At 29.7% G+C, this 144,179-nt stretch overlaps 1 protein-coding gene across 2 annotated transcripts; it reads left to right on the top strand.

Moving 5' to 3' along the window:
• The first annotated feature begins 43,830 nt into the window (after positions 1–43,830).
• Positions 43,831–93,535, top strand: LOC107455677 (cell adhesion molecule 2). 2 transcript variants are annotated; one of them, XM_043047822.2, is made up of 7 exons: positions 43,831–44,145; positions 81,995–82,157; positions 83,946–84,160; positions 85,809–85,944; positions 87,639–87,772; positions 90,988–91,168; positions 93,298–93,535. In XM_043047822.2, exons 2-7 carry the CDS (start codon positions 82,079–82,081, stop codon positions 93,372–93,374), a joined length of 822 nt encoding a protein of 273 aa, XP_042903756.1. In that variant the 5' UTR covers positions 43,831–44,145; positions 81,995–82,078; the 3' UTR covers positions 93,375–93,535. The 2 variants fall into 2 exon arrangements, with proteins under 2 accessions (XP_042903756.1, XP_071040760.1); XM_071184659.2 differs by lacking the exon at positions 43,831–44,145 and adding an exon at positions 76,604–76,726.
• Positions 93,536–144,179: the final 50,644 nt, after the last annotated feature.

Consider the following 144,179-nt stretch of genomic DNA (forward strand, 5'->3'; position numbering starts at 1 on the left):
GAAATATCTCGGATGTCATGATCCCAATCGTGATCTTCATAAGCTCAACTTGATTGATCTGAGAAGAAGGAATCAGAGCTTAGAAAAAGAAAAAATACTTGACATTTTTGCAATTAAGTTCCGCTATGGAAAAAATATTACTTTTTACTGCCAAGATTACAAAATTATCTAAATATGAAGTGAAAATATTATTAATATGCTTTCTATTAAATTGCCGTGATGGGTACTGTTTTAATGTGTTAAAGTATAAAAAATTAAGTACGTATCTTTTCCTTTTTAAATATATGGTATGTAAATATATTTTGTACCGCATTAAATATGAATATTAGATGCACTGAGGGCAAAAAAAAAAAAAAAAAAACTGACCGCCCTGAATAGCTTTTGATCTAAGAATCAAGGACTTCATGTTCAAGGACTCAATCTTAATGGCTCGAAAAAGTGACCTCAAATATACTAACTAGTAAGTGCATACGCTATTTCAAGTTATGAAATCCGACACCAAACCGTACTTCCTCTGAATAAACGTACCTTTTTTTCTCGATGAGTTCGGATTTCGGACAGGACAAATGTAGGGGATAGCCGCAATCTGTGAGATATAGTCCCAATAGTTTGGTCAGGAGACCGGTCCAATGTTTTGAGCCCTTTATGTTAATTTAACTTTTTGCATATTTGGCTAGGTCTCAAAAACTTTTTAAGCTAATCGAAAATTTTTTGTACCCTATTATAAAATTCGTTTGTTGAAAGATAATTAATTCCCTGCGAAAAATAACCTTTATTGAATATTTATTATTTTTCATACTCAGAAGAAGTACTTTTTTCGGTCTGATTTAGTAACTTAAAATATCGTCTGCATTTATAAATTAGTATATTTGAGTTCACCCTATCAAGCCATAAAGATTAAGTCCTAGAACGTGAAGATCCGATCATTCGATCGAAAGTTATTCAAGGTAGTCCATTTTTTTGGTGCGCACTATACACTGATTTGTAAACCAAAAAATTGTTCTGATATGGTTTGTTTAAACATATAGAATGGCAATCTGGAAGAGTTATCAAAAGAAAACTTTTTATATAGTAATTTCACTTTTCTATTAAGATTTTAGTACTGAAATTAAAAATAGAGGAATGAGTTACAAAACAGAGGTTCCGTTTGTAAAATACTGACATTTAATAACAGAAACCATATTATATAACAAACGTGTAAATTAAGCGATGTATATTCAATGGAATTATGGCTTGAATATTTAACCCATTAAACACCGCTATATAAACCATTGTGAAAAAATTGGAATTTTCGTGTGTTTTTAGGTGTAATAAATATTTCTAACCATATGAGCTTTAAAAAACTTTAATTGGTTAAAAGATATAATGGGGTCCCAAAATGAGAGACTTGACGTTTAATGGGACTAACATAGCTCATTTGCACACCATACTACAAGTTGAATGTTTAGTTTCATTAGTTGTATATATTTTGATAAAAATCGCTAAATCTGTTTTAATGGGATCAATAAATTTAAATATGAAATAAACATGCTTAAACGAAGAAGCAAAATAGTTCATAAATATTTTCCCCTGCTTTATTCTTCTTCTTTAAATTTGCCTGTTTTACATTTTTGTATGAAACAAAATTATTCAACTTTTGTGAAGCATTTCCTTACATTTTTCACAAAACAAACGAGTGTTTTTTTTGCACAACTTACATTTTGACTGCTTACCAGCCTGTGTAATGAAGTGATTAACTTCATCAAAACGTATGATATCATAATCAACGTATGATATCATAAGAAAACAAATGCATGTTATCATAAAAAAAGCGTAAAATATCATAATCAAAATACATTTTAAACAGTTCATACGAAATTATGCCTGCTAATTCAGGGTTAATTTCTTCTAATAGTGGTGTTTTTTCTGATTGAATAGAATCCAATAAATCGGTTTTGTCCAATAGAATTTTCTTTTAGATTTCTTTTGTTTTGCGTTCCAGCGCCGTTTGCTATAAGTGAGACTGATTTCATCATTTTTACTTGCTTTTTTTCAATTGTAAGCAAATCATCTTCATCACGCGAAGAATATTTTTCATATTCTTCTTCTTTTTCAAAGACGTTTTTTTCCCTGAAATATTCAATGTTTTATTTCTTCTTACATTCAGCTCTACTTCTCCGCAGACGTCTACTGCCATATATATATATATATATATATATATATATATATATATATATATATATATATATATATATATATATATATATATATATATATATATGTATATATATATATATATATATATATGGAAATAGTAAGGAAATGATATAATCTCGTGGTCATCTCACGCGATTACATCCACAAAAAAAAGAGTGCTTTCTAATAATGTATCAATATAGCCAAAGCAAATTATTATGTTTTCCCGCTATTGTATTGATATATTGTTTCGGCTATATTAATACAATATTAGAAAGCACTCTTTTTATGGATAAAATCGTGTGAGCTGTAGACGAGGTTCTATGATTCTTTTATTTTTCATTCCAGCATTTTAAGATTTATTTCTTTGAATTTTTGAATATTTTTTAAAACATTTATTTATTAAAAATTTTTCTTCTTAGCTCTAAAAAAAAAATATATATTTTTACTCGTCTTTTCGGTATTTTTAACTTCATATATACATATATGTATATATATATATATATATATATATATATATATATATATATATATATATATATATATATATATATATATATATATATATATATATATATATATATATATATATATATATATATATATATATTACGTATTTTATGTCAAATAGAAGATAATTAAATTATCTTTAATCTTATAACAACAAATTGTATTACTAGTTTATAAGATTTTTATTTCAATTAAAAAAAACATTTCTTTTCTCGAACATCGCAATTACAGTTTGAAAACCTCATATGTGTTGCATACTACACAGCTATCTATTGGTCACTGTAAGTGTTCCAATCGTTGACATTTAAAAAATTTATTTTAACATCCTATTTTAAGCTTAATAAGCTTTCGAAAATGAAAAATAAAACTTAATATGTTTGGTAAGTGTCCAGTGCAGCAATTTACTTGTTTTTAAGTAGTCTTAGACTTAGTAACTAATCAATTAATTTAATTATGACGCATAAGACTTCATTTACAGGTCCTTATTATATTGCAAACTAAGAATCCACCAAATATATAAAATATCAATTAATAAATAAAAGAACTAACAAAAATGTTTAATGTTATTTTTTAAATTGCATTGATGAAAAGCCATCATTAACAAACGCAATTTAAGGTAAGTCCATGATTAATCATTCTTCCTCGCCAAGTCTATTTATTTTAGGGCATAAAAGACAAGATTTATGCCCGGGTGTTTCCACTCCAAAGCGTTAGCCCCGTCTGGATAATCTGAGCATCAAGTAAGTCCTATTCTTTACCCCACAAATCCTAAAGAAACATTAGCCCTTGACAGCAGTTAAATGGTGCGAGAGCTTTAGCACTTCACTGAAACACTATCAGTTACATGTCAGACGGTTGTTCCCTCCTCACCACCCTCTTCCTCTTGTCATAAAATGGTACAAGGTAAACATCACAGATAATGGGTTACTAAGTTACTATGGATACTATTATAATCAATATTATAAGTGGTAATTTCGTACAGAAACAAGTTTTTTTCATATAGAGTTATAATGTTATAAATATTTTTATATAATAAACGCAATCTTAAAATTATGTCTTATTGTTACAGTATGCTAAATGCAGTTATAAATTTTAATGCATAGTTTTTTGTCGACTTTTGATTCTATTAGTACACTGAGAAAATAGTGGTGAATTATCTCTCCGAATATGATGTTGAACAGACCAAAATTTAGTGCAAAAGAACACTTTATGTCTGGTTAACACCAAGTCGAACGTTTATATGCGATTGATGGGGTGTAGTTTAAATCTAACGCTTATAATAGAATCAGTTCACGCAAAATTTTCGATCACGAATGATAACAAGAAACATTTTCCCTTCTGGAAACAACGATGAATTGGCGCGGTGTTTTCATCACCAGAAGTTGGCGTTTGTAATCGAGAATTAGTCGGCGAGACTTAGCTGTTGTTATTATTAGTTGTGATTTGATTAAATGATTTGTTATTCAGCGTTAAAATAAGTATGCATGCTTTTAGTTTTGCAGTAACATTTTACTTAAATTTAGGGAACTGTATTGAGGGATTTTAAAAGCATAAATTCCACCAGATTCCGTTCTGTTAAGCCTATATATATATATATATATATATATATATATATATATATATATATATATATATATATATATATATATATATATGTAACATAAAAAGCTTCTATTAATCTTTTTATGTTAGTTTCTTCGCTATAAAACAACTCCTAATTTATTACTAATTAATTATTCTAATCGAAATGCTTTCTCACACTTTTAAAAGCCACATCCTGTTCTTAAATCTATTTTGGGCTCAAGTATGCAAATAATGAAAAGCAGGGCATTTTTCCCTTTGCTCTCTGTGGGAAACGCTCGACCTATTTAAAAAACCAATTACATTTCTAGGATTTCCTTTTTTTCCCTAAATAACATTTCTAACAAGGGAAACTAGGGAAGTGTGACTCGCCAATTTCAAAATAAACTAGTGGGATGTATGCCTTATGAGGAATAATTTTAGGGGGCAACATTCGTTTCGGCCCATAGAAGGTCCTGTGAGAGATACAAAAATAATCCAATATATAGAAAAATCGGTATTTTATTACTTCAATGCAGACTATTAGTTATTGTAATTGTCTCATAATCCAATTAATTTGTAATTAATTGGATATTAGTTTAATTTGCTAATTAATAAATTAATCAGAAAATTAATTAACTATTAATTAATTGTTGACTAATTATAATTAATTGTTAATAATTAATAATTAAATATTTTTAATTAATTATTAATTAATTGTTAATTAATTATTTATAATTAATTGATTTGCAATTACATACTCCAATTAATTTGGAAAGTTATTTGAAAAAAAAAAAAATTTTAAAAATTTGATGTCAATTTTTTTTTTTAAAATTAACCTAACAGGTTTTTCTGAAAAACTACAGATATATAAAATTTTCGAAATCAATTTTGACAATAAATATGCATTATATAGTACGTGAAAGTACCACAAAATTAATTGGAGTATGAGACAATTACAATAACTTATAGTCTGCATTGAAGTAATAAAATATCGATTTTTCTATATATTGAATTATTTTTTATCTCTCACAGGACCTTCTATGGGCCGAAACGAATGTTTCCCTCTAAAATTATTCCTCATAAGGCATACATCCCACTAGTTTATTTCAAAATTGGCGAGTCACACTTCCCTAGTTTCCCTTGTAAGATTTCCCTTTTTTCCCTAAATAGAGTCATTTACGGATTTTACTTTGCAAGACTTTCCCTAACATATAACCGAGGAGCGCAACTTTTCGTGAACAATTTCAAGACTGCTCTGTCTAATAATTAATAAATAAATTTTGAACCCTCCTTCCCTGCCTAAGACCTGTTTTAATCCATCCACTCGGCAACGACGGTATAAGTCGACAGGATTGAATGGTCGGGAAGGGGGTACAGTACATTAAAGATATGTAATATCGCATTTGAAATTAGAGGGTACATCAAAAATATGGAATACCTTCAAATCATTCATTAAAATGGACAGTTGGTGATTTATCAGCGAAATTTTTCTTCCTCTAATGATAATTCATAATTCATCCAGTATCTTCAACAAAAAATAAATTCTTCGATCATCAAACTTTTTGTTTATATAAATGATACCTACGCCCAGTGGAACTTAACGAACATCGACTTTGCATTTGTCTATGCTGCATGTTATGTCTACGTTCTGAAGGCGATAAATACTACTAGATAGTTGAGCCTCAAAATTTTTCAGCCCCCTTGGACTAAAAAGAAACACTGCATCAGATTCCTGATCGGCATTAAAAAGTTTTCCATATGAAACCCCATCCCTTTCCTTTACAAGTGACTTCCGGAAAACGTTGATTTTGCCTCTCCCAGTGCTGCGCTGGATTTTACCGTGAATGAATTGTTTTCACACCCCAGAATGGTTTAAGATGGTCTACTTAGATGCTCGACATTCCCTCCCTCCTTCTCAGAACTCAAAGAAAAATAAGCTTCAATTTCTCCATCACTCTCGGTGTTAATTTATGAATCATAACGAAGAAGCAAAATTTTTTCCCCAGCTTTTGTCTTTGCTTTCGGAATTGTGTTTATGGAATTTCAACTTACTTTCATCTATGATGTTGCGGTTTTCAAAATATCTTCTTGGACTGATTCGAACTTTTTCAAGTATCCTTTGGGGTAATTTTATTAAAATTCTCATAAAACAATTTCTTTAATTTTTATTGATTAAAAAAAAAAGCACTCATGTAAATAAACAAAAATAATAGATTATGATTTTAAATTTTTTTTCTCACACTTGATGTTTTAATTGAAACAATTACTTTTTATACATTGATCGTATTTACTGTTGAAATTTTTTTCTTGAAATTTTTATTTTTAGTGAATTAATTGTTTAGATTGGCATAAAAATGTCTCGAGAAATTATTTTCATATTTATTGTTTTATGTGTTACACTTTTCCATGAATTATTGATCAGTAGAAATTACATTTTTGTTTTACTATAGTGTTTAGGGTTAAGATGAAAATACCATTAAAATATTTTTCTCTTCTAAATGCAACTACAATAATTATTGAAATTAATTTTTAATATATGAATGCAATTGCGGTGTGGCAGAAATTATAAATTAAACCAAGAAATGTTAAAACTAATACAAATAGTTTGGAAAATGAATAAAATACTTGTTGTTAGAATTTGAATTGAAATGTGAAACCAGACATTAATGCTTGTGTCCAACGTTGGTAATTAGTTCATAGCTCAGTTCTAGCTCAGACATTTCCATAAATAAACAAAGCTTCTTATTTCTGAGAGTTAATTCCAACATAAAGATAGGAAAATGATCTAATACAAATTTAAAAGTAATGGTAACTGAATACTCTCAAAATATTTACAAAACAAAAATATTAGAATTTCCTGACACACAATTGTGACAAATTAAATTAACAATTAAGATCTCTACACAAAAATTACTTAAAAAAATATCCGAACTGCAATTTTTGAAAAAAAAATTATGTCCAAAAAGAAAGAAAGATCTAAATGTAAACAAACAAAAGGTAACTTGCAAATTAACCAAACTTGCACTTCAGATTAAAGATAAGGAAAATAGCTGGATCAGTTAAAAATTAAAAACTGATTTACCTTAGTACTATATTAAATTTGAAAACATGTTTTGGATTTCACTTAGTGATAAATTGTGTTAAACGGGTTGTAATGTATAATCTGAGAAGACTGATCACCTTTTCTGATTATAAAAGCAATTTGTCTTTACATATTTCCTGAAATCCGGGTTAATAATTGCAATAAAAATACCAAGAAAGAAAATAAAAGTACAAAAATTATAGAAAGTAGAAAGAAAAGAAAAATAAAAGAAATAAAAGAAAAATAAAAGAGAGAAAAGAAGAGAAAAAATGTTATAAAAGGCAAATTTTGGACATAAGAAAAAATTCCCCCCCCCCCCGAATATTTTGTTAGTAAAGTAATAAATATGAAAGGTTAATAATAAATAAAGTGAACTAAAGACAATACTTTAGAATAACTACCACTGTGTCAATTTTTATTTTATTTTGTTTTCAAAAAAGGTAAACAATACTCAAATCTAATTTCAGATTGAAATTTTTCCTGTAAAAATGTTTTTTGTATTTTGTGTTTTAGATTTTAAATTACACATTTCTAACAAATATTTATAAATTTTTGTCAACATGATTGAAGAGTTAACTTAAATTGTGTTATGAAGAATACTTCTTATAGTGATAAAACTGCAATGTGATCTTTAAACAAAAGACTTTTAAAACTGAAAAAACTGTAATGTCAAAAAAAAAAAAAAAAAAAACAGTTGAAAATGAAAATCTTAAATTTGCTGATCATATTACTGCAGATTTTTTATTGTGTTAAAATTTTTACCATGAGTACAAATGTAAATTTTTATAATTAATATTACTTTTATATATTGTTAACATTACAAATGTGATTTTTTTCATTTTAATTGTACTTCTACTATAGGGAAAATTTGGCAAATGGATAATTTTTAAAATTTTTGGATTGTAATGAAACATTTTTGGCAATGGGGAATGTAACATAAAAACATAAAAAGCTTCTATTAATCTTTTTATGTTAGTTTCTTCGCTATAAAACAACTCCTAATTTATTACTAATTAATTATTCTAATCAAAATGGATTCTCACACTTTTAAAAGCCAAATCCTGTTCTTAAATCTATTTTTGGCTCACTTAATTAAAATCAGGACATTTTCCCCTTTGCTCTCTGTGGGAAACGCTCGACCTATTTGATAAACCAATCACATTTCTAAGATTTCCCTCTTTTCCCTAAACAGAGACATTTACGGATTTTACTTTGCAACATTTTCCCTAACATATAACCGATGAGCTCAACTTTTCGTGCACAATTTCATGACTGCTCTGTCTCATAATTAATAAATAAATTTTGTACCCCCCTTCCCGGCCTAAGACCTGTTCTTTTTCTTAATATATTATTCAAAATTAAACGCTTTCTCACGCTTTACTATTCAGATCCTGTCTTTTAATCTATCTTTAGTTCAAGTATGCATTAATTAACATTTAAATGTTTTTTTTCCCTTTTTAACTGTGAGAAACATACTTTTCTTTCGACCTATTTAATAAATCAATTGTAATTATTCAGGTTTCCCTAAGACAAAACATTGTTCCGGACTATTTGCAAGGTGTTCTCTAATATTTATTACAAAATATTTAGATTTGTGTGTCACTTGAAGGATTGTCCTCTTTCTAATAATAGTTAAATAAATATTGATGCTCTATTCCCTTTCATAAGACCTGTTTTTATACTTCCTCTCGCTAACGACTTTATATATATATATATATATATATATATATATATATATATATATATATTCGTGAAATATATATATAGTCGTGAAATTTGAATATGATGTACATTATTTTGTGCTTGAACGATGGTGAAAGAATAATGGCGCAGAAATGAATATGCAGCTTAAAGTAGGATATGGAACATAAAAAGGCTTTATTTGACATATCGTGGCGTTACACATGATTGCCTGAAGAAGCGTAAGTACAACTGGCAGATGTTCCCTAGAATGGGATATGCCCTCCCCTTACTGTAATTCTTGCTTGGCATCGGCTGTCCATGCTAAGCACCAGATTATCCAGGAGTTCTTGGGGTAAACGTCTCCATTCCTCCTTTAACGCATCTTTCAGCTGATGGGTGTTACCAGGAGGATACTGTCGTGTCGCAAGACGTCTCCCTAATGCATCCCACACATGCTCTATGGGATTTAGATCTGGAGAGTAAGCTGGCCAATCCATTCGTGTAATATCTTCACTTTCCAGTAGCTCTTGAACATTAGCAGTACGGTGTGGCTGGGCATTGTCATCCATAAAAATGAAGTCTGGTCCAATGGCCCTCGGAACAGACGCACATGGGGTAGGAGTACCTCATTGCAGTAGCGGTCTCCAGTTACAGAACCTCGGTCGAAGATCTGAAGCTCAGTCCGCCCATTCAACATAATGCCACCCCAGACGACAACTCCAGGACCACCGTAACGATCTCTTTCCGCGATGTTATTGGGATGAAATCAAGCTCCAACCTCTCTCCAGATCGACTGACGTTGAGAATCGCTTGTAGCACTAAAACGACTCTCATCTGTGAAGAGGACGCGACTCCATTGATGAGCTGTCCAGGTTTCGTGTTCTCTGCACCACTCTAAACGGTGCCGCCGATGGCTAACTTTTAAAGGTATGCAGCCTTTAGGACGTCTAGCAAATAAGCCACCTTTGTGGAGGCGTCTGGCCACTGTAAATCTTGATACTTGTCGTCCTGTGGCTGTGCACAGTTCCTGAGATATGGCTCTCGCTGACTGAAAACGGTTTGTTTTCGCCTGAAGGACAATGTAACGGTCATCTCTTGGCGTTGTTCTCCTTGGACGGCCACCACCAACCTTCCGAACAGCTGTACCAGTAGTTTTAAAGGTATTCCAAGCACGAGAAACAACACTTTTGTTGATCCGAACTCTTCGGCGACACTGGTCACACTACGCCCCTCTCAAGCTTCCCAATCATTCTTCCTCGAGTAAAGTCGTCTAAATGATTTCTTGAAGACATGTTTCACAAAACAAATCACTTGCACTTGCAGCGAATGTCTTTAACTATGGTGCTCTTCATCCTTTTATCACAGCTTTAACCTGCTCGCGCCGACCCACAAGGTTTACGTACACTTACATCACCTACAACGTTTTATTTCTAAAATTTGCATTCAAATAATCTTTCTACTGAATTACGTGCATATTATACTGCAAATTCATGGCTATCTTATACTTTGTTGGGGAGCTGTGGCCGAAAAACCACTTGTTGCTTAAGTTTTGCACACCAGTGTATATATATGATCTCCAATCAACTTTGATAAGGATTCTAAAATTACATAGTGATTGTGGTATTTTGAAAACCCTGTATATTTTTAGTATCCTTGTCAAAAACGAAGCTAAGAAAGTTAAAGTTTATTTAAAGTTGGAAATTTATATTTAAGCGATGAAACTGGGACTCCGTGTCAACCATAATGCTTGGCACCGAAACTGCCCATCCTCTCAGTGGGCCAGAGCGAAAATACACCAGATATTAATGTTCCTCTGAGTTTTGTTGTTGCCAAATTGTTGTTCTCGTTCCTTGTCAATTTTATTTGTTTTAAATTGATCTAGTTCTTCTGAATTGATGTAGTGCATATTTTAATAAAGTTCATGGTTTGTGGGCCTTTCAGACGTGGGGCGTCCCGGTGGATCGCGGAGTGTCGGGTGCTCACTGCTGTCGGCCCTGCCCACTTGCGGGTGATTTGAAGCCGCCGCCCCGTGGGTTCTGGCTTCTCGTCCTCATTTCTACTTTGCCTGTTAACGCTGACTTGTGTAGCTATTGTCTTGCGTGACTCGGGGCCTCGTACTTTAGGGTCCACGAATTGCTTGACCTCTCGTGCCGTTAGGGGTTGCTTTGTGGCGATCGAAATATTAAAATTTCGGCGTATGGCCCCTTTTGGCCTGTGTCGTTTAAAATTAACTCCTTGAGAGATGTGAAAAAAAGAACGCTACTGAAATATACCATACCACTTTTTAAAAAGGCATTACTGAAATCGAAAATCCTCACAAGTTCCCGTTTTTTTCTGCGTGATAAATTCCTTTTTTTTTCTATTTCATTATTTATCAGTCCTATCTCAATAATATCCCCCATAAAATAATTAATTAAAATATTAAAATCTCCTACAGACTTTATATAATGATCATTGGCAAGCAATTAATAATAATTCTCTGCTTACATAACATTCATGTCTCGCACTCTTTTCAGCAAAACACATTCCTGTGTCACTCAATTTTAACTATCAGCGACGGCTTCTATTTCCGTTCCAGATTTAATTCTTTTACACTCATCTTATCCTTATGTTGAAGGAAAGATAATGTTTCAAAGAAATGACCTTGCGGGTTACCTTTCTCCTCATCCAGAACTTTGATAAAAGATTATCATGGAATTACTTGAATAATGGGAAAAATTATCCCTTAAGGACGATCGGGGAAAGTTTTCCCCAAAGAATATTTGTTGTAATCCCCATGACAATGAGGAAAGGGAAACTTTTCTGGATACAAGAGATTTCCATTCACAGATTCTCCTGTGATATTTAACATTTCCTTTGAAGGAAAAAGATTCAACAGAAGATTAACCTCTTGGTGACATTTCACAGTGGTTGAAAGGGAAAAATCTTTCTACATTTATTTCAATTTCGGAAATTAATTGAAAACTTACAATAGGAGAGTAATTGTAATTTGAGGACTTTTCTCATGAATTTCGTGTTATATTTTAAAGCCAAGTTAGTCATACTTTGTAAAATGAGCGAGGCATTAATAAAACGGTAGAAAACACGTTATGAATTTTATTTCTCATTAAGTCTTGTTAGTGAAAATTTATTCAGAACTTTTCGCATTTTACAATATCAATGATATCGTGGTGACTCTGGGAATAGAGCGTTCAATATGATGGTCAATTCTGCAACCGGTTTGCACTGACCGCGGTGCTGACGTAAAAATATCTCCAGTGGTAGATAGATCATGAGTCAAAGTCCTTCTGCTGTCGCGCTAACTGTGGATTTCTCTTTCAAGGTTTTCCTCTTCGTGTAACGTAAATGCGGGTTAGTTTCATAGAAAAATCTTCCACGAAGGCTACTTTATTCGTCATTTAGGAGTTCTCCTGTTTTCTGAGTTGGGTTCGAAATTACAAGATAGCGGAGTTGAATAGCGATAGTTGTAAAACTCAGAATTGAGTCGATTGTTCAACACCGGCTTTAAAAATAAAATTAAATACCATGTAAATTAATTGAGATATTTTATACGTATTAAAAAACTTAAATTTAAATTGTTCAATGAGCCATAGTTTAAAGGAAATAAAATTGTTTCGATGAGCTATGATGACTAACGACTTCCGTTTTAGTTGATGGCCATAAGTTGGCATCCATCTTAATGGACAATCTAAAAAATGTACATAGTCCCGGACAGAAATAAATTTTTTAAAAGTTTTGTATATTTATAAAGCTATATTTTTAAGAAAAACGAGTTAAATGATATTTTAAGTTTCGTCACAATTCAAGTATACAATTAAGTTTATTCACAATTCAAGTTTGATCACAATTCAAGTGTTTATACACATTTGAAATTTAATTTTACTAATCACAAGTTTTATTTTACCATAGAAAATTATTAGAAAAAAACCTACTTCTTAAATTTCAGTAGTTCATAAGAACTTAGAAAAAGGTTTAAAATTTGCAAAAAATGACATGAAATGCATGACCTTAAATGTAATAATTTTCTTATAGTTTGCACTTGTATACTACTGACAAACTGTTAAATTTTAGTTTTAATATCCTTAATTTCAATAAAACACTGTAACTACAAACTTACTGTTAAATAATCGTCTAACTACACATTTAAATACCACTTCTCAAAAATACAAGATGGATGACCTTTCCAAAAATTAGTCATCCATACATTATTAATTAAATTAAATGAAAAAACATTATTTTTCACGAAAAAATGTGGAAGTAGATTTTTGTTTAAAAAATCGGACTCATAAATTATATTGCGACTCAGTATAAAGTCTAGAAAACCTACCCTATAAAAAAAGAATAGACTCATTTTTCAAGAAACGCTTGTTGCTAACTAGTAATAAAAAGAAATACAAGTCTTGCCAAGTTTTGACAAAAAATATAGTTTTTTGTCAACTTTGGTGATAAGTGAAATTATCAAACGACTTTTAGTCCTTACTTGTAGGAAAAAATCTTTCATATTACATTATTTTTAATTACATTTTAAACAAAACGTTTCAGATATATAGTTGTGAAACCAAACTTGGTATTCTATTTAGTTTTATACAGATTTTAATGTATCTTTTTGCATCAACATGTTACAATTTGACTCTTTTATTTTGCCTGCACTGTAATTTTACACTAAAATTAAATTAAGAAAACATGATTGAAAAATACACTTTTGAATAACAAAAAAAAGGTAAATAAATAAATAAAAGACGAATTGTTTGATTAAAATTCATCATTCTTTATTTTGTTAACAACATCTAAGATTTTAATAATATCTAGTTCAATAATAATATCTAGTTCAATAATTGGAATGCAATATACGCAGTTTAATCATCTGCACACAGAGAAAACGAAAATTCCTTCATTGTATAGTAATGACAATTCTGGTAAAACAATAATTTTTTTTAAGCAAAGTCGAAATATACGGTATTTAGACCATTCAGTTGGTAATTTTTACATTCGTCTGGTGTCGGTTACTAGAAATGGTTTTCAAAAGTATACTAGTTCTTGTTACCGTACATTTAGTATTTTACACAAAACTGAAGAATCATTTTAACCGAATACAAGGTTTTTATGCCATTCTCTGAGGTATCATGATAAAATTACCACATTTACCAAGTTTTGTCTTATATTGAAAATAATATTATTATAATTTTACCGAAATCATTACTAAAGCGCTTTGTGAAAATTATTTTGATAGTTTTTACCATACTTTTTTTCCTCAGTCCATACGTTTAATATAACACTTATAATTTTGCTGATTCATTTTGCTGTATTACTAATTTCTTTTTTTATCCAGATTTTTTTTATAAATATTAACAATAGCTTTCATGGTACGAAATTTAGTTATATTATTGGTTTGTTATGTAATTATTTAATTTAACAGTCATAGATTATTTTCATCGCATTACTGAAAGAAATGAGTCTTAAAATATACTAAAATAGTGTTCTGGTACATGCGTAGGTTCGAATCTGTATTCTAATATTGATCTGTAAGTTTGATGCAAGATTATTTACTTTATTAATAAGTTGCTTGTTAAAATTATACCTCCCTGCTTACCATTGGAGTTTCTCGCTTTATTCCCTCTCTTTTAAACGTAAATCATTTGATTGTTATACAAAAAAACTTTTACGCAAATAGATTTTTTTTTCTATTTTAAGTATTAAATACATATGGTGCTGAAAGGATGAAGAGTTTAATGAAAGAAGTTCTATAAGAGAAATTTTTATTTTTAAATACAAAAAATTGCGGAAAACCTTACTTGAGTTAAATAGTATAAGGGGTTTTAAAAGTAATGCTGTCTCTCCGAATTTCAATATTTGTTCTTTAACTCGTGCTTATGATGTGGTATTTCATCATTAACAATCAATTATTACAATGGGTATGACGACATATTTCGTCAGGGAAATTACTTGAGGTATGGAGATAAGTTATAACTATGAACAAAAAAGTTCCCAGTGTGAAGCGAATTAAACAAAAATTTATTCTTCGGTTATTAGGTAAAAGTACACGATGAGCATCGTGTAACTCGATTTCAACTCGTGTTTACTCGTATATAATAAATAATTTTTATGCTGCATATGATTAAGTGACTAGTCAAATGCAACCAAAACTATTTATGACGCTTTTCTGCATGCATTACGCGTTAATAAATACCAAAAGTGGTTTTCGAAGTTCAACTCTGGTAATTTTAATTTTACCCAATCATATTGATCAGGAAGACCGATTCAAAAATAAATTTTTTTTTTGGGGGGGGGGGGGTAAGGCTTTACTTACCATAATCGTATATTGTACCACCGTATTTCTTTTTATTTCGATCGCTATAACATCTTCTAAAGGAAAATTTAGATAATGTTCAAAATGTAATATCTTGATATTTTTTACAGAATCTATTTGCGTATTTTATCAATCCTGCATTGAAAATATGTATATTGGCCAAATTTCTCTTGAAAATGAGAATGATTTTTTCAGATTTATGATTTATTTAACTAACAAATTAAATTATTATTTATTAAAATTAAAAGAAAATATTATTATATTTTGATGTTGAAAAAAAGTAATTACTTTCCGGTCACTCTAATACAAAATGAACCTATTTTTGATATGTCGTTGAATTCTGTAAGTTTTTGAGATGACAACTAAACTCTAGAATACCAAACTTGACAGTAAACTAAAACAACGTAAGTATGAAAACAAGAAAAATCTAAATGAAGAAGTAATGAAAGGCAGAATCGTTATTTTGTTACGGTTAACGTACAAGCTTTAAATCAAATTCAATAGACCAGAACCCATTTGCTTCTTCAAATGTAAAAATTTTTATTGCATTTTCATAGTTTGTGATAATTAAAATAGTCTAACTAAGCATTGGAGATTAGTTTTTATTTTTGAATAATTCTATTTACAAACTTTAAGAATAATAAAAATTTAGTGGTATTAATTTTGAGCTTGTAACATCATACTTAAAATATTCTCCATAAAACACAGTTTTGAGATTTTCACAGACAGATTTTCGAATTTTATTTTTAATTAGTTTAAATGGACTCTGTCAAAGTAAAACGATTTAATATAATATATACAATATGAAAAATTAATAGTGATAAGTTAAATATTACATTCATTACAAATTAAAAAATTTATTAAGTTCACGCTAGTTAATGTTAAGCCTATTTTCAGAGTTACCAGCTACTAGATTATTTTTTTCATCACAACTTTCTGAGAACAAACCTGCCATTTTTCTCAACTAATGTGATTCGTTTCCTTATTTCGAGTTTGCTTTCTATATTTTTCTTATGTTCTTCATTTCCTTTTTTTACGGCACGTCATTCTGGATCGCGTGATTCGGAGTTTGATTTTAACCAACATGTTTAGGTAATATTATGTTTAGAAGTATTTGTGGTGAATTTCCAATGAAAACAGAACCTTTCGTGATTGCTAAACTGCTTTTTATAATATTGTTTAGTGTCTTACTATTCAAACTCTGAGAACAATTTTTTTCTACTCATGTTTTTTTTTCTTCTTGTACAAATGGCGAAAAAACAAGAAAACTTTTTAAACTTATTTTTATCACTCAAAATTAGATTTACAAGAAAAATCTAGAGTTAGTTTTTTAGAATGTCCGTGTCACAAAAAGTTGAAATTACAGTGGAATACGGTTACCCGAAAATATATATATGTGAAAATAAATAGATTCAAATGAGCAGTCAGTGGCGTGCAGAGGTGTGGGCTCCCTGGACAAATCCTGGATAACATTGGAGGTTGCAGAAATGAGGAAAAAATAAATTTAATGTCTGGAGAAGGTAAAAAAAACCATATTAAAAAAGAGCATTGGAAAGGTGTTTTCTTTTAATAAGGTGTTTTTTCCTTCTTTAAAACTGAAATTTATATTTTCATTAGTTTTTTTAGGGTGGTAGCCCGTTTGTTAGAGAATCGGACTCCGGTCCGGGAGGGGTCCGGTCTAATCTTCGACTCAGCTAAGACCGACCCACCGTGTACATGTGATATACTTGATCCCAAAATCTGTGGAATCGAAAGTTGGTTGCTGATCAGTTCAGGGGTTCGAAGAAAATTTCCTTCCCCGTCCGATTTGTGTCTATATTGAGGATATGTCCTCACCAATATGTGGTGCTGCCATCTATGCCTGGGGTTCTGAGCCAAGACACACTTTCAAGACGTTACCAAGACTCTTGCCGAGCTCTCTTGTCAAAAGAAATGTGCACATTCCAGATTTAATTCGCAAGGCCAATGACTGTCGAACTTGGTGTGTTAAAGTGTCAATAGAAACAACAAAAACATTAGAACAAATGGAAACTTACTTTGTTGGAAACTTATAATTTCCAACAAAGAATTCGTAAATTTTCTTTTAAGTGCAAAAAATATTAAATTTTGTATTACATGAAACTTCATCATTCAATTTGTATTAAAATCATATTTCATTCGTCATAAAACATTTCGCTTAAGTACTTAACAAATAAGAATTTAACTTCCATATAAAAATATTACCAGCAATCAAGTAACAGATTTCAAGTTTTAGGGTAATTAGTTGTCGATCGGATGCCTCCTTTGTCGGGATGCCTGGAGCCATAGCCTCTTCTCCTGTGCATGTCACTGTAAACAATTAAATTTACCTTCTTACAAAGCTACTTTTATAATAATGAGAGGAATTCGAAACAATAGTTATTTATCACTGCATCTTATTATAAGTCTCTGGAAGAAGCATTGGAATACATAAATTCACAAATTACATGCTATTCTCATTTTCGTAGATAACCAGAAAATAAAATCTATCGTGCCCCTATTTCAGGTAATAATAAATAGGCTGCTTATTGTCGTGCCCCGGTGATCGTAAGACTACGTTATTTTTGAAATTAACTACAACTACCTTCTTACTAATGTCGTTAACTAAATTACTGCCATTTTTATTTAAGCGCAGTGATTGCAAACTAATTTAGAAATGTAGTTACTACTAACTACTTTTGAGGGATACATTTTGCTGGGAGGATTCAATTTACGCTCACTTTCAAGTTGATTTTGAAGGAAATAATTCTAAATAATAACTACTCACGGAAATATATTAGAAAATATCTTATCATGTTTATATGGGCTAATTTATTGTTCTAAACTCTTTTGGATATTGTAAATCCTTGCTTTCATCCTTTAGGTTTTTATACCTTTTTTGTTAGCGAGTACTAATTCTAAAAATTGTTAATTTTTTAAAAAATGTTAGCAATTTTGTTAAATGTTTCAAGCTTTTTAAAGCTCTTTCCTATAAGAAGTAAAAAATGCCTACACAGAGCTCAGTAAAAAACACCCTGAATAACTTTTGATCTAAATATCGGATTTTCACTTACTAGGACTCAAACTTAATGGTTCACGGAGGTGACTTAAAATAAGCTAATTAATTAGTGTAGACGTGTTGTTGTTGTTTCTAATCCCCAAGAGGTCCATCCCAATTAGTCCAAATCTATAAGTCCAAAAATGTTCAGAAAGTCTAAAAACAGATGAGGTTTTGAAAAAACCTCGTCGATCTTAAAATCGATACAGTTTAGAATATGCTCGGGCGAAGCCTTGAGCAGTCCTACATTTAGTGCTAAGTCCAAAAGTCTTTCGCCCCTGAACATACGGGAGACACATCAAGTGACCACTGGCAGAGCGAGAGTAACAAGTCTGCTGGCTTCTAAGTCCCTCAAAAAGCAAGGCACGTCCAGGACGTTTTTTGAAATATCCCAACTATAACTTATTAGTGTAGACTGTAGACGTTATTTTCAGTAGCGAAATCAGACACAAAAACATACTTTTTTTTAGTAAACATATCTTTCATTCAACGGATTGGGATTCCTTACACTTAAAATGCAGAGGGTAGCAACAATGTGAGAAATATGGCCCCGATAGTTTGGGAAAAAATGTGGTTCAAAGTTTAGACTCTTTAATGTAAATTCTGCGTATTGCGCCAGGTAATGAGAACTTTTTAAACGAAACGAAATGTTTTTACTTACAATTATAAAATTCCTTTACCCGCAGATAATTTCATGCAAAAATAATTATCAGTATTTATTATTTTATTTAATAATAGTCGAAGAAAGGGAATCTTGTAAATGCTTGCTATTGGAGAACCCTGATTTTTAAGCCATTGGAGCGCTGACTGTATCCCAAGGAGCTCAGCCAGATAAATACTGCAGTTGTTATTCAAACGTGCCGAGATGGTACTGATGGTTTTGCCATTTATCTTCATTACAACACCATATGCAGTTTTATTTATAAGTCTACCATTGTTCTCAGTTTGAATTCTCGACCCGTCTGTGAATATTTCAATGCCATGGTTAGTTGGAAGAAATTTCCCCCAGGGCAACGCGAGAGAGTTTGAGGGGTGAACCAGTTTGGGAGGTAGTAAAAGGTGATCAGGATGTCACTCATGAGCCTGGAGGACCCACGTAAGCACCTCAAACTTATAGAAGACACCAAAGCCATGTGGAGTTGTAACTATAATATAAATTGGATTAAAGCACACTCAGGCATTGAAGGGAATGAAGAGGCCAACTGGGTTGCTAAGGAAGCCACTAAGCTTGGCCAGATTGATTTTGAGATCCCAGGTGAAAAATGTGAAATTAAATCTTACATTAAGAACATCACTTTTAACCGCTGGAGAGATGACTGGAGGTCTAGTGACAAGGGAAGACAAACCTATAAATTTTTTAAAGACCCCAGCTTAAAGCACCTTCAGGCCAATTTTTACTTAAACCAGCTCCTTACTGGCCACGGAGTGTTCGGGATCTATCAACAAAAATATTTCAGAAAATCAACTTCATGTAACTACTGTGGAGTGAGACAGGACATTAAACACCTAATTAAGCACTGTCCAAGATTCCGGGCACTTCGTGGAACCCACATGAATAACTGCGAAGAGGAACATCAATTCTTTGCCATATTGACCTGCCGGAAAATTGTGACTCAAATTATTAAATAAACCCTCGAGGACATTTGAGCCCCAGATCAACTGACCCCAGTCATGAACCAACAATAGAGCATGTCATCATAAATTTTTTAACTAATCGACTTTGAGACTTATATTTTGAAATTTTATCTACTATTGATTTTAAACTTCATCGACTTCTAGTCAGACTTTTACTTTTAGATATTTACTCTTAGGATTTTTAGCTTTCATTGATTTTAGTTTTGAGATTTTTTGTCTCTTGTTTTCTTATTTAATTCTCGACATTTACACCGGCGCTATTGGATTTCATTGCCTTTAAAGCATGTTTTTAATTGTCAAGTTAATCCACATTTAACTGATCACCACCACTGTCATTTGGCAAAATTTTACTGTAATTTTAGTTTTTAGAGAAATTTTTATTGTAATAATTTTATTTTTATCTCCGTATACCCCCCTGGGGTGGGTCGGAGTTCAACCTATCTTAATAATAGTCGAACAAATTTTGAGTGGTAAAGTATGAAACTTTTAACATAGTTTTAAAGAACTTAATTTATTTCGGCTAAAGACAAAATTCGAACGAAATAAGTCAAATAGTTTCTGACAAAATCAAATTAAAAAAAAAAAGATATTTAAGGAGGATAATTATTTTATCCTGACTATACATTCTTCCTCTAGTAATACCTCTAGACATGATGTAATGAAGAAACATTTGGTCACACAATCCATGTTTTAAGCACTCCTCTATACAGGAATGTTATTGATGCTGGCAGCAAATATAGGGTGTCTCGAAATTAAAGCAAGAAGCAATTTTTATAGAAAACTCTATTTTTTTTAAAATAAAAAATAAGTAAATTTTATTATGGATACCTTTTTCATCACATGCATAGTCTTTCGTCAAAAATTTCAACGAACGTTTTTCATAAATCTGGCTGAATTTCAATTTATAATTTCGTGCTTCAAAGCATGAATGACCATATGACATTCTTGGCATAAACCTTATAAACCTTAGGGAATAAAGATTCAAAGGAAAAAAAGAGACTGAGATAGATAAATTTCATAATATGAACAACCAATTCTGAGCACCAAAATTATACAATAAAAAGGGAATAAAAGTTATATTTCTTGCATCTCATTTAAAAATATTTTTTCTTATTGAAGGTGAAACATAGAAGTAAAACCTTTAAAAGTTCTATCTTTACATTATTTTATCGTTAGTAGACGTAACATTAATTTCCTAAAATTGAAACTTGAAAGTAGAATGAATAACAGAAATAAACAACAGTTAATTTTGCGAGCGCGTTCATGTGACTTAGTCTTGCTACTACAACTAGTGTTCACAGACTATTATTCCACTGGAATTAATCCCGGAATTCGAGAAATCTCTGGGTACTCGTTACAAATTATTCTCGCATATAGAAGTAGTATAATTGTCATTAGTTATTAGCGGGCTGAAACTCCATATACATATTATTAAAAATACCAAAATACAATAAGAATTAGGGATAGTAAATCAATATGCAAGGACGGAATAACAAAAATGCTAACGAATTAATTTTAGGAAACTTTATGTATCGAAATCTGTTTGATTGCCAAGAATAACAGAGGAATAAAAAAGTGATTATTTTTAACACGATTTTAAGTGTAATCGTGGAATTTAACTGATTGTGCGATATTTTCCACTCCGCTTTCCTCATTAGATTTTTACAGCAATTTCTCTTCCTCGCCTAAATATTATATCGAGACCTCTTTAGGCGTTTCTAGACTTAGTTTTAAAAAAATTTGTTCTGAAAATGAATATATAGAACAGTGATCACTAAACACCCTGCATGCATACTACATAAAATTGAAGTCAAATTACATTTATTAAAATTAATAAATAATTAATGAAATGAATAATTCTTAATAAATGTCTAATTATTTTTTAAAGTTTGAAAAAAAATATTCCCTCCATAGTACGCCATATCTAATAAATTTTAATTTGCGAAAAAATTTAAATAATTAATCAAAAATTAATTTACATCCCAATTAAAATATTATTATAGGTATGAAAACTCTCTTAAAACAATTACCGATCTCAACTCTTTCGCCCACAATATCAATTATTTATAGAGAGATGCTTCTTATTTTTTTTTAACTTTCCCCACAGAAAATATCTGATGAAAATGAATCAAGCTGGATTTGTAAGCAATAGTCCTAAATGTAGAATAAAGTATTCAAGAAAAAGGCAAACACAAATGTATATAATTATGCGCTATAAAGCATTTAAAAAAAAGATTAATTAACGAGTTTCTTAAACAAAGCTTTCAACCAATAAATCCTCAAATGCAATATTCCGAAAACAAATTATATCCAATTTTATGGAAACCTATCCTGTCTTAATGATAGATTACCACATCCATTGCAATATTCCCATGCGTTTAATCTTAATGTTACACCTTCTGTTAGATTACTTGCAACTTTATCTGTTTTGTTAGCTCTGGAAGCAGTTTAAGTGGGTAGAGATGTATGTTTAATTGATTGCTTTTAAAATTTATGAGAATCCTCGTTTGCGATAAGCTCATTTCTAATTACTTACTCAGTGGCTTCCTTAATGCCAGAATTAATTCAGTTTTTGATGGATGATCAAATTTATAAAAGATTGATATTGATCCCTGTAAAAAAAGCTATCAAAGATTGTAAGATCTGTGTAGATAGTTTGGTAAGGAAATTTCTTTGCTTAGAGCTTCGTTAATGATCTTACTATGTGGTCTTAAGAATGTTCTGAGTTGAATAAAGGGAATTCGATCTGCTTGTTTAAGCAAAGGTATAAGAATGAAATTAACAGTGCGTCTAGCTGGGTGCAATATAATGTGCGTGAATTCGTTAGAGCGTTTTCTGTATGTCATTTAATTATTTATGTTGTGTCTGGAAACTAGTTAATTTGGTATAGTTTCGTTTAATTTAATGAAATTTAATGATTATAAATTCCTCCAATGAAATTATCATTTCGTGTCATTAACTCAGTGGCTTCCTTATTGCGAGAATTAATTTAGTTTTTGATGGTTGATCAAATTTATAACAGAATTATATTGATCCCTTTGAAAAACGATCAAAGGATGCTAGATCTGTGTAGATAGTTTATTTCTTTGCATAGAGCTTTGTTAATGAACTTACATTGTAATCTTACGAATGTCTTGAGTTGAATAAAGGTAATTCGATTGGCTAGTTTAAGCAAAGAAGTTTACATTGTAAATAATAAAACAAAGTATAGCTATGAAAGTATAGGAATAATGATCATAACATTGTAATGATGTTGTCTCTCTCACTATTTCAGTGGAGAAAAATAAAGGAGAATAATTTATAGAGGTTTAAAATTTACAAAAGATTCTCTTGCAGGAATAATTAAAAAATTTCGTCCTTCCTGAGGGGAGAACTCTTCCGCTCCAGTACCATATTATTACTAAACTTTCCCTAAAATCATTATTTTTAAAAGGTTTTAACTGTTTTTTTATTTTTTACCTATCTTCCTAAATTTTTAACTTGAGGAGAGGATTCATCCCTAACCCCCTACCTTTTGAATAACTATAAATGTTTTGAAAATGTTTCTAATACCACGGTTTTGGTCTCTCTCTCTCTTTTCTTCCGCAAGTATGTAGTTTTTTTTCTCTATTTTATCTTTATTTATTAATTTATTTTTTAACAAAAATGGTCTCGAGAGCCTTATATCCTGAAATTAAAATTTTTAAGGTCATTTCTCATTTAAATAAAAATTTTTCTTAATTTTAAGCAATTCAAATTTAAATATTTAACATTTTAATATGAATGAAAAATATTATATGAAGGAAAGAAATAGAAATCGAATCAAATATTTTTACTAAGCATATTAGGATAAAGTTGATTCCTTTTTCTAATAATTATATCCAAAGTTTCATCAATGGTGATTACTTGTCCAGATGTATTTCATTAGGGTGAATGTCCGTTATTTTTGAGCTAAGTAAGAATGATGTTTTTCAAAAGCCTTATGCTTTTTTAAAAAAAAATCATAATTCAAGGTTTTAAACGAAAAAAAAATCGAAATTATATTCTTTGAGTCAAAATTCTAAGAACTATAATCGCTGCTAAGCAATGGATTTATCCAATTGCGTAGTTGGTTAAGGCTGGTTTAAAAACTGGTGATACTGAGTTTACTCCTGGTGACCAACAAAACAGACTACGTGTATATGCAGCAAGGTGTTCGTAAAATTTGTAGTTTCTGAAAGTCCTCTCCTTGGTTGTAGTGTGGATGTTTCGAGAGCTCAAGTGCTGTTCATGTCGTCCAGCTCAAGTGCTGTTCATGTCGTCCGACCAGGGTCAAAATTAAGTGACATTCCTACCATGACCGTTAAAAGATAGTGCCCTAAAAATGGGGTTAGGTGCTTGGCCATGGTTGGATGATGATGGAACTGTACACTAATCAAATTCTGTGTAGTGTATGTCAAGTTTATTTGGATTATAATCTTTTATTTTTATCATTTGCCTTTCTTACTGATTCCCACACTTTTCATAAACTATTCCTGATTTTCAGTAAAAAATGATAAATAAAATGAAAATGTGCATAACGAAGAGAGGATAGAAACAGGAAGAGGTATACATACATTTCATATGACCATTGATTTCATATACAGGAATCTTAAGACAGGAATGATAGTTGCTTTGCAAAATGAATAATTCCAAGGATTATTGATTCCATTTCCAAGAAACATGTGAGAATGAAAGGTAGGTTTCAGACACATTTATTATATTTTCGCATTTTTCTTCGCAGTGATTTTAATTTGAGTGTTCTTGAAAACTTTATGGCGGAGGGCAACCTATTGATAATTATTGTAACCATTATAGGATACCTTGATCGAATTTCCGATACTATCATCAAAAAAGGTTAGTTTTTATTCTGAAGGTAAATAAAAAAAAATTTTGTTCCATTTTTTTGTTTCCATTTTTTAGATTGTTATTTTTGTTTTATGTACACTTCATCGTACTGGAATGTTAAAGAGTCATAATTTAAACTTTGATTGCTTAAAAATAAAAAAAAGACTTTCAAATATTATATTATATTTTAAATTATTTTATTTATTTTAATTTATATATTAATTTTAAATATTATAATTTTATAAATATTGTATAGGAGTGCCCTTCAGAATTTTCATTCTATGAGATGAGCTACTCAAGGAGGGTGTTGTTTTTGTTACTCAGAACAAATTTAAAATTAATTGAGAACCAAAACCCGCATTACAAACTTTATTTACTTGCAAATTAAAAAAAAGAGACCGAAAAACGTGGTTTTGGGAAGTTTTTAAAGAAAATAATGATTATTCGGAAGGTACGGGGTTGAGGGGTAAACCCTCTTCTCATAAGTTGATAGTTGATGACTAGGGGAAATACTCACATAAGTGTTTTTTATAATTTTAAATCGAGTAAAAATTTAGGAAGATAGGTGAAAAGTTAAAAATTAAATGTACATTTTAAAACTAATGATTTTAAGGAAGGTTTTGTAAAAATACTGAACAATACCTGTAATTTCCAGTGCTTTCGCTTAATTGGTATTCATTGGAGGAGAACTTACCACTGCCTTTCAAACAAGAGATCAAGAAACGGTGGTTTGAATCAGATATTGAAACTTGTTTTCTGGAATCATGTTGATATCTTTGTGAATACGCTCGAACTGACTCTGAATACGCTTGAACTGACTCCAAAATGACAATCAGTCTTTACTACCGAAAAAATATTGAAACTTCCGTAGAATTTTCTTTTAACGCTAGTTTCAGATATTGATGAACTTTTACTTATTTCTACTATGGTAGATAGTGCTCATTTCATAGTGTCCCTGTCTTACTCTTTCTTCAGTCTCTTTTTCCTCTCCTAGTCTCGAAGTCTCTTTTCTTCTCCTAGTTTCATTTTCTTCTTTTTATTTCCCTTCCTTTTCTTTTTTTTTTTTTGTTTCCTTTTCTCTTCGCTTCTTTTCCTTTCTTTTCTGTTTCTGTTCCTTTTCTCTCCTTTGTTTTTCTAATTTTTTTTTGTTTCATTTTTTCTTCTTTTTATTTACTTTCTATTTTTTCTTCTTTTTATTTCCTTTCCTTTCCTTTTTGTTATTGTTTTGTCCCTTTTGTTTCCTTTTCTTTTCTTTTTGTTTCTTTTTAATTTCTTTTTTCCGTTTTTTTTCCTTTTTATTGTGTTTCTCTTCCTTTCCTTTTCTTTTTTGGTTTTTCGTCTTTTTGTTTCTTTTTATTTTATTTTCTTCCGTTTTCTTTCCATTTTATTGTGCTTCCTTTTCTTTTCTTTTTTTCGTTTTGGTTTTTCATCTTTTTGTTTCTTTTCCTTTTCTTCATCTTTCTCGACTTCGTTTTTCTCCTTCCACTCTGTGACAGGCGTAATTAAAACTGACATGACGAAGTCAGAATCATTTTTATATTAGATTCATCGGAAGTCTTATTTTTTATTCATCGCGAGTCTGAAATTGTTAACTTTACTAAAACTTTTCTTTTACAGCCGGTAATAAATTTATTTCTCAAAATCTTAAACAGCAGCAGACATTATGATGAAATGAATGGTTTTTTCGTGGACGCTGAAAAATGTAAACTCCAATCAAGCTAAATGGACTCTTATTAACATGGTATTTATTATGTTATTATGTTTCCCTGGGAATCAGCTTCTGAGACAAAGTATGGTAAATGCTATTGAAATGCTATAGCAATTCTCCAACTGCTGCATGCTTATTTTACATTGCTGCATATTTTACATTGATAAAAGAAATGATAAACTTTCAGTTCGTCGTTTTTAGCTCGTCTTATTTAGTGCAATAAAATAGCAGTGAATTTCTGAATTCATTATGTTATGTTTTTCGTTTATTTATATTGGGTCTGGAAGTGACTTAAATGAGTAGAGTTATGTTTACTTTAATTCAATGAAATCGTGATAATTTGTCAATGCAATAAGCAATGCGTTTTATTTTATGTAATTTGCAGTGCATTTAATACGACAACTTCTCTTTGTTGAAACATTAGAAAGTATTTTCAATGTTATATTTGGGAGAAGATTATGGGGGTATTTTAAACGGGATGGTTTTAAAATTCATGTGAATCCTTCCTTGCGATTAGCTCATTTCTACATATATCAAATGTGTTCTCAAATTATAAGAGATTCATATTGGCCCCTCTAAAAAAATCAAAGAATGCTAGATCTATGTTCTCGGAAACGAAATTTCTTTAAGTGGACTTTTATTAATGATCATAGAATATAATCTTTGCTCTGAGTCGAATAAAGATAATTTGATCACTGCCAGTTTATGTAAGATCATAGGAATAAAATTAACCATACATCCAATTTGGCACAATTAAAAATGGGCGGATTCTAAAATGTCATGTTATTTAACCATTTATACTGTTTCTGGAAGTGGATTAATCGGATAGAGTTGCGTTTAATTTAATGCAATTAAATGTTTATGAATCCCTCTATGCAATTAGCACCGCGTTTGATTTTATGCTATTTGCAACGCGTAATCGAACAAGTCTATCTTCTGGTATTATGCATGTGAAAATATTGCTTATATTTTACTCGAAAACGGATAAAGTGGTAAGAGTTGTTAAATGGATTTCTTTTTAAATTTATTAGAAATTGTCTTTTGAGATAAGCTCATTTATAATTACCTACATCAGTTTTTGATAGATAGAAACATATTAAAAGATCGCGTAGTCTTAGGGTGAAAATTTCCTGCTTAGATCTTTGGTAATGATTTAATTACGTTATCTTAAGAATATTCAATTTTAAATAGAGACAATTTGATTACTGCTTGTTTCAACAGAAGTGTAACAGTAAAATTTAATGTATGCCTAATTTGATCAATTAAACGCGTGTGATTCTTTCAACACAGCAGTTTTATGTAAACAGTGAATGTAATGCTGCTATAACGTTCTATATACCCACATAAGTATATATTGTTTAAAATTTCCCCGAGAGCTCTTAGAAAGGTAGAGTTATATGTTTTATGCATTGTTTACTTTTTCATAAGCTCGAGACACGTATTTTCAGCTTTTATATCGACAAAAATAATTTAATTCACATTCTTGAAAATTCGTAAAAATGCAAAGTATTAATTATCCATATAATTTCTTAATAAAAAAAATCGTATGACTCTTGGGGTAATCACACGAGTTTTATCTCTAATAAAATGCTTTACTTTATTTTTAGAACATAAAAATATGTAATTAAATTTTACACTTTTATGCTGTAATCTAATGAATGAAATAAATGATGCGATTTCTTTGTTGAAAAAAGGACGACATTGAATGTTTATTTTGCCAAATTCCATTTTCAAATGTTTTTTCACCAATAATCCCTTTTAAATTGAGTATAATATGTGCGTAACGCAATGCTTTTCAGAATCTCGATATTTTTAAATATTTACACCGAATTTATATGGTTAATTTTGTATTGTACTTAAATTGTATAAATTTATATTATATATAAACTAAAAGCTAATATATTATTTAATTCACATAAAACGCATTATGGAATAGAAACTTAATTAATTCATTTGTCTCATAGCTCATAAGTAGCAATTTTAACATTTAAAAATAAACTAATTTGTTTGCTTTGTAAAATGAATTCCTTAGTTAAGTAATTCTCAACCATTTCCGACCTATAGAACCTTAAATGTATTTTCAAATGGATGGTGAAGAACATAAACTAAAATGAAGAAAAATATGCATAGGCATATGTCTATTACGTACTAATAAAATATGGTCATAAAAATTATAGTACTTTGATCTGCTTTTATTAAAGAGATTAAAGTACAGTAATAAAATAAAATATGAAAATGAAACATTGCTTTTGTCCTTCTTCCAAGGTACAAAAGAGCTCATCTCAGTTTCTGAAAATGTACTCAAAAGGAAACATGCAAAGTTCTCTTACTTCGTTGAAATATTTTGAATAAAAAATATTTAAATTTAATTGTTTGCAAATCATATTTTCAGGCATTTACAATGCATATAAAAAGTGCCAACCTTTTTAAGTTGAAAGTACCATACTTATTTAAATAAGTTATCCCAGACAAATGCAATGTTTACTATTATTCTAATAACTAAAAAACGATTTTTCTCGGACCACATGAAAACGCACCTCGAGTCACAAATATTCTGAGGATCACAAATTGACAACCATTAACTAAGCTACCTTAGGTCTTTCGAAACCTAAGGACAATGTTGTTCAAAAATTAATATGATTCGTAAAATGTGGAAGAATGTAAGTATACTGACATAATTTTTTAAAATCAATTGGGGAGAATCATTGTTTGAAGGTAAAAGAGAGTGCATATGCAAATCATTTTAGTTGAAAAGAGTTCTTCGTATTTCTTGGAACTCTTTGTGGATGCAACTCATCCATTCTCTTTTATGGGATTATATCGTTGCATGGCTACCAGGTGTGACGAAATATTCAAATAAACTACCAAATAAACTTTTTATTTTAATTTTTCTCGACTATTAGTTTGCTCTAATTCCTTGGATAATGAAAGTTATTAAAATCCTTCTTTTGCATTGTTTTCTTATGGCATAATAGCATTACATTTTCATATCACATTTACCACCATTTTGACTTCCATTTCCTTGAATATTCCAAGAAATATCAGTTATGCTTAATTTGTTGGATTCACGTAAAGTATTTCGAGATTCAAATGTAGAGAATCGCTGCTTTAGGTAAAGAAATTTATTAGGTCCCTCAAATCACTAGTATTTTGTAGGTTCTAGAATCACTGCTTTAAGTTATCCTAATAGTACTTCAAATATATTCTGTTTTTTAATTCAAAAGACATTGAAAATGATTTAAATTTCTATTTTCGTAGAAGGATGTTATTTAAGTAAACACGTGAAAATATTTCAGCAAATATATATATATATATATATATATATATATATATATTTTAAACTATGAAAAGAAAAATGCTTGCTGCCATTGTAGATAAACGAGATTTCGTCACATTCAAAATAAAGTCTATAAAAAGATTAAAACAACATCTTTGTTGAGATTCAAGACGTTTTATTAAGACATGGTAAAATAAAAATAAAATGAACAGCTATTTCACACGACGTTTATATCAACAAATTTGTTTATTTTTAAGAAGAAAAAAAATGTGTTTACAAAATGCTCTAGTCTTCATTTCTTCCTCCTCTACTTTTATTGGAAATAAAATAATATATACACCAAGTATGAAAATATGAGTTTGTAAAATTTATTTACTCCCTTTTTCACTCGTACAGAAGAGCTGCCGTTTTAAAATATTGTTTCCAGAGTTTTACATTCTAGATGAAAAAAATATTTTCATAAAAAATGTTGTCGATGTTTTTTTTTTTTTATATAAAAAGTTCCAGTATTTTCGGTTGAAATATTTTTTTATGCGTTGTTGGTTCTTTAAAAATAAAGTACCTATAAATAAAAACTGAAGTTAAAAAAAAAGTGCAAATGTTGATATATTCTTTCAGTATACTTAATAATATATATATATATATATATATATATATATATATATATATATATATATATATATATTTCCCTTATGCGATAAATTCGTGTATTTCTTTCCCTTTTGGCATCTCTATAGTAATTATTACTTTTAAGTTGACTTTATTAATAATATAAAAGTAATAATATCAATAGTATAAAAATATTAGTTAAGTATTTATTTAAAAATAAGTTTGTTGGGTTGTCTTAAGTATTAATTTTAATTTAATAGTTAGTAATACGTTACGTTTTTACTTAGAATTAGGCTGCGTTTTTACAGAAATAAAATCTTAGTCACAAAGTAATAACTTAGATTTATTTTTGATCCGTTCTAAAATGGCTGAAAATTTTTTAAACATGAGCCTTGTCATGGTGCCGCTTACTGTCATAACACTTATGGAGCTCAACTTTTCCCAGTAATATTACAAATATATACTATACGATACTCAATTTATGACTAGAGAGGTGAGTGAGGAAGTAGTACAGCGCGGGATGTGACATTGGGGTGAATTTTCCATCTTAACTCACGGCAGAGATGGAAATAATTTTAATACTTCTGTTGTCTACTATGCTGATAGGTGCCGAACTCATACATAAGGTGGTTTGAGAGATTTAAGGGCTGCCGGACAGATTTTAAATTTTTACTAAAATACAGTGCATAACAATGGAAAATATCACGTACATCTCCTGGATAAAGTTTAAACTGAGCTCAAAATGTTCCTCTACGGTGCAACAGCTAGAAGGTGGAAAAAATTCGGTTAATAAATTGTTTAAAACTAATTGTAGTGCTTGGGTTGGAGGAGTCGTTGATGAATTAGAATATTTAAAAACAGTTGTGATGTGCATTCTGCTTGTTATATTAACAATTATATGTTGCACAAGATCATTTTGAAAGGTGATCAAACTGGCCACAAAAGGTGTCTCGTTATAATAAGTTTACTTTAAATAATAGAAAAGTAATCCAGTGATCTCTAAATCAAAATGCTAGACAAATAATTCTAGCAGAAAACGACAAAATTTTAAGGTATGTGTGTTAGCAGGACAGAACTTTATCACTGTCAACACACAGGAGCCTTTCTGCTGTCATCGGTGAAACCAAAAACTGACAGTACCCCGAGGCCCCATAATGGAAAATCAAATGAGAAAAAGTAATTAGAAAAATTGAAATGCAAATGCAAAGAAACACATACCTTAAAATTTTGTCTTTTTCTGCTAGAATTATTTTTCTGACTTTATAAATTAAAATAAAACAAATTTGGATTTAGCTACTTTAAACACTTTTCTATTTTGATTAATTATTTTAAATGCTACTTACTTATTTTATCTTTTTCTGAATTTGTAAATTAGTTTCATTCTTTGATTAAAAATGCTATTGGTCAGTCTTTGTGATTAATTGCCAATTTTAATATCACATATAAATAAATTAATAAAATCTAGGGACGTTTTTTTTTTTTTTTTTTATTTGCAACGTGCACCATTATATTCATTTCATTAAAATTCACTGTAGTGCACTATCATCTTCTTACTACTCCAAATCACAAAGGATTAGTTCAGCGTTTCTCAACCTTTCAGTATTCGCGGCCCAGTTTTTAATCATAATTTTCATCGCGCCCCCCACTTACAGTAAAATGTATACAACAATAATGTATATTGAGTATTTTGAATTCTGTCTTTAAATTATTTTTAACTAGCTGCCAAAACAAAAGCAAAGTAAAAACCTGTAGCAATTGAGATTGTAGAAACTATGTCTGGAGTTAATTTTTCAAAACAATTACAGTCCATACCTCTTTCAAATGATACTGTTGCTTGTCGAATTGTTGATACAGCTGAAAATGTAGTGTCAGCTTTTCTCGATGTTGCGTGACAAAATGTTTTCAATACAGTTTGATGAAGCAACATATATTAATGAAGATGCTCATTTAATTGCCTATGTTTGATTTTGTGATATTATATCAGTAGTAGAACTGCTTTTTTGCAAATCAATAGAACTCAAAGCAACAGAGCTAGCATTATTTGCTATTTTAAATGATGTTATGAATGAGGCAAACATAGAATGTAAAAATTGCATCGGAATATGCACCGATGGTGCTCGTTCAATATCAGGAAGGTTCAAAAGTATACAAGCACTTGTAAAACAAAAATCGCCACAATGCGTCTGGACACATTGCATGATCCACAGAGAAGCTTTGGCTTCGAAGGAAATGAGTCCTGGTTTGAATATTGAGTTAACTACTGTTGTTAATGTTGTAAATTATATAAAAATGAGAAACCTGAGAACAAGAATCTTTACCGCTCTTTGTAACGACATGGGTTCAGTACATTCAGAGTTACTATTTAAATGCGAGGCAAGATGCTTATCACGTGAGAAATTCCCGCAACGTGTTTATGAATTAAGAGAAGAAATCGCCATTTTCTTAAAATACGATAACAGACCGGAAACCGAGAATTTTCACTATTGTTTATTTGTGATGAAATTGAGCTACTTGGTCGTCATATTCGAGAAATTAAATAACTTGAATCTTCAACTCCAAGGAGCAAATACACATATGTTGGATACGAGTGATAAAGTTAATGCTTTTTGTGGAAAATTGGAATTGTGGGACAGAAATTTAAAGCAAAAAAACTTAACAATGTTTGCAAATGTGGATAATTGTACTAAAACTTAAAAGGCTGAAGAAGAACATGTAATACGTGTAACATTTTTGTTACCATTGAAAATCATTTAGCCATGCTGGCAAAGAATTTTAAAAAGTATTGACGACAAACTGATAGCAAGTTACGAGTGGGTTAGGAATCCATTTCATAAGACTCCCGAAGGACTCTCAATTGATGGGGAAGGAAAATTCATAGACTTCACGACAAGTGGCGAAACCAAAATACAATTTAGTAATAAATAACTATTTGAATTTGGGCAGGAGGATGATTTTTCTGCACTGAAAACAAGGTCATTTTGCATTCTATTACCATTTTCAATATCCTACTTTTGTGAAACTGGATTTTCTGCTGTGGCTTCTTTGAAGAAAAAATATAGATCACGGCTAAATATAGAAACAGAACTGAGAGTGTCTATTTCTAATATTAAACCTCACCTCAAAAACTTTTGTTCTGCAAGACAGGCCCAAGGAAGTCACTAAAAAAATTTTTTTTTTGAAGATTTATTATGTTTTGATTAAGTAAGGTGAGTAAGTCAAAGGTGGCCAGTGCTCCCAACGTAGCCCACCCCCAAAGTAAAATTAAATTTATTTTGAATCATAAGATGTCCCTGCTGCGTTGTAAATCTTGTATCTGAGGTGCACGAGGCTTAATTGGAAAATATTTCCTTGAATGGCCTCCATTGTATGAAGTGAATTAATTTTTGCAGTTGTCATTCTAATTTCCGGGTGAGAAGATATTGTAATTTATGCGTGTTTAAATTCTTAGAACTTTGAGTTATGATATGTTTTCTGAAAATTTATTTCTTTTTCTTTAGCCACATTACTTTATTTTGAATTAATCTATCAGATTAATAGTTTTAAGTCGTGCAAATGGTGAGAGAGACCATATGCATGTTCCCAAGGTGGCCCGACACCGGTGCCACCTTGGGGACCCGTGGGCCACCTTCGGAAACAAACGTGAAATCTATAAAAGTGTTAATTATAAATCATTACGTAGCATATTATTTCTCAAAAAGGAATGATTGAATTGAATGCCAATTGATTTAATTTATTTCAAGCAAATGTGAAACTTTGGTATTTTTTAAATTTTTATAATATTTTGACTTTCTTTGCACTTTAGTAGAGTTTGCGATATTTTGTTTCAGGTTTTTTGTTTTGTTTGCATTTTAAAGTTATTTTTCAGGTATTTTTTTTAATTTTGTGGTAGTTATGAGTGTTTTCGTGGTCGATTCTGGTATTTTCTTGTAAATTTGGGTATTTTTATACTAGTTATGGGTTAGGTAAGTTAACTCTAGTATGGTTATTTAACTCTTACTTGTTAGTTAATCCTTTTGAAAAAATTAACTTGGTAATTCTTAATTAATTCTAATGAGTTAACTGAAAAGAGTCGCTAGTGACTTCACACAAGGACTATCAATGTAAAATCAATAAACAAATTATGCACTCTAAAAACAAATATATTTTTTAAAGTCGGGAAACTTGTTCCTACCAGCAAGACACTTAAAGTGCTTTTTTAAAAGACGTTTGCCAGTCCGAGTGTTTTTGCTAAAGATAATTTGAGTAAGTGAAAAAGTGATTTCAATATATGGCTCACCTTTGGAACCTGTGGGAAACCTTAGGCGCAGAAGCTACAATTTTGAAATTGTACTACAAAATAAATGAAATTTTATTTTACAATTAAAAGTATACGTGGTATATATTAGAGATAGATGTAAGATGTTACAGAAAAAAATTCAGCCACACAGACTTAATCAGAAAATTAGGAAAAATCCTCAAAGCACCTTAAGTTTTGATTTAATAAGTTGTTTCACTTTAATAAGTTATTAAATATGTCGAAATATATTTTGTTTTCTATTAGTATGTGCGCTTTCCTTTCATCCAGTTAATCAATTTTTTTAAATAATATTTTCTCTTGAATATTCTCGCGCCACCCCTCCAGTGTGCTCGCGCCCCCCCAGGGGGGGCGCGCCCCACAGGTTGAGAATCGCTGGATTAGTTCAAGTAATTTTATTTGTGTAGGCTTATATGAACCAGTACGCCTATATTTTTAGCTCCGTTTAAGACGGTTGCTCTGCTAAGTTTTAATAAACACACTATTCGCAATTTTACCGTAGTAAGTCAAATCTTGAACTCTAAATAGCAAAAATATGTATCATGAAGATCTTTTAATTTGCGGGGAAAGGAAGTTACGAAAATGTCATTGATCAAAAAGGTACCCTAAGATAAAATGGAATTAGAGTGTCTTACATACTAGTGAATTAATATTTGATAATAATAATGGTAGTTACGCCACAATACTATCCAACCAGAATTTTATCATTAACTTTGCTTTTTAGTATACAGGCTATTTGTTTATTTCAATTAATACATATTATTAACATAAATGAGGCACCATTTTTGTCAATATTTTTTTACGGTTCCTCTAAACATATAAGCATCGTTACTTTATCAATTTTGCCTTTTAGCACATTGCATATTCTTATATTTCAATATGCAACTATTACATAAAATGGGAATCGTTAGCGTCAATACATAGTATTGTGATTTTTTAATTTTATCCTAAGCAAAATAATACCACTTTTTCCTTAAATTTGAATTTGAATACAAAACTAATTTTTGTTTCATTTCAATTACCATTGATTTTAAAACCCCTTAACAATCGGTTAATTTTCAAGAAAACGGTCATAAAAGTGCCTATTTTTTATCCCTGATTGATGACACGTATTTGATTAGTGCTCAGATCTAGTTTAAAATAAACTAACTACCTACAATTACCTTAAAAATATCCTGATACGGCCATCTGGTGTGTGCAATGAGAAAAACAATATTTTCCGGGCAAAAGAAATGAATTAGTTTTATTCTTATTGGTGCGTTACTCTGAGCACTCCAGTCCGGAAATATCACGGGAGCGAGAAATAGAGGGCGAAACCTCACCCCGTCATTTTCACGGAAGTGAGAAGGAAGGCGTTAAATTATTTACTTTTATAGCCGTACATTTCAAAATAATTACTATAAACAAAATAAACATGTGGTATCAGATAACTTAAGAAATATTAAATTGCTGACTCATTCCATGAATGCTACCATATTAACGTTGTTCATTGTATTAGATCCCCAGAATCAGAGGAGCCTTATATTGTATTTATCTGACATAGCGAATAAAAAATCAAGTAGAGCTATAAGCGAGCAAATATAATTGATGTTATCTTTAAAATATATGAAAAATTGAATAATCTACAATTTAACTTAAGATGATGACTAATGCTTAAGCAATCAGAAAATTCCCTTAACATAGTGTTTTTTTTGCCCATACCGCTTGATCGGTTCGTCGTAGAATGGTCTAATATCGACAGTGAATATATATATATATATATATATATATATATATATATATATATATATATATATATATATATATATATATATATATATATATATATATATATATATATATATATATATATATATATATATATATATATATATATATATATGTATATATGTATATATATATATATATATATATATATATATATATATATATATATATATATATATATATATATATATATGTATGTATATATATATATATATATATATATATATATATATATAGATAGATATATATATGTAACATAAAAAGCTTCAATTGATCTTTTTATGCTATCCTAATTAATTATTCTAATCGAAATACTTTCTCACACTTTTAAAAGCCACATCCTGTTCTTAAATCTATTTTTGGCTCAAGTATGCATTTAATTAAAAGCAGGACATATTTCCCTTTGCTCTGTGTGGGAAACATTCGATCTATTTCATAAACCAATAGCAACTACTAAGATTTCCCTCTTTCCCTAAATTAAGACATTTTACGGATTTTACTTTGCAAGATTTTCCCTAACATATAACCAAGGAGAGCAACTTTTCATGTGCTCTTTCACTCACTCTCATGACTGCTCTTGTCTAATAATTAATAAATAAATTTTGTACCCTCCTTCCCGACCTAAGACCTGTTTTAATCCTTCCACTCGGCAACGACGTTATATATATATATATATATATATATATATATATATATATATATATATATATATATATATATATATATATATATATATATATATATACCGTAAATTTATTTTTAATTATATTTAACTAATAGAAAAAACTACTAAATTTATACTGGAAATGCAAGAATGAATGATGTGAACAATGATTTGCATTATATTCGACAATGTTACTTAAAAAACTCGGAAATTGAAATAAATATCTATCTATGAAAACAAAAGCTTTTAAATATAATTTAAAATCTCATAAATATATTAAAATAAAAAAGTTTATCTGCATTGTTCTAAATAACTAAAACTAAAATGCTTCAACAAAATAGAAGCACTAAGAATATTAACCGTAGGTTTCTAATGAAAACTGTTTAATGAATTGATATGCTTAATTAGTAGAAAAATTTAGAAAAAGAAACTGCTTGATATTCTATTATAAATTAATATGAAACCCGTAAGTAAAATTTTTCTCTTAATGGGAATTCTTAATTAAAATAGTTTTCTTTCTTGGAAACTGCATAAGCTATGAATTAGTTTTTTTTTGCATAAATTCCTTTTTGATCGCAATATTAGCAAAAATAGAGTTATTCAGCAGATTTTTTCTTTTTTAAAATGGAATTTTAACAATGCATTTTCTAAAAAAAGGTGCCATAAACTTAACTTATAAATAAAATGTAAAAGTATCACTATTTCTTTTTAAGTTGCAAAAAAGTAAATAAATAAAAGATTATAATTCTTTCAAAAAATAAACATTCTTACGGACGTTATTACATTTTTTTTATCTATAGTGCAATGCACACAAATTGCGTTTTGTATGGAGAGAATGTGAATTTGTCAAAAGAGGAATTTTAAGGAGCTGAAACGAGATAGTGAGTTAGTAAAAAAGGAAAATAAAATCGCGAAAGCGTAAAAATAACTAATTATATTCTTAATTTAGAAGTAATTGAAAGGAATTTGTTCCTGAATTAATTATGAAAAAAACATTTTGTTGAACCTGATAGCTAATTTTATGTATCTTTTTTATAGAATCGGGTTCTTTTTGAAATTAGTATTTCTTAGATAATCCTAATACGAGTCCAATAAAATGCATTATTCAATTTGCATGTGTCTCTTTTTGTTTAAGAGAAAATTGCATTAAAATGAATTGAGCAATGTTAAAAATATTTTCTTAATGTTGAGTTATTTATCAAATGATTTTGATACTTATTGAATAATGTGATATTTTGTTTGGCAAAAACAAAATCTGAGAATTTTGTCACCGAATTGTCAAAAAGGCTGTCATGTTGCATGTGCGGTAAAAGTTAAAAAATTCTGACTTGTTTAACCATTTGTCACAGAACTTTTATTAAACATATTTTTCATACTATTTTAGATACTTTGTATTAATTTAAGCTAAAATGAAGGAAAAAAATTATTTTAGAGTTTTAATAATTTACTTTTAGGAAATACAGCATGGAACACCCTTGTCTTTTTTTGTGTGAAAGGTGAAATCTTCCAAACAAGACTCACTTCCGGACAATAATTTCTTTTTTCAAATCTGCACTTTTTTGCAGCTTTTTAGATATACGAAAAACAGTAATTCATCCTTGAAAATTCATTAATTTGCGAAATTAATTACTGATAAATTTTTGCACATGAATGAAAACAAAATTTTCTGTTTTATAAAATCTAAAACTACTGTTTTAGATTTCAAATTTTAGTAAAAATATAATTTCGATAATCGAGCAGATTATTTTAGTAATAACAAGACTCTTTTTTTATAATTAAAAAATACATAACACATATATTTGAGTTTGAAATTAGAGCATGATAAAAAATAAATAAAAGGGACACCAGCGTCCCTCCTGAGTCAAAGAGTTAATAACAAACTTAGTTGTAATAAAAAATGTTATAAAGATTATAATTTTTATTACATTTAATAAAAATAGCGTTGAACAGCTGATCCATTTTTGGAGTTTCCGACGATCAATGTTTAACTTCGCAGTCTTGTAATTTTAAACCCAACCCAGAGGAAAAGGGAATTTTTGGATCAAGCATCAAGACAAACTAGCTTTCATAATTTTTTTTTGCTGAAACAAACCCGCATTTGCGTTACATAGATAGCAAAATCACGAAAATCTGTCATGGTTTTCCCAACTGCAAGGGGATTCTAATCCATGATCCTTCTAGCAGCGATGATACTTTGCGTCAGCACAGTGGTCGATGCGAGCCAGGAGCAGAATTCGTACCATCCAGTCATCGCTGAGATTCGTACCCGCGTCACCTCATTGAAAGGCGAGCACTCTATCTTCTGAGCCATCACGGTCTACAATTTCCATTTTAACTTTTTATTATAATGAAAATTCATAAGAAATAAGAATAGGATAAATTGGAAATATGATTAATTATTATATTAATTATATTTTATGTATACCTGTTTTATAAGCGCAGTAAAAATGGCCTCTATTTGTTTAATCATTAATTCTTATTTTATTTTATTTATTTAATTTTATAGCTTGAGTTTTCTAAAACACTTATTTTAAATACTTAAAAGTGAAATTAAAAGCTTAAGGAATGAAATCACTTCTCATATAAAACTCAACTTAATGGTCATCTTAGACCACAAGGCTGTTTCATTTCGAAAATTCAACACACATTAAACAATTATATGAATCAACTATTATATTAATGTGACAACCTTCCATTTTTAAGTCTTCAAATCAGCTTAATGACAAAACTCATATTACTAATGTTCTTTTTTTGAGATCAATATATATAATAATTTTAAATCATTAAAATTAATCTCATGATGTTAGCGTAGTAATGTCTTTGCCATCATAATGCTGTTAAAAACCAATAAACTGAACCAGGGAAGAGTTACGTTTGAAAAAAAAAAAGGAAAAATTATTATCTGTGTGATTATCATTACGCGAAAATAGCTTTAATCAATTGTGAGTTTAACTCAATTTTCATTTTATTTGCTCAAGCATATTAAAACAAAATGTTATTAAGATCTCTTCCTTAAATATTAAATCGATTTCATTTTACTCTTTGCTTTAATCGAACCAAAATGAATAAGGTGATAAAATGCTTCAATAAATAAAAAAAATCAAATTGTTAAGCAATATTTAAAGTGAAACTACAGCTATACAATGAGAAACTCATTTTTGTTTATTGTTTTTTGCCTTATGTATTTAATCTTTCTAATATAGTTTCAGAAAAAGTTAATCCGTAATATCGGTACCTTGAACCATAATATGGTGCGAACTTGCTGAAACTTTAAGAGAAATATTACATTGAACCATATATATGTTCATATTGAACAATAATTTCTAATAATAAAGTTTAAGAAGTAATATTAAACAGCACTACATTAAAATACTTAAACACCACTTAGTAATACTTAGCCGTGTAGCATCATACAGAACCTTAAGTCATCTTTTATCTCTTAAGTCAAATACAAAAAATGGAATTATAACTTATAACTTGTTTATAAAATTGGTCGAGAGATTTCTCCGGTTTTCACGCTTCGTTAAGGGAAAAACTTAAAATGTAATTTCTAGCATATTTTAATCTAAATATGGAAAAAAAAGCCGCATGTGAATTCTAATTATTGGAACGCGTTTCGCTTTGAATGATAAACTCCCTTACTCTCTCTCTCTCTCTCTATATATATATATATATATATATATATATAGAGAGAGAGAGAGAGAGAGATATTATTCTTTAAAATAATATATATATTAATTTTAAAGAATAATGGCTAGACAACCTTAAATTTCTCAAAAGTCAAACTTATGTCTCTGAAGCATTTCCTTCAAACGCATTGGGCCCATGTGATTGGTTGAAAAACTGCAGAAAAAATTATACAAAACGTGTAATTTCTAATTCACGATGTTGCAGTTTTTGCCAAAATTTACGATTGTTTTTATGGTATAAAATAAAAATAAGTAAAATGACAAAGATATATTTTGCTTTATTTTTTTTGCTATTTAAAAATTAGTGGAATGTTTCCTAATTTGCATGATATGTCATGCTTAAGACAACCTGGTATATGTATATGGTAAGCTGGGTGTTGCGATAATTACTTTTAAAACACAGAATTCGAAATGTCTGTTTTTATAATATGAAAAAAAAGTGTCATTTCTGAAATCTCATTAAATATCTGATGGGGCCATAAGTGGTGATAACTTTTCCAGAATATTTTAGAAGACGCACTTTTTAGTTTTCGTCAAAAATATGAAAATTGATAAGTTTTGAAAAAGTGACTCTTAGATTACGTTGAATATTTTTTAATTGACACAGCATTTGTAAAAATTCTGTTTTAAGAGAACCAATAGCAGAAATGGTACTTAATGAGATACCTGCACATGACGTAATATGGTTTTCAATTGTTTGTTAAAACATGGTATTTCTTTACGTTAGCAACTGTTCTTTCCATTCCATCTAGAGTAAGTAAAGACTGTCAAGTATCAATTCTCTTAAATAAACATTCTATATTCTTTGAAAAAGATTAATTAACAAATAATTCTATACTTAAATTATACATTTCATACTTAGAACAAAGACAGGTATGAAGACATTTAAAACACGAACAAATTATTTATGCATCGAAGTTGCCAGGTAGAAAACAAAAATATATCATGGTTGCAATAAAATACATAAACAAATAATAAATCTAAGTTAAGTAAAAGACGCAGACGAGAAAGAAATATATTTCAACAAATTCGATGTACAGTATGGCGCTGTATTTAATTAACTTCACTTTAATTAAATTCTAATTTATGTGGAGAAACTTAGCTCAACTTTAATATACAATTTTGCTTTAATAAACGGTCAGCCGTGATGGCTCAGGGGATAGAGCGTTCGCCTTCCAATGAGGTTAACCGGGTTCGAATCCCAGGGATGGCTGTTAGATACGAATTCTGCATCCGCTTTGAACAGACCACAGTGCTGACGTAAAATATTCCCTGTAGTAGACAGATCATGGGTTAGAGTCCTCTTGTCGCCAGGCTAACCCTGGGAGGTTTTTGTGATTTTCCTCACCATGTAACGCAGATGCGGGTTAGTTCCATCAAAAAGTCCTCCACGAAGGCAAATTTCTCCCAATACTTAATCCAGGAGTTTCCTTGTTTTCTGGATTGGGTTCAAAATTACAAGCTACGGAGTTGAACATTAGTAGTCGTAAACGCAAAAAATTGGGTCGGCTGTTCAACAACGGTAATAAAATACCAAAAAGGGTCAGCTGGTGCTGACGTCATAGGTCACATGTGTTGGCATCCGTGATTTTCTACTTGAAGTGCAAGTACCCTATTCTAATCCTTTTCATAAATACAAATATTAACTTGATGAAAGTTAAGATGAATTCTTTTTTGTGTAACATGAAAGCACGAGAATTCTTCCAGATCCTCTTGTAAGATTGAGAGGTCATGATTGTTAAGGATTTGGCGATTTCATAATTAAAGGCAATGTATTGTAATCAAATGACTTTTATTGCCTTCAGAAGCAGGTACTAATTTCTCAAGAGCTGTATGGGCATCATACGATAACTGGGAACGACAATATCAGCTCACTGCTAAGACCAATTAGCCACCATGGACCTTGAATATTTCATAATATTTCTGTATTAAGGGATATCTTTATATCAATCATGATCAAGATTGACAATGTAACAATTAGGGGAAATAGGTTTTTTAGAAGTCCATAATGTTTAATCCTAAATATTCTCAGCATTTTAATAGTATGTTAAAAGAAATGCTTTAAAACGCATGAATAACGCAGTATCTAGAGTCTTATTCTTAATTTATAAGAAGCCCAACTCACATAAAAAAATATATAATTTTAAATGAACAGTCAAACAAACAATGAGGCAATTACATATATTTTAATTAAATAAACTGCAAATTCAATAATCCATTTATTAACATACTTTACTTAACTAGATTTAACTAAGTAATCTTTCACGATAATTTCGATTTCTTTTATAAATTTCTTATTTATATATGATATATGATATGATATGTATATAACTTTAAATAAATAGTTCGCAACAATCAATATATATATATATATATATATATATATATATATATATATATATACGCACAAATTAACATGACAAACATGAATAAAATAAAAACTAAATTGTAGAGAAACAAGAATGGTAAAAGCAGATAGTCGTTATCAAGACACATCTATTGCTATAAATGAGATATTTCTGAATAAAGAATAATTTTCCTGAGATAAAAATTATTCTTTATATGTGTCTTTATACATATATATATATATATATATATATATATATATATATATATATATATATATATATATATATATATATATATATATATATATATATATATATATATATAATATTATGATAATATCACCTTCCATACATTAAAACATGTGGAGTAAATAAAATATGTTTATTGATAGTTAATTAAGAACTATTTCTTGGTGCACTATTTTTTTTTTCTATTTTCCACAGCACTGTCATGTTTTTACTGTAAAAGCACCTAATATTTCCAATGATACATTGTTGGGAATGTCGCCAAATTAGATTTTTTTTTCAAAAAAAGAGTTCCTTTTAACTTAATTTCAAAAAGGTAGTGAGTGGCGCTAGCACGAAAGACTACTCAAGCGACGTCGTCCCAATCGATGAAATCACATCTAAGCATGATCAAACTCCTCCAGCACTTCAGTTCAATCCGGAAGAGTCTTTCGCAAACAGCGCTTTCAGCAATATTCCACGCAACTTTTGTCAGTTGCATTTTGAAACTTAGGAGCGAACTCTCGCCGAGCATTCGATATTTACTCGATAGTTGTATAGATTATTTATTTATTCAATTTTTCGTATTGTGCGTAGTTCGTGGTTTGGATCATAAATTTTGGATTTGTTTGAAATCTGGATTAGACAATTGAAGGGTTCATTATCAATAAACTTTCTCAGGGGATGTAGATAATATACTCGAATATAGGTAAGTGTTTTAATTGAAAATACCTTTACAAACATACGGTATTACATAGTGTTGGCAATGTTTATTTGAAATGTTTCAAAGGTATTTAAAAATCTTATAAACATTTCTTTTTAAATTTTAAAATGAATTTTTTTAACAAAACTAAATGTAAGTTTCGAAGACTTTTATTGCAATTATAAAAATAATTATATCAATAAACATATGCTAAATGTTAAATAAAAAATTCGATTCTATGTTATGTTAAATGAAAAATAAAAATTCAATTCTCATACAAATGTTTATAATAAAAAAAAGACTGTGTGAATTTGATATACATTTCGAAAATTGCACGAGTCTCATAACGTTTTTTAGCTCATAATAATGATGAAATTTTTTTTTTCAAAATAGAGCGAATTGCATGTTTCTAAATAGTTTATATTTATTTGTTTTACAATGATATAAATAATTATGTGATTAAATCTCATAACGTTTTTAAACTCATTATTAAAAAGAACAATTATTTTTAAAACAGAACGAATTGCATGGTTCTAAATAATTTATATTCATTTGTTTTGCAATGATATGAATAATTATATCTTTAAAAATGTAATAGTCGATAGTCATGCAAAGGGAAATTAAATGAAATGGTAATTAATGCACGCGTTCTTATTGTAGAAATTAAATTAGAATCGTTTATGAAACAATTTTCTTTTTATTTGCAGAAAATAGATTTTTAAATTGTTTTTGCAATAAAACAATCGTTTTTAAGTGTAAGAAATTTGTTCATAAGTGTTAAGTTTTTTGAAACAAAAGTAATTATATATTGTCCAACATTACATTATTATTATACATTCTACAATTAAATTTCGTGATATTTCAAGCAATAAATTCAGAATTGCGTCGAATTAAAATGTGTCGTTTATATCGCAATCAATTATTTATTTTTTGTTTATGACTTACTATAGTGGCATGCCCTTCCAATATTTAAAAATATGAATTTTATATAATTTAGTTAGCTCACGTGTTCATATTTCTAAATGATTGGCATAATGATGCTAACGATAAACTTAATGATCAACATAATTATTCATTATTACTTCTTTAATTAAAAAATTCATAGCATATAAATAAGGTTTTAACCATTTTTTTTTCTTTTGAATTCAAAAAAAAATTTAAAAATTTCTTAATAAAACGTCATGCAAAAGACGATAAAACATTTTAATTCGAAAAAAATTTAAAAATTTCTTTATTAAACGTCATGCAAAAGAAATTAAATTTTACAAAATAAAAAATTATTATAAAATTAACGATAACGGATTTTTTTTAATCGTTAGTGCCAAAAGCTAAATAAATTTTAATTTACTAATATTTTCTTTTGTTTCCTTTTTTTTACTTAAATTTTTTCGGATATTTATCCAAATTGAAATGAGAGGAAATAAGCAAGTAAAATGATTTTAAGTCAAGCGCCTAAGCAATCTTGAGGATTTGCATGACGGGGTAAAGCCCCTAATTTTTTAGAATATTTTAAGGAATATTAAAGAAGTATTTTTTAATTCAACGTGAATGTTTTCTGCATATTTCAATAATAATTTCAGAAAATCAGACACTACTACGTTTTATATGGATTTAATAAAGCTGTTTCCTTTTGCAGATTTTTTTGACCAAAATATTGCATTATTTAATGATTCGAATGTTATTTTGTGATAGTTAGTGTTCTAAGGGGAAATTTTATGTACCAGTTTTTAACATAATTTTAAGTTTTATCACATGTTCCCAGACTTAGTTACATAAAATTAAGAAGCATTAGTTAATTATGAAATCCCAAGCAAAATATTTAACACGACAAATAAAAAAAAAAATAAAAAAAATAAATACCACTATGAGATATTTAGCAAATTTTCTATAACTCGTACAAAATTAATTAAAATATATTAAGCCGAGTTAATAAAGTTATAATGTATGGGTATAGTTACGAAAGTATTTAATAGCAATCTATAACAACAACTTGATTATAATCAACAAGCAAAAATTCCAAACATTTTATATATCGAATGAAATCTAGATTTCCTTCAATTGATTGTAATTCTTTATTATGAGAATATTTTGGAGAAACCAAATATTATCTGATAACAATCAAGAAAATACAGTGAAACCACTCTCCGTGTCACAGTAAACAGTGGTCGTTGATGGAGGTTGATCGTTTTACTTCTTAGAGCAGGGATGGGCAAACTACGGCCCGCGGGCCAACTGTGGCCCGTCGGAAGGTTTCATCCGACCCACATATAGAATTTTAACTTGCCGATCTGTGGTGAATCTAAACAAGATGCATCCATTATTTTGTCTTCTTTGTTTAAAGCTATTTTTGTTCTTTCTCTTTTTAACAAGATGACGTTTTAACTTTATGGGTGGAATTGATGAAAATAGTTAGCACAGACAGCTTCAATTGGTAAAATGTTGAAAGCAGAAGTTCTTTATAGAAAAGCCGCAGATTAGCTCCAACAAGCCTCGAAGATCAGACATATGGAATCGGTGAATTGTGCTTAACATGTGGCAGACAGCGCATTTTTCTGCCGATGCGAATTCTAACATTATTTATTGAGTACGGAACGATTACACACTATTGTTGTTTCTAAACATGCCAAAGCATGAGTTTTGCAAATCATTACCAAAATTTAATATCTCATGCCCATAAAATCAGTGCTATGCTTGCTTCATTTTAAATATGTGAATAAGTTTTTTTTTTCTACTATGAACCTTTGAAAAATTCATTTCAGAACGAGACTAACAGACAAGCATTTAGCCTCGTTCCTTAAAATAAGCACATCTCACTTCGAACCTCAATATAAGGAACTTTTAAAAATGAAATCGCAATTTCATTCATCTCATTAAATATTTCAATTAAAACTTGTAAAAACATTTTTTTTTTTTTAGTTTAGAAGTTTTTACTCGGCCTACCAAACTTTTTTCTCTTGATTTTTTGCCCTCGACCAAAAAAGTTTGCCCATCCGTCTTAGGGGTTACCTCCACTGACTTTAAAATTGTCATCGAAGATACATGATTTTTCGCAAATGATTTTAATTTTAGTGAGTGTTCATTTTCTTGTTGCGGAAAGGCCACTTTTGTTGGATTCATGAAAAGATGGATGGATGAATAAAATTTAGAGTTTTTAAAAACGATCTCAACTGATATAAATATGTGTACAAACAAATTTACCAATTATGAATGATAAAGCTATCTTAAATAAATAAGCAATTACGTTTTTTGTTTAAGTTTGCATTTAATATTATATCATAAAAATTAATTAGCTCTAAAAGGGGAGAAGAGGTTTGTTTATTTATGATGCTTATTTTTTTTAAAAAATAACTATTTTTTTTCTAATTTAACTTTCAACTCTAAAAGTAAATCATTGATAACATCGTCTTTAGTGCTCTCTGACTATAACATGAGGTTGTTAATCTTTTTCAGAGATCATCAGAAAGCTCTATAAATAAGAGTCACTTACAAACATTTTCAATACATTTGAATCTCTCTATTTATTTTGTTAATCTAATATATATAATTCTCCTACGTGGCTCCCAAATTTTGAATGTATTTCTTTTCCGCCGGTGGCAACGTTTGCTTTGTTTTGTTTACTTTATTATTTATGTTACACGGCGACAAAAAAAGCCTAATTACACTCCCCGAATGGCAACGCTAGAAAATCGACCAATGATTGCCGCTAAAAATGTCACATGCCACATCTAGCTGAGGTGGCTCGACATATAGCGCTTTTAAAAACGGAAACTGAAATGATCAGAGAGCATCAGCTGCGGCAATCTCATACTATTAAGCTAGGCAGAAGTGAGTAGTCTTTCTCGATAGATCTCTATTTGAGTATTTTGTCGAAAGCGCTTTTTTTCACGAATTTATATATTACGAATTTATTTGACGATTTTTGATTTTTATCATGAATTATACTATAGCTCATTTCCAATAGGTTTAACGAATTACATGTCATTTATTTGAATTCAAATTTATTTTAATGACTTAGTATTTGCTGAAAAGATGTAATTTAAAAAAAAAAAAGGTTTTATATGGATTTGAATGATTGTTTTGAATTCTTAGAATTTTGTGCATTTGCAATGTACCTAAGTTAGTAGTGAGCAAACCGAGCTTGGTTTGCGAAGCAAACCATATGAGATTGCGTAGCAATTTTCGGGGGTTGGCAAGCGTTAGCGAGCAAGGGACGCAGCCCACTAGTATAGATATATTTTTGATATTTTTTCGTGTTCCTTCTTTGACCTTTTCCGCATTTGGTGCCTAGGTGTTCCCGGTCATTGGGAGGAGCTTTAATGGTCTATCCCAAAGATTTTTCTCAACACAAGTCAATGGAAAAAATTAATTTCAACCAAATGTGATCCAATCCAAAATTGATTACGACCAAAAGAGGTCGTAAATAGAAGCGGTCTCTACAAAGAGGTGGTCTTTCCTGGCGGTTTCACTGTACATGTATGAATTCGATATTGACGGTGACAAATATAATTTTCTCAAAAACATATTAGGATGTTTTACACATCTTTATACGATAGCAACTGATAATGAAAAAAATAATAACAGATAAATCAGTGAATATTCACAATCTCTTAAAATAACAAAATATCATTCTTTTTCATTTTTATTTAAAATTTATTTTCCTAATATATCTAATTGTTCATTAAAAGCGCGAATTACAGTTGAACTAACTGCTGAAGAATTTCGTGGTTTCTATTAGTGCAGATTTAAATGAAGACATAGTTTGGTTAAGCAAAATTTAATTATTATAAATTAAATTCATCAAGGAAACAAATCGTTAGCCTCCGATAACCATAACATCAAGCATAATGACAGCGTTCAACGAACGATTGAAAAAAGTTGTTTCGTTCCTTCTTTTCTTCCATAGTTCATCTGCTAGACGTTAAACTTCATATTTCAATTTAAAGAATTTCCTTGTTAATGATGCTAATCTCGTAACTACTACTAGTAGTAGTACTTTATTTATGTCCCACTGCAGCTACATAATGGGCTAATGGTGACGGTCTGGTAACATCCTTGAGGATTATCCTCAGACCTGCCATCACAATTTCGATTTTCTGCAGAGAGGAGGGCTCTCCCACTTTGGTAAAGTTCTGCTTATGAAGTCGAGCACTTGGCTGTAGAATAGTTTAACGAAGACCGATACTTCAGTTCATATACGCAGACTGATCAAAGTGGTCACCCACCCGCTCTCTGACAGCAGCCAGTCATGCTTGATTTCGGTGTTCTGCTGAGTGTCTTTACGGTCAGTCCACTAAGGAACTAATCTTCAGTTTCTTACACAAAAGTATCGCAGTCGACTGATCGCAAAGACACGGTTCACAGTACAGCACCGAAGCCAAGCATTACTGGCTGCAGTCAGTCAGCGGCGTGGTGATCACTTTGATCAGTCTGCGTAGGGACCGAGGGTGTGCGGTACTGGACCTCGTTAAATTGTTCTACCGTAAAGTGCTCGATTTCGCGTACAGGTCGTCGGACTACCGAAGCGGGGGTGCCATCCCCTCTGCAGAAGATCAAAATTGTGATGGCAAGTCTTCGGATCCTCCTCAGGGGTGTTTCCCAAACCGTCGCCAATAGCCCATTGTGCAGTTCTAGTGCGACGTAAATGAACTACAACAACAACAACGCATGCCATTAAGACGATCCATTTTCGAATATCGGTAGTTGGTGCAACCAGCACCAACCCCTAGTGATGGGTAAAATGTTTACGGGATTATTCACACTACATCCAAGCGTACGAGTCGTTAGAAACTTAAAACTTAATGCAAAACAAACATCTCATGCATACGCGAATCACGTTTATTTTCGATTTCATATAGTAATCGCAAGCAGTGAGAATGCTCCATAAGCTAGGATTAGCCATGAGGAGTTTCGTGTTTTCCCTCTCCATGTAACTCAGCTAGGATTTAATTTTCCTCAAAAAGGGTTCCACGAGGATAGTTTGTTCCCATTGCCTAATGTTTTTTTCAATATTAAGGTTCAGGTAAAGAGCATTAGGTTGCGCAATGGTAGTTGCAATGCATATGTATGGTGTTTTTTCTTTTTAAATAATCATCAAACAGTAAGTTCTTTTTATTACAACTCCTTTTTATTGAACTTCTTGTTCACTTTTCTACACACTTTCATAATTTTTCATAGATTTTTAGCAGAGCAAAATGTATAACAAAAAATCGTAAAAATGCACTTAAAATTACAATAACTTCATGACAAATTGATATCGTTTCTTTAAAAAAAAATGTTCACAAACAAATGTGGTCCTTTCAGCATGTGGAATTTTAACTCTGTAGTTCGATTCCTGTCTCCTGTAGACTGACCCGTATGGTATTTTTTCCAACATGTTTAACAATTATATGTTTCAAACAAATTATCGAGCGTTAATATTTTTTTCCCACCGTAATTCTTGTACACCTTTAAGACTTACAGTTTTTGGGCAGTGGAACAAAATGCAATGTTAAATTGAATACACAAAACAGTGACTTCCGCCCTATAGAATTTTTAATGTAGAGAAAAATTACTAATCAAAGGGGTTTTTTTATAAAATTTTTTTATGTATAAAGAAAATTTAGGTAATAAATCATTAAAACCGATTGAGTTGAATATTTGCAGTTACATTTAAAATCTAATATTGCTTAACAAGCTCCCCTAAATACATCACAAAAATTACTCTATATTACTAGTAAAGTAAATTTAAAAAAAAAAGTACTAAAAGAAATAATTAAAAAAAATTTAAAAAATAAATTTAAAAAATATATAATTTACTTTCCTATTTAGCCTTGTGCCTTGTAAAAAAATTTTCTTTCTTGAAAACAAATATTTAAGTTTTAATACTAAATGCTCTGTGATTTTAATACTAATAGGTAAATATTCCGGGTAATTATGAAAACTACAGAAATATATTTATTTGCTAATGTCCCTTTTTTTGTAGTCTTAAAATTTTTGCCTCATAAACTGTAAATATGTTTAAGCTTAGAGATATTTAAAAAGACAAGCTACGTAAATTCAAATAAAGTAAATAGATGCATTTAATATTAAAAATATTTTCATCTAGGCTATATAAAGTTGAGAATATCTTTTCAAAGAAATTTCCAAAAATGACACGCCATAAGGAACTATACTTGAAACGTAAAAAATCGTAGCAGTTAGGAAAAAAAACTGTATCCTATGTACCTCAGGTTTTTTTACCGTCATAAGAGCTTTGCCCCATAAACCTTTATGTGCACAAGGCAAGCTCCTTTGAACCGAATTTCTTTTTCTACAATAGCCCCTGGATATGGCTCTTTATTCATATCTTTTTAACTTGAAAAAGATCCGAAGCAACCCCACAAGTATCATTTTCTTTGATAAAAATGGGTATGGATTTCTTTTTTATTCTAAGTTTCTAATATAAAGTGCAACTTCAAACTTTGAATTGTGCCTTTTTTCCCTCTAAAAGCTTACGTTGTAGTAAAATGTAATATTTGTGACGACAGCATACTAAGATTCAGCATTATCTTGGTTTTAGACATCTTAGCATACTTCGCTACTTATTATGCTGACGTAGATAAAATTATCTTGTTATAATTTGTTTTTATTGCTTAATTTATCTAACTAAGATTCTGCTTTACTTTGTTTTTGCACTACTTAGCATTTTTACAGCCAATTAAGCTTGTACCAGAAACAATTATTTTGTTCTTATTTTTTATTTTTAATTTACCATGCGAAGACTAATTATTATTTTGTTTTTTTCCCCAACTTAGCATTCTATGCCTATATTTATAAAATATTTGTTTTACTAATTTTTCCTTTTTTTAAATTTAACATACTAAGATTCAGCCTTATTTTGCTTTTACCCAATTTAGCATTCATTACTGCTCATTATGCTGGCATGTATGAAATATTTATTTACTTATATGTTTTTTTTTCAATTTTACATAATAAGAGTCAGCATTATTTTGTTTTTACATTACTTAGCATTCACTACAGCTTTCACTGCTGTTGTGCATGAAATAATTATTTTGTTAATTCTTATTTTTGTTTAAAATCTAACATACTAAGACTTAGCATTAAATTGTATTTATCAAACTTAGCATTATTTATGACTTAATACGCTGACTATAATATATTTATTTTGTAATTTTTTACTTTAATTTTAAATAACTAATACTAATCCGAGCTTTGTTTTAATACAATTTAGCTTTCCTTACATTTTATTATGGTGATAGCTGATATGCATATAAAAAGTACTTTGGTATTAACTATTTTTTTTAAAAATTTTACTTGAAATAATAAATAGGGTTAGTCTAGGTTCAATGGCTTTAGAGTTCAACGAATGCAGTTTCGCAGGAAACAGTTTAGCTTGTTTATAAGTCTGGACGCAGCAAAAATTTTGTAAAAATTTAATTTCCCCAATTGATAATGACATTTATACAATTGCGATAACAACGTTACGTCATAAACGTTCGTAATAGACGTTACGCAATGAACAATACGTAATAAACATTCAAAATGCAGGGATGTTTACCGTAATTATCTAGTGACGTTTTAAGTTTCCACAAATGTAATAAACTCTTTTAAATTCATTTAAATGAAAACTCTCAGTTTATAGTTGTAAATTTAATCAAAATTGCCTTTACCTCTTCGAAAGTTACTTTTAAAATTACTTAAACGAATGTAAAAATTCAGAGAAAGAAAATGAATTTTTTGAAACCTAAGTAATTTTTTATTAATATTATATTTTCTATTTAAAAAATATTCTTTGTTTGTCATTAGTCATACTAATAATAGGTACGAGGACTGTCTAAAAAGTATCCGACTTTAATTTTTCCTGCGCAAAGTAGTGACTCTGAGGCGGCGCCTTAGTGCACAGTGGAAGGAGGAACCTTAATGCACATGACTGAATTTTTTTACCGTGTTCGCTTGTGCAACTAGCTGGCTGGTGGTCGCCAAGTAAGGTGCTGTTCGTAGTGTTCGTCGGATTTAGTTTTCTCGCAAGATGACTGAACGAATTGAGCAAAGATACTGCATGAAATTCTGTCAAAAGCTTGGTGATTCTCAAAGCCAAACAATTCGTAAGATTCAGCAGGTGTTTGGAGAAGAAGCGATGGGTGTAACACAAATTAAGGAGTGGTTCAACCGATTCAAAGATGGTTGCACATCAGCGGAGAGTGAGCAACGTTGTGGCAGGCCTCAAACTGCTCAGAGTGCAGTTAATGTTGAGAGGTTGTGAAATTTGGTGATGGCAGATCGTCGTTTGACATTGCGGGAGATTGCAGAAGAGGTTGGAGTGAGTAAAGATTCTGCACATGCAATTTTGCGTGAAGATTTGAACATGAACCGAGTGGCTGCAAAATTCGTACCCAAGTTGTTGTCGCCGGAACAAAAAGTACGCCTCTGCACATTCATCCCAATTGATCCACACTTTTTTAGCCAAACATGGAATTACAACCGTTCGCCAACCTCTCTACTCTCCAGACCTGTCTCCTTGAGACTTCTGGTTGTATCCAAAATTGAAGACGCCACTGAAAGGATGCAGTTTTGAGAGTAGAGAAGAGATAGTGCGGAACGCGACGACGGAGCTGAACACCATTCCAAAATAAGACTTCCAGAGATGTTTCCAGCAGTGGAAGGATCGGTGGGCTGAGTGTGTGCAAGCACAAGGGGCCTACTTTGAAGGGTATTAGGGTCCCAACTCCATCAAGTATTCGAAATATTTTTTCCGGCCCAAGGTCGGATACTTTTCAGACAGGCCTCGTATAATCATATTTAATTTTTTTTCTAATATGTTTAAAAAACAACAACTAATAAGTAGTTTCAGTTAACGGGAAATTTATACAAAACAGGCTTCTATTCACGATTGTTTTCGCTGTTTTATTCTTGGAAATTATTGTATTGCATTTTTTTTCGAATTTAAGTTAAATTACGACTACGAAATACCAAATAAAAGTTGGAACAAAAATCGTAAAATTGTAAGATTTGCTTTATCAAATCAATAAAAGTTTATATTTTCCCGTAATCAATAATCTCATGCATATAATTTAATCCCTCAACGAGATAAGCAGGCGGAAAAATCGTTAAATTGTATCGGAAAGTATATTTTTATCGAAATCTTTTGGGGAAAAGAACACAATTTACTGATTTTCAACTATATTCATGAAGTTAGGTTTTTCGCATAAAAAACAAGTAAAAAAAGAGTTAAATATTTTTTTCCACAAAATCATTTTATATATTTAAAAATAATTTTGAGAAACATGCAAATTCGCTATTAGCATCAAAATAAAGCATTTTCTTATCGGAAGTTCACACACTGTTTATAAAAATAAAAAAAATAAACTAGTTTGCACGAAAATTATCTTTACAAAAACCGTACTAAAAGAATAAAAAAAAAGAGTATAAGGATTCTTTCCTCTGGCAAATATTAAAAAAATAAAGTAAAAGATAAGCATTTTTATATAAAGAAAAGGATTTTAAATTTAAAAAAAAAGTATCCCTTCAATATAATATATCTGTATAAATTAAAATTATGTTAAAAACTGTTTTCTTATGTTAAAAACTAATAATTTAAATAAATTTTGTTCTGTGAATGATATTTTGATTTGTTAAATGACAAGTTTCTTATAAATAAAAAAGAATGTTTTATGCATGTCTAAGATCTCCATCTTACAATTTACCAACACTATCAAATAGATTCTGAGAAATAGAATTACAATAATAATTATAATAATTAGCCGTACAAAGAAGCCGTAAAATTCGTTTTCTCGGGAACTAATCGACCGATTTCGCTCAAAGTTTGTATTTTGCCGTGTAACACACAGTCTTAAAATGAAGTAAAGAATTGTACACCTTGCAATTCAAATATTTTACGACCATTATTAAATGAAATAAAAAAGCTATTTTCTGCGGAAATTATCTTTTAGTAAAAGGAATTTTTTTTACTTTTGTGTGGAAATTTTTCATTTCGCTAAGAAATTTCTCAAGATATGGTGAAATACGCAAAAAGTAAAATTAACATTATGGGGTTTGGACCGCTCTCCAGACCAAATTATTTTAACCATAGTTTCCGAATTGCTGCTACCCCCTATACTTTGAAGTTAGACATCGAAATCCGTCGAAAATAAGGTATGTTTACTCAGAGAAAATACGCTTTTGGGTCTATACTAGTAACTTAAATTATCGTCTACGCTAATTGATTAGCGCATCGGAGATCATCCCCTTGAACTATTAAGATGGAATCCTCAAACGTGAAATTTCGATCATTGAATCAAAAGTTATTCCGAGTGGTTCGTTTTTTTATTTTATGCATCGTATAACAATATATAATTATTTTTGTTTTTTATAACCGTCGTTGGACAGCCGACCCAATTTTATAAACTTAAGACTACTAATGTTCAACTCTGTAGTCTTGAACCCAATCCAGAAGACGAGGGAACTCCTGGATCGAGTATTGGGAGAAATTTGCCTTCGTGGAGGAATTTTTTGATGGAGCTAACCTGCATTTGCGTTACATGGAGAGAAAAACCACGAGAACCTCCCACGGTTAGCCTGATGTCAAGGGGACTCTTAACACATGATCCGTCTATCATTGAGGATATTTCACGTCAGCACTGTGGTCGGTGCAAGTCGAATGTGGAATTCGTGTCGACTGGGATTCGAACCCGGTTCGCCGCATTGGAAGGCGAACACTCTATCCCCTGAGCCATCGCGGCTCAATTACTTTTGTTTCAAAAAATTTAACGCATATGAACAAACTCTTTACACTGAGAAACGATTGTTTTATTGAAAAGCGATAAAAAAAATCTTTTTTCGCCAAATAAAAATTAGGTACGTTTAATAACGCGATATAATGTGATAATATCATTAAGTAACGAGTTAAATAACGTTAGCTAGTCAACAAAAGTAAGTTAAATGAAATTGAAGTTTACTAAATGCAAGTTGTTATACCTAACTATTTAATAAGGCGTGTTTAATGAATGCTCTCACTTTTCATGCTCGGAACCAACAACACTCTAGGTGATCGTTTACGCAGTTATAACCACCCAACTGGTGTTAAACAACTAATGATATATAAACCGTTCATATCCAACCAATACAAACTAATTTAAATCGACCCGTAGTTTTTGATATTCCTGGGAACGTACACAAACATCTCTGGATTATTCAAAAATAATTAAACAAAAATAACTTTGGTGCTTCAAAATTGTATAACTTTTTTTACTCGTTTCAAGTTTTTATTTTTTTCTTCTTTTTCACCATTTTAAAAATTGTGGTTCAATCTCTCTCAGTGATATTGCTTGCAAATTGTAATTGTTGTAACTATTTGCTTGTAAAAATGTTTACTTACCATTGTTGCCAATTTGCTTTTCAATTCAACTACATTCAATTCGGAACAAATTATTGAAAATTATTATTATTATTTATTTTAGATCATCTTGTCTACACATATTCCTTTTTTCAGTTGATTTCGAATCCCGATTTCAAAGGTTTAAGCGGATGCTTTTTATCTACTATCTATCATATCATTAGGCTTAACAATGGGGAATTAAAATATTTTTTATAATGGGGAGATATAATACACTTAAAAGCTAAATGAAGTATTTTACTATACTAGTGGGCTGCGCCCCCTGCTTGCTAACGCTCGCCAACCCCCGAAAATTGCTACGCAATTTTATATGGTTTGCTTCGCAAACCAAGCTCGCTTCGCTCGCTACTAACTTAGGTACAATACAAATGCACAAAATTCTAAGAAATCAAATCAATCATTCAAATCCATATAACCACTTTTTTTTAAAAAAAAAATTACATCTTTTTAGTAAATACTAAGTCATTAAAATAAATTTGAATTCGAATAAATTACATGTAATTCGTTAAACCTTCACATTTAGTGAGAATGCTCTCTCTGGTTATTTCAGTTTCCGTTTTTAAAAGCGGTATATGTTGAGCCACCTCAGCTAGATTTGGCATGTGACATTTTTAGCGGCAATCATTGGTTGATTTTCTAGCGTTGCCATTGGGGAGTTGTAATGAGGCTTTTTTTGTCGCGGTGTAAGATATATATATATATATATATATATATATATATATATATATATATATATATATATATATATATACCATATTGTATCAAAACGGTATACCACAAAGATAAAACTAGGTATGCTTAGTTGTTCAGGAGATTGACCGCTCGCCTCCTAATGAGATTGACCCAGGTTCAAATCCCTGATCGATATGAATTCCTCTCCCAGCTTATACCAACCACAGAGCTGACGACGCAAACTATTCTAAGTGGTAGACAGATCATGGGTTAGAGTCCCTTTCCCGCCAGGCTAACCGTGGGAATTTTTTTGTCGTTTTCCTCTCCATGTAACGCAAATACGGGTTAGTTCCATCAAAAAATCCGCCACGAAAGCTATTTTTTTCCAAATACTTGATCCAGAAGTTTCTTTGTCTTTTGGATTGGGTTCAAAATTACAAGACTTCGGATTTTAACATGAGAAGTCGTAAACCCAAAATTGGATCAGCTGTTCAACGACGGTTATAAAATAAAATATCAATCAGAACTTGGGGTTTTTGAACAACCCCAAGTTCAGATTGATATTTTATTTTTGTCTTACAAAATTATACATTTAATAATGATGCAAAATTTTGTACGATTAACAGTTAATGTTTTCAACTATTATTAAAATGAAGAATAAAAATTAATAAATGATTATGTATCCTTGGAAAAAATAAAATTACAATTATGTTCAAAAATATTTCAATTAAATTAAAAATTTCTCAGATATACGGGTGTGATGTATGGGTGTGACAGAATTCGAATTCTTGGCCATAGATGGCGCCACTGGAAAACAAGAACAATTACACACCTCTGCCTTAATAGGCATACGAGAGAGAGATAGTTCTCAGATATAGCAAAGTAAGCAAAAAGTGAAATTAACATTGATATGGCTGCTACCCTACACTGTAAAAAAACTCGTTAAATGTGTAGCCAATACTTGGTGCAAAATTACTAATTGCCCCATAAATTGGTTAAATGAAAAAATGTCTTACTTAGGTTGCATCATAAATTAGAAAATATATTTATCAAAAGGTTAGTTGTGTGAAGAAATGCTTTTATCAAGTTAATACCCAATTGAGCTTTTATGTACAAATTAAATGGTGCATGAAAGCTCCAAACACCGAAAATGTAAAAAGATTGCACCAAGACCAATACGTTAAATTTTATTACTTCCGTAATCTCCGATATTAGGTTAGCGCGTTTTGAATTAGGCCTTGTTTACAGGCAATAACAAGTTCACTTGCGGCTTGTTTTCAATGTTGCTTTTCATCTGTAGAAACTAAAGTTTGCCATTGAAAATATGTATGTTTTCAGTTGAGTAATAAGGATATTTATATTTTAATTCTCTGTCAACTGTGTTACAATAATTTTATAATGTATTATTTCTATCCGCTCTCCCTTAGTTGGAATTCATTCGAATATTCTCTCTGTTATGTGATTTAAAAGCACATTTTATTTCAAGAATTAACGTATGCCTGCTTCCTAAGTTACTGATTATTATTTTATATAGCCTCTCAAAAGTAACTTTACTAATTCTTATATATATCATATCTTAATGTAATTAGGAATTTTAATATTACTAAATAACTAAGATAGTGATTGGTGGTGCTATTTTGCACCAAACAGTATAAAAGAACATTCTCTGCGTTTTACAGCATCCAGGAACTATCCTTGGGGTTTGGCGTAGTCTAACACTTATAGTGGAACACCACTTTAGTGTAAAGTTGTTTTTGGTGTTCAGATGCATAAAAAATTTTATAGTTTATTTTCTAGCTTCAACTTTTTTTTATGGATTTAACTTTTCACAATTTTGTTTTAAACTTGGGGCATTACATACGGGTAAAAAAAAAAACAAGAGTAAATCTGAAACAAACAGGCATATTCCATACGAATATAATTTGATAGTAGTATTACAACTATACAGTACAGTGTAAATTATATAATAGTAATTAAAATATAGTAATACAATACATGATACTATTGTATGGCTATAATGCATTACGTTTGAAAAACTATCATAATGTTATATACTTTATGAAATATACTATAATTTGACTATAATGTAATACAAAATAATGATATAATAGTACTTTACATTATAGTAACATATGTGAGAGGTCTTGTTACGACATCAATGGACGGTTAGTCTAAATAATTGTTTTAAATCGTCTGCCAACTTACGTCAAGGCAATTGAGTTAACGTACTCTATTAACATCGCTTACTTTATTAATAAAGCTATCTATTATAATGTAATTTAGAGGCTCTTTCAGTAGAAGATGGATTTTCAATAAAAATAATGTAGTGGCATAGAAAATATTGAATAATTTTTGCGTATTGAATAAAATTTAGTTGTAAAGACTACTTAAAAGTAAATTATCCAAATTTATGAAGAGCGCCCAGGTACTAATGATGCATTTAGGGTACCATTTCTAAAATTACAACTGCTTACATTAATAGGTTAATTTAACCTTGTTTCAATAAAGATTAGTTTTACAAATATTTATAGTTATATTATTCAGTTGATACACTGTGAAAAATTTGGGATCAAACGGGATTATCGTAAAATCCAGTTTTAACGGAACATGTCATAGAACAAAAATTTATGTACTGTAATTTTGACAATAATAATTACCGTAAAATCATTGAATCACTCACATAAAATATTACTATAAAAATTACTGTATAATATTTTACGGTAAATTTATTTTGAACGGTAAAAGGGGTTTTACGGATTATGCGTCCAAAGTGCCGGTATTTTGCACCGTAATTCGATCAGGAATTTTTTACAGTGTAAAAACGCGATGAAATTTAGAAGTTCTCCCAATAAAAAATAGATATCCTGTAGGAATTATATATTGGCGAAAAAAAATGCTAAATAAATATCACAAATTAAATAAAATTGAAAAGAAAGAAATTCTTCAAAATGGGGTGAACTAATAATGCATTTATGTATGCTCTCTAAAAAAGAAAATACTTGCAGTAATAGTTTAATTGAGATTTTGTATTATTAAAGTTTAACTTTACAAACATTTTCAATTATATTATCCAGTCAATAATAACGTGACGTAAAAAAATATAGAATAAATGTCACAAATTAAATTAAATTGAAACGGAATTAATTTATATAAAAAAAAACTTTTATGAGATAATGAAGATAAAAAAAGGCATGGGCTTAAGTATCCTTTCCAAAAAAAAATTATTTACACTAATAGTTATTTGAGATTAATTTTCAATAATGTTTAATTACAAAACTATTTACAAGGAATCATATCTCATTAATGTCAAGTCATTTTTTTTTCTTTGTTCTTCGTTCGAAAGAAGAAACATCTGCTAAATTGTCATCTACATTAAATTTTCAGAGAGAAAAACAAACGCATAGTTTTCATGAATACTTCATTCCATAGGTGTAAGAAAAGTGTGAATTATAAATAACGCCAGGAGTGAACTTTTCTAATTTTCAGCAGTCACGCGACCAAAGATTCGCCAAGGGTGTCATCGCCAAAGAAATTGTTTTCATTCGAGGCCTTCTTTTTGACAATAGCCATTTTTAATATTTGGAGAAATAAATAGTTTTCGTGACAGCGAGGCTTTATGAGCAAAAGGGCTTCTTTGTATAAGAATTTAGAAATATTCTAAGAGGTGAGAAGAAAAAATGGTAATGGAATATGTTATTAAGTTATAAATTTGATTAAGGAAAAAAAAACGCGGAATTTTTAATTAATGCTTCTTTGAAGCGAAATTATGATTCCGATGTTAAAGAGTGAATAATTATAATTTCATATTAATATGTGACTACTTATACAAGTTATATGGGAAATAATTGAATCACTACATTTCACACACCATTTATAAGATAAATTTGTTTAATCTGTGTTGATTAAGTAAAAAAAGACATAAAATTTTGAGTTAATGCTTCTTTGAAGCGAAGTTATGATTGGATATTAAAGAATGAATAATTATAACTTCATATTAATACGTGAATAATTATACAAGTTATATAGGAAATAATTGAATAATTACATTTCACATGTCATAATTACATTTATAAGATAAATTTGTTTAATCTGTTTCGATTAAGGAAAAAAAACACAGCATTTTTATTTAATGCTTCTTTGAAGCAAAGTTATGATTCCGATGTTAAAAAGGGAATAATTATAATTTCATATTAATATGTGGATAATTATACAAGTTATATAGGAAATTATTGAGCAATTACATTTCACAATATTAACATAAGGTCCATTTGTTTAATCTTTATACGGGGTATAAAAGAAATCGGATCTAAATACAAGTAATAATGATTTAAGTGACCTAACTATTGTTGGTGTTTAAATACACCGACATTTAGTGATTTCAAAGCATTTACAGAATTTTTTACTTTTTTTTCAATGTTTTTACTAAGTATAAAGAAATAACGAGGATTCAAATTTTTCAAAAACAATGCATTTGATTTAAAAAATTATTTTTTTTATTATCTAATCATTATAGACCTATTTTTGAAGGTTTTTAAAATATGAGCTTCATGTAACGTATTTTCTCAACACACATGTTACTAAAGTGAAAATTTAGAGTTTAACTGTTATAAAAATATCTATTCTATGTAGTAAGCACATGCTTTTAATTAAAAGCAATCTGTTAGTATTTTTCAAAATTGAACATTTTTACATCTCCTTTTAAAAAATTACCCAATGACTTTACTTAAAATTAACTGTTAACTGTTTTAGTAATAACGAGACTCCACTCACTGACTCCCTTAATTGCTTCTCATTCATCATTGTTTTTTTTTATCTTCTTTTTTTGCTCCTTTTCACGTCAATATTTTCCAAAAAATTCGGCACATTTCTTTTTCAATATATACAATTATTGAAAGTTTATGTAAGATCATTCTTTTAACATGTTAATCGCAACGAAATAGACGCTTACCTAGATCTGAAAAATAATCGTCTTTTCTAGAAAAAAAAAAAAAAACAACGTGAGAAATTCAAACTGTGCGGCTGAATAAAGAGAAATAAATGAGAAGTAATTTTACTCGTTGACAAGGCGTTTTAAACCTTAGAGAAGATTTAAACCTCCAAGTTTTAAACCCGATGACGAGACTTAAGAAACTCAAATAGGGGAAGGATTTTATTGCTCCTTATTAATACTCTATGTGATTATAGTAAAAAATACATGTTTCTTCTGAAAAATTTATTCCCACGATATTCTTTGATTAACCCATTAAACCACCCCTTTGCTATCCCATTACAAATGATACCTGAAAATCCTTCTTCTCTCCCCTGTATGCTTCCCCCTTTTTTGTGCGGATATGAGGATGATTTGAGAAGGTAAATTGATTTTTTTTTCTAAAGAGGCATGTAAGGCATTTTATTCCGATGATTTTTTTCACGCTGAATTAAACGAGACAAATCCCGAAGCAATCGAACTAATAGTTAAGAAGTTACGAGGGTTTTATTAACAGAAAGTGCACATATGTACTGCCCCTATTTACGCATCTATAGTTCTATCTAAACAAGAGGGGCATTGTTTTTCTATGAATCGATTGAGGACACGAGTCAATGGATGGGATAGTCCAAAAGTTACGAGCATTCTTATGTAAAAAAAAATACTACTTTGACTTAGTGCAATTTTTACCTCTCTATCTAGGCGCTATCTAATCATGTAACTTTCTGTTCACATTTCTTTTGGCTTGTGGCTATGTTTTTCAACTTTGTGTGCTTGTAGAATATATTACTTTTCACCTAAATACAAACGCTTATATATCAAATTGAAGGAAATTTAATGTATAATTTAATAATAAATACAGTATAGCAATATCTGTATTAAAAAAAGTTATGCAACTAATAGTAAGATCTATCTTAGATTTGCATTTTTTTAAAGTGATACTTACGCAATCAATACTTAGTAGGATAACCCTTATTTTTTAAGACAGCTTCACAGCGTCTTTTTATTGAGTGAACAAGTGTTTGGAGTTCATCTTTCGTAATCACTTGGTGCCAAGAATCAATTAAAGCTTCAATAAGTTGTCTTTTATTGGATGGACGATTTTTTTTCGTACAAGAATTTTCAAACGTCGCCACAAATTTTTAATTGGATTGAGATCAGGGCTGTTTCCGGACCATGGTAATATATCCATGCCTTTATTTTAAAACCATGCTTTGCATACTTTTGCTGTGTGGTATGGTGCTGAATCCTGCTGAAAAATAAAAGGTGCGTTGTTGGGGAAGAGATCCCTGATGGAAGGTATCAATTTTGGTTTCAGGACAGTTTCGATGTATTTTTTGGCATTCGGGATGCCATCAATCACTTAAATTCGGCCCTCACCTTCTGTAGACGTACATTTCCAAATCATGACATTTGTTGGGTTTTTTGTAGTTGCTTCAATGCAATCAAGATGAAGTGCTTCACCTACTCTACGTCTCACGTATTTTCTACCATCACTACCAAAGAGCGATATTTTACTCTCATCGCTCCAGATTACTTACTTCCATTGATTTCCTGACCATTTAATATGTTCTTGCTTTTGATTTAAATACGGTTTTTTCCTTGGAATTCTAGCTTGTAGTCCAAATCCTGATAACCTTCTTCTTAATGTTCTTGAACTTACTGTAATACCAGCTGCATTCATTTCGCATCTAACGGCATCTTATGAAGTTTTTCTATCTTGAAGGCCTAGCCATTTATTTTTTCTATCGGTAGTAGCACTTCTGCATTTTTTCCGGCCTGATTTGGCTTTATTTTCCACCGATTTCGTTTTTTCATAACGTAAACAGAACTTTCGCACATCAGAACAAGTCACTGAACCACCAATTTGTCTTGCAATTTCAGCGTAAGAGAGGCCATTTTCTCTCAATATGACAATTCGGCTTCTTTTTGTAGATGTCCAATTGGTTCTTCTTGTTGATGGCATTGTTTAAAATTAGTTTAATTAAAAAAAGGACTTTAAATATTCAAAAACAGCAATACTCTATTTAAGGCGACAAAGGGCTTTCAAATTTTTTTTTTGAAATTATTAAGGGATTTGCTTGAAATTTTCAGGATACATTTATATTGCTAAAAACAACTTTTATACGAAATTTCAAAAAAATATTTCAAAATTTAAGAAATTAAAAAATTTAAATTTTTCAATTTTTTATGTTTTTTTATATTACTCCTCGCGTTTGAAATTTTTTCAAAATGAGAAAATTCTTTTAAAATATTACATATTAGGTAATATTGAAAAAATTGTTGGAAGTACTTTTTTTATTTTTTATTATAGAAACAAATAACATTAAAAAAACAGTAAGAAACCAACATTTTTAGGAAAAAATCATGATACCTCTATAAAATATCATGTATAAAAAAAATACTATTCACTTAATTCAAAAACCTTTTCCAACAAAATGTTAATAATATTCATAAATATACAGCATTAAATTCTCAGGTCAATAGAATGAAAATTCATTACGCTGGAACAGTTTGAAAATTGTAAATTTCTCAAAAAAGACATTTTGAGAAAAATGACTTTTAGTACTTTTTCATTGCAAATTTTATATCTGAACAAATATTTCTTGTTTTTAATATAAATACCTATAAATATTGTCTAATGAACTAGTTTAATAATTATATACTTTAAATTTTTTTAAAAAAATTAACAAAATATTCATCTAATTTTAAATTAATTTTAAACTAAACTAATTTTAACAGTTACCTGCAGACAAAAAAAGGTAAAAAAAGGGGCGTGGTCAAAACTGAAATGGCCATAACTTCATCAATTTTGCTCTCATTCCAGAAATTTTTTTTTTAAAATGTTCAGTTAAATGCCTAAATTTCAAAAATATAAAATTTAAAATATTGATTTTTTGACAAATTTTTGCTTCTTTGAAAGTCCCTTGTCACCTTAATTGTACTAGTGTGCATCATTCCGCAAAATATTTCCACAACAATAACTCTTTTACCATCCAAATAACCTAAACTATAGTTACAGACATTTGATTGGTTCTAAGAACAGTGTTTGTGATTGGCTAGTACGCTTTTATTACAAAACACGTCCTTATTCAAAACGATTTGTATTTGTTTGTTCTAGTAAAATGAGCATAGCTTGTTTTGTAGTACAGATATTTTAATTCTGTTTTGTTATTAAATTTTACATTTAATTACCTTCAATTTGATATCTAAACGTTTGAAAATTAATATAGTGAAAATTAAAATATTCTACAAGCACACAAAGTTGAAAAATATGAAACTTTCAAAAAATGTCCACACTTTTGGCCACCACTGTACATGAGTGATTCTCACGAAATATGACAATTCACTGTCCCTTGCTCCAAGATCTAATACTACAATACTAAAAGAACTTTTTTCTTAAAAAATTAATAAATATCATTGCTGTTAGCATTTTAAAATGACTTGGCACTAGCATTGACTGTTTTGTATAGTAAAAAAAATTAATTGAACTTTAAAATTTCATGCTTCTGGCATGTTCCAAACAATGCTTGCAATAATAACTAGCTTCATAACTTCCCATAAATTTTTCAATATCTAATTTTTTTTTATCTCAAGCGGTGTAAGCGTTTCGAGAATATACGCAGAGAGTATTATTTACAGAAACTTCGTTTAAATTAATTTTTTCTATCAATAATTTGTTTGTCCCAAGAAAATCTGTCATTTTCCTGGCTACTTTTATTTAGTGGTTTATAACCAAAATAGATAGAGCCAGCAATCAATATCTTATGTTAATAGATTGATTAGATACTTTCCTATATGAACATGTCTTGTTGCATGAATAAAGAACCAATTTTCTGGTTCAAAATCTATTTCAAAAAATTTTTCAAGGTGAGTAGGTCTTTGTGCTTCATTTTCCTGCCTTCTTGAAATCATTAATAACATAAACTACATAGATTTATCGGAGTTATTTTAAGAACTCTTTTTATTTTCTGTAGAATATAAACGTCTTAGTCCAAAATATTAAATTAAAGTTATATGCTATAAAAGGGCGAATTTGTCAATTTCTTGGCTGTTATTTTCCTGGCTTATGAATGCCAGGACTTTGAAGTGTTACCAGAATTTTTTTTAAACTGCTTCTACTGTAAGGAGGGAAAGCAAATGTTAACCTAATACCAAGTTTATGTATCATTGTAATATGCTTGGATGTAATCAAAGTTATTTATTTATTTAATGATTGATTATTATACAAAATTTTATTTTGCACATATCAGCAACAAAAATTTTGGATTCTTTCTACAGTGTATAAAAGAATTAATTTAAGTAATTTTATGGTCCATCTAACATAAAGGTTTAAGTTAAGTTACTTAGGTATTAGTTATTTGCCTAAAATGACTGTTTTTTAAACTTCTAAACTAGTATGTCATTTTCTTGGCATTCAAGATTTGGTGAATTTCTATTTTATTTTTTTTTCTCGAACAAATGTCAATAAACTACACTGCTGTCTGTAAGATATTAATAAGTGTAACTAAAGAAGTATGCAAAAAAAATCTGAGAAGAAATCTGAGACTCTAAATTTGAAGAAATTTTTTGATCCGAATTGTCATGTTTGAATAGAATCACCCATATAAACTATATATATATATATATATATATATATATATATATATATATATATATATATATATATATATATATATATATATATATATATTAGTCTTATTCAATTAAATGATAAAAAATATCTGGGAGAAAAATTCTCGGGGAATTTTCAAACAAATTGAAATTAAAAAATTTGCGTAAAGTTCACAAACAAAAAAATATATTTTAGCACTCCAAATTTAAACTCCGTAGTTGCATTTCGATGGGCTACAGCTCGACCAAATATATTTTTTCTCGACAAGTTTAACAGTTAATAATTCTCGGATATTATTTTTTTATTCCGCTGTACACACCGTATTTTTTTTCTAGGATCCAGTGTAATTTAAAATTAAATATATCATTTTTGACGAAGCTAAGCAAAATGTAAAGTAAGAAAAAGTCTAAAAAATTTGACAAAATAGCACTTTAACTTGCAATAACTTTTAAACAAATTGGAATTTCGAAAAAAAAAAAAACGCTGCGTTAAATTTATAAACAGACATGGCCTCTTCAGCATGCAAAATTTCAACTCCTGTGATCTGTAGAGTGGTTCGTATAATACACTGGTTATCATAAATTAAGGAAAATTCACAAAAATCGCGATAACTCAAGAAATTACACATGGAATTTTATGAAACTTACCCACAATATACAACACATAGTAAGGTATTAAACAACATAAAAAGAAATTATCAGACATTAATAGTAGTATAGAAATTAGCACATGTATAAAATAAACAAATTGGAAGTATCGGTTTGCAATAGAAAAAGTACCTTTAATATGGAATATGATTGCCTCTAGAAGCAATACAGCACAAACAGCGATGTGTGATGCTTTCAATTATGCGGTCTATCAGTTCAATAGGAAGTGAGAGCCATTGCTCTTGTAAAGCAGTTGCAAGCGTGGCAAGGGTCTGAGGGGGCGGATTGATGGCAGATACACGCCTCCCTAGAGCATCCCAAACGTGCTCGATAGGATTCAAGTCCGGGGATCGAGCTGGCCACTCCATGCGAGTAATTGTTTCCTGTTGAAGATAATCATCAACAATGCGAGCTCTGTGTGGTCTTGCATTATCGTCCTGTAACAGGAAGCAATCACCAATTGCCCCGGCATATGGGCGCACATAAGCATCAAGGATGTTGTCTCGATAAACCTGAGCATTCACGGTTCCCCTTGGAAAGACATGGAGGTATGTGCGCCCTCCTAAGGATATGCCTCCCCAAACACAGACACTGCCTCTTCCGTATGCATCTCTTTCACGGATGTTTGATGGATGATAACGGGTCCCAGGTTCTCTCCATATCAAATAACGTCTACTGTCACTTTCTAGACTAAACCTGGACTAATCCGTAAAGAGAACAGGCCTCCATTGATCTGACGTCCAGTGGACATGTTGTCGGGCCCACTGCAAACGGTCTCTCCTATGGCGTGATGTGAGCGGCACGCAAATGGCTGGTCGTCTCGCATACAGACCACCTTCGTGGAGCCTTCTGCGCACAGTTGACGTTGACACCAACCTTCCGGTGGCTGCAGCAAGAGAGGATCTAAGATGTGTCGGAGTAGCGGTTCTATTCCTGCGTGCACTTAATGTCAAATATCGGTCATCGGCACTGGTCGTAACAGTTGGCCGTCCTTGACTGAACCTCCTAGATGCCGAATCTGTGGTTTGAAATTGCCTCCAAAGTCTATGAACCACAGATGGACTCACATTTAGCCATCTGGCCACTTCTGATTGACTCTGCCCTGCCTCTAGTCTCCCGATGGCTCTCCATCGTAGTTCTTCAGGCAAATGATGCCTAGAGGTCATTATTACGAATTGGCTATCTCAGATTTTCAATGTCGCAATCACAGTAAAATTTGTGTGCTTTCTCTCAAACTTGGACTTTTATGCTCCAGGCAGATGACGTAAGCCGAGTGCAGCGCCACTAATTTGCATATTGCAATTTTACTCAGCTACTCTTAGTGGACAACATATGCAAATTTTGCACGGTTTGGCTTACTTTTGAAAGAGTTATCGCTATTTTTGTGATTTTTCCTTAATTTATGATAACCAGTGTATATATCAAATATTAATTTTTCCGTCCCATTCCCTGTAAATTTTTCTAAACAACTTCGTAATTTTTAGTTCCTAAGTCCTATCGTTTTTGCGCGGCAAAAGAAAACAGCGGGGTCAGTCACTATCGTATTTTAGAAACAGATATTTAGAGTTGTTCTAAATTTTTAGATTTAGGGATTTACATTTTAACTATTATTATAGTTACCTATGCTTATTGTATTACCTACTATATTTCAAACTTTGAATTTTGATTCCATAGTAAAATAACCTTACACAAAGTTACGTGCCATGAAACTGGCATTTTACAAAACATTTAAAATCTGCCCTATATAAATTTTTAAATTCAACTGAACTGTTTCAAATAAAACAAATGTCTTCATAAAAATATGAAGCCCAATTATATCTTTATTAGCAGGGAAAAAATGGAGTGCTGCATTCAAAATTCTGCAAATGGCATATGAACGCTGATAGTAAAATATTTACTTAGTGCTTTGTTAAAACTGGTTAAATCCTTTAATTAAAATTTTTTTTAGTTTAGATGCCTTGCTGTAAAGAACATCTTGTTTCCGTTAGGAAAAAAAAGGGTTCAAATCAAGGTAATACCCTAGTTAGTTAACATGGAATAGTGTATAGTATTACTGCATTGACATGGGTTAGAAGATCTTACCTTAGATTTTTTTTCGATTTTACTCTGTCGAACAGAGGAGCAGAGTTTGTTTTCAGAAGTCAAAATATTTCGTAATTTTAAATATTAAGTACTTTTAAGTATTAAGCATATGACATAATGTCACATAAATAAGGTTCACCTGAGAAACTCAGTAAAATAACCACTGTATGCTCCATTTATTCAACCTCAAAGTAATGTCAGGTGTTCACAATACACTGCTATACTGAAAGCATCTATCAGGATCGATGGAAGTACAGATGTCACACATCATCAATGAGGAGATAATAAAATGGGAACGGATCACGCTCCTTGCCCGAATCCTTGTAAATGATCTGTCATGGCTAACTCCCAATTCCTCGATCGACGATCTTGTGACCATCTAAAACCGCATCTGTTGCAGGACAGGGATTAAAAGAACAGCAAACACGGCGATTGACCGAGGTAGACAGAAATCAATTTAAATCATGAATGCATTCAAGTTGATGAAATTTTTTAACAAATTTTAGAGTGAAACAAAACAAAAAAAATTTCGAGTGGTTTGTAATATTTTAATTTTTTTTAAAATTTCAACATTTTTACAATACATGCCATTTTTGAAACCCTTAATCAAATTTCTAACTTGTATTTTCAAAATATGTCAATTAACAGTAATTTCTAGCAATCTTCGCCATAATAATAGACAAAAAAAATCATTTTTACTCTTATGTAATATTGCTTGCATAAACAAGGATAAAAATTAATATATTGCTTGCATAAACAAAGAAGAAACTAATGTTCACATTTATAAACATTTTACAGTTTAAAAGCATAATTGTGAGTTCACAATGTTTGTAGCAAAATTGCCTGAATGTTAAATTAAAAAAAAACCCATACTTTATGCAAACAAGTCAAACATCTAACTCACAATTAAATCTAGATTTAATATCAAGTTGTTGTTACCAAAATTTTAAATACCATAATCTCTGCTTAATGTGATTGCTGTTAATATTATCAATCGTTTATTATTATCAAAATCACTCAGTTAGGATAGCTTAACTTCATTCGTATGTTCAAAATTATCGCATTTTGTGATCTTTACATCGTTTTAAGTCATCCTTGCTTTTATTTAGTTCTTAAAAATCGCCTTAACTGTCAAGGATCAAAATTTTTAATTGTAATGCCTGATCACCGAAAATGAATCAACTCAACCTTTCTGCACAGGTAAACCAGCCGCAACTTTGCAAAAAAATTCGAGATGATCTTTAAAAACGAAACAAATACAAACACTGATTGAAAACGAATTAGGGCTGGAAAAGATAAGTTAAAAGAGGTCTTCTGCTGTGGTTCGAAAATGTTTGAGAACGTAAAGCTTCAGTCGACGGAACACTTATGCAACAAAAAGTTGAAAATTTAGCAGCTCAAGAGGGCAAAATGATTTTATAGCGAAAGCAATTGATTCCATCTTTGGAGAAACCATCAAAAAATTGTTTTCATAGTTATAAAACTGGTAAAATTATGTCATTTCATGTTTTGTTTATTGTTATCAATCGGTTATTAGTATCAAAATCAATGTGTCCTAAAGACAAAACATATTAAAAGATTGCTAGTAGATAGTACGGGTATAAATAAATAGTATAAAAATATTGGTTTCATCCCGATTTAAAATATTCTTTTTTTGCTTGAGTTTTCAAGCTAAAGTTTTTCTTAGGAAAATAAAAATTTTTTGAAAAAAGCAAACGGAAACTCGGTTTCTTAAAGAAGAATAGGAAAAGATTCCAATTCAAATGCATTTGTTTCTTTTTTAAAATTTCCGTGAATGTATAGGTTTGTTCTTAGAACTAAATATCTTAAATGATAAATTTATAAAAAAGTTTAAACTTTATGAACCTGGAAGAGAAAACACAAAACAGTAACCAAACAATATAGTGAGCAAGCAAAATAATCTATTTTAACCAGAAATTAAATAAAAGTATATATCCTGAATCATCTGGACAAGACTCCAAATATTTTTAGAAAAAAAAACTATTAAGCAAATCCCAAATTTTTAATTCAACGCATTTACTTTAAAAGATTAAAAAAAATTCCCTTTATCATCATTAACAACCATTTTTTCCCAAGTGTTGATATTTCATCTGTTGTAAAAAAAATACCCATCATCAATCAATTAACTGTTACACATCATTTACTAGGAAACCTTAATAGGTGATTAATGAGAATTATTCCACCTTCTGTTTCTCAAAAAACTCCCTGAAGTGTCATTTTCTGTTCGCTGATAGCTCTTCTTTCACATTTTTTATCACAGGAAAAAGGTATTTCGGAGGTTTATCGATTCCAGTTATTAATTATCCAACACGTCAAATTTCGTCACGGAATGTATGGGATTTTCTTACATTATCAAAATTCCTTTTCTGCTTCAATTTGAAATTTGACAATTTTAAGTTTAATTTTGAATATGTTTATATCATTTTTCTTCAAAACATTATTTTCTCTTTAAATGATTAATCGAACCATTTCATATTTTTCTTATTATCGCGTTTTCTTTTACTATTTTCTGTCTAGGAGGGTAGGAGCTATTTTTGACCAACTAAAGTGCTTAAATTGCAATCACGGTTACTAATTTACCAAAACATCGTTTTTCTTACATTATCATTACACTTCCCTACTACAGTTTCAGTTTTAAATTAATTTAATATGTTTATCGCTTTTTGTTAAACATTTTATAATAATAGCTAGATGATTAATATAACCGAGTCATATCTATCTATTATTTAGAATGCTTAATTTTACTTTTTTTGTTTGTGAGGATAAAAACTTACAATCTAAGATTTCGCTGTTTTGGACTAACTAGAGGGCTCAAATTTTAATTAAAAAATGATTACAATGTTAATTATATTTATATTTCAACCATTCACAAGTAGGCAACAAAATTATTCGAAATTTGGAACTTTCTGGAAGAGTTAGTTAAAAGTCCCAAAACTGAAAAGAATTTTAAAAAAAATGTTTGAAGAACCTAATTTATAAAATTGAAAAAAAGAACGGTTTGTTTTTGTCACACTAAATGAAATGTTCTATATTTATGAATATAGCTTCGTTTAGTTGAAGTCTCTGATCAAACTGTAACAAGTAATACACAATGAGCAGCTGTACATGTTTTTTCAGCCATTTCAGTAAATTATAAACGGGAGTTCGAGTATAAAGAGGTATCGGCCAATTATGAAAATGTTGAACGATTCTTTCTTGATTTGTAAACTATTAATTAAATTTAATTACAGGTGAACTGAACTTAAGTCTTTTAAAAAGGAAAACATTTATTGAGAATGGAAAAGTTTAGATATTGAAAACATTTATTGAGAATGTACTTCTTAAATCTAAATTAAATTTAGCATTTAAAAATGGAAGTAAATAAATAAAATTAAAACCTATTTCCATCTATTCTATTATGCTTATACACTTCCGTCTTTCACTGTCTTAAAAAAATAGTTTCCGTGCATGAATAAAAATGATATACGTGACGGTTTTCCAACATCAAAAAATGAAAGACGTAGAGAGTATTAGTTTTTCAATTTATACCTCTCACCACCTAAAATTTCCACAGAAATTTTTATAAGTGGTGTTCTCTCCCTTCTTTATTCTATGTTTGTGAACATTTTTTATATCAATTTGAAAAGTGCTTTTTTTGAATATTTATGAATTTAATGAGTATGGTGATGTATATAAATCGCATACATCTACTCCTCAATACTGTAATAGTTTTTTTAACAGTATAATTTTACAGTTCATCAATACTTTTTCACACTAACTTCAAAACAAGGTTTAAATTTTTTTTACCCTATCTTCAAAACAAGGTTTAAACTTCCTTCTAATGTTTTAACCTTCTTTTCATGAGGGAGTTCTCTCGTACTCGAGCTTTATATCTATCTTGACATTCGAACTATCATGGTTGTGTTTGCAGCCATGCAACGAAGAACAGAAATAATGTTCCCACTCTGAAGAACAAAGTTCTTGTATAGTTATATTAGTTTCCCAAAGATGAGGGTATCTGCAGTAATGAATTGCTTGGTTTGACAAAATTCATTATATAATAGCACTTTCACAAGTATTAACTTACATGAATTTCATATTTTTCAATCGTATCGCTTAGTATAATGTCTCTGTTTTACTACTACAGAACCAGATAAAGCTGCTAGTACATTAATGAGAAAATATCAAACATTGTGTTTATACTTTGATTTGGGTTGACATTGTAAACTTGAAATGTTGGCAATTACTAAGAAGTCAACAAAAATGATAGCTCTATATCGAGCAGAGTTTGGGTAATCAATTTGTATATGAAACATTTATTATTTCTGTTTTTGAAAATTATGTTGCTTCCGGCTGAAAACACAAATTAAATATATATCCCTACATATAATCAGTTGGATCAACACTAACACACTTTCGGATTTTTCTGCTTATTTGAATATTAATTTGTGACTAAAGATGTTGAAATGTATTTTAAGAGCTACAGAAATGAATGCTTTAATTGACATATTTTAAGTGATATTTGAGTAAGTTACCTTCAAAGTTGCTCATTTTTGTCATTTTACTGTAACTTTATTTATTTAACACTTTTACTGAATAAAAGAGCTAAGACTTAGTTAATCTAGGTAAATTGCACCATATAACCTAGATTAGAAAAGGATCGGATATAGTTCATATTCTAATCAAGATGCAGAATACAATGTATCAATGATATAGGGCAATTTTCTTAAATAAAAAATTGAGTAAAAAAATTAAAGAATTTAGGAGGTCAATATCAAACATTGTATTCTGCACATACAAACATTGTATTGTACTTTCATTTTCTCCAATTTAAAAACCATGACTGAGAATGGATTTTAATGATTTTTCAAGAAAGCTTCTTTATTTATCCAACAAAGGATAGAGTATATTTTGAGCTATACAGATTATAGCAAAAATCAACTTTAATACTACGCAAATAGAACTACATAAAGGAACATTATGCCAATTTATGTGCTTTCATTTGTGCTTTATTCATGTTGTTTTTTAGGTTTAGTCATCTGCTTTTATTCACGTAATTCACTCTTTCATTCACTTATTTATTCATTGATTAGAAGATAGAATTAAGTGTTATTTGTAGATTCATTTTTAACCTCAGTTTCTTGTAAAATTTCATATGTAATTCGAAATGCTAAAACGCAAAATCTAAAAGTTTCAAATCAGGACACTAATAATACCAAATGTGATGTAATCAATAAGCATACACGCACTTTTTCACATCATATTATCCCTTCTCTTTTTCAAAACGGAATGCAATGCGAAGATTTATTCACCCTATAAATGTCGCGGTCCTTTCCTAGATTTAATAGCAGATGAAAACGTCATGAAAGCACTTTATTAGGTGGAAATGTAGCGACACACCCTTCACCACTTGTCAAAGGATTTCATTCTGAAAACACATCACGCAAGTTCACATAACACACCGAATACGAACAGTAAAATTTATATCCATAAGTTTGTACTCCATTATTTCTTTCTTCATTTCCTATTATATTTTAAGTCATGAAGATGGAACGAAATAATATCGTAAAAGTTATGAAAATATTTATTACAATTTTAGTCGGAAATTGTATCGCAATGAAACGTTGCGAATTCGTCATGAAGCATATTTGTTGTTTTTATTAGAAAGAAAATGCTTTTAATTGATGTCAAAGAAGTTCTTAATTTCTTTTTTGTTTTAAGTTGAAATATCCTCAATATAAAATAAAAGCTTAGTTCTTAATTGCATGTTTCTAAAACTATTCTAACTTTAAAAGAAAAATACTGCAATTGTTTGGTGCAGAACAAAAGAATGTTTCTTTAGATTAAAAGGAATTAAAAATTTACGCTTAAGAAGAAAACAAGGTAACGCGGTTGTGAACCACTATTTTTTCAAAAAGTTGCATTCGTGTTTCAAACTGTTCTTTAATACTGTTTCCAGATAAACACTAAGACTACCAGGATTTCCAGTAGATGGCAGCACAATAGTTAAGCATATTACCTGCTTATCAATCATGTTTTTCACCAAGACCCAGAGCTTTAAAAGTGTTCTTTCGAAAGCAGTTTGATTGATTTTATTTGCTCAAGAAATTCTATTTTACACACTATGCTCATTTAAGTTGATAAAATAAAAAACGAAAATAATTTGAGAAATGAAAACCTATGGCTATCAAAAAATTTAATCAAAATAATTAGTTATAAAGATGTCATCAGGACAACACTACTTATCTTAAGAGTATTGGAATAAATTTAAGTCTGTGGCATTAAAATTTTAACGGTGATAGTACAGCTCTATAAAGTACCAATTTCAATCATTTAATTTTCCTTTATAAAAAAATTTCGCATAAAAAGTATTTTGTTTCATGTAATAAAGCAAATTATTATACATTACGTATTAACAAAGTTTGACCTAAGGAATTGCAACCGCATTAATATTAGCATCCATTAAAACATTCATTTAAAGTAGCTGCAATATCTTATATGCCTTTAATCGTCGTATTAGGTTATAAGAGTATCATTGAATTGCTGTGTTGATTTAATTAAGTAACAACATGCAAGTTAGTTATTAAAATGTAGTTTTTACATGCAAGGATTTTATTTCAAAGCTAAATTATATACGTGTTCCATTGTCTACCTGCACGCATACAAAATAAATCATTCCTCACCCTCTTTTTTTTTTACCCCCGTCTTAAAAGTTTCGCTTTAAATATGTTATATTTGCAAATTGATAAGCAAATTGATAAGTTAAATATGTGTTCATAGCAAAATTTAAATGTCTATCATAAAATGGTTAGTGAGTATTTCAGAAATGCTATTTTAAAATACTTATACGGTAAATCACTGCTCTCGAAATACTATTTTCAGGTACAACATGGTAGAAAATGAGGTAACAAGGTAGGCAATAAACATGCATTAAAATATAAGCCTTCATTTGTAACAAAATTTAAATATCCATCCTTAAATGGTTAGAGAGCAACTTCTGAAATACCTTTTTCAATAACTTATATGGTGAATAATAGATAATAAAATTAAACTGTGCGAACTGATATATACATTGAAAAGTCTAGTGAGTATAAAAATATAAATCTGTGTTCATAGCAAAATTTAAAAGTCCGTGAGTAATTTCTGAAATGCTATTTTAAAATTCTTATACGGTGAATCATTACTTACGCAATAGTATTTTCAGGTGTAACAAGGTAGATAATAAAGGTAACAAGGTAGGTAATAAATATATCACTAAATTTACTATTTTCAGATTTAACTTTCGGGGATTTTATCTATGATTTTGTTTCTGAACTGAAATTTTAAGATAAATTTGTAGGTAATAAGGTTCAGTAAAATTGTCATTGTTTATTGTTGAAAATTTTGTTTTGTGGGATAATTTAAAAAACAGCAAGTTGTTGTATTGATCGCGGTCTGTATTTATACACAGTTATTGAATTTTTGTGAGATAGAAAACTGTTCTTACACTTATTACGGGCAAACTTACATGGATATTGTTAAAAATTAGATGTCACTCTAATTTGGAACGAAAAATATCACACTGAACTCGCCAATCACGTGAAATAAAATGCTCCGTGGATCAAACGGAGAGGTGTGCAGGGTCATTTCCTGCCCCCAATAACTGATTAAACGTGTGTATTTTGGGGATAAAAACAAAAAAACATCCGGAAATGTCTTCGAATTATTCGCAGACAAAAATTAAAACTCATAAAAAGGGATGAACTGGAGGCTAGTTTTTCAAAAATCGGAAATTTAAGAATGAATGCATTTAATAAACTCCGTACGCCGTGTCGGGTTCGGAAAATTAATTGAAGTAAAAATTCGAGGCAATAAAATCAAATTCAAATTAAATTAATAGACCTGCTGATCTCGCGACAACGTGTGATGATCAATAGAATAAAAAAAAATTATAATTCTAAAATTTTTCTAAAAAAAATTTCTATTTTTGTCCTTATTGCACAAAAAATATACATTTTTACGACATCAAAAATACATAATCCTATTGTAGTGATGAACTTATATTCTATTCTTCGATTATATTATTGAACTTAATATTGGACATCATCGTTTTTTACCGGTGCGGATATTTTTTTCTTTTTGCAATAATTAAATTTTTCATGCTTAAACTACTCATTTTAGTTTCAATCATTAAGAAACTGATGAAATTCTTGGACTTAATCACTATTGATTTCGAGAATAGCTTAGGTACACAGTAAATTTTACAATGGCTGTGTCGACCAAACATAATTGTTACAAATCAAATTATGTCCTGGTACCCGGTACCGAATAATAACCACTGCATCCTGGTAACTTACATTGTATTGTATACTTAAATTCATTAGTCGGATCTGGATAGTAAACAAAAAATGAAAATCTGTTCGGTTCCCACTATATATTAAATAACGAAATGAGGAAAACAAAATTAAATGAAATTTTAGATTTTGGCACGATGAAAAACGGAATGATAGAAGAGAGTGGAAATAGGCTGTTTGAAATAGACTATAGCTTTTGAACAGAGCGGTTACTTTTTATTTTGCTTAAAGTATGAATTGCTTATGGTATGTTTGATTATTCTAGTTCCTTATAAGTTCTATTGTCTTTTACATTTAACGTACATTTTGGATGTACGTAGATAATTTTAATGCCGTTACCGTATTTAAGCAGTTTTAAAACTACTTGCTACTATTAAAGGGAAAACTAATGCCAATAAAGTACAAATAAACTACAGAAATAGACAGACTATAGTTTTAGTTCAACCAAATTGTTTTTTCAATGTTTAATCATCAAACGACATTAGAAAAGTAAGGAGAAATTCACGTACAAAGAGATTAAACCAGTCAGGAGAGAGGAACAAATGAAACAAGTTAAAAAAAGAGGAGATAAGAAACAAGTGTGAGATGGTATGACAGGGGGCCAAAAAGTAAAATTAAAATATATTTCCAGACGTTGTGAAAGATTAGGATACTAGAAATATCATTAACTAAGTCATTAGAGTTTTTTTAAACATGAAGTGGTCCTCCGAAGTCAAATCGGGTAGAAGAGCAGTGTTGAATAATTTTCGAAGTAAACTCAAACCTACCATTTAAATACAAATTCTGTAGGGTTACGGAAGATCGTTAAACATCCTGATTTTGGACATCTTACATATTCTTTATATCGAATTTTAAATGTACATTTAGTTTGTCCAATAGAGAGCCGTGCTGGTTTGGGTGATGAGGTGACACGGTTTGATTCACAGCGATGGCTCGTCGATACCGAACTCACCCGACTCACACCAACCGCAGTGTTGACGTAAAATATCTTCATTGGTAGACGGATCATGAATTAGAGTCCCCTTGCCATCAGGCTGACAATGAGAGGCTTTCGTGGTTTTCTTCTCCATGTAAAACAGATGCGAGTTATTTTCAGCAGAAAGACCTCCAAGAAGTCAATCTTTTTAAAAAAAATTACTTGATCCAGGAATTCCCTTGTCTTCCAGATTGGGTTCAAAATTATAAGACTAAGGACTTGAACATTGGTAGTCGTAAACTTAAACGACTTGTTCAACGACGGTTATAAAATAAAATATACTATATACCACACTGATAAGAAATTTTATAAATGTCCTAACTATTAATATCAGCCTTAGTGTCTGTAAGATTTGTGATACTTAGTTTCTCAGCATAGGAAAAAGAGGCTTTAAGCTCAAATAAATCAAAATCTTAGCAATTTGGGTCTGATTTTTGGGTAATAAGGTATAACAATCAAATGGAAGTTTGAATAACATAGATCGTCAGATTGTGTGATTAATTTTTCATTAATAAAATCAATGATATTAGAAAGAAACCCATGGTCAACAGTGATAATCTTAAGTTAAATAAGCTTTTCGTTGAGAAAACAACTGTTAGAACAAATTTTAGAAGAACGGTAAACAAGTGTTTCTAAAATTTGTTCTAACAAACTATCAGCTGTCTTTTGGTTTGGCAATGGAGATGAAAGAATATAAGAAGAGATTGAAACAGCAAAAGGTTTCTGATAAATAGTAGTGGACTGATATCGAACTCTTTATCTAATGGTAATTAGTTTATAGGATGTACACTTCTATACTTTATGCTTTATTCCACATGTTTTTTACTTTAGTGAACGTAGTTCAAAGTAAACTTAATACTTTTGGACATTTGTTACTACTGAAAATTCTTGTTAGTTCAATAATCTACGAATCTGATCTCCTTCATTTTAAATCAAATGCTTGCACTGTTTCAAATATTAAAAGTTTGTCTAGAAAAGTTTCAATAGTATCAACTTTAATTTAAAAATTGGAAGAAAAAAAAAGACCTCTACATTGAAATAAATTGATGACTATCAACTTCACGATATCGCTGACTGATTTTTGCTGAAATTTATTCCAAAACTCTATCATAAAACTCTTTCAATATCTTTTTACGTTTAAGAGAATCATTAGAGTTGCAAAAGAAGAACTAGAATTTTAAATTTAAGAAAAGTATAGTCTCTTTCGTTTTGTCTAATGGCCGTTTCGAGCTGCTAAATTGAGATTTCGTTCAAATAATATTTTTTTTTTCTTGAAACGTTTCAGAGTCATTTTCTTCCCTTTTCAGTTCTTATACTTGATCATTACTAAATTTTTATTTTATCATCGATTCTTTCTTTTACGTTTGCATTGGTGATTTGTGTTCAATTCAATCTGTGTAATGTTAGAAATTTTTCCATTAGGATATTTTTAGAACGTAGTTTAAAAGTGTATATTTGAAAGCAATCGTAAATTTAACTGTAATGCTAATTGTAAGCTTCATATGCATTTTGTACTAGGGCGACATCAAGTTATTTTCAGTTAATTTTAATCAAATTTATTTAAGTTCAGATAAATCACACAAAATCGTCCACAACAATTCGAAGAAACACCCGTAGTCTATAGTATCGATCATACTAGAATAGAACTCTATATATCCAGTCTGGTGAGATCAGATTTAATCCAGATAATCGGACGTCCGGATAATTGAAGCAAGAGGCATTTCTTTAGAACCTCTCATTTTGTCAAAACCGTGGGGACAAAGGAGAAGGCGGCAACCCGAGATGCGATGAAAAGACGCAGTTGAATGAGATTTTGGATTGCCAAGAAAAAAAAAACTGGTGACCCATTGTCAGTGAAAGAAAATCATAGAAATTGCTTCAAGAAAAGAAAAAAAAAGGCTTTGGTCCACCCTGAACATTTGTTGCTATTTGGGATGAATGATGATGACGACTAATTAAATAATTGGTAAAATGTTTTAGGGCGAATACAGTACAAAAACATGCTTTTAATAAAGTAAATTGTAACGTGCATCTAAATATGCAGGGTGTTTTACTACATAATAAACAACAATGATAATACTACATGATAAACAACAATGCATATTAAAAACATCATATCTAGTTGAAAAAAATTATAATTTTCCAATAATTACTGAGGGAATTAAGAATTAAGAATATTAGTTAATAAACGAGAGTTAAAAATATAAAAAAGCCATTTTAATTGCTAAGCGGAATTCTAAAACTTTCATTATTTGTTAAGAACTATCTTAAAGATCTTAAAATGTGTAAGTCATGCGCTTGTTGAATAACCCGGATGTTTGCAAGCAGCAGATGAATTATGGAAAATAGATTGATTTTCAATAATCATTCATGATTTTCAACATACATTCTTCACAAATAAATAAAAAAGAACATTCTTTTCAAATTTTCAGTAACAAAACTAAGCTCTATTAAACTTTCAAATCAGAAACAAATTTGCAGAAATCTTATTCTCTTAGAGTATAATTTAACTAGAATTACTTTAAAATAAAAATATTTTTTCTTTTAATTCTTTTGACTCAGAACTTTCATTAAATATGTTTTTTATACTTTTTTCATTATTTTAAATAAATTAGGTAAAATAAGAGAAAAATATTATATTTAGCATTTTAATAATTTATGGTTATGAAATACAGCATATAACACTGGTATCTTTTTCTGAGTAAGAGGTAAAATCTGCAAGCGCAGCTCATGTCCAAACAATAACTTTTTTTTAAAAATTTACACTTAATTGCAATTGTTTAGATCTAAGAGAAGCAGTTATTCGTCAATGAAATGTCTTTTAACAAAATCAATTTTTGATAATATTTTGAATGTGAATGAAAGAAATTCAAACTACTTATTTTGCACTTCGTATTTTAGGACAAACTTAATTTCGAGAACCCAACTGATTTTTTGCGGTAATCATTAGATTGTTTTTTTTTATAGTTCAAAAATAACAAAATGCCTTTTTGCTTGTAATTAGAGAGTCAGAAAAAATGTATCTAAACAGGACACTGATGTCCCATTTGCGCCAGAAGGTTAATAGATATGTTATATAATTTTTAACGTGACAAATTACAATATTATATTCTTTGATTGACTGAATATAACTTTGAGTGATTTATTTAGATTTTTTACAGTGTGTTTAATACTTATTTTGTTTGTGTGTTTAGGAAAGAACTTAATTGGCTGATGTGCGATTGGGTATTTCAGGAATAAGGGTTAGAATTTCGTTACACACATAAACTTGATGAGAAATGCTCAAAGGCCCGGCCTTCAAGGCCTCAATTCTTGAGAACTTTCTTTTCCTTCTCGTTACTGCAATACCTGATATTTGTAAGTAAACTTTTAATCAGAATAATTCCTATTCGTATGATTACTGATTATTATTTATTTCAACTACTGATATTATTTTAATGACTTTTTTGCGAATTAAGCAAATAAGGTCTACTACGAAAACCTAGATTCTGCAAGAAAATATTGATTTGTCTTCAATTCTACATATTAACCCATCTTGAAGATTGAATTGAACGTAGAAAATAGCGCGTAAATGTTAATGAGCATTTTAGTTTTCATGTAGGTTTCAGAAGAACTAAATGTACTTTTCATACACAATGTTTCACTGTTCATCTATAAATTTTATCATAAGTGATTTTATAAAAACTATAATTTAAAAAAATAATGAAAGTTACTTTCTAAACTTGAAAAATAAAACTTAGGTGCTTTCTGAAAAATGTTTTTCATTAATATCAAAAAAATAATAATAATATTTTATGTTATAACCGTAGTTGAACAGCCAACCCAATTTTGGGTTTACGACAACTAATGTTTAACTCCGTAGCCTTGTAATTTTGAACGTAATCCAGAAGATAAGGGAACTCCTGGATCAAGTATCGGGATTTGCCTTCCTGGAGGACTTTTTGATGGAACTAACCCGTATTTGCGTTACATGGAGAGGAAGACCACGATAACCTCCCACGGTTATCGTGGTAGAAGACTCAATAACCTGATCCGTCAACGACTGAGGATATTTTACGTCAGCAATGAGATCTGAACGAGCCGGGGGCGGAATTCGTATCGAAAAGAAATCTCTGGGATTCGAGCGCGGTTCACCTCATAGGAAGGCGAAGGATCTATCCCCTGAGCCACCACGTCTCAAATAAAAATAATTAAACTAGGTAAATATCAGATCACAATGACGATTTTTATCATATAGAAATCTTTAATTTCGAAATGAAGCGTTTCATGATTTGCTGTATTTTTGAATAATGAGTCCCTGTTATTGAATGTATCTAATAATAACTTGATATCGTAAATTCATAATATAATATTTCGTTATATCATTAGTATTTATCTAATTAGACATTGGAAAGTGAGTCAACAGTGATGAATGCATCGAATAAAAATTTGGGGAATGATTTTCTGAAAAGAAACTTCAGTTTAAAAATGAGGTCATGGACTTGTATGTGGATGGTCCTATAATATCATGCTAAGATAAGATAAAATTTCCTTATAATATTAATCTTTATTTAAAATGACAATGAAAAGTGATTCAACAGTGATGGATTTTATATCAAATTTAATACAGATTGAGTCGAACAGATTTTGTTATGATCAGAAAAAGAAAAGTTAGTTTAAAAATTAGGTGATGTGTATAGGTATTGATAGGCCCATGAATAGACGTTGAGTAGGGAGGAAAGTAATGCGGATTACGACTAGTGGTATGACTGGCAGTTGCTACGACTTGTGATTTGTGAAAAATGACGCCTAACTGAAATGAGCAGAGCAGTTTTGGCTCAAGGGATGGAGTGCTCACCTCCCAATGAGCTGACCCAGGTTCATATCCCCGCGATGACTGTTTGAAACGAAATTCGCACCCGGCTAACAACTAGCAGAGTGCTGGCTTCTCGGTGGTAGATGGATCGTGCTATAAGATCTCCCTGCCGTGAGGCTATCAGTAGCAGGTTTTAGTGGGGTTTTTTTTCTCCTAGTTTCATGAAAAAGTCTTCCACAAAAGCATATTTCCTTATTAATCTTTTGAATTGACTTTGCTATTTATATGATTATTATTAAAAAAAGGTTAAATGCATAGAAGTGTGAAAGTTTTATTTTTGTTACTTTTAGGTTCACGATCCCACGTCACACTTAGGATAAGTATGCTTCACATACCCACACCTGTTGTTACTGGAGACAGTGTTCGTCTTCGATGTAGATACGAACTTGGTAACGAGACACTGTATGCCGTTAAGTGGTATAAAAATATGGGGGAATTCTATAGATATGTTCCAGCATCAGATCCTCCTCTGAAAACTTTCAATCAGACAGGCATAGATGTAGATGTAAGTACATTATACCTCTTACGATACGGGAGGGCTAAGCTAACGGTATTAAATTAAAAAATAATGACCAGAAACCCGTAATGATTTTTTTAAAGCAAAAAAAAAAAAAAAAAAAAAAACATTCTTGTTGCAAATTTGTGTGACAGGGACATTTTTCATACCGAAACTTCTGGCCTCAGTTTAAAAAATCCGGAAATTTTTTTAATGTATGTGTTGAAGCCAACTAACCTGATAAGCATTCAGAGTATTTTGCAAATTTTGATTTTCTTAAGAAAAAAAGTACCAGTTTCTTAATGCAGATAAACCAGCATAAGAAAATTCGGAAAAAGTTGAGACTAATAAACAGGGGAGGTAAAATTAAGACTCGATTGAGGGGAACTTCATAATTTAATTGCTTGAAACTTTTACAGCATGCCGGATAATAGAGATATTTATGTTAGATTAGATTTAGAATCAGACTAGAACTAAAATTTACTCAAAATGTAATCAATAATTCATGATTCTAGTCTTATTCAATCCTTATGGTATGATACTGTTTATTTACATTTTATTAGTTCAAGTGTTGTGCAGAACAGACTCTGTTTTTTAGCATTACATTTAAACTATTCATTACTTAGGTTCACATATGAGGACTTTAACTTCTAAATTTCTAAAAACACGCCATAAGAAAATTTATAGTATTACCTTCACTAAAACATTCGTGGATATTGAAGCTTTCTTGGGATTCCGCCATAGATGCAGAACATGCAAGTTATTTAGGCACATAAAGTGATTTTCGAAAAATGACGCTAAATGATGCTCGAAAATGTGACTAATTTAGTCTTTCGGAAAATAATTTTTCTCTTTTAACTTGGTAGTTCTGTGATCTGTATGAAGCTTTTAAATTTATATTTACTTAATATTTAAGAATAATACAGGCAAGTCCACGCATGTGTATCTTGCAAAGTAAGGATAAGTTTATGACAGTGTAGTAGTCAAATAAAATCTCATAGAATTATAAGTGTTCAGTTTAATGTCCATTTAATAAAATTTTAATGTGTCTTTTAATTAATTGTTTTATATTAAGGAACATATATATATTTAAAAACTTTAACTTTGTGCTTTTTGTCATAATTTTTAAATTTTACTTCCAAGAATTAAATATTTTTTAAAGTTAAAGTTAGATTCTTTTAAATAATAATTTAAATTGCATCGTTTGCATAAGTAAAATAGTTTTGAAACTAAGATTCCATTCATAGATAAGCATTGGTATTCTATTTTGTATTGCATCCCATTGTAAAAAAAAATTTCGTATTTTTTTAAAATTTAGTTTTTTTCCTGAATAATTATTAAATATATTCACCTTTGTATTTAAATAGACCATAAAATTACATTATGCATGTTTGTTCCTACTTCAAGTACAACTTAATGTTTCAAATATTTATGTCATTTTATTTAATTGAAACCCGTGGGGGAACTAAGCCCCCTGGCCGTATAATTCGTATTTCGTGTATCATATTATGACTTATGGCAGCAAAATAGAAATTTCAAACTTTAAAATATTTTTTTGCTATATTCCTTTACACTTCAGTAGCGAAGAGGTTAAACGTTAAATTTGTATAGGATTATGCATCTCTGAGTCAATTAAAAGTTGTCTTTCTCTTCTTAGATGTCTAAATCAGATAATAGTACAGTGTATTTAAGAAATCTAAGTATGGATAGTTATGGAGATTATACTTGCCAAGTATCTACAGATAAACCTTATTTTAGATGTGTGCAAGCTACGAAAACTCTGCAAGTTGTTGGTAAGTTGATTTTTTTTAAAAATTGAATTAAATAGTAAATATATGAAACTGTTGTGAGAAAGAAACACGACAAAATGTAAGATTTATTATTAACTGTAGTCTCATTAAGCAAATTGAAAATTCGATGAGTCGTTAATACGACTTCAATGAACAATAAGAAAAACGTAGCTAGAAAACGACTTCAAAAATTTGTACAATCTATGTGCTTACCTTAACTTTAAAAGTAGTATCTCATACAATTTTTAGATTATTTGGAATTTCATTTAACGTACATTTTGTACTCAAAATATTCTATATAAAAGTAACTTATTTTTTTAAAATTTTACACTTTTGTGAACTATTTGACTGAGTTTATTAAAATACTTTATTTTGTTATAATATAGATATATATAATATATCAGGGTCGGGTAATATATATAATATATATAATATATAATATAGATAGAAATATTATATAATATAGTTTTATTATCTAGACAGATATTAATAAAAAATTTTCCCTATCGTGCTCTAATATTTTCCCCAACAGTTATAAAACTATATAATGAGTACTAGTTTCACCTTTTGAAAATAAGTTTTACAATAATCTGAAAATAATTTTTTTGATTATTTAACTTGTTTGAAATATAGCGAAATACGAACAACAAAGTTTAATTAACAGTAGCTAAAATTTTCGACCTTTTTTACTGAGAAAAAATGTATACGGTCAAAACTACTAGAATATGGCAAACTTTCTGGCCCTATGGGAATGCCAAAAAGGTCGGTAATTTTTATCGCAGCCCTTTGGTAATGACTTTTGTTAAAATTAACAATAAAATATGATTTCAATATTATGATGTTTGGGTAGTAAATGAGATAAAATTTATCAGTTCTGTCATGATACTTTTGAGCATGGCATAAAAACCATTTATTCGGTTAAATCCAAATTTCAGTTTCGGAATGTTTTCTAAATATGCGTAATAAGAACTACTATTTTGAAGACTAGCATTCCCGGTAAACTGTTACCACATGGACAGAAAAATTGCTAAATGAATGTTTTAAATACCGTGAATTTTAGTTTAATTAACCAGAATCATGTTTATCAGAAATGCCATTACCATACAATACGGTAATCTTACAAATTTTTTCCCCGTGTATGACTATACTATTTTAGCTATACTTTCTAGAAGGCGGCTACTTGCACAAAATAAAATCGTTAAATTTCAATCTTTATGATTTGTGCTTACACAGTTACTTTCACAGTTTCCAAAATATCATTATAAAATTTATTTCCAATTATCCTGAATTTTAGCTATATTTTCTAGATGGCGGCTACTTGCACAAAATAAAATCGTTAAATTTCAAACTTTATGATTTGTGCTTACACAGTTACTTTCACAGTTTCCAAAATATCATTATAAAATTTATTTCCAATTATTTTTCAGTTCTTTATTTTATGTAATTAGCAATTTAATTATTTCTGTCTTTATAAAATTGATTTATATTTGTAATAATTTGCAGCAGCCACTTCAAATTGCTTTCAGCATTAAATAAACATTCTAAGTTTCCTTCAGTTTTCCCAATTAACTTTAAAATGCCAGCAAGACGGCTCTAATTTAGCTTTCTATTTCCTTTTTTGTTTGTTATCTAAACTCTGTTATTATTTTAAATTAAGCAAAATCGATTTGAATATTTCATTACTGTGTGTTTTTCAGTGCCTCCATCAGATGGGCCTATATTAATGACAGAAAAAGCAGAGTATGAATTGGGTGATAATGTTTCTATATTGTGCAATTCTGGTAAGTCCAAACCAGCCCCAGAGCTCAAATGGTACATCAACGATCAGCTAGTGAGTACAAGTATTTCATTTTACTTGATTTTTAATTTTTATTGCAGTATTAGGGAATGCTAATTGTTTTATTATTATTAGTTTCATATTTTGTAAGTAGAGATTCTGTATTCATGATTTTTGAAGATTTAAAAAAATATATAATTCTTCAAAATATTAAAGAAATAATCCCAAAAAACTGAAGGGGTAAGATAATTTTTGATTAATAAACTTCATTAGCTTTAAAAATATACAGATTGGAAATAACAGTTGACATGCTTCAAGCGCTCAAAAATAGGTGATCATTTTCAGGACTTGCCAGACGTGAATGAGAAGAAATCACTTTTATTCACTATTTATATCACTATTAGAAATCGAAATCACTATTTCAAATACCTTTTATTTCTTCTCCTTCATGTTCCTTGAAAATGGGCGCTTCTTTTTCACCGTTTGAAACATGTCGACTGTTACTTCCAATCTGTATATTTTTGAAGCAGATAAAATTATTTATCAAGTAAGTTTTTAAAAATAGTTACTTCATCCATTTCTTCCCTTTTTAGTTTTAATGCCCAAAGGAAGAAATTGTTAGCACGCATTTATGATAAATGTTAAAAATGCTTGTATCTTTCATGCAAGAAAATTTTAATTTCGTCAGCGATTTTTTTTTTTACAAACTTACCTAAAATATTTGGTTTTACTTCTTTTACAATGGTAGCAAATTTAAAACCACCTATTAGTTGGGAATTAAATATACTATAATGTGTCCACCACTACAAAAATGCAATTCCAATTTACTAATATATAAGACTTGTTGAACTCGATTCTATGTTTGGGTATATATTCATAGATGAAGGTTGACGTTGTCGAAATGACTCTCCCCACATTGGTGACCTTTGGACGTGATGTGAACATGCCTACTTTGAAAGAAACTCCCACTTTGATATAAACGCGCCTATCTTGACAGTAACTCCCACTTCAATCTGAACACGCCTACTTAAATAGATGGTCCACATTGAACAGTTGACTTGCTACTTGAGACTGCGACATTATCCACCTCCTCGCTCTGTTGCTACTCAGTCTCGAACACACACAATGTATACACTCGACTGCTAAAGGCAACACAGGAGCGACCATGAACTTAATACAGCTCTGATGATCAGCACTCATAAGTACGGTGATCTTAATACAGCTCTCCCGGTTTTTCACAAAACAGCAATGAATCAACTAGTGGTATCCATTCATCGAATTTTATCACAGCTATAATTCTGGTGGGGGAGTACTGTAGTGTGTCTACTCATACAAAATTCGAATTCACTATTATATAAGACAAATTACTCGATTCTATGTTGGGTTACCTTTTCATGGATGAAGGTTGACATTGTTGATATCTACTTTCCCTACATGCACTTTTTTTTCTCCCTTAAATACTCAGAGCGGGGGAAAAATCACGAATAATCGCTTCCGGGTAAAAATGAAACATTGTGAGTTCAGATGATTACTATAATTTCTTGAAGAGCACGTTGCACCGTGGGGTATTTAAACTAACAGGGCATGTTGCACAACTTTGTTGAATCCAAATACTTTATCCTATACTTTTGAAAATTGAGGCGCGTAAATATGTTTTAGAAACAAAATTAAATGAATTCAGTTTAACCTTCAAAAAAGTGTATTCCCTTAAATATTTGACATAATGAGATGCGTAAGTAATTGAAAATAAATCCTATAAAATGTAGTTTTTGTTATGGGTGTGTTTAAAGTTATTTTCTAACTATTTATATAAATAAATAAGGGGATCTTAAATTATTTATATGAATATTTTTGAGGAATAATCTTTCAAAATTTCATAAAGTCAAGATTATTTTTCCAACGATCTATGTCTCTTTAGATTAGAGTCATGAATCTTATAACTCTTGCGGATAATTGTGAAAAAAAAAAGGAAAATCGAAAGGAAAATTGTGCTTACTAGAACTAATTTTTTGTAGCTAGTTTGTAGTCTTCACCTTTTATTTTAATACGAAACTCTTCAATTAATTAAAAATTAGCAGAAGAATTCGACCTAATACGAGAGAAACTAATGTTTTAATTTTTTGATAGTTTAAATTTTAACGGGGAAATTTTTTCATAAGGCTCAGCAAAAAACTGAATTTACAATTTTCTTTTTTTTACGAAATTTTTAAGAGTTGATCAGTGATATCTAAAAAAAAATCTGAAAAAAAAAAATGATGTGATTGTTTTGGAAAATTGCAACCACCACTAGGAAACTATTTTCTAACGTATTTCTCTGAAATTGGTTCCAGAGAACTAAAATTTCTAAAATTTTTAGTTAAAAATTTTGTATATTTAAACTTTTCTTAATATTTAAAGTTTAAAGGAAATAATTTTGCCCTCTTGAAACGATGGAAACTTCTTAAGCAAACATAGTCTTTAAGAATTACAAAAAATAAATTGCTAATTCAAGAATATTTCAATTGGCTTTCAGTTTCATTTAATCAAAAAATGAAATGATTGATCATTCTTTAATATTTAATTATTTTTATTCTTTTTATCTGATAAGCTTAATAATCAAAGTGAGAGCGTAGTGGCTGACAGGATAGAGTGTTTGCCTCACAATGAGTTGATTACGCAATGCGTATCCTGCTACCTGCTGGCACCAACCACAGTTATGATGTGACATATCCTCAGTGGTCAACGGATTGCGGGGTTGAAATCCTGCTGCCGTCGGGTTGACAGTGGAAAGTATCCTCGCCGTTTAACTCTAGTGAGAGTTATTTCCATCTAAGAGTTCTCCAAGAAAGCTAGTCAGTCCCAACGCTTGATACAGGAGTTCCTTGTCTTCAGGGTCAGGTTCAAAACTTCACGATTACGGAGAAGAACATCGATAATCATTAACTCATGATTGGGTAGTCTGCTCAACGCTGGTTTTAAAGTAAAATTATCAAAGTGATCGTCGTAGCTAATGTGAGCTGCATCACAATTTTTTTCAATCTGTACGCTGTCAGTGTAGTCGACTATTAATTCATGTGTACGAAATGAATTCAGTGTAGATTTGTCGATTTATTAAAAATCTATGCAGACAATAATGTCTTCACAATCACGGATTTCATTGAACTTTTTTTATACAATAAAAAGCTTACATAACAATGGCGGGAAGTTGAAAGTATTCTACAAAAAACCCAGAATGATTTCTTTTTTTTAATCAAAAAAATAAAAATCTCAAAACGGTATTTTGTTTCCAGGTTCAGTCTGAGCAGTCCGATCCAGAAACCGTTGTGTATCCCGATCAACTGGAAAGCACAAGTATAGCCCTAAGGTTTCGTCTAAAACCAGATGTTTTGCATAACGGTAAAGTGATACTTAAGTGTGTCGCTACTGTAAACCATATTCACGCTGTCTCAATAAAAGAGATTAGAGCCATAGGTAAGTACATACTTCAAACATATTGTTTGATACTTTTGTAATAGTAAATGTGCCTCAATTTATATTTAAAATTGTAATCTTCACGTATTTATATTTTAAAATTTAAAAAAAAAGAAATATTTTTTCAAGTTACTGGAGGTAGCAAATGTTTTGATCCATTTATACAATTATTAAATCTTGCAAAATTCGGGTGTAGGGATTTCATGTCTGAAATTAGTTTTACTCCTAAATATAATACGTTTCTTGATGATATTTTTGTTGAAATGCATATGTTAAAGACGTTTTCCGTAACAAGGGGTCACTTGAATGTTGCGAGAAACTTCTAGGATAGTTAAGGTATATCTACAGGATTATTATTGCATAAGAAGATATGCCCGGAAAAGTGGCCGTAGGCGTCTAGGGGAATTTCCCCATCCCCTGCCTGGAATCACACTTATAAACGGTTGATAATAGGAAACACACCCCCTAACGGCGATAGGTGGCACTTCCAGGCATGGATTTAATGCAATTTTAATACTGATGACATGCCCTAATTCCTCTTAGAAGTTTGTCGCAATATTTACGCATCCCCCTGTTTCGTATAACGTTTGGAAACTTGCATATTTTGGCAAAAAAATTAACAAGGTATGAATAAAACCAATATTATATTGACATTAATAACAAGGTATCAATGAGCATCATCAAAAATTATAATGAAATATCTTTCCATTTCCATGGGATGGTCGTTGTAAAGCTTTGGTCAAGAAATTTGAATCTTTTTATTATGACCACTAGTTTTAGCTATTTCAGACTGAGATTTTATAAAATTATGCTTTTTAGAGTTGCTGTGAGGTTTATAACATCAAATGAGAAATTAAAATTGTTCTGACGCATGAAAAGGAAGCTTATTCTTTGTAGTACAAAGGTTTTTTAAGTTTGATTTCATTTTGTTTAACAAAACATGGTGTAAAATCAGAAAATAATTGTTTAGTGTAATTGCAGGAAATTTCATTCGGTAAATCAGATTCTTGGGTTTTTCTATATTTTATTTTTAAAATAACCCAAAAGTTTTATCTATAACTTAATGTCAAACACTTTATTTCAAAGTACTACACCAAAAACTGAAAAGATAGTATTCTTGAAAATTAACTTTGTACTATAATGACAATTTTCTTACGAGTCTCCAGATATCGAAGCACAAAATTCGTTTAAAAGATTGAATACTACAACATCTTCCCTTCTTTATATCGTGTTTGTATGCTCAAGTAATTAATTAGAAATTACTATTGAAAATTGATTAATTTTTTCATTTATAACTATTTTATAAAATTAGCTTGCATTTGATAAAATGTTTTTGTATTTTATTCCATACGTAAAAATTTCATTAATGTAAAAGTTTCGTGAGGTTAATAAAATGTTTTTGTAAGGTCAGAAAACTCCAGACCCTCTTCATTGGAAAAAATGATTAAAAAACACTAAAAATGCAAACTTGGATTCATGTCTTATATTTAAAATAAACTTTTACACGGGGAAAAACATTCTGGTAAAATTACCATATTAAATAATAAAATTTCTGGTTAAAAAGAATCTTGTCAATAAAACATATAATAATTTCGTAATATTTGGTAATTTATAGTAATTTAAAAATATCTGGTAATTTTTCCGTTCATATCCGAATAGTTAACCAGATAGAATAAATAGTTTTTATGCTCGATAGTATCATGATAAAATTTCCGAATTTTACAACATTTACCAAAGTTTACCGAATATTGCAAAATCTGATAGTACAAAATTTTATTAAAGGACATTTTGAAACAATTTGGACAATATGACAAAAAGTCATATTTCCAAATATTTCTGAGGAATGATTTTCAAGAGTATTTTAGGTACTAAAATATCAGAACTTCATTGTAGAAAATATGTGGTTACTTTGCATTGCATTGCATTCCGGAAATCTAAAAAATATCCATTTCTAAAAATAATAAGAGATATTTAGAAATAAAAAATTGATATGGTTTTTAACTATGCTTCCTGTAGCTTTTAAAATATAGTTTTAGCATTTTTTTCTTATTATTTTAGAGATGAATGAAGATCTAGTTAAAAATAAAATAAATATTAAATTTTTTCAAGTTCTTCTTTATTTTTTTCAGGTTCAAAACAACTTGAACTTCATAAATGTTTGTTTTATTTAACCATTGTTATAACTTTAATATTATGTGCAACATAAACAAACATTGTTGGGTGATTTTAGACTCTTCCAGCAAAACATAAAATGGATTTCCAATACCCGCCAACATTTAAATAATACTGGAGAAATATTAAAGATGTATATTTAAATTCACTGTAAATACTTGTACATTTAAATAATAAAAGTGAAGTTTTGTTTAAGCCTTGGTGTTTTGAGATTTATTTTGAAATACAACATTAAAAAAAGCTAAATAAAGAAAAATGAAAACGGGGCTATTTGGTCGATCTGAGTAAAGCATTTACAAGTTTTCAGAACAAAAAGTTCAATTTTGAATTGTTAATAAAAAAAGCAATAAGTAATTAGCTTTACTCATTCACATTAATGATTATATATATATCAATGACCAAAATTCACAAAACACATTCATTCACACTCAAATTAGGAAGCAGGTTAAGCATTAGGCATAATATTAATATTTTGATATTTTACAGTAATGACAGAAAAAAAAAATTGCAGTTAATTATCTTTATTTTAACTGTAAAATGTAAAAGTTTAATTCACTTGTCATTAATCTATTTTCTATACTCAAGTATAGAAAACATTCATGAAAATTCCGCGTGATTAGAAGAAGAATGTTGAGAAATTCCATTTAGAATGGAGAAAAATAATTGAAAAATTAGCTTTGAGAAAAAAGACAAAAGAGGTATCAATACAATAATATAGATTTTTCTTAAATCATCACAACTTCTATTTCTGTTCTTGTTTGTCGTAGAAACAAAACTCAAACAGCTTTTGAAAGAGAAAAGTCCATAGTTTTATTTTACTTGAAAACAAGGAAATTATGATATTTTTGTTAACATTGGTTTAAAAAAGGAGTCGGGTACCTTAGGGTGAAATAATGGCCTACCGCAAAGGAGAAATTGAAACTAAAATAAAAAAATGTATAATAAGTATGGCTGTTAGTATGTTGGCATATATATATTCTATGTATTTACTTTAGTAAGCATTTTATTAAGCTGCATTTAGTAACTAAGCTACTTGGTAATTTAGGTAATTTAAGATAAGCAACTTTAGGTGTTAATAAATAGTGGAAAAAATATAATTCCAATCCAAATTATATTCCATTGTAAATATGTAAAGCAATTAACTAATCATAGTATTATAACTGTGTTTGACAAGTAGATTAAAATTAAGGAACTTATTTTATTTTCTCAAAAATATAGAATTAGTTTTAAGGATTGTTATATCCACCATATTCACCGGATTTAGACCTCAATGAATTTTGTTTTTACAAACTTGGAAAAATAGTTCGGATGAATATGATTTTTGTCAAATGAAAATCTCCGATAGAAGAATACATTTCGAGAACTTTTCGAAATTCTACCTTTTAGGAGGATAATGAAAACTAAAAAGCAGTGGATAAATGTGTAGAGCATAAAGAAGATTAGGTTAAAAAGAATATCTACAAAATATAATATTTTTAACCTTTCATTAAGGGCTTATTGTGCGTCCCTCGTATTCAACAAGCAATGTGTCTACTCATCTATGCTAACATTCGTAATGCTCTTTTCAAGACATTAATATTATATGACTGTATTTGTAAAATTAAGTTTGCAACTATGTATTAGCTAATTTATTTAAACTTTACAAATTATGTTGAATTATCTTAATCAAAATAATGCTAGCATGCAAGTAAATCTCGAAACCATCAACCATGCAGAGCGAAAAATTCCCGTTTTTTTACAGACTTTCTTCGTATATTTGGCGGTTTATAGCTATTTTTCACAAAACGGTTTTCGATGTTTTTCATCCTAATCATAAACGGATTCAAATTCTCAGACCAATTTCTAGTTTTTGCCATGAAGTTTTGCTTATTATACGATAACTATCTTTTTTTTAAAAACAGTGTCACGATTTTTTTATAATTGCTCTTGCTTTTAAACAACATCGTACAAATAAAATTGCAAATCAACTTTATTTTCGAATTGAAACTCAACTTGATAATTATCTGTTTTTAGATATAGTTTTTTGGCAAGTTAAATTTCCAGACAATTTTAGAGGGATGGGACAAAAACAGATCAAAACAGAGAAAAATAGTTTGAAACATTTTTGCACTGAAATATGACTTTAATTGACTTTTAAGATAAAGTCTGTTTAAGATTTTTCTTCATAACCAAACACCGGAGCTGCCCTAACTCAAGGGGCGGAGCACTTGCTTCCCTATGAGGTGACACGGGTTCGAATTCTGACGTTGACTGGTCATGCGAACTCAGCTTTCGGCTCGCACCGACTACAATGATGACAGTTACTCTTGACATATTTATTTCATAAAGTTTTCTTTCTTAAAATAATAGTACTTATCTGATTAAAAATCAGGCGTCCGTTTTTAAATGACAGTTTTAATGACATGTTTTTTTACAGTTTGATGAAAAAGAAAAAAGTAAAAATTTTTCGAAATTTAATCGAAATTTTAAATCGAAAAATAATCGAAATTTTAAATAAATCGAAATTTTTGGAATTATATTTTAAAAGATATCTTGTGAAAACAGTTATATTAACTATGCAAAGCGTTATAAATTATGTATGTTTTTTTTTAAAATTATATATGCTTATTGTATGTTTTTTTTAACTTTATTGATTATTATTTAAATCTATTTTTGCACTTTATTGATTATTATACTTTAATATTTTAAAGACACATACAAGATTTATTTTTAATTCCACGACAGGACGTGAACAATAACAGAAGCGAAATTTTGCGAAGAAAATGCATATAAAACAGCTATAAAAAGCTTTTGCGAACCTTAATCTTGCAGATCACGATGCTTTAGGGAAGAAAAGTAATGATTACTGAAAACAGAAAAAGAAAGAATGAATATTATGATCATGAACAGTAACGTTCTCATCTCTTGGATATTTGAAGCAACTTGTGAAAGTTTTCACTGTTAGCATTATTAAATTAGTCTTTATTTACTTTCTGACTGCATGGCTTAATTCTATAGTAATGTTTCTATGTTTAAAAATAGTTTTGCGCAAAGTTATATCATAAATAAGTTTCATGATAAATTGTTTTCGAAAAAAATGGTTGCTAATTATAAATTATAGCTCTTTACACCAACCGAATGAATCGCGCCTTAGTATAATCTAGCCACCTTATATTTTTAACAGCTGGGTGATTCTCCTAATACATGACATTTTCAAGTGGCAAAATCTTAAAAATTAAATATACACATTTTCATTTCATAAAGGCATTTAACAAGGGAAAAATAAACTCTCTTTAACGATGATGGCTAAGTAGTTAATCTTGTAGCTTAGAAAACTCCAGGAGGTTTGCCTTTTCTTTATATATATAATTCCTGCAACAAAATTCAAAAGACAGATTTAGACTTAAAAAAGCTCTTTTACTAGAATCATCACATTATGCATAATAACTTTAAAACATTATTTTAACGTTATTTTTAAAAGAGTGTTTTCAAGTATAATAGAAATATTGTACTGGACAGTAACAATGAAAACTATTACAAACCTCAATTTAGAACTTCAAATCAATGACAAGAACGCCGGGGAAATCTTATATTCAAAACGTTATATTTCTTGTGTGATATGGAAATCTCGAGACAAAATTTTAAATAATACAACCTGGTGAGCTAAATGATTAAACAGTTTCAAAATATATGATTTTGCGCCTTTAAATGTACAGAGTGAAAAAAAAATCGCTCCTCCCAGCATAACTTTCGATTTTATGATCGGATCTGTGACGAAAATGGTGGTAAAATAACACGAAATACTTACATCTATATTTTAGAATTTTTTTAAAAAATAAATTTAATTTCAAAAGCAAATGCGTTTAGAGTCACAACTCAATTTGAAAAAAAAAGTTTATTGATTTCTGAAGAGTCATAGTGACGACGAAAGTAAGAAAAAAAACAACACCAAAATATTTTCATTGCCTTGTTAAATTTGAAAGGGATTTTAACAATTGTCTTTCAGAAAATCTGTTTTCTCCTGCCATTAAACAGGTTTTCACGCTTTCATTCCCGTCTTTCTTTGCGTCGACTCGTTCAATGGCGGTATCGTTTTGTTGTCGCTTCAATAGTTAATAACTCCACTTTATGTGTATGTATTTTTGGCTTTGTTTTTAACAAATATATTACAAAATACACATAGTCAAAAATTCATAAAATACATATAATGTATATAAAAGTAGTTAAAATCAAGGAACATAATTTAAATAAAATTATTACTTCTTAAAAATCTAATACCTATACTTATATTTTTAAACACTAGAGTTTTAATAACAGTTTTTAGATAAAAATAAAGAAAGATTAAAAGTATTTAAACAGGAAACCGAATGGCTTACAATTTAACATATTTAAATATCTAGCACTGTAGGAAGATAAAATAATCCTATAATACCACTTAAGCTGAGAATTTATCTTCCTCTGTTGCATACAATAAGTAGCAAAATGAAGTTTTAAAAAAATGTCCAAAGCACACTAATTATCAGTTGAGGTGAAAGGGAAAAAAAATTAACAAAATATAATCTTCCTCATCAATTATTCGTGCTACTTCTTTGAGATATATGTTGCGGCACTATTTCATCTTTTGATTATTTATTTCTTGGTATCCAACTTTTGATTTGCATGTGTTTACGCTAATGAAGTATTTTAATCATCTTGTTAGCTTTTTCTGACATGAATTTAAAAATTTTCCTACTCAGATGAATTAAGCTCCCCTTTTTTAAATTTAGTGAGAAATTCAAATGTTAGTGATAAGTTTAGTAATCTTTCCCGTTTGGAAATTAGCTTTTTTTTTTACTTTGGGTGCACTGCGTAAGCTAATTTAAAATATTTGCTGTTGCTGGGAGATTTATAACTATTTCCAACGCAACATTGATTCATGTTATGAAAATGTTGATTATTTTAAATGCTTCATATTTTATAAATGTGAATTTTATAAATGTATAAATCAGAATGTTGAAAATACCTTCATGCGTTAAGACTTAAACTTGTATTTTCTTTTAATGAAAGTCTCAGGCACATTTTCTTAAAAAACTTGTGTTTCAAATGTCATTTTTGTGAGTTTCTGGTGAACCACTTAACTGATTAACGCAGATGAGACACCGTTGTTCCTTTTATATATTTCTTTCTGATACTCTAATTACAAGCAAAAATATATTTCGTTGTTTTTTACTTACATAAAAAACGGTCTAATAGTTACGAAAAAAATGTATTAGATATCGGACGAAATAATTGTCAAAAAAGTATTAATTAAAAAAAAGCGTTTGAATTCATTTATTCATATTTAAAAATTTATCAATCACTGAATTTGTAAATTAAAGAAATTTCAGTGATATTCAACTGTTTCTCTTAGATCTAAATTACTTCAAATAAACTCAAAACTGAAAAATTGTGCCGTCTTTGAAAGATTTTTATCTTTAACGCAGAAAAGGAAACTGGTATTTCATTCTGCATTTCAAAACTATGAATTATTAAAATCCTAATTACAATATTTTTCACTAATTTGGACCTAAATTCATACAAAATAATTTAGAAAAATGTAAAAGAAATATGTTTAGTAAACATGCTGGGTCAAGGAATTAAAGAGCGTACAGGACATCTTCATTAATTTTCTAACTTTTTTATTTTGAATAATAACAAAAGAAAAATCATGTTTAATGTATAATAAACTTAACTTCTTCATAATAGTATTTACAGTATGTAGATTAACCCATTGATAGCATAACTGTGAGCCACAAATCATGTATTTTATGCTCAACATTGGAAAACTTTACAGTATTCAGAAGATTCTTTAAGAGAGCTAATCGGTGCTCCTAATATAACACGCCAATTAAGAGAAAGGGATTTTGACCCACAATAAACTGTTTTAGATGAGATTGTTAAAAAAAAAGTATTAATACTATTTGAGAAACTTATTACGTTATCTTCAAACTTTTAACGTAGGAAATAGAATACGAATCAATTAAGAAAGTTGATAACGCAAAATGGATCCATTCGTGAAGTATCGACTTGAATTAGAATTTTCTGGTTGTGATTACACATTTCCTAACTTTTAAAATTTCTTTAATTTCTTAAATTTATTTTTTAAGTCATTCTTAATTGAATTTTAATTCAATTAAACTAATTAATTAATTCTTATCACGTTTCATAAAAAGCTATTATAATTCTTTCCCCTTAATAATCAATGTAACGTTTAACTTTTTATTTCAATACTAATGTAAAACTCACTGTCACGACTAAATTGAAAACAATCAATTATAACTCTTTATTTTTATTTTTTACCACAAAAATATTTCAATTACATGGTTATACTAATTCTCACTGTCTTTTTGGCGATTTCATTTCGTCAAATCATTTTCAAGTTTAATATTGATAATGGGGGATTATGTTATCTTTCGATAAATTGCCAACCAAGGATTTCTCCCCATACTCTTAATTGTCCGTTGGGAACAATTCCCTTACTTTTAAATTCAAATAACTGGCAAATGGACTGGGGGGGGGGCTTTGGCCTCTCAGTCCCGATCGTTGAATTCATATCTTTACAGAATTTCTTGATGTTAAGAAAATGATTCCCGTGATCCATTTGAGGGACTTTTATTCATTATTACTAAGTATGGCCAAATTTTCTAATAAATAAATCAACTTTTGTGGTATAAATATCCTTTCTTCATAATAGAATTAGAATGTATCTCACATTGCCAAAAACATACTTAAATTCTGTAAAGAAACTACATCCACTATATAGTATAGAATTTGGACTAAGCTGCTCCGAAACAGGTTATCCCTAGAATCGGCTTTCAGTGATAAATGCACAAGAATTCCAGGTAACACTGAAACAAGAAGCTGGAGATCACGTGCATGGATGAATGAATCCATGTTGATACGGTTCAAGGCTCTCTCTGGAGGAGATATAGCAAGACCTAGAATCAATTCAGAGTTTCTTTCTTTCAATGCATTCCTGGGAAACGGTGCAACACTTTTCGCTGAGGAGCTAGAAGTTATCGATATAGCCACAAGATAATTCATTATTACTAGAAAAGATTTTAAAATAGTGGGTTTCCATCTTTGTTATTAAAGCCAGAATTGCCTTTAAGGTATCAGACTGGTTTTGTGAGCAAACAGCATTGATTGAAATTTTTCATATGTTTGCTGAATAGGGTTTCTGAATTTAGAAATCTATTGTTAATATTAAAAGTTTATAAGATATTTTCTTTTAAAATAAGGAGAAATAAGAAATTCGGCAATTTAAAATAAGAAATTCGGCATAAAAACGTCTACTTTTTATATCACGCTAACATATCTACTACCAACTATAATGCATAATTATTGAAATATTCTTTTTTCTAGATCAATAATATGAGCTGTGTTTCGAACAAAAATCTTTAAAAAAAATTAATCAACTATTTATTATATAATGATCAATATTGAAAAATTCTAAACAATGTTGCTTAAAACATGATAAAAAAAATTCTCACTTAGACATTAGCTTTCAGTTCAAAATTTAGCAAGCATTATTTAAAACCAGCATAAGAGTTTTCAAATTGTTCTATTATAAACTTGTTTTCGTAATGCGAGATTAGCGCAAAGAGATTTTCTCAAAATTAACGTTTTTCTGAAAATGCATTTAAAGTATATAACTGCTATTCTATTTCAACAATTCACCTACGAAAAAAATTTACAACTTCAATTCTAAAGATCGAAGGAAAAAAATTTAAAGAGATTTACAAAGCTAATAAACAAAAGTTCAAATCGAAACAAGAAAAAAAAATTCAAATGAAATTGTCGATTTTCACTCACAAGATTTCCCACTCAAATAAAGTCAGAGAAAAACGAAAAAAATATAAAAAATAAAATATTAAAAACAAAAACTAAAAGTAAAAAGTAAAAATGAAAAAAAAAAATAACTGAATGAAATGGATAGAAAAACTAAAGAAAAAATGGATGCCAATCTCTGCGTAAGCACTTATTTTAAGTCACACTAGAGCAGCAGAATGGGCCATTGGCGACGGTCTGGGAAACATCCCTGAATATGATCCGAAAGCATGCCATCCCAACTTTGATCCACTGCAGACAGGATAGCTCCCCTCTTTGGTGGATCGAAGATCTGCGCGAAGTCGAGCAGTTTACGGTAGAACAGTTCAGCGAGGACATATAGAATGCACCCTCGGCCCCTACGCAGGTTGATCACAGTGATGCTTGACTTCGGGTGTTCTACCGGGAATCGTGTCATTATGATTAGTTCACTACGGGACCCGGCACACGAGGGAATTTACGGGGAAGAAATAACTGACTAACTAGTTTAAAAAAGAACTCGAACTTCAAACATGGACTAACAAAATCCTCTTAATTTCAATATCCAAAAGTATAAGGAGTAAAATGGATACTCGATACGTAAGACCCAACATAGAGAATGAAAATATGCTATATTAAATATCCACTCAGTACCGAGTGTTGCGGCTTTTAGATTGGTCAAAAAACCCGATTAGCCCAAACAACTTTTGCGTTTGCCTTGCTTGAAAATAGAAACAGCATTATTCGTGATGAGAAAGTAAGGTTGAATTCACTAAGAACTGATTCTATAGTATATCTAGAAACTGCAGGATGCTAGAGATCGCATGAGGAAGACTGGACAACCTATAATTTTTTTTTAGATGAATTTTGTTTTAATACATAATTCCTACGTGCCATTCTTATTTTGCTTGATGTTTTGATGGCATAAAACAGATGTGAGTAAATAAATACTAAATCGAAAATAATTTAATATTTCAGGCTACATACTGATAACACTGAAGAACGAATTTGTTGCATTTCCACAAATATTTAATCTTGCTTAATTCGGGTGTAGGGATTTCAAATCTGAAATTAGTTTTGATCCTAACGAAACATATATTGTCTAACCGTCCAAGTTTAAAAACGTTATATATAATATGGGATCACGTAAATGATACTACAAGTCTCTAGAGGAGTTTTGAAACATTTATTGCTAAACCCCGTCCCGCCCCCAAAGGGGGCATCCGGGTATTAATATTTACAAAAGTTATAACATGATGAGCTAAAATTTTCTTTATACAGATGAAAAGATGATCCGCAATACATTTTCCAGTTTAGACAAGTGGTAACAAGAGATAGGGCTATGACGTAATGAGCTGAATTTAAACAGATGAATAGACGCTCTCCAGTTTACAATTTACAAAGGTTATAACATGATGAGCTAAAATTTTCTTTATACAGATGAAAAGATGATCTCCAATACATTTTCCAGTTTAGACAAGTGGTAACAAGAGATAGGGCTATGACGTAATGAGCTGAATTTAAACAGATGAATAGACGCTCTCCAGTTTACAATTTACAAAGGTTATAACATGATGAGCTAAAATTTTCTTTATACAGATGAAAAGATGATCCGCAATACATTTTCCAGTTTAGACAAGTGGTAACAAGAGATAGGGCTATGACGTAATGGGCTGAATTTAAACAGATGAATAGACGCTCTCCAGTTTACAATTTACAAAGGTTATAACATGATGAGCTAAAATTTTCTTTATACAGATGAAAAGATGATCTCCAATACATTTTCCAGTTTAGACAAGTGGTAACAAGAGATAGGGCTATGACGTAATGAGCTGAATTTAAACAGATGAATAGACGCTCTCCAGTTTACAATTTACAAAGGTTATAACATGATGAGCTAAAATTTTCTTTATACAGATGAAAAGATGATCTCCAATACATTTTCCAGTTTAGACAAGTGGTAACAAGAGATAGGGCTATGACGTAATGAGCTGAATTTAAACAGATGAATAGACGCTCTCCAGTTTACAATTTACAAAGGTTATAACATGATGAGCTAAAATTTTCTTTATACAGATGAAAAGATGATCTCCAATACATTTTCCAGTTTAGACAAGTGGTAACAAGAGATAGGGCTATGACGTAATGAGCTGAATTTAAACAGATGAATAGACGCTCTCCAGTTTACAATTTACAAAGGTTATAACATGATGAGCTAAAATTTTCTTTATACAGATGAAAAGATGATCTCCAATACATTTTCCAGTTTAGACAAGTGGTAACAAGAGATAGGGCTATGACGTAATGAGCTGAATTTAAACAGATGAATAGACGCTCTCCAGTTTACAATTTACAAAGGTTATAACATGATGAGCTAAAATTTTCTTTATACAGATGAAAAGATGATCCGCAATACATTTTCCAGTTTAGACAAGTGGTAACAAGAGATAGGGCTATGACGTAATGAGCTGAATTTAAACAGATGAATAGACGCTCTCCAGTTTACAATTTACAAAGGTTATAACATGATGAGCTAAAATTTTCTTTATACAGATGAAAAGATGATCTCCAATACATTTTCCAGTTTAGACAAGTGGTAACAAGAGATAGGGCTATGACGTAATGAGCTGAATTTAAACAGATGAATAGACGCTCTCCAGTTTACAATTTACAAAGGTTATAACATGATGAGCTAAAATTTTCTTTATACAGATGAAAAGATGATCTCCAATACATTTTCCAGTTTAGACAAGTGGTAACAAGAGATAGGGCTATGACGTAATGAGCTGAATTTAAACAGATGAATAGACGCTCTCCAGTTTACAATTTACAAAGGTTATAACATGATGAGCTAAAATTTTCTTTATACAGATGAAAAGATGATCTCCAATACATTTTCCAGTTTAGACAAGTGGTAACAAGAGATAGGGCTATGACGTAATGAGCTGAATTTAAACAGATGAATAGACGCTCTCCAGTTTACAATTTACAAAGGTTATAACATGATGAGCTAAAATTTTCTTTATACAGATGAAAAGATGATCTCCAATACATTTTCCAGTTTAGACAAGTGGTAACAAGAGATAGGGCTATGACGTAATGAGCTGAATTTAAACAGATGAATAGACGCTCTCCAGTTTACAATTTACAAAGGTTATAACATGATGAGCTAAAATTTTCTTTATACAGATGAAAAGATGATCCGCAATACATTTTCCAGTTTAGACAAGTGGTAACAAGAGATAGGGCTATGACGTAATGAGCTGAATTTAAACAGATGAATAGACGCTCTCCAGTTTACAATTTACAAAGGTTATAACATGATGAGCTAAAATTTTCTTTATACAGATGAAAAGATGATCTCCAATACATTTTCCAGTTTAGACAAGTGGTAACAAGAGATAGGGCTATGACGTAATGAGCTGAATTTAAACAGATGAATAGACGCTCTCCAGTTTACAATTTACAAAGGTTATAACATGATGAGCTAAAATTTTCTTTATACAGATGAAAAGATGATCTCCAATACATTTTCCAGTTTAGACAAGTGGTAACAAGAGATAAGGCTATGACGTAATGAGCTGAATTTAAACAGATGAATAGACGCTCTCCAGTTTACAATTTACAAAGGTTATAACATGATGAGCTAAAATTTTCTTTATACAGATGAAAAGATGATCTCCAATACATTTTCCAGTTTAGACAAGTGGTAACAAGAGATAGGGCTATGACGTAAAGAGCTGAATTTAAACAGATGAATAGATGCTCTCCAGTTTACAATTTACAAAAGTTGCGAATTAATGATCTGAAATTTCCCTTTATACAGTTGAAAAGATGTTCGCTAATACACATTACAGTTTAATCGAGTGATTACCCAAGATAATGCTATGACGTAATAACTTGAATTTGAACAGATGAATAGATGACCTCCAGTTTACAATATATAAGATTTATGATATGATGGGCTAAAATTTTCTTTAAACAAATAAAAAGATGATTTCCAATACACATTATAATTTAAACCGGTGATTGTGCGAGATAAAGCTCTGACATAATGAGCTACTTTTGAACAGATGAATAGATGTTCTCCAGTTTACTTTTTACAAAGATTATGTTATGATAAACTGAGTTTTCATTATACACATGAAAAGATGTTCTCCGATACACCTAACAGTTTAACAGTTAATTACAAGAGATAAAACTCGGAGTTTTGAAACATCGGAATTATTACTGTATAGGAACAAATCCCTGAAAATGTCATCGTACGCAGCTAGGAACGCTTCTTTATTATGACCTATTCAGAAGCACCGGAAAAAAGTAGTTCACAATAGGGAAGAGCCACATTGGCATATAATGACATCTCCGGTCATGGACACATATGCAATTTTAATTCTGATAATGTGCCCTAATTCTCCTAAAAATTGCTCAAACGTTTAGGGAATCCCCTATTTTATATAACGTTTTTTATCCTGCACATTTCGTCAAAAAATAGATTATAAATGCCCAAGATCAGTTAAAAATATTATGGAATGAAAAATAAATGTTTCCAATTGTTTTCTAATCGAAAACTATCTTAAATTAATCGCATGGATATTGATAAGAATATTTCGGAAAACATGAATCTAACTTACAACAATTTTCACATATATACATAGATTAATAAAGCCGTGTTCTGTTGTTTAATCAACCGAAATTACTTTATGCTGTTGTTTACAATGAACTCTTAAAATTAATTTTAACTATGTAAACATTCAAATTACATTGTTTTTTTAATTATATTGAATAAAAATGTCCATAAAAGTGTTGCAATTTTCTTGCATAAAACAAATTTTGCAACAAGTCAATTTAAGCAGTTTACAAGGTTAACTTTTGAAGACAAACAGGAATTCCATTAAAATTTTGTGATTTGGTCGAGCAAGTTGTCATGCTAGAGCCAGTGTCTTAGTTCATTTTGAATTGCTGAATAGAATCACGTTCCCAAATTAAATGAAGGCTTTATCTATGAATAGAACTTGATTGGTATTTAATATATTCACTTCCAGAACTCAAACTTCGAAGGAGATATAAGAGAAGGACTACAAAGCTCAATTAAGATCTTCTCAAGCTCTCATCTCACGTCTAATTTGCAAATTCTTGAAATAAATGGCTCATCATGCTTTGAACTTAAATCAATGGACACACTGAAATTTATAGCTCTTCATTGAAATACTCAAACTATTATGGCATTGCACAGAAAAATTATTGATTATATTCGCAAGAAAATTACTTATTATTGAAAGCTCAAAAGATGTTAGATTTCTTAACGTCTGACCAACAGAATAAAAAAAAAAAAACAGAAATATTTGTATCAGTGGTTATTGAAATATAACTGATAAATAGGAAAGTAAGAAATAGTAAACTTAGCAAATATTTCAAGAGCAAATGGGACAAAAATTTTGACGCTGTGGATCAAAGCTATTATAAATATTAGCGTAACAAGCGCAAATTAAAAATGATAATTAGAATAACTGAAGTGATACTTCCATTACACAACTATTCTGGGCATACATGGGAAATTCAATTAAAACTAGAAGTTTCTTCAGAATATAGTAGACTGAAAATGCACCATTGGTGGGAAGAGAGACCAATCGTATCTTCCATTCATAAGCAAATATTTTCAATTAGCACTTGTTTTTATTGTGTACATTACTAAATTTTTTTACCCCTCGAAGCCCTCAAAGTCATGCCGATAAATCAACTGAAATTGCTACCTTTTAAATTACAAATTATAAATTGACTTAAAAGCCAATATGGTCAGAGACATCATAGATTTAAAAATGAAATGAGATTCAAGTAGGGTTTTGCTTGAACTTAAATTTCTCTATGTACAAGGCTCTTAGGTTAGTTTTATGTTTTCTTTCAGTTGTAATACTGTCCTTTATATTTTTATATGATTAACAGTTCACTCAAAATAAAAAGCAAAGCCCCCTGAATATCTTCTGGTGTAATGATCGTATCTTCACGTTTTAGGACTCAATTTTAATAATTTGAATTCATCAAATATGCTAATTAATTAGTGCTGTTGATATTTTAAGTGAGAAACCAGACACAAAAACGTGTTTTCTCTGAATAAACAAACCATTATTTTACGGATTCAGATTTCTCACCCTTATAATATAGGGCAATATTTAAAATTCTTCTCAAAATTGTTATACGGCAATAATGCATTAGTCAATTTTACATGAAATCCTAAAATCAATAGTTTTAAAATCATTAGTTTTAGCTTATTATGGCATAAAACCGTAAAAGAAGTCTTGGATTCTTTAATGCTATTTTTATTGTTTGCGTATTTTGCCATATCTCGAGAGCTTTTGAAGCGAATCGAAAAAATTTTGCAAAAATTTTGAAATTCCACTCGAAATATAACTTTTAGCATATATTTATTACTTTTTATTATTTTATTTAATAGTGGAAAAACTTTTTAACCGTTAAGGTATACAATTTTTATATCCTTTTTAGGAGTACAATACAAAATCTAAGAAAAATCTGCCGAGTAGATTCAAAAAATTGGAATTCTGAAAAAGGTGTATTTTTGAAATTCGATATCTCAGGAACTATGTGGTCAATTGCGTTCAAATTTTGTATTTTTCTATACAGCAACATACTCTTTAAAATAATGCAAAAAAATGTGCACTTAGCAATTCACAATGCAATTTTTTTAAATAAAATATTAAAAAAATAGTAAATACTCACTATAGGTTATTTTTTGCATGGAATTATCTTTTTAATCAATTTTGTAATTTTGGGCAAACATATTTGAACTCGCTTACAAACTTCTCTAGATCAGGCAACATACGCAAAAATTAAAATTAACATTTAGGGACTTTGCACCGCTCTCCTGGGAAAACAATTGAGACCCCATTTTTCCAGATTGCAGCTACCCCCTATATTTTGGGTGTCGAAAATACGAATATTTCGGGAAAAAAGTTATATTTACCTAGCTAAAAATAAACTGCAGAAAATTGCAAAAGAACAATTTTAGAACCATATTTATTTTATGCATAAATATATTTCAAGGGGTATTTTTTCTTCTATTAAATGAATTTCAGCATATAGTTAGCGGATTCGAGTCTCCACATATCCATGGAGGCGAGTTTCTGACAGGCCTTTAATATTTGAGATGCCTATTTTTCTATATTTTCATAAGGGGCTTATCGAACTGAAAAATCGTTGTAAATAGGTATTGGATTAAACCTGTATTATTTCTGTGTATTTCACACTATCATGATGTGCATAATACACATGATAATGTGTAAAATATGAATATGTATTATACACTATACAGAGCATTATACACTAATACTTATTTATGTGTCAATAAATCAAATACAAAATTATGCAAAATGATTTAGGCTTTTGTAAATGGTTCCAGAAAATCCTAGAGAGCGGCGCAAAGAATGAATTGTAGAACTCAATCACAAATGAATTGGAACCACCATTATTTCCTAGGTTTCAAAGTGGGCATTATACCGTTACAGAATGTATTTGTAATTAAAAGTTAAAAGTATGGCTTATACAAATTTATTAATATTATGCGTCGGGAAGTTAGTGTTCTTCTGCCAAATACTCTGAAGAGTGGACATATATTTTTGCTCTCTGTTCTTCAATTCGGTAAGGTTTTAAAAACTTCCCCTTGCACAAGGTACACCAACATGAATGCGTATATGAAATAATAGGAATAAAAAAAGTGCGTGGAGTCCCTCCGCGGGGGAAGAAGTTAAATTCCGTAACCTGCGACGTTAATTGTAGAAGAATCAGCAGTCGTAGAAGGATCACTAGTTCTATTCAGCGACTCTTTTTCCTGCTCCCTAATAAATTATATGTGTATCGAAACAAACTAAAAAAATATTTATAGAAAAACAAAAGTTTTATGACTTTCATTATTTTTATGTTAGTGAGAACCAAAACAATATGGAAATGAATGAGGGAGAACTGGATCCTACCACGTGATTTCACGGCCAATAAAAATGTAGCGTTAAACGTTTAACGCTTCCTTGTTGGAAGTCGCATAAGAAGTATAACTTCAAAAAAAATTTTTTTTTAAGTAACAACTCTCAGATTAGTTCATTTTGAAGCTCACAGTACAGAAAAAAAAAGTGTAATCAGTACCTACACAAATACTTTTGCTACACTTTCTTGTAGGAACGTTCTCGCGAGTTTTCCCTACTGTGGAAAGATTGGGGCATCCCTGACCGATGCTCTGCAGCGCGTAGGTAGCGGGATCAAATCCAGTTGTAACACTTATTTGAGAAGGACTTATAAGACATCTGTAAGAAGTACACACCCTTGGGTATATATGTGTAACTCTAAATAAATTAAATGGCTTAGACTAATTACAAGAATTAACTATGGACTGAAAAACTTAAAATAAAAAAGAACGGTATCAGCAAAATTAACTGAGACTATATTAAATTTATTCCCATATGATGCTTCGAATATTTTGTTTCTCATATTTTCATGCAGAAAAATAGCAAGTTTCTATTTTAAGTAATTTTATTTCATATTTTTTTAATTACCCTTTGTTCCTATCTTTGTTAAATTGATTCTGACATTAAACCTATATTTGACTTCAGATGTAATAATCTGCTTATCCACTTTGACGAGTTAGCATAGTTTATAATTAAATCTCACAATGAAATGCATATGTTTAAATAGTTTTGTAATTAAAATTCAAAATAATTTTCTTTCACAACAAAATGTACCCGTTTTATTTATTTATACATGAACGCATGAATATAATGTGTCGCCATGAAGCTATTTGATTTGGCGAAATATAGAAAATTGACAAAAATATTCAAAGATTGCAAAACAAAGTTGAAAGTTTTTATTAAAAATTATTAAATAAATAAAAATAAAATGGCAAAAAAATTTAAAACAAAATTTTGAAATGTTTTAAAGAATATTTTTCTAGCTCATCTTCCATACAATAATTTCGGCTGACACTGTTGGTATTATTGGCAAAAATAATTTCTTTCAAACTTAAGTAAATGAATAAATGCATCAAGTTAATGCACTAGTAAGATATTTAAAAACAGATTAGTTCTAAATTTTAATTATTAGTTATCAGTTATTTTATGCTTCAAATGATTTATTCTTTTTATTATATACTTTCAGAGAATTTGAGTAAATAAATATAATACGTTAATGAAGAATAACACTCAATTCAACATAAAATCGCCCTGTATTTATTTTAAGAAAAGTTTTCAGTATTTTATTTATTTTAACGCCCTGTATTTATTTTAAGATAAGTTTTTTCAAGAGAAGCGTTTTTCAAATTTTGAACAATTATGTTTTGTAATATTACTGTAAAAAAAAAATTATACTTACTCTTGGAATAGTCCTATTTTAGCTGTTGATAACTGCTATGATGGAAAAAAATTGTCCTTCCAAAGACAAATTAAAAAAGTTACTACACCAATCAGCAACATTATTTCGTATCAAACCTAACTAAATTAATATGAACAAGAAACTGATGTCAGTTGTATGAAAAACGAGAAAAATTGAAACCTTTTTCCTGAGGAAAATTCAAGGGGTTTCACTTTTTAAAGATGTAGCAAAAGTCAATAGACACCCTAGACGAAAATGAGCTGCAATTTAAATAAAAAAAAAATAGCTATCAAATACGTGCTTTAAGATATATTTCTCAGTGGTATTTGTCTGGAGTAATAAAATTTCCTCCGACATCTACTTCTTGATGGTTTAATCAGTTTCTGCTTCTTCTGTGGTTTCTTGCAAAAGGACAGCTAAAAACCAATTTTTCCTTTCGCTTTTTCTGTGGTTTTTACTTGGAGTACAATTAAAAAGAGATATAATCTTTGCTTTAACCGTAGATTTTGGTCTACTGTCAATTAACTTTAAGAACTTCAAAACTCTAAGAAATATAAACTTCAAAATATAAACCTTATGAAACTGGATAGTATTATTTGTAATGTACTTTTGAATTTATTTCAATCTGACTACTGTACATATGATAGTTTTGAAAAAAAATTTTTAATTTTCAATTGCCTTCAGAACAAATTAAAATTTAAAACCTAAATACTAAACTGAAGTGTTAAACCGTTCCATAAACTCTAGCTTTAAAAAAATATATGGGATTGTTTTAAAACATTTAAAATAAATAAAAAAAATTATGAAAATAAAATAGATTTTTTCTTTGATAATGTTTAAAAAAACATTCTACAGTAAAACGAATTACAATGAAATTCTCAAAGTTAAAAAAAAAACATTCCACTAAAACTCCTAAAGTTTAAAAAACAGAACAGAACAGGATAAGATCTTTCAAAACAGGGATGATAAAGAAAAGCCTAATTGTCGGGAAAGGAAAGAAGCAATTAATTTTACATCATTCAGTCGGTTACGTAAAAGGGATCTTTTCTTCCGTCCAAATGCTTCATCGCAATTAAATGCACCATGTTTTGTCGATTTGTTCGATTTGTGCGACGACTCAAAAAGACGCAGGAGAAAGAAATAAAAATCGGTTTTTCCTGAACTATGTCGAGTATTCAGATTTATTCATATATACGCATAATTTTTATATATACGTATACACTGCTTGGAAAAAGTTCACTGTAATGCTTTAAATCGATTTAAAATCATTTTCATGACATTTTCAATGTACAAAACCTCATCCTTTTTGTACAAAATGCATCTCTATTTCAAAGTTGAGCATACACGTTTGGATTAAAAAATGATATCACATACGATTTTTCAATGAAAATTCACTAGCAAATCTATTGTATAATACTATTAAATATTAAAATCCATAATGATGGACGAATCTTTAATTTATAATGGATGCATTTTTTTGACATTATGGTTTACTTAATGGTTTTAAAGAAATATAGTTGTGTTTCAAATGATTCTAATTTTATAAGCAAGGTCTAAAGAGTCTGAAGAGGCCAGTCCGTTCCTGCCCAGATTCCTTGATTTTCGATCAATGACACATCCAAAATCTGAAACTAATTAATTTAATAAATAAATGAACGACACGATCATCAAAATTCTATGTCATTTTATTCTATTTGCTTAACGAAAATATTTGATTAAACGGAACACTGACTTTTTAAATAAACTCGTAAATTAGTTTCGTAGATAATTGAATTTACCTCTTCCCTATAAATAATAATTGAAATATGTTGAACTAGGTACATTATACCAACTAAAGGATACTTTGTACCCAAACCTACCTGAGTTCATAGGATACCTACGAAAATACGGGCCCATCTGACCCCTCCCGTCATTCCAGGTATAAGCTTTTATATATACGTTCCTATGAGACCAACAGATGAATAATTCAGTTGATACTTTAATTGAATAAGAAAAGTCAGAAATACTCAATGCTTTCAGTTCGTTATTTTTTGAACTAAAAAACGAGAGGGGCCCCTGTCTTTCGTCTAGTATTAAATATGCAATTTTACATTCCTTGCAAATATATATCTCCTTGAGTAGTTTCAAATTTAAGCAAATTGAAAGCAAAACCGCTGCCAATATATTTTGAATTGTATATATTTTAATATTGAAAGCAGTTAATTTGCCCAACAAATTTTGAAAGTAATAGCTTTTCGGCAAGTAAATTTCATCAGCAATGCGTGTATTGCATACACTCATGTTTTCATTCTTTTTTCTTCCAATAGTGATTTGTGAGGTTTTGAGGAACTATTGTTTTTGACTTATTAATTTAGGACACCTAATATGAATTTTCTTTTTTTTTAATATCCTTACAAGAGATCTATTTTAAGAAAGGAATATATAAAGCTGTGTATAGGGAACACCGTGTATATAAGTGGAATTAGACTAGCTCAAAACATGATTTGAAGCACAATTTCATTTCAAAATTTTATAGATGAGACATTTATTTTATAAATTTCTAAATTCATGCACAATATGGGTACCTTGAGTCTCCTATATTGTTTTTTGGTTGGTAAAAATTTGCATTAATCTTAAGCATAGAGGAAATTTTAATAGTACCTGAAAGAAAGTGGAAAGAGGCGAATAAAAACGGTTATCTTGAAAGTCGAGTATTTACCCAATGAGAGTATTAGTTTGCGTAATTTAAAATTAAAAAAAAAGTCCTTTAAATATGAATTTTATTGCAACGTAATGTAAAGGGCATTGTAAAAGATATTGTAAGAAAAATAAATAAGCACTTTGAAAAATGTTTGAAACACAAATTTCAATTTTTTTAAAATAATAAATAATAAAAATGTAAATGTTAAAACTCTCTAATTCTTCGTGAAACCTTTTTAAACTGATATATTATACGAAATGTTCATAAAAATGGTACTATAGATTTTTTTCAGTTTAGAAAAATATTGATTAGTTTTTTATTTCTGATGCAAATTAAAAAATACATGCTAAAATTAAAAATCCTAAATTTAAAATTTAATGCTTATTACATTTCAAAGAGTTTTGAAATGGAACCTTCAATTTTTGTTACTAAATTTCCAAGGATATTAAAGTACAATAACTAAAGTATAAGTAATAATTTTTGCCGTCATATTTTAAAAGTTTTGGAAAATAGTGTTTGAAAGTTGCAAAAATCATGAAAAAATAATCACTGATAAAAAAGCCGCATAATTTTAATCATCACTTTAAGTTTAAATCAGTGGTATGGAAACTAAGCAAGGACGTGCTCTTATTTAGATAAAAGCATAAATATTTTACCACTTGAAAAATAATTATTTTCATCATTTCAATTTGTATAAAGATCCTGATTATTTTTTATCTTTTTCTCAGCACCTTTTTTTTTTAAAAAAAAAACGTGTTTTAGTGGTCGATAAAAACATTTATTTTATAAAGTATCATAAAAATGTTAAACGAATTATCATTTTCATTATGAAGAAGGTTTTTCTTAACAGTATAGCATTATAGATCAATTCTATTTAAATTCTGTTCTATCCTATTGTATTATATCCTATTAGTTACGCTTAATTGGATTTGAACAGTGAATTAAATGGATCCAAAAACTCAATGGAGTGTTATTAAAATTAGACTGGAGTAAAACCATATCAAACACTAACATACATAAATTATTGCTGTCTCTAAATCCATTAAAAAAGTTTAAACCTTAATTTTAATAATAATTGAAATATTTAAATCTTAAAACTAAAAAAGTACCATAGTTAAACTCAAGCCCTAGGCAGTGTATCATACATTGTAAAAAATACACGTGTATTTTCGGGAATTCCTCCTGACATTTAATGGTTTGAAACTGTGCTGTTAACAAAACGAATTTTCACCGTACAAACGGATGAACGGTCAGTTAAAATTCTCAATTTTGCCATTCAGTTTTGCGTTCCGTATTTTAACTTAACTTGTTCTCCAACTATTTTACGATTTTCTTTTCAATATTTGCTTTTTCTAGCCATTACTTTATGGTTTGGAACATCGCATAAGTAAAACTGAAGTTAAATTTATTGTTAACTTGATGCACAACATGATTGTTATATTTATTTAGACGTAATAACTGCTTAGACAACGCAATTTTTTATTTGTAATTTCATTTGTAAAACTTGTTTTGTTACAGTAAAAAACTAGTCTGATAACTTATTTTTCTTTCAATTTTATTGCAAAAATCTTGTTCTTGTTTAGTAAAATACCGTTGAGGCTACAGAATACACAAAATACCCAAATGCCAGTTTAAAGTCATAAATTTTACGGAATGTTTTCACAGTGTAGTGTAACTGCAGGTAAAATCAGATAAATACTATACAACTCTTGATTTAAGAAAGCGCAAAAAAAAAAAAAAAAAAAACACGCACATGCATTTAATACTTTTTTTAAAATTTTTAGTAAACAACACATAATACAGATTGCTTTTTTGTTCGTGTTCGTAATGTACCACTTTAAAACTGATATTAAAACTTCTTTTGAATGCTGATATATCAAGTATCGTTAAGCAATTATAATAAGAAAAAAATTATATAATGAATATCGAAAAAAAGAGTATTATTTCAACTTTATAAAAGGAATTCATAACTTTTTTTTAATAAATTATTTGTGAGTATAATTCTTTTAATTTCTTTCATTACTTAGTTTCCGGATTTTTCAGGAAACCGAAAGAATTGGAAGACTTTTCTATCGATTAAATTCTCTCTCTTTTTCTCTCAGATGTATAAAACTTAAGGCCGTTTAAAATAAAGAAGGAAAAGTTTCTTTTCTTTTCCATCAATAAAAACATAACAATCAAAGGGGATAATTTGAATGTTACTTTCCATTGATTATTGGTTTTTTTAATGACAGTTAAAGAAACCTTTTGAATCCAGTAAATGCAATTTATTCGGAAACAATGTTTATTTCAAACAAACTTGATGAATGAAATCAAAAACACACAGCGATTCAAACTATTTTTAAAAAATTTATACTGACAGCAAAAGAAAATTTCAGTTCTATTAATAATATTTAGAATTTGAACAAAAACATTAAAATTCTCTTTTTCTCACACGATGATATTCTTTAATATCTCTTAAATATAAATCGTATAGTAATTCCAATACTTTTAAAAGTTACTGATTTGAATAAAAATTCGATAAATGAAGTATTGGAATCCTTTAAGTAATTTAAGCTTTAAGTTGGTTTAAATCAGTCTAAAATGCTTCTTTAGCTCTTATAATCGTCTCAGATGCCTTCTGAGTGAGAAAAAAATCATTCTCGGAAAAAATATTTAGAACATGAAAAAAAAACTTGTTAAATTATCTTTTACATTTGTTTAGATACAAAGGACCTCACACATTTTATTGGAAAATTGGAACCTTATTAATTTAGCTGCAATTTCGAAATTTTGTAGTTGTAATTGTAATCAAAAGTTCTCATGGGCTTGATTTTGAAAAATAATAGATCTTGGGACATCCAGAGTTTCAAAAATTGACTATTGTTTGACATTGTGCCGGAATAATTACATTTTAAACAGGAAAAAACCTTTTTCACTTTGAGGGTTCTCATTTCTCAGGGTTAGATGACAAGAAATAAAATATTCATTTTATTTTAATTCCATTTTTTATGGTGCTTATACATTTTATCTTGCTAACGTTTTGGTGGCATCGTAATGAAATCAAAAATGAAATTTTAAATATACGACCTTTTCAAAATTTGATTTCTCAGCAATTATTCCGTGGAATGCGTTAACATTTTGTATGTCATATAAATTTACGTTTTTTTGAAAAGAAGAAAATTTAGAAAAATTTTGAATGTAGGAAACGTCGTTTAAAATGTAGAAAAATTTGTCCTACCTTAACAACTTAAATGTTTTCGACTAGTAATGAATAAAAAAATACAAATTAATAAAAAGTATGAATAAAATTTTTTGTGCGAAATTGTTTTGGATAAACGAATCTGTAGTTGTGTGCAAATTGTTTTTTTAGTTCGCTTAAAAATTTTGGAGATATGGATAAATGCACAAAACGTAAAACAAACATTAAGACATCTAAACTTTGTACCACTCTCCTGACTAAACTATTGGGATCATATCTTCCAGATTTCTTATACCCCTCATATTTTGACGGTCAGGAATTTGGATCCGCCGAAAACAAAATAAATAAGTTTATTCGGAAAATGTTTCTTTGGTTTTTTATGTCCAATTTCGTAACTTAAAATATCATCCTCACTAATTAATTAGCATATTTGAAGTCACCCCTGTGAACCATAGTTTACATGGTGCGTGAAAATCCAATAATTAGATCAAAATGTATTCATGGTGTTTTCTTGGTGCACTGTAGATTCTATTTACGTACACAAAATAATTTTTGCTAATTATTTATTATTTTTCATTATTTTATTTAATAATAGTAAAAAGGTATTGTAAGGTTTACAAATATTAATTTAATTTTAAAACAATTCAGCATTATATGACAAAGAAAATTGAACGAAATTGTTTGAATAGTTCATGAGATTTAATTTTTGGTTTTAAAAAATAGTTAGATAGTTAAAACTTGATTTCTCAGGTATTGTTAGATCAGTTTTTTTTAAAACTTTCAGATTTTTCCATATAAAATTACATTATTTAAAATTATCTGAAATTTGTATGCCTTACAATTCAAAAATGTTGTCACTATTGATAAATATCATAATAAAAAATAATTAATAATTATGAAAATTATTTTTTGCATGAAATTTTCTTTTGATAAACGAATTTTATAATTATTTGTTAAAATTTAATTTATCAGTTTAAAAATTTTTCGAGATGTGGCGCTCAAACTTTGGACGACTTTACCAAACAAACTATTGAGGCCATATTTTCCAGATTGCGGATACCTGTCATAGTTTGATAGTACGGAATACAAATCCGTCACAAAAAAATGGTTTAGTCAGAGAAAACACGCTTTTGTGTCTGATTTCGTAAGTTAAAAAATCTTATGCACTTATTAATTAGCACATTTGGGGTCATTTCAACGAAAAATTAGCATTGAGGCTTAGTACGTAAAAATCCGATGATTAGACTGGAAGTTATTCAAGGTGATCCGTTTTTTACTTTGCATGCTGTACTCTAAGATGGGACACTTTACAACGTTTAAAATTCCATGACATAATAAGTTACAACTTTAGCCTTCCGCCTACGGCTGGTACAATAAGTGGACCAAAATAAGTTGATGATGCTAAGCTCCCCAAGCAAAAGGTTAATGATTTCAGGACTTGACCTAATATTGACTAATGCATTATTGCCGAAGAACAATTTTGGGAAGAATTCGAACTGTTGTCCCTTAGTGTATGGAAAATAATTAAAAATCGGTAAGCAAGCTTCGAATAAAATACCAGTCCGTTCAGTTCCAAACTTCTCCGAATTCTAATGTGTCACAGTGACATGCAAAGCACAGATATTTTATTTTTTATCGTTATTGCGTGACAAACATAGCTAAACCATTAAACTTGTATATTGAAAACAATTTTATCCGTCAATCGATTACTTTCTAAAGTGCATTTTCTGTTTATGTTAACCAATACGCCGTTTTATGGTTTATGTATTACATGACATTTCTAAAATAAATACAGAGGATTTTTTTATAGTTTTGGAAAACCTATTTTATTTTATACATGTTTAAAGATAATTCAGAATTGTATTTATTGCATTTTTGCTTATTTAGTTACATTTGAGATTTTCATTTTATGTGTTCTCCATTTAATTACAATATCGTACAGCTACATGCTACAAACGCATCTTGTATAATGCATCTTGTATGTTCCATCAACTTAACAACTTATGATTTTTTTTAAAAAAAAAAGAACTTCTTATGTCAGTTGCTAATCGCAGACGTTGGCATGCAGATTATATTGTGCATTTTTAATAATAAATCTATAAAATAGTAATTTCCTTTTGAAACGGCATCGCCAGTGTTTCTTGTTGAAATAGATTGGACATTTATTTTCACATAAAAATAGTTGCGTGAAAAATAAATTACTTCTCAGATTTTGCTTGTTTTTAGAAAGCAAAATTGCTGAATTATAATGTTTTGAGCATTTCAGGTATTAAAGGCGGCTATTAATTGAAAAAAAATCTGATGTAGGCATCTGTTACATAATATTATTGTATGCAAACATTACATGCATGTTATCTAAAAATTTATAATAGATGAGAGTTTCAAAAGGTAGTCAAATTATCAGTACAAATGCACAGGAGCCGGTTGCGGCTATGCAGTATCGAACTGAAGATAAAATGAATATTAGTACTGTTTAAAACTAATTACGTAATATTTGGAGCTATTTTTATTTTATCTGATGTCAAAGTATGGCAGAAAACAGTACAAGGAAGAACAAAAAACATAATGGTCGTCGAGCATTCTAGAGAATAGTATCCTTTAAGAAGTCTAAATCTGCAGTTACATAGCTTGTATAAGAAGAAACTCTATTTCGACGGACTAAAAATAAAAGAAATAAATCATCTTTTCATAAAATCTCAAAAATCTTTTTTCTTTTTTTTAAAACAGATATCACATAGAGAGAAACGGTAGATCACAAGTTTCTGCTTTTAATAAATAATGGTATTTCAGGTTTTATAAAAAATTTTATTCCAATTTTTCTTTACAAAATAATTAGTGCAATAAAACTATTGGTTAAATTCAAATTTACGTTTATATACGGTGTATGGCTATGGTATATCGTATAATGTCTGCATCAGAAATTTGAGCTGCAGTTAGCACTGCAGTGACACAACGAACTGTTACAAATCAGCAACTTCAAGCACAGCTCCGAGCGAGACGCCCTGTAGCTTGCATTCCACTCACTCCAAACCACTGCCGTCTACGACGTTAATGGTGTCGATTTGGAGCTTACTAAAGGACAGAGATCTATTTTGTTTCTGATGTAAGTCGAATCTGACTTGATGCCAGTGATATAACCGTATGTTAGAAGGAGGCCAGATAAGCTCCCACAACCTACCTGTCTTCGGCCAAGACACACTGGATTTATACCTAGAGTTATAGGCCTTAGGAACAATTTCCTATGACAGCAGAAGCACCCTACTGATTTTTCCACGCACTGTGATTACAAATTAGTACGTCAACCTGGGGATTCAACCTTTTTTATGCCATTCATTAGCAGCATTCAAGGAGGAATGTTCCGACGGGATAACGCTCACTCTCATACAGCTGTTGTAACCCAATTTGCTCTACAGAATGTAGACATGCTGCGTTAGTCTGCTAGATTACCAGATCTTTCGCCAGTCGAGCACGTATGGGACATCATTGAACAACAATTTCAGCGACATTTACAACCAGCATTAACTATCCCCGTACCCCCGGATAGTTAGCACGGTTTCTTATTGCTCAAGGTAAGCATGATGCTGTACTGTACTCTGACGAAACTACGGAAAGTAATCAAATGCAATAGCCAGACATTCTTACACAATAAGTGATCTTTCTCTACTACCTTGTCCACCCACACGATTTCCGTGAAATCCTTACAAAATTTCCATTGGGGAGAGCTGGGACACCTCATTTGCAATTCAAATTTGACACCTTGTGACTTCCGCATCTACGGACCACTTAAGACAGCATTCCAGGGACATGTTTTCATTACAACAACGAAGTGAAGGAAGTTGTGCAGAACTTCTTTCGGAATCAATCATAATCTTTCCACAGCAAACACAAGACCTCCTACCTAAGCATTGGGATCTGTGTTACAAGGCCCATTGTGATTTTTTTTACTATTTCCGATATAGATATTCTTATCATTCAATTTGGTTATTTTTCCTTAAGGCAACCTTCTTGTTTCCAAAGCCAATTTGTGGTTTATATTTTGGTGCATACACTTCACAATTAACAATTGAAAGTAATTTTTGCTAGTTATTTTTATTTTTGCATGAATTAAAAGTATTAAACAATTAATGCAGAAAGAATTTATTATCTTTACAAGAAACATTTTGTTTCAAATTGACGAAGATTAAAAATAAGATGAAAACAAAAGTGATTCGATTTTCAAAAACTTGCATTTTATCTGCAATAAATACAACACTAATAATGACATAAAATATTTGCCTCTTACCATATTTACAAAGCAATAAAAAGATAATCCTTATCGTCTTAACACAATAATCTTGTGGTTTGAGTTCCTTTTGATTTTGAAATGAGAGAAATTATCAAGGCTTCTCTTGAAGAATGGAAAGGATAAAAGACGATAGGGGAAATTTTTCCCTTAAAGGATATTTATACTTGTAATAATCCCCATGACATTTGGAGATTGGAATTTCCTCGCTTCTGGAGATTTTCATTTCAACACTTTCTTCTGATACTCAACATTCCATTTCTTTCTCTGAAAGAAAGGATTACACTGAAGATTAACCTATTCAAATCTTTCTATTGTTGAAAAGGAAGATGGGAATTTTAGAGAAATATTTTAAGTTTAAAGAATATTTTGAACGCTTGGAATTATTATTTAAAAATCATATCAATTTGAAAGATGTAAATTATGAATTTTAATATGCATAAAATAAAACCTATTGTGCAAATGAAAATTACTCAGGTATCTGGGAAAACAATTTTCATACATCTTAAGTATACTATGTTTTAAAAACTTAATACTCGTACTAATTTACTGAATTGTCTTAGTAAAAAATAATTTTTTTATACGAGGAAATATCACATTAAATAAACTAAACTAATTTTTAAGCATGCAAATAGCGTTTATGATGAGATGAACAATTGCGCGTTAAGGTTGAAAATTGTATTGATATTTGACTGTTTATGAACATTAGTTTTATTTTATGTCTCCTTCACAAAAACCAGATATTGAAGTCAAAAAATGTTTTGAATGCTTCTTTAGTTGTAGTTCCATTCGTTTACTCTTAGAAAAGTTTCATTACTTTCAAGAAAATAACATTGCCTAAACTAAGGAATTGCGTATAAAAAAACTGCTTTTTCAGGCTGAAAAATATTTATATTCAACAGCTTACGAGCAATACTTCTCGTTTACAAAGGTCAGATATCAAAAGTCAGCGGATGTGTATTTGAGTATAACTTTGATTTCTGTTCCAATCCTTTTCATTAGGAAATGTTTCCTGACTTTCAGCCAAACGAATTTTTTCTAAGGAAGTAGTATTTTTACTCAAGTAGTGTTTGCAATAGAACAACTGTGTTTTTAGGCCGAAAAGTACCTATATTCAACAGCTTACGTGCAATAGTTCTTGTTTGCAAAATACAGATCTCAAAACTTCTTTTTGAGTAAAACTTTGTTTTCAGCTCCATTCCCTTACATTCGAAGAAGTTTCATGGTTTTCAGCTAATGAAATTTTCATGAAGTAGTAGCATTTTCACTCAGGTAGTGTTTGTAACTGCGTTTTTAATTTGAGAAATATGTATATTCAACAAATTTTGTGCAATAGTTTTCTTTTACAAAAAAACTCTGATCTTAAAAGTCAACAGTTGTTTTTGCCTGTATCTTTGTTTTCAGTCTCATTCCCTTACATTCGAAAAAACTCAATGACATACATATAAAGGCTATCTAAACTAAAGTAGTGTTTGAAGGAGTAGTGTTAAAGTTGGGTTGAAAAAAAATTATTTCACAGCTTGCGTGTAATGCGCGTTGTTCTCATTTAAAAAAATCAGTTCTTAAAGTCAACAGTTATTTAGATTGTTATGCTTTTGGTTCACTTTCCTTATATTCTAAAACGTGTTCTGGCTTTCTTATAAACCACGTTACCTATACTCAAGTAGTATTTGTAAAGAAATGATTATGTTTTTTTACTGGGAAAGTTCTTGAATTCAACAGCTTCCATGTAATAGTTCCCATTTACTAAGTTCAGATTTATGATCTTAAAATCAGCAATGAATTAAGATCTGAACTCAACAAAATAGTCCCGATCTGAAAGTCAGTTATTGTTTTTATTCTTCAAAAAACAGCGCTACCTATACTCAAGCAGTGTTTTCAAATAAAAAATTCCGTTCGTAACCTGAAACAATTCTTGTGTTTGACAACTTCCAAGTAAGAGTTCTTGTTTACGAAATTCAGATCTTAAGATATGAAAATCTGCTATTAATTAAGACATGAAATCAGGAAAGTAATTCTGATCTAAAAAGTCACCAATCCTTTAATTTCCAATAAACAAGGTTACATATACTCAAGTAGTGTTTGTAAAAAGCAAGAAAAAAAATTTGTCTTTATCTTAAAAAATCTTTATATCCTTGTAATAGTTCTCGTTTAAAAAAATCAGATAGTAAGACCTGAAAATCAGCAATTATCTAAGATAATCCGGTTCTGAATAAGCAAAATAATCCTGCTCTGAAAGTCACCAATTGTTTTTTAAAATAACTATGCTTTTAGCGCCATTCCCTTATATTTCAGTGAGATTAGTGACATTCAGATAAACGTTACCTAAACTAAGGTAGTATTTGAAGAAATTATTTCATTTTTACGTTGAAAAAAAATCACAGATTACTTGCAATGCACGTGGTTTTCGCTTACAAAAATCAGATCTCAAAGTCAACAATTGCTTAGAGTGTAACTAATATTTCGGTTGTATTTCCTTAGATTTAGAAAAGTTTCATGGCTTTCCAATGAACTACGTTACCTACACTCAAGTAGTGCTTGCAAAAAACAATTTCGTTTTTATGCTCAAAAAATACTTGTATTCGACAGCTTCCGTGTAACAGTTCTCGTTTACTTCAAAAAATACTTTCTGAAACGACACTCTTTTGCATGTTTTGGGGGTAAAAACTCATCTGATTAGAACTGCTTAGAACAAACACTTATGTTTGCCACGGTTTTGGGAAACAAACACGCGAATGAACAATTTAGCTAATTATTTCAAGAGAAAAAACGTTTTGTTATTCTCTTTTTTCTGAAAAAATTACTTACAATAACCACCTTTAATATGGAAATGAGAAGAAGGATTTCATGTAAAACCTTAATTTATATTGTGCGTATTTGAAACATTTAATGTTCCAAAAAATTTTATAAAATTAAGAAATCATATTATTTCCATTAATATATGGGTATTAGTTTTTCTAAAAGTTCCTGAATTTTAAATATTCAAGAATAGTGTTAAATTCAGTTTAAAAAACAAATATTCAAGTTGTATAAAGATTATAACATTTGAAACACCAAATGATTTTTTTGCTCCTCAAAACTGTTTTTTTTTGTTGTTACACATAAAAACAAGTGTACCAATAAGAGTTCTTAAATCTGCTTCCCTCTTATACGAGGCCAAATTGTACAGCAGAATCTAAGGACACGAATCAATTTCAAAACACTCAGCATTATACGTATTCCTAGAAAAGCAACGATAATGATGGCATGAATCGATATTGGATCCTGTTCTAGAAATGTTTAGCTAAACAAGTTCTGTTGCTTCAACCCTGTTTCTACTGTTGCTATTTTTGCTTCATTGCTCTTTATACTAACTTATGCTTGTTTTTCGAGAAATACAAGACCTTATTACCATAATACATACATTTAAAACTGATGATCAATTAAACGAAAGACGAATGCAGATTACGTTTTCATAAAATATCAGCATCCAGTTTAAGAATGTTTCTTAAGTTGTTTCACAGTATTACTGAAATTATTATGTTGACAAAGATTATATTTATTAGAGTTTGTCTCTTTTAATTTATGAATGTAGTTCTAATTAAAGAATCTAGAAAGAAATCTAGTTATTCTTTAAAAGGGTGCTAATATCCCAAAAATGACTTGCAGTTTGAAAAATTAATTTAGGAAGAAAATGGAAAAAAGGTAGATATGTATAGTGTGCTGGCTTTTGCACTTCAGTTATTTTTACAAATGTTTAAAAATACTTTTTAAATTCTAAGCAGGACACAGCAAACTGTACATTTCTAACTATTTGAATTTCAGAAAATTAAAACTCACTTAAAACGGGAGAAAGGCGCTATGGATCAATGATATGTCTGGATATAAGGCATAAGTAAAATGTAAATATAAATCAATACTTTAAATTTCACATGGACGAGGTGAAAAAGTGTTTTGATTTAATAATTATTGAGGACGTAATAGATTATGGACATATATGATTATAGATCGAAAACATGATTTTCCAAATCTGATTTGGAAAGATTCTGTTTTTGTTTTATTTTTGCGTCTAGAATTTATCTGTAGGTATTTCCTTAGAATGACGCCATGCAAGTCAGAGTTGGGTTATTTCAAAAATAACAATTGGAATCTCAAGTTTTGGTAGAAAAGATTGACTTGATTATGACAAATAATGCTTTAGATATAATTTTTAAAATATATTTTGTCCAAATCAATGTTGTTTAAGATTTTAATTTTTTCTTCTTAGCTCTGTAGCTCTGGCATGTGTCTGAATACCGTCAATTGGTATTACGGTGTCCAATTATAAACTGGTATGAAAAACTTATGAACTTCTCTATTATTTAAATAGAGAAAAACTATTTCTAGGTGTAATAGACAGCTTACAGATTTTGCAAATGTTTTTAATTATACTGCAGTTGTTGTTTTTTAAAAATTAATTCAGAGCTTTGGTGGTCAAAGTAACTCAGCAATTGAGATTTTTAATTGTAAACTATTAGTAGACTTCTACAGTCTACTAATTGGAAATGCTACCGGCGCGAGGGAAAGAAATAGAAAAAATAAAATTTAGAACATATGAAAACGTTATCTACGTCAGGTAATTATTTTCTTAAATTATACATGTATATGAAACACTAATTTAGGCTTTAATATTTCATTAAGAATTAGAAAATAATAAGGTAATCTTATTACCCTTATCAGAAATATAATAATAATGCAACAAAGAATACAAATGTAAGTTGGGGATATGACTTACTAAGTTTGAAAAATCATAAGAAATTTTTTTCAAAGGAACCAAAAATCTGAGCACTTTTCCTTCTTGTTGTATATTTGAAAACAACAGTTAGAGAAAACCTGAATTTATTCACCTCTTCAGAGAAAATGAAACTTTTTGCAAATACTGATTTAGGTTTTAGATCAGATTGTTCCAAGGGACCATCCTCCAAATTGCTCTAAATTTTTGCCAGAAAATTCATCAAAAACTTCTTAAAATGCAAGTCAATGGTTATTTCATCTATTTGATTGTTTTCTTATAAATTATTCCTTCTTTACCGGAACTGGCTATGTAATGAGCAAAGCTGCTGGAATCTTCCTCACTGCTTTTGCCTGTAACGCAAACTTGCCATTATGCCAATCTGTGACTTTCACTGAGGTGGGCTTGTGTAAGCTCAATTATGAATCCTGAAGTAACAGTGTGCGTCTCTCCCGAAAAAAAATTGCATAAAAAGTTAGCCATAAAAATACCTCTATGTCAACTTTCTAATGGTTAGCATATTTAACAAAAATGAAATTCAAGTAGAAAGAAACACTTTTGTCAATTTTTCATAAGAAATATGATTGGAAAACCAACTTTACATTTTGAGGATTATAAAATTTCGGCTATTCAATAAATATGAAACTCTCTCCGAAAAGTATTACTAAAAGAAAAGAGGAGCTGTAGAAAAACAGTTCCTGGCCGCCTTAAAATTCGCTTTCTTTCTCCGTCAGCTTCCAGGAGCTAAAACTGTTGATCTTTCATGTAAAATGATGCGAATTAATTTCCAGCTATCCTTATGGGCATTGTGTATGATAGTTGCTAAGATATTTAAACCTCAATAGCCATTTTACAAATGTATTGTTTTCGAACTGTCAAACTATTTCTAAATTTCTCACTAGGCTCTGAGCTTCAGTCCTTCTTTGCAATGTTGTTATTTGTAATGTTGACAGCATTACAAATAACAGACCTTATTATTTTTTGCGAACTCAAAGGACAATGTGTAATTGTTCCTCTCAGTCCAAACTCCATTTAAAAGAAAATGTGCCAAATAACCAGAGCTTACTTTAGGTACTAGAAGTAAAAAGAAAATTCCAGGTGATATCTCAAGTTTATATGTGAAGTGGTTGCGAATATGAGGGTTATTACAGAAATCAGTTTATAATTTAGAATCACATAACATGCTTCTTTATCTATATAAAATGTTTTTATAAGAGTCATTCGTTATAGTTGGGCCCTACTTTTTGGAGTTGAGTTATTCATACACTGTAAAAAAATTACGATAATAAGTCCCAGTTCTCAGGTTGCCGGTTCTTTATACCGTAATTTGTTCAGAATGTTTTACAGTGTAAACGGTACTCTGAATTTTATGTTTAGATGAAAGTGTGCTTAAATTTTAAGGTAACAAAACTTACTCCAGAAATATTTTTGAAAAAAACTATTTTTTTTAAATATTAGTATTTCTTAAAGGGTGATTTATTTGCTGTTCATAAGACCAGAATCCTAACTGACTGAAATCTATAATTTGCTATGAAAATGATATTTTACGATAAAATGGAAAATTTAGACAGTATTTTCTTAAGCTTCATACCATCAACAAATCATAGGTTTTCTTAATTTATATGGGAGTCATACCTTTAAAACAATATCTTAAAATTAAGTTTAACTTTACTAAAACACTCGAAAATCAATCGAAATTCGTTTGTCTCTGCTTTATAAGCTTTACACACTGTATGTTAGCCAAAGGGCAATTGCTTTGATTAAGCTATTTGTTTCGTTTATTAGAACAAATAGTGTAATTAATGAAACTTGTCTTTAGAAACACGCTATTGCACTTGACATTAATTTATGTAAGGCGGATAATAAATTTAAACGGAATGAATAACCTTCAGATGAAACAAGTAAATTGAAAGCCTTTGTGTTAGAATAATCTGCTTAATTTCAAATATCGTTGCTTTATGAAGTAAAAGTCCGATTAAAGTTTTATCACGTGGTTAAATATATAAGAATCAACGTTATTTGACTTGTGTTTTGAAGTGTAAATCTTAGGAATGAATTTAATAATGTCTAAAAATTTGTTGTCTTGGATTATTTGAGAAACAGTTAGCAAAATTCGAATGATTGCTTAGTGAAAGTAAACTAGTGTAAATTATGAATATTTTTTATTAGTATTATTTTCTGTAGATATTTTTTTCATTTAACAGCATTCAGTCTGGAGATCAAATGAAAACGAATATCTGTCCACATTACATATTAAAGTGTGGCATGAAATAAATTGGATAAAGTTTAATTTTAAATATTTTTGTCACAATATAACTTAAACTTATTTTGAAAAATATTATGGCACCTTGGTTCTAATTTTTTTTTAGAACAGGAATTTGCCTGGAATTTTGGAATTGACTTCCAACAGGAATTTGCTACAGCACTCAAATCTAGCGGAGCAAAAGCATGGTGCCATACATATTTTTCTGACTGTCATATTTTTTTTCTAACATACTATCCTTCTTAACCTTTTTTCTCATCTAATTTACCATATTTTTAATTCAATGGATTTTTTTCAACTGGTCTTACTTGGTGACAAGTATTTCAGCTAAACTTCATAAGCATTTGGGACCCCTAAGAGATTCAGAGAAAAAAGACAAACTATCAGTAGGTGAGTTGTGCTGTATAGTAGAAACTTCTTGGACATGCAAAAAGCTCTGCATTGATGCTTAAGTGGTTATTTGAAAAATTGAAATTTTATTCGACGATTTATTTTATTAGGTTGAAATACGTTTTTTATTCAATCGATTAGTTTTCGCTTCTGTAGACTAATTACTAATGAGCAACTCACTGGGTTATTTACGCAGTGACTCATTGTATTGATTACTAATTTGGCATCTTTAAAAGATCCTAAGGAATAAGACATTATATCAGAAGGTGAGTTGAGCTCTATAGCAAAAACTTCTTGGACATGCCAAAAGCTCTGCATTGATGCTAAGGTGATAATTTGAAAAATTTAAATTTGTTTGGCTATTTCTTTTATTAAGTTGAAATATCTTTTAATTCCGTTGATTAATCTTCGGTTCTGTAGACTAATTACTTATGAGCAACTCACTGGATTAGTTACATTGTGACTCACTGAATAAATTACCTTGCATAACTTGTAGTGGATGCAACGTCTGTATAGCTCAACAGAAAAAAATGATAGAGGCATTCTTTTATTTTTTATCAAATATGCAGCTTTATTTTATTGGTATTATCTAATCAAAGATTACAATACATTAATGAAATAAAAAGGCATACAATACAAAGACATTAATCAAAGAGATAGCCATTCAAATTATAATTTGACAAAGAGAAAGTTGGTATTTTCGGTTCGAAATAGCCTAACAACTTGAAATGTACGTAACTTTATATTTATATAACATATGTCACATAATAAAACAGCTCCTACAGGGCAACAAAAAAGTATAGGGATCATGTTTGAATGTTTTAATTTCCAAAGTTTATTACATAAATTCAGCGATACTTCTCAATATGTCGACCTCCGACATAATAGATTTGTCTACAACCTTTCGGCCATGCTTTTAAAGCTCCCAAAATGATTTCCTGGGGGATTTTCTTCATCTCTTCTCTAATAGCTCTTTGAAGGCCTCTCAATTTAGAAATTCTTCGCTTATTCAGTTTGTTTTTTACATTTCCCCATAGGAAATAGTCGCATGGTGCAGCATCAGGACTCTTTGGAATCCATTGTTCTGCTCTCAGGAATTGCACTTGCTGATCTGTTAGGAATTTCTGGGTGACCTTATATGCATGCGATGGGGCAGAGTCCTGATGGAACACAGCATCACCATTAGGGTGCAATCTGCAGTAATCATCCTTAAGAAAGGGCTTTAATATCTTCTGTATGTAATACTCAGAATTTATTTTAGCCCCAGGCTTCACAAACCGACGTTTGGTCACAACATGGGCGGATATGCCCATCCAAAACATTACGCCTTTAGGATGAGGCACCGTGGTTGATGGTGTCAAGTCTCGCCTGTTCTGCCCACGACTAAGATATTGAACTTTAGATTTAGCATTGGTATCAGATAGATAGATCCGAGCTTCATCAGTTGTAATGAACTTTCGCCATCTGTCCTTACGGAGAAGCTTGTAGTGTGGCCATGAACGTTGCCTCTTAATCTGCACCGATCTCTCACTTAAATGATGACATTTAGGTTTTTTATTGCCTTTTTTCTTCAACTTTCGTTTTAGTTAATAGCTTACAACTTGCTGACTCACGTTAAGAGCTTTAGCCATGCTTGCCTGTGTTGGCGGATCCGGTTTTGATGTCATCTTATCATGCTTCTACAAATTTGATTTCCTCAATTTTCTTGGCCGTCCACTTCTTTTTTGTTTTGCATTATTTTGCATCGATCCGAGTTTTGAATTCTTGATGCGACTGATATGGCTGAGTGAAATCGCAATACCTTTCTTTTTAAAATGGGTTTGTATAATTCTGTGGCTCCATCGAAGTTCTAAAAATGCTTGTACTTGTCCAATTAGCTTTTTGTCAAATTTCTTCAAAGGCATTTTTGTGATTTTATGAAATAGTATTGCAATTGAAAGTCTAATAGCTGGTCTTTAGATCAGTATGCTATATATGTAAAAAGGTTTCAAAATTTTAGTGGTAGATAACCACAAAAGTGATCCCTATACTTTTTTGTTACCCTGTATATACAGAATAGTCACGCTAATTATATTCTCTTATGAAAGGCTGTAAAATGAAGATGAAGCATGTGGAAATAAAGAAACAAAAAAATTCAGTGCATGTTTCTTTTTCTTGGAACTCTGATGAAAAAAATGGGGAAAACCAAGAATGATTTTTCGACGACAATTGAAGGCGGATTTTAAAGGATCTTGTTAAGGTTTAGAGGTAAATTTAAAAGTGTAAGATGAAGTCAGATTCAAGGAGGAGAAAGCTGTGGTGGCTCAGGGGATAGAATGTTTGTCTTCCAATTAGGGAAGGGTTTGAATACCAACGTTGGTTGGTCGATACAAATTCTGACCCCGGCATGTACCAACCACAGCGATGTCGTAAAATACCCTCAGTGGTAGACGGATCAAGGGTTAGAGTTCCTTGGTCGCCAGACTGACGGTGAGAAGTTTTAGTGGTTTTGGTTTTCCTCCTCATGATACGAAACTGCGAGTTAGTTTCATCAAAAAAGTCCTCCGCGAAGGCAAATTTCTCCCAATACTTGATCCAGGTGTTCCCTTGTCTTCTGGATTAGGTTCAAAATTGCAAAACTACGGAGTTGAACATTTGTAGTCGTTAGCACAAAATTGAGTCGGCTGTTCAAAACTGGGGACATGGAGAAGTAGGCTGGATGCCTTTTGAGCCAAACGACGTGAGAAGCCTAGATTATCCGAAACTGTCATATATGATACTAGGGAATAAATCAATACAACCTAAACAGAAATATCTGGCATCTCAAAGTTAATTTTTAAGAGCTAAATAAGAAAATCTTTAATCTCACTGAATAAAGCAAATCGATTTTAATCTGTCCCTCTTAGTTTTCACCGATGACGAAACATTCCACAGTAGGGACTTAAACTGCTTTTGGGGAAGAAAAAATCCCAAATTCACAGAACAGAGCAGCACTGACGAGATTCCCTTGAGGTAGATATGCTCTGCGCAGTATGAAGATGTTCGAAATGAATTAAATGAAAATGTTCAAACCCTTCTTTTTTCAAGATCAAACTGTCACGGAAATCAGTCTTTTGGACATGTTAACTCTTGGTTGATGCCACAGTTGCAGGATGACATTGAAAACTTTATTCTCTTATTGGATGGTAAACCACCACACTTATGTGCGAGATAGATTGATAATTACTGATAAATATGTCTCTCACTGATAGATTGAACAAGTCGCGTACTACAGCGCGTCTCGTACTCAATGACCGCCAAGAAGTTCTGACCTCACCCCTAATGCCTCTTATCTCTTGTTTATCTATTCCTCCTTTCCTTGTTTATCTAGCAGAGCTGAAAAGCGTATTACAGCCACTATCAATGGATTTGATTTAGATACCTTAACATGCGTGCTTGCATTGTAACGTCCACAATTACAGGCGTTGGATTACCGGCTAGATGTTTGTCGTATGACTAAAGGTTGCACATAGAGCACCTGCGATTATGTAAATGAAACTAAAAATAATATCACAGAATTATGTTGCAGGTAACGCATTATATCTCACATTGTTCTTAATTTAAAATGCATCGAAATTATATATTCCTCATGAATTACCCTGCAATACGAAGATTTTTTTTCTTCATGTTTAGACCCGTAATTTGAGTTCAATGAGAAAAAATAATTAGGAAAAAAACTGATGTTAAATTTGAGAACTTGGCCTGAATATATCTCTACTAAGTTAAGACTGAAATATTACTTATTTATGCTCGTATCAAACTGTAATCAACACTTTCTAATGATATATTATTCAAATTTATTCCACAAATAAAGTCATTTCTTAGATCACAAATCAATAAAATAGAAGAAAAAATGTTCACCATGAACGATGTTGTACCACTTATCTCCAAGTACCTTTACATTTTATTCCATTCGCTTTTTAGCAAAGATAATTTATATTTGTCTACATAAATTGTTTTTGGAACTTTTATCATAATGGACCAATCATTCTCTTTCTAAAAATAAAAGTTATGATGGAATTTGAATTTTTACCGATAACATTGAAATGAAACATTTATCTGTTTTTCATAGTTCAAAACGTACTATGTAATTTGAAAGGAAGAAAGAACGGAAAAACCGAGTTCTGTATAATTTTATAAATCAATAATTATAAAGGTTTTATTTCAGCAAGAGCATTTTACAACATTTATTTTCTCTTAAAAGAACTTTTCGTTTTGAGAAAAATATGTATTTTGTAACAAATATTATTTATCATTTATTGCTAACGTTTTGGAAAATATTTATCGTTTCTTTGTAAACAATATTGTTTAGTTTTATTTTTAAAACTTTTCTATTCAAAATTGAACTTTTGAAATTCGATGCTATTATGTATACTTGTAAAGGATATTTAGAAAGATTTTACTTTTCAGAACTAAGATGTTTCAGAATATGTATATCCAGAAAAAATGTCTCACAGAATAATTTTGTTCTAAAGATCGAATTCCAGGAATGATCGAATTCTGATATATATATATATATATATATATATATATATATATATATATATATATATAAATAAGACAAATCTTAATGGTTCAAATGGTTGATCTAAACTATGCTACCTGATTGCTGCTAACCATTTATTAAGTTACAAAATTAAATATATAAAACGTACTATCTTTAAATAAACATATTTTTTTACGATTTTGTATGAATTTCGTTTTCGATCGATTTTATTAAAATTTCCCATTTTGGCATTTAAATTACACAGTTTGAAATAGTGCAAAAAATATTTAATCTCGCAATCGAAATACTTTTCAACCTTTAGCAAATTAAATAATTCAAAATAATAATGTTATAAAAAATTTATAGAATAACCTTTGCACAATAAGAGTTTATAATTACGTGAAAACAATTTCCGATTTGTTTAAAAAAATCCTGGGATATTGCGAAACTCGCAAAAGGTTAAATTTATGTAACGAAGGCTCTTCTAGCAGTTGGACCATATACTTTCAAGATTGCTGCAACCTCTCCCCATTTCAAAAATCTGTCGTAACAAAGTACTATTCGAAAGATTTTTCCGTCTGATGCCATAACTTAATTAATAGTTAGCACACATTAATCAGCATACCTGAGATGAATCTTTTGAATCATTAAAATTTGATGGTACATACAACATAAAATTTAAAAATCAATTTTTGAATGAATACATAAGAGCACTTTCAAAGGAATGAAAAACAAAAAACCAACTGAAAATTCTATTTTTTTTCCAACCAAATTTCTGTTGGAACAATTTTCTGAATCAATTTAGACTGGGTTTTCGGATTTAAATAAGATATTATGACGAAAAAATATTAAGCATTCAATTGATATAAAATTTAAACAAAAAATGTTGTGAATCATTTTCATAAATTTCCCTGAAGAAAGAACGTCGTGTATTAAGTCTTGTTGAGCTAATCACCAGTTTTAAATGTATGCAATATGGTAATCAGAAAATTATTTTCTCCAAGAAAAAGCATATTTTCATTTAAAGAGCAATGAGGAAAATGCTGCACAGTACGAACAGAATTGAAGAATTGTTTACACATTAAGAAATTTTCGTAAATCTAAGAAAGTTTACCATTAATTTATACTGCCATTTCCCTTCTATGAAAAAAAAAGATCCAAAGCTCATAAATGTGACAAACTTGATCAAAATTAGTAGAGTTGGGCGATTATTTTATAGGGTTAGCTTGTTTTTCGAGAAAAATCACGATGAAATAATGTCAGAGTATGCATCCTTCTCCAATATGGTCACAGTATCAGCCTGCGAACACAAAGCTCTCGCGTTTGATACTAGTCGGTGCAAATACGTCCCCACCTCCTTTTCATTTGATATCATGGACCACAAACTTGTAAATCTTTTTCTTCATTCCCCCTCATTACATAGTTCGCCTTGATTTAATGAACAAATCGTGTCTCAATAATTTTTTTACTCTTTGATTTTTTCCCCACACCACTTGGGTAAACTTTTGAAAAAGTCCGTTGATGTAGAATTCAATATCGTAGAGGATAAGTATGTTGACAGTGTTCCGTAATTATTATTTTTTTCTTATTTTCATTGTACAGTGCACAAAGCAAAAAAAAAAAAAAAAAAAAGGGGCAACCTTGAATAAACTTTGATCTATTCATAGGAGCATCAAGTTCTAGGACTGTTCTTAAAGGTTCAAGTAATCAAATATGCTAACTAATTAGGGCAGACGATATTTTAAGTTACAAAATCAGACGCAGAAACGCACTTTCTGTGAATATACATGACTTTTTTTCGAAGGATTTGGATTTTTGATCCCTAAGGTATAGGGGTCGCCGCAATCTGGGAAATATAGTAGCAACAGTTTGGTCAGGAGGGCGGTCCAAAGTTTGGAGCTTTTAATGCTAATTTAACTTTCTGCATATTTCACTACACTTCAAGAACTTTTTAGGTGAATTGAAAACTTCTTGCACATAATTATAAAATTCGTTTATCCAATGTAAAATATAATTTTTAGTATATATTTATTATATTTAACTATTTCTTTGCCAACCGGCCTGTGTAGGGGGCAAGGAACCATTCTTGCATTTCAGAAAGGTCCTGGGTTCGAATCCCGGGCACGGCATGGATGTGGTTGTGGTTGTGTGAATGGCGTGGCAGAAGTCGAATTTCTGGCCATAGATGGCGCCACTGAAAAACAGGAACAATCGCACCCCCACTGCCTACACAGGCATGCGACAAAAAAAATTTTTTTAGTCGAAACACTTTTGAATTGTAAAGTATGGAATTTTATTTATTATATCATTTTAAGGAATGCAATTTTAAATAGCGAAGTACGAAATTTGAGTGAAATCGGTCGAATAGCTTCTGTGAAATCGAATCTTGAAAAAGTGGGTATTTTTAAAATACTTTTTCTCGGGACCTGTTCAAAAAGATTATGGTCAAATTTTGCATTTTGCCATTAAAAATATATTCCTTAAAATAATGCATGATATTGTATATCATATAATTCAAAATTTTTTAGACTATTGCTTTCGAATAAATAAAATGAAATAATAAAAAACTAATAAATAATTACTAAAATATAATTTTTGCATGGCATTTTTTTTTTTTTTGCAAAATTTTATAAATGTGTACGAAAATGTTTCAGTTCGCTATAACATTTCTCGAGATATGGTGAAATAAGCAAAAAACCTTAAATTCATATCAATGAATCCAAACTATTATCCGCTCTCCTCTCCGTAGCAAATTGCAGGGATTATATTTCCCAGATTTCGGCTGCCCTATTTATTTTAGTGATCAAAAATCAAAATCCGTCGAAAGAAAAGTAAGTTTTTCAGAGAAAGTATGTTTTGGAGTCTGATTTCGAAATTTAAAATCTCGTCTGCACTAACTATTGGAATTGTAGTACTCCTTCGAACCATTAAGATTGAGTCCTAGAATGAGAAGATCCGAGCATTAGAACAAATGTTATTAAGGATGGTCAGTTTATGTTTTTATTTTTTTGCGCAGTCTACATTTAATATCATAATTCTTAATACGCAACGCAAAGTTCGATCGATATGTGAAACCTTTAAGTATTTTTTTTATGATGAAGGTAATAAAATTTTCGGAATTCCTTTTTTTGAAAATAAAAAGATGTTAAAAGTGAAAGATAAAAAAAATATTGCAGAAAAAAAAAATTAAAGAGTAAAACATAAATAAATAATCACTATAGCCAACTAGAAAAAAAAACATATATCTAAAAAACTGAATTGAAATAATAAAACTGTTAAAATCATTATTGATTGTATTTTATTTTTGCAAAGCTAGAATAAATGCTCCTTAATGACGCACCTCTAGAAACAAAAAAAAAATTCTAAACTCAGTAACAGTAAATAAATTTTACTATTGATGTGCTTAAGCATTTTTTTATTTTTGCTGAAATTAAAAAAAATTTTTTATCTATTTTAATTGATGAGACTTTAATAAATAAGAAAAAAAAGCTACTCATAAATATAAAGACAATCCCTCGTCTTGGATGAAGAATTAATTATGCTTTTTTGCATACAGTTAATAAATCAAATATTGCTTCAACTCAACATTCTTATTATGCATGTTTTTCTACCTAATAGTGAATCAAACAGAAAAAAGTACAAAATGCATTTTTTAAGCGTTTGCCGAGTAATTTATTTAAAAAATATACAATCATTATTCTTAAAAAGATTTATTCCTCGCATATATATTTAGAAGAAAAACGTTTCTTTAACGTTTCAATTATTAAACGAGAAATGGTAGAGATGTAAGATTTATTGTGATATGAAGAGTTAATTGCATTCTTTCAAATAAAGATATGAGTTTTATGCAGAAATTGGTGAATAATTTATTTCTTTTTAGAAACTAATCATTAAACTTCATCGGCGGAAAAATGGATGTTTAGATTTTTTTAAGTAGGTAAAGTAATTAAGAGATTTTATCAAAGTCCAGCTGTTAATCATGCTATTATTCTTAATGAGCTCAACGTATTTTTTTAAATTATTGGCATAAAACCTAGTTTAGTTATTTTCCATCTTTAAAAAACAAACCGGTAAGTTTTGATAAATATTATTAGCATTATTTTCCAATGTTTAAGCAAGTGAAAAAAATGCAATTAATCTAAATTAACTAATTGAACTTATTGGCGAATTACAAAGATAATGTATTATTTAAATATTATTCATTAAAGCTTATGGTAGTCATATAAAAATCCAATAAGCAGATTATGATTCGTATTTGTTGTAAGAAATATCTTATTTCTTCTCACCCGAAACTACATACACTGCAAAAAATTCCGGATCAAATTATTGTAATAAGAACCGGCATTCAGGTTGCTGATATTTTTTACTATAAAATCAATTTTTTACTGGAACATATTCCAGAACAAAATATATGATACACCATAATTGTTGCAGTAATAATTACCATAAAATCACTCAGCTTAAATAAATGTTAATATAAAAATTACGGTATGATATTCTGCGGTATAATACTTTAAAGTTAAAATAAATTTTACGGTAAAATGGACTTTACGTATAATGCCCCCAAAGTGTCAAATTTATACCGTAATTTGACCCGGAATTTTATGAAGTGAAAGATATAATTTTATACATACTTAAAATTTAAATATATGCTGAAATTTACACATATTTCAGAATAAGATATATGTGAAATTTCGCAACAAAAATAAAATTATTGACACAAAACTGTATGCTAACTACAACTAACACTGAAAAGCACTCTAAAATAACTCGCAATTTTTGAAAATCAATTATTTACATGGGTGACTTGTGTATTTTATATTTGAGTTAATTCCCAAATTCCTCATGATATATTTAGGAATTCCAGTATTAAAATAAACAATGTTAAAAAATGCATTTTACTTTATTAGTTTTATGCGTCATGTACGCTCGAGTGCATGACTTTGTAGCAAAAGATATTGATTGAATTTCACAGAAAGACGTGGTAATTAAATAAATGTATGAATACTAATCATTATATGTAAATTATAATATAATGCGTTAATTATGAAGGCAATGAACCAGCATCTTTTTACTTGTAATTCCTAATTTTTTTTATTAATTTGAAATTATTTTTTAAATATTGGTGCAAACAAAATGATATGGGTGTAATGAGTGTTTAAACAAAAATGATTTGGTTTAAAACACTTTTTTCAAGGGGGAAAAAAAGAAAAGAAAAAAAAACAGTTCTAAAAACTGGAATCTGAACATATAAGAGCTGTTACCGAGAAGTTTTCAATCTTCAAAAACAATTCATTTCTACTGATATTGCTTGGAGCATTGTGCTTTCTTATTTCACACTTGATTTCATGGGATAAAAAATCCTATTTCTTTACTGAAAGTAAAATTGAACTTTCAAGGGTATTTTCCGTTTTATGAATACTAGAACAATTGTTCTGAAAAAAATTTAGGCTGCAAAAACTAATTTTGTTTAATATGTATTCAAATTCTCCACGAATAATATATAGTTATACATCACACTAATGTATGAAAATGATGAATTTAACAAAATGGCATATACGTATATATGTTGCATACACTAAAATAATGTATAAAAATATATTTGTAAATAATATGTAAGCAATGATAGTCCAAATGATATTCCTAATCATATTTCAAAATGATATTTCCAAAGCATATTGTGTTCAACTGGTTGAATACCAGTTCGTCGTACGGGAAGAATGAAAAAAAAATTTAATCTGTACTGAACAACACTACGAAATCCTGCACAAACTTGATTCACGTGTACCGATACTATTAAGGAGCTTAGTTGAAGAAGCAGGTAAGTGACATTTTTATGGGTATTTATGAATCAGTGAAAATAACAAAATTGTTGCTTTAATAAGTGTATATTAAAATGTAACAGAATTGTTTTCGCTTTCACTTAACTAACTCACATTAGTTTTTAGTATGCTTAAATTACTTTTATTTTCAAATCAGGCAGTCGTAAATAAAATAAGACGAATAATTATTAGTCCCACTTTCCGATAGATTGGTAATTAAATAGTTTGGAGATCACTTTTTTTTTTACTTCTTATCCTGATTATAGCTTCTCTGAAAATATCCATTACCTGACTTTTCCACTGAGCTCAAGTAATAAAACTAAAATAATTTAATTCATCATCTTATTTATTGTTATTTGTTGCCCCTGATGGCTTTACGGTATTATATTAAGCAAAATATGTTTTTTTTGTAGTTATCGGAACAAAATAGAGTTTAACTGTATTTAGCATGACTAGCCGCGATGATACTGCTCACTGCCAACTTAAGATAGTTAAAATCTAGCATTATCAAGTAATTTTCTCCAGCACATATCCCTTTGAAGGGTTAGTAAGATACTTATTTCCACAGTATCGGTACTAAAACCGTTTATAGTTGTATAATTCTTATTAAAATTGCACCCATTACCATTATACTAGTAGTGCATATAACCAAATTAATTAAATCATCTGCTCATGGTATTTCTACGGTTCTTCTAAGCGAACCTTTTCGCCCCCCCCCCCATTAACCTTTTCGCCATTAACTTTGCTTTTCAGGTTATTCAGGTTATTTTATCATTTCAATTAATACACAGTAATTATATTAATTAATCATTGGTATCAATAATAATATGGTGGATAATAATTTCCCAAAACGAATAACTACCTTTTCTCCTTTAACTTTACTTATTAATTGATAGGTTATTTTTTTTATTTCAATTAATGCATATTGTCAACATTAATTAAGAATCAGTGTCTTCAATATGGCGATAAGACTTTTACTCGTTTAATACAGGGGGTGGACAAAATAATAGAAACACTTCTATACTAATATATTTTTTCATATTTCTCAAGAAATAATTGATAACCATTTTATAACTTCAGAAGTATTTAGATCATGCAATTTCTCATACATTTTGAAGAAGTTCTACGCTTTTCGAGGTTTTAGGGACTAACAATAAATTACGAACGGAAAATAGTGTTTGAACACCTTATGCCAAAAAATGTTACAATAAATTTTTTAATTGTAACAATTCTTTGCTCATTACGTGAATGAACCAAAACCCGCAAAATTTCGTAAGCATAGCTTAAATATTTATGGAGATATAGTCATTTTTATAAAAAAAAACTTATTTTTTGTCTTACATTTTTTGCTATCATTTTGAAAATATTCAATAAAACTAAACCTGATTTTAAGAGCAATTTAAAATTACAAAATGTTTGCTATGAAGAAATTTAAAAAAAAAATCATTGAAAACTGTGCTAAATATAAGTAATTAAAGTAGTACGCATGCGCGCAAAAATTTAACATTTTATTTAATAATTTTGTAGTGAATCGTATTTGTTAATCAATGAAAAAAAGTCCGATTTGAATATGTTAAAAATTTCAATTGTGTCAAAAAATTTTCTAAGTAGTTTTTTTTAAAAGAAAGCTCAAAATAAGAGGCTTTCTACCAATTTAATTTGGTATCAAAAGACAAAATTAAATAAGAAATGATAAAGCCTTACAATAATGCCATAAATGATAAAGCCTTACAATAATAACGTTCATACACCAAAATGTGATTGTTTAATGAAAGTAAACATGCGAAAGAAAAGATACTTTTATGGGGGTGGGTGATCCCCCACAATGTTGGTGTCATTTTTATTGAATCTTATTTAATAGTACAAAATAAAATTTGTGGAAAACCTTTTATCATTTTGAGCTTTCTTTAAAAAAGAACTAAACTGCTTAGACAATTGCTAGAAACTTTTCAATTTTTAAGATATTCATATTGTACTTTTTTTATTGGATGCCATATACGATTCACTAAATTAAGGAAAAAAAGTTTTAATTTTTTCAGTGCATGCGCAGAATAAGAAACTACTTTAATCACTCATAACTGACGCAGTTTACAACAAATTTTTCTCCAATTTTAAAGGATTAATTTTGTAAATTAAATTTAATTTGATCCAAAAATTTTGTTTAAGATTATTGAATATTATTAAAGTTATAGCAGAAAATCGAAGCACAAAAAAAAGTTTTTTTATAAAAATGCCCATATTTCTATAAACATTTAAGCTGGGTTAATGAAGTTTTGTGGTATTATTGCATATGGGTGATTCTCACGAAATATGACAATTTACAGTATCTTGCTCCAAGATCTATTACTATACTACTAAAAGAACTCCTTTTTAAAATTTTAATAAATAGCACTGCTGTTAGTATTATCAAATGACCTTGTACTAGCATTGGCTGCTTTGTATATTTGAAAAATTTAATTGAATTTCGAAATGTCATTTTTCTGGTATGCCACAATCAGTATTTCCCGTAATAACTAGCTAAAAAACATCCCATAAATTTTTCAATATCTAATTTCTTTAAATCTCAACCGTGTAATCATTTCTAGAATATATGCGGAGGGTATTATTTACAAAAACTTTATAGAAAAAATGTTTTACTGTCAAAATTTGTTTGTCACAAGAAAATCTGTCATTTTCCTGGTTACTTTTATTTAGTAATTTATAACCAAAATAGATAATGCCAGCAATCATTATCTTATGCTAATAGATTAATAAGAATACCATCCTATCTGAACATGTCTTATTGCATGAATAATATACCAACTTTCTGGTTAAAAACCTATTTCAAAAATTTTTTCATGGTGAGTAGGTTTTTATGTTGTCATTTTCCTGTCTTCTTAAAATCATTACTATCATAAACTACATAGATTTATCGGAGTTATTTCAAAAAATCCTGTTGTTTTCTAAGGAATGTAAACAGCTTAGGCCGAAATGTTAAATTAAAGTAAGGTTAATTGCTATATAATGGCAAATTGTCATTATCCTGGCTTATAAATGCCAGGACATTGAAATAGTTACCAGAAAATTTTTTAAACAGTTGAATGTAAGGAGAGAAGGCAAATATTAACCTAATATTTTATGCATATATAATATCAAATAATAACCAAGTTTATGTAAGATTGTAATATGCTTGAATGTAATCAAAGTTATTTTTTTTAAATTTAATGATTGATTATAATACACAATTTCATACTGTACATATCAGCAACAAAAACATTTTTTATTCTTTCCACCGTGGATAAGAGAATTAATTTAAGCAATTCATGGTCCATCTAACGCAAAGGCTTAAGTTGAGTTACTTAGTTATTAGTTATTAGCTTAAAATGACTGTTTTACTTCTAAGCTAATATGTCATTTTCCTGGCATTCAAAATTTGGCGAATTTCTTTTTTATTTTTTTCTTTAGCAAATGTCAATAAACTACACTGCTATCTGTAAGATATTACTAAATGTAACTAAATAAATATACAAAAAAAATTAGATTATTTTGAGGACTTTAAATTTGAAGAAATTTTTTGTTCCGAATTGTCATGTTTCCAAAGAATCACCCATATAATAACCAAAATAATTGTTATAAATTACAATTTATGTTTTTTGACATAGGGTGATCAAAAACAATATTTTTCGTCCGTAATTTATTGCCGGACCCTCAAACCTCTAAAAGCTTTAAATTCCATTAATAAGTATGAGAAATCGCATAACCTAAACATATTTAAACTAACAAAATGATTGTCAAAGTATTTTTTGAGAAAAATTAAAAAAAAAAATTGCTAGTATAGATGTATTTCCGATATTTTGTCCAGCGTTTGAAGCTCATTTAATTCATTTCAATTAGTAATTATTACCAATATTAATTATTATTGGCTTGAATAATAATAGTATGCCGATTTTTTACGTTTATCTTAAATAAATTAATGCCTTTCTTCCTTTAATTTTGTGACATATGTGTACTATATTTACCAGAAAAAAGAAAAGAAAAAAATGATGAAATATGTCAATTTCTAGAGACGTGAAAGATGTATTTTATAATATTTTGGCTTAATTTTTATAAATGACATTTGATTGTTGTTTTTGAATCTGACTCTAAGTCGTATTTTTAATTAAATTTTAGAAACTAAGCACTTAAGAAATAGGTTGAACCAGGTTTAAAATCAGAAATAATCAATGACAAATCTGAAAAAGCGACCATCAATGAAACGAAAAAAAAATCATTTTTATTAACATTTTACTATTTAAAAAAAAACTTTTGAAATGAAATGATTTTGATATGGTTCTTCAATGTTTTTGTAAAAGAATTTAATGGATGATTCTACGTCTGCAAATATTTTTTTGTAGAAACTAGTGGTGAAATCCAAATGAATGAAAATAATTATGGCTGAGGTAAGTGATTATTTTTATTATTAAAACTAAAAAAAACTGTAGAAAATGTATTCATATTTCTGAGCATTTTTAAGATTCATAAAAACTTATTTAAGCCAAAAAATGTTTCTAAACTTATATGTGATACAAAAGATATCCGCGGTGTTTTAAATTAAATATGATAGAAGGTTGCAAAAAAAGATTAGTTTCATTTGGTAAAATATTTTAAAAATGACAGAAAATGTATTTTAAATCCTGTGTTCCATTGCTTATTAATGCATAGAATTTTTACATTGACAGAAGGCAAAGATTCAAAAAATAAATTCCATTCAAAACGTAAAAACATTAGAAAAATACAAATTATGTTTATACCCAATACCTGATAACTAAGCAAAAATAATTGCCTTAAGATATTTAGTTTTAGATGTCAATCTCATGGTTGAAGTTATCGTCAAAAGAATAACCAAACAATATTCTTTTTTAATGCATGGAGAAAAGAAAAGTCAGGTAAAATTACCATACCGTATGCTAATAACATTTCTGGTAAAAAAAAACTTAATTCTGAATATATAGGGTGTCTAAACCATACACTTGATAATTTTCCCATTCATATGGTAACGGTTTGCGGGAAATTGTTAATTTTATTACCAAATTTCATCACATATTATAAAATATTATTTTATTGTTAATCAGAAAAGACATTATATATAGTTTCATATTCTGTATTATACAAAGAAAATCAATTAACTTGGAAAAAGAAAGAAAAGAGTCTCCGAGTTCACGGGAAATTGTATTAAATCTTTATTTTACATGGTTATAAAATCTATCACATTCCAAGTTTCTATTAATTTTGAAAAATATAGTATATCATAAAATATTTAACTTCTTTGAACGCACGCAAGCTTTATATTTGTTTTAATGAAAAAGAAAGTCTTGGTGAACCAAATCCGTCAGCATTATGTGATTTTTGCGAAGAGCATATGACTAGAAAGTTCTATGAATAACTCATGTCAAGTGAATGAAAGGTGTGAATTATAAATATCTCGAGGAGTCAACTTTCCTAATTTCTTTCAGTCACGCTACACAGAATATGCAAAGGATATCGTCATAGTCTATTATTTTGCAACCTGTTTAAATTTTGAAAGGAAATAATGCAATGTTGCGTATGGAATAGACATTTAGGTTTTGTTCTCAAAATTATTAAAGTTTAAATACTGTATTATATTTTACTAGGAGACTAAGCCCCCTGTTCCCTGCCGCTCAGAAAACCCTATGATTGTTTTGCAAAAATTGCTGTTTCTTGGTATAAAACAGTTGAAATTATTCAACTAAAAATATATGTACTAAAAAGAACACTTGTGCCGCCACTTCTCATGTCCAAATATTTCCCTTATGATA

The sequence above is a fragment of the Parasteatoda tepidariorum genome, chromosome 3 (assembly GCF_982258835.1).
Source record: "Parasteatoda tepidariorum strain Cologne lab strain chromosome 3, Ptep-v5.0, whole genome shotgun sequence".
NCBI lineage: Eukaryota > Metazoa > Arthropoda > Arachnida > Araneae > Theridiidae > Parasteatoda > Parasteatoda tepidariorum.

Coding starts and splice junctions, on each gene's coding strand:
- LOC107455677 (XM_043047822.2), top strand. CDS start 82,079: ATGCTCAAAGGCCCGGCCTTCAAGGCCTCAATTCTTGAGAACTTTCTT. Junction 84,161..85,808: donor AGACAGGCATAGATGTAGAT/GTAAGTACATTA, acceptor TTCTCTTCTTAG/ATGTCTAAATCAGATAATAG. Junction 91,169..93,297: donor AAAAGAGATTAGAGCCATAG/GTAAGTACATAC, acceptor TATTTTTTTCAG/GTTCAAAACAACTTGAACTT.